Here is a 121,896-nt window from a genome sequence, read left to right as displayed (position 1 = left end):
TTCTTCAGTAACCTATTGGATGGTCCCCTCACCCTGTGATGACTGATCAGGGCCCTCGGGCTCGCAGTCACCTGAGGGCCACGCCTCCCCGGCCAGACCTTCGGCCAGCGCGTTACGCTTTGTTCCCAGGAACGGGTTTTCAAAACGCCGTTCCCTCCGGGCTCCAGCTGTGTTCTTGCCAAGGGCGGGCGTCCCGGCGGCGGCGGCGGGCGTCCCGACAACAGCGGCAGGGGCCTGACGGCCGCTCTGCGGCCCAGGAAGGGCCCGGCCCACCGCCTCCCCGGCCTCCCCGGCCTCCTCCCGGAACGCGGGAGCCCGCACGAGCGGCTCCCGGCCGGACCCCCGCGAGCGCACGCCGGATTGGCTGCGCCCGGAGACGTCCAGGGGCGGGCCCCGGGGTGGGGGCCGCGCCCGGCTCCGCGCGTGCGCAGAGCGCGGGCGCCGGGCCCAGGGGGAGGGGCCCGGCGGCTTCTCCCGCGTCCGCCATTTTGTTGCTGTGGCTGTTGGGAGCGGGCTGGGTGGATCGGCCCGGGAGGCGCGACTCTTGCTGGGGAAGGCGGCTTCGTGGGACGGCCGGGGCGGGCTCGCGAGGCTGCGGAGCCGGCGGGTTCCAGGACCGAAGTCACCGGAGCCACCCCTGGGCGCGGGGCCGCTGGGAAGCCCGAGGCGGCCTCCGGCACCGCTCGGCTTCGCCCACCTCGACCCCCGGGCTTGGCCCCGTGTTCCCGGCCCGGTGCAGGCGGGCGGTGGCGGAGGATGCTGCGGGGCCCGGAGCCGGGAGGAAGGTCCTGACCCGGCCCTCTGACTGCGCCTCGAGGTGTTCCGAGAGGCCCTTCCTCGGCCCCAAAGCCGACAGCGGGTCAAGGCTTCGCGAGCAGGCGAGAGCAGCAGACGCCGCCCATCCCCGGACCCAGCACCATGTCGTCCGCCAGGTTTGATTCTGCAGACCGCTCTGCCTGGTACATGGGGCCAGTGTCTCGCCAGGAGGCGCAGACCCGTCTCCAGGGCCAGCGCCATGGCATGTTCCTAGTCCGGGACTCCTCTACCTGCCCCGGGGACTATGTACTGTCCGTGTCCGAGAACTCGCGTGTCTCGCACTACATCATCAACTCCCTGCCCAACCGCCGCTTTAAGATCGGGGACCAGGAGTTTGATCATTTGCCGGCCTTGCTGGAGTTCTACAAGATCCACTACCTGGATACTACCACCTTAATCGAACCAGCGCCCAGGTACGCGAGCTCCTGCCCTTCTCAGGCTCGGAACCTGACCCGATGCGGAGGGTCGGTCAGAGATTGAATTCTGAGGGTGGGGGAAATGGAGCTGCTTTCCCTCATTCTAAACCAGAAGACATTCGGGTTGGGAGGCCAGTGTCAGGATCTGGGTCACTGGATGAAAGGATGTATTTTATTTAGACACTTAGCGGTGATTGTATAGTTCAGATGCACCCACCGACACACATACACAGTTTTGTCACTCCAGCTGACTATAATACTAATGACTATAATAATAATATAATTAATGACATTAAAAAATTTCCTTGAGATTCTGAAGATGGCCATGGCTCTCCCTCGAAAATGCACGTGAAGTTTGTACACCATTTGAGTTTTTTGGAGCCTCAACAGCTAACTGCAGGTTAAGAACTGGTCTGCCGCCTTTGGAAAAAAATCGTTAAAACGAGTCGAAAACGTAGAAATTTCAGAATCCAATGCCGAATTTGAAGTAACCCTCCTCCCCTTTTTTTAAAAACTAGAATTACAGAGGAAAGAGAGTGAGATTATATTTGAGGAAATTTGGATTATCAGTCTCCCTCTCCTAGGGTGGGAAGTATATTTACCTTAATTCTACTTTAATTCAGTTTTAGATTTTTTTTTTTTGGTAATTTAGTGGTTTAGCATATACTTTAAAGAAACCGAAGTGGAGCTGGATGAGAGAGCTGCACACCCCCTAGGGAAGAGAGGACCTTGAATTCCAAGCCAAACTGGGCTATAGCAAGACCCTGTCTTAAAGGAAAGGAAAAGAAAGATGCTGATCACCAAGTGTTTCAAAGTACCATGCATTATTTTATAATTTGCTTTAATTTCCTCTGGTGAATATCATATCAAGTTTATAGCAAGTGATACAAATGTGAGTTGAAAAAAGTAGAGCTTTGAGATGTATTTCACTGCCTGGTTTATTTCTAAGCTGTTTTCTAAAAAGGATTGAGTACTGATTAAGACCTTTGAGGGTGAGGTGACTTCATGGAATTGCTAATGAGGTAATTTGCTCAGAACTTGAAGATGAAAAGGTACTATACTTAATTTAGGACACCTACTAAAAGTCAAAGAATTTCTTTTTTAGGATAGAAGAAACAAAGCTGTGATGGTACAAAAAGTGTACGGTTAACTACCCAAATCAGTGGAGTTTTAAACAATAGAGAAGGGGCTAGGCTTGACAGCTTAGTGAGGGAAGGTGTTTGCAAGGAAAGCTTGATGACCGAGTGTGGTCCCTAAACCGTACAAATGTGGAAGGAGAAGCAGCTCTACAGCGTTGTCCTTTATCCTCAGTACTGCACCACCTCTGGGAAACATGAAGGTGCTAGTAGATGCTGGCAGGTGCTATCACCTTTCCTAATTTCAGTGTAGGAGCTTGTATAAACTTAGGAAGTATAATGTTTGGTAATATATTTAAGTAAATTACTTATCTAATTTGTGAAAGTGGATTATATTATTGACTTCAGGCCTTTATTAAAATATGCTTGCAACAATGTAACAGGTGTTGGAGAAAACCTAAGTTAATTATTAGATTCCCCTGAGGAGGAAAAATGTGTATTGCAGTGGCTTCCTCTTGTTTACAAAATGTAATTGGACTTCATATGTCTTCTCAGGTACCAGTTTTCTGTATTACCAATGTAATTTTCTGAAATTTTCCTTAGCTCTACTTGACACACATTCGTATCTTTTATGTTACACTAAATTTCCAAATGAAAACCATAACCAAGTCATAATTATTTCTAACATAACTGTTCTTCTTATAACTGCAAAGGCATTATAAATTTTAGAATAGATGGCAATGTCCCTTGAGAGATACTCTTTTAATATCTCAAAACTTAAATATAACTACTGATATTTTCTTGACTTGATAAATTGAGGGGAAAACCACAAGTATCTGTACAAACACATACTTAACAAAATAACAGAAATATTCGTGTAAGTTTTAATTTGTCTCTGCAAATGATCACGTGGCCTTAGCTGGTATTTCTAACTACCTTCCTCCACTACCCATTCTGCACTTCCTCCATCCTCAGCAGGTCTTGACTTTTCCTGGAGGAAACCACACCTTCCTTCCTGAAGGGTCTGTGCCCTTTGTCATCCTTCCTGGATCAGGCTGTTGTCATTTCCCATTGACTTTAATCACAGGACTTGGTGGCACCAAGAGACCCTAAAGGATCTCCTGCACTGCAGACATAATCTGTCCTCCTCCACTGGGAGAAGCAATCCAATTTCCCCTTGGTAATCTGGATCAGTCACCCCTCTTAATATTGGTGTGTCTTTCCTAGTCTGTTGGCTTAAGGGCATCAGAAGCCCACAGTGGCCAGGGGAAGTCAGCTTCCAACCCAGTGGAATGTTGCTGTGTCTCCTGACAGGAGAGCTTCTCCATCTAGAACCTAAACTTCTAGGCCAGCAGAACTTAAGGTTGCAGGAACAGGAAGCAAAAAATGTTCCTCACTATCACCTAAGGGAGATAGTGAGTGGAACCATTTCCTCTTCCACCCCTTGATTCCTGGACCTGTGGATCTTGGCTAGGGGAGAAACTGTACCATATATTGGATGCTGATTCAAAGCATATAGTGCCTTAAGGAGAGCCTGCCCCAACTCTCCAGGGTGCTGCCACCTAATTGGTGCTGTAGTTACGTCTTTAAAAGGTCCTTCCAGCTTCCTGTCAGGCCAGAGGCTTCAGGATGGTGAAGACTAGTGGTGAGACCAGTGGATTCCTTGATTGTTGGCTTACTGTTGCATGTCTCTGGCGTGAAGTGAGTTCTTTGGTCAGAAGCAATACTGTGTGGAATACCATGTTGGTGGATCAGACATTCTATCAGTCCACAGATGGTGGTTTTGGCTGAAGCATTAAGTGTGGGAAAGGGAAATCCATAACCAGAATAAGTATCTCCTGAAGCTTATTACAATGCTTTGTCCTTTCCACAGAGGAAGTGGCCAGTGTAGTCAACCCGCCACCAGGTTGCTTAGCTGGTCACTCCAGGGAATGGTGCCGTATCTAGGGCTCAGTGTTGGTCTCTGCTGTTGGCCGATCTGGCACTGTAGCCAGGTCAGCCTTGGTGAGTGGATATCCATGTTGTTGGGCCCATGCATAACCACCACCTCTACCACTATGACCACTTTGTGGGCCAGTGACAGGAAGGCTGGGGGAAAAGACTGTCTACAGAATGGGTCATCTTACCTACTTGATTATTGAACTCCTCCACTGAAAAAGAAAAAAAAAAAAAAAAGAACTCCTCCACTGTAGAAGTCACCTTCTGATGAGCATTTACCTGGGAAACAAATATCTTCACATTCTTTGTCCATTTGGAGAGATCTCTCCACATCTTCCCAGATGTCTTTTCTCACCAGTTTCCCAATCACTCTTTCCAAGCCCCTGATCATCCAGCCAGAATGTTGGCTAAAACCCATGAATCAGTGAACAGTCACACATCTGGCCATTTCTTCTTCCAAACAAAATGTATGACCATGTGTACTGCCTGAATTGCCATGAGTTGTGCCCATAGTGAAGATTTGTGTCTTTCAGGGTTGTCTCAGAAAGGGCTGTAATGCTGCAGCTGTCAACTTCTGGGTGGTGCCTGGTGCCTTCATGATGTACAGAACCGTCAGTAAACCATGCCCTAGTCTTCTCTTCCTCAGTCAACTAATCATAGGGCACACCCCATGAGGCTGCAGGTGCATGCTTGGAAGCAGATGGCATTTATAATGGGCGTAGTAAACCATAGACATTTGGGGCAACTTTGTCAAGTAACTTGCTTGTGTCTTCAGAACCTGCCTGGGACCGATCATGTATATACCAATTCCATTTTTATAGCTTGATAGGTCAGATAATACCCAGGTCATGATGGGCAGCTCAGGTCACGTGGTAACCTGGTGGCCCATTATAAAACTTTCAGTTTCCACTTAGGCACAATAGCAGGCGCGAAGAACTATCTTTCAGAGGGAGAATAATTGTCTGCGGATGATGATAGAAGCCTTGCTCAAAATCTCAAAGGTTTCTCTGTGATTCAGCTATAGGGACCTGCCAAAGGCTCCAACCAGCATCCCTATCTGTCACTGACACCCCAAGTACCATTGGGTCTGCTGGATCATTTGGTCCAAGTGGTAGAGCAGCCTGTGCAGCAGCCTGGACCTGCTGAAGAGCCTCCTCCTGTTCCACATCCCACACAAAGCTAGCAGCTTTCTGAGTCACTTAGTATATGGGCCGGTTATAACACACCCAAGTAGGGAATGTGCTGTCTCCAGAATTCTAATGGGCCCACTAAACATTGTGTTTATTTCTTGGTGGTGGGAGGGGCCAGATGCAATACCTTGTCCTTCACCTTAGAAGAAATATCTCTGCATGCCCCATACCACTGAACTCCTAAGAATTTCACTCAGGTAGTAAGTAGGCCCTTGAAATTTTGGTTGGATTTTCTTATCTGATGTGCATGTGTTAACAAGAAGTCTAAACCTCTTGCTCACATGGTCCAGTCCGCATAGTGTCATCAATATAGTGAACCGATGTGATATTTTGTTGAAGAGATCCCTTCAAATGAAATGACACAAGGCTGCAAAGTTAATATATCCTAATAAAGTAAAACTGTAAATGTATACTGCTGGCCTTGCCAACTGAAAGCAAATTGCTTCTTGTTGGTCCTTATAGACAGGTACAAGAAAAAGGCATTTGCTAGATCAGTAGCTGCATGTCATGTACTAGGAGATGTGTTAAATTGCTTTAGTAAGGACACCACATCTGGTACCGCAGTTGCAATTGAAGTCACAACTTGATGAGTTTTTCATAGTCAATTGTCATTCTCCACAATCCATCCGTCTTCTACACTGGCCAGATAGGAGAGTTACAGGGAGATGTGGTGGAACCACAATGCCTGCCTGCATCTTCAAGTCCTTGACAGTGGCACTGATTTCTGCAATTCCTCCAGGATGTGATACTGTTTTTTGTTTTGTTTGTTTTGTTTTTGAGACAGGGTTTCTCTATGTAGCTTTGGAACCTTTCCTGGAACTCACTCTGTAGCCATGCTGGCCTCGAACTCACAGAGATCCACCTGCCTCTGCCTCTCAAGTGTTGGGATTAAAGGTGTGCGCCACCACCATCCGGTTGTGATCCTCTTTTTGATTCACTATTTTCCCAGGCAGAGACAACTCGGATGTTTCATGTAGCCTTTCCAATCATAATAGCCCTCATTCCACAGGACAGGGAGCCAATGTGAGAATTCTGACAACAGCTTCTAAGTGTATCGATCCCAATTATACATTTTGTGACTGCTTTAATAACCATAGGATGAGTTCTGTGAGACAGACTTTAGCCAAAACTCCATTAATTCCCTGATCTCCATAAGCTCCTACTTTAAATGGAGGACCACAGTGTTTCTTGGGGTTTCCCAGAATCAGTGTTAATTCAGAACCAGTATACAGTAGACACCGGAAAAGTCTGATTGTTTTATTTTTTTTTCCCAGTGTAGATCCTAACAGTAAAACTCTTAGGTGTTTTATCAAAAGTCCTCCCGCGGGAACTGGTTGTCCTTCATTCATTTTGGGTCTGCAAAACCGGCTCATCTGGAAATTGGTTCATGGACTGAGATTCCCTTTTTCTTTCTTTCTTTTTTTTTTTTTTTTTTTTTTTTGGTTTTTCGAGACGGGGTTTCTCTGCGTAGTTTTGCGCCTTTCCTGGAGCTCACTTGGTAGCCCAGGCTGGCCTCGAACTCACAGAGATCCGCCTGCCTCTGCCTCTGATGCTGGGATTAAAGGCGTGCGCCACCACCGCCCGGCCAGATTCCCTTTTTCAATGATCAGATCTAACATTCATTTGTTTGAGGATTTTTTCTGCTTATACAGACCAAACAAACATGCAGTAGACTTCTGTTTTAGGGTTTCAATGCTGTGAAGAGACACCATGACCATGACAACTCTTACAAAGGAAAACATTTAATTGGGGCAGCCTCACAGGTTCAGAGGTTTAGTCCATTATCATCATGGTGGAAGCATGGTAGCATGCAGTCAGATACGGTGCTGGAGAAGGAGCTGAGAGTTCTACATCTGGATCGGCAGGCAGCAGGAAGAAAGTGAGTGATATTTGGCCTGGTTATGAGACCTCAAAGCCACCCTCAGTGACATACTTCTTCCAACAAAGCCACACGTACTCCAGCAAGATCATACCTCCTAATCCACTCCCTGTGGGGACTATTTTATTTCAAACCACTACATTCCTCTCCCTGGCCCCCATAGGCTTGTAGACATATCACAATACAGAAATTCATTAAGTCCAACTTTAAAAGTCTGTATAGTCTATGAAAGTCCAAAGTCTCTTCTGAGACTCATGCAATCTCTTAACTGTAATCCTGTAGATGTAACCAACCGTCTTATTAAGTAAGAAACACAACCGGGCGGTGGTGGCGCACCCCTTTAATCCCAGCACTCGGGAGGCAGAGCCAGGTGGATCTCTGTGAGTTCGAGGCCAGCCTGGGCTACCAAGTGAGTTCCAGGAAAGGCGCAAAGCTACACAGAGAAACCCTGCTCGAAAAATCAAAAAAAAAAAAAAAAGAAACACAGAACCAAATGTAAAAGAGAAAGCCAGAAGTCAGAGCTCAGAGCTAAAATCTCACCCTTCCTCCTGTGGTCCTAGCTCTCGAAAAGAGCTATTTCCTGTGTGTATGTCTTTTCATAGTCTTTTGTTCTGCCTTCTCATTGGTTGTAAACCCAAACACATGACTGCCTGTCACTGTCTGTATGTACAGCCCCCCAGGTCTTAAAGGCATATTCCAATGCTGGCTGTATCCCTGAACACACAGAGATCTACCTAGCTCTTCTACCAAGTGCTGGGATTAAAGGCGTGTGCCCCGCCACCGCCACGCCACTACCACACACACCCATCACCACCACGCTCTTGCTATGGCTCTAATAGCTCTGACCCCCAGGCAACTTATTTATTAACATACAATCAAAATCACATTTCACTACAATTAGAATACCACCACATAATCCCCTATAAAATCAAAATAAAAAAGCAAATCACATACTTCAGCATATAATGGCACAGATACACATTGCTGTTCCAAAATGGAGGAAAGGAGATAGCGAGGAAATACTGGACCAAAGCAAGACTGAAAAGCAGTTGGGCAATCTCTAAACTCCATGTCTGATGTCAGAGTGCTCTTCACATCACCAACTTCTTTCAGCTTATATAACTGCAACACACTTCTTCTCTTGGGCTGGTTCACCGCTCTTAGCAGCTCTCTTTGGCAGGTATCCCACAGCTCTGTCATCTCCAGCATTTTGGGGTCCCCAGGCAATCCAGGCTTCACCTTCACAGCTTCGTGAAATGATCTCTCTAGCCTCCATGCATGGACACCCCTGACACATGCATGCTTTAGAGGCTTTCCTTAGTCATGGAGGGAGATTCCATAATGCCTTCTTCTATCCTTGACTCTAAAGCCAGAACATGTGCTGAAGCTGCAAGTTCTACTGCTTGCTGGGGCTGAACATGACCCCCTCATTCAATTACATCTTCACCAGCTTTCTGTTTTAGTGTTTCCTCACTGCCTAAGCTTGACTGTCCACGGCTTCTTATTTCATGCTGGGAAACACCATGATTGATTAACCAGTACCAAAGTTGATAAGAATGACTTTGCCTGTGCTGCCCATTATGGTTCAGCCATTATGGACTTGGCTTTGTCTACGCTCTCTATACTGTGACTGTGATCACCTCACCTTTAGTGATTCATGCTGCTGCCACCTGCCTGCACTTTGAGGCCCCATTAAACCCATTGCATGGTCCAGCTTTATGTTCCTTCCATCATTATCCTCACCCCTAAGATCCATTCGCACCTTCCCCAACTTCTGCTTGAATGACAGGGTCATAGCACTGGAATGTTGAAGTTTCTAAGCGTGCCCTGGAAGAGAACTTCTCACCAGCAGCCACAGAGCTCAAGATACTCTATGGAAAATCATCACACTGAACCCTCATGATAAGGTTGGCATAATTACAACTAAATTAAAGTCCCAGCCTCAGAAGGTGCTGGAAGTTAAAGTAAGGGCATTGAACTAGAAAAGAGGGACCCTGTATCTTGGAATGGAGATGTATAGGAGACCCTATTGAACTGAGAACTTGAACCCTCAGACTCTCAAGGTTATCTCACCCGAGGAAGAAGTCTCTCCACCCCAGCAGATATACTCCACCCCCAACCCCTGAAATATTGCCTTTTCCAGCTTTGACTGAGGAAATTAATCCTTCAATGTCTGCTAAACCAGCAGTGACTTTCTCTGAAGGAAATGCCAGACAAGGCAAGGCAACACTGATGTCCCTCAGGGCCCACCTACAGTTGCCTCTAGACCTCAACCAGAATAAAGGCTAAGCAGGCTCCTCAAGGGGAGGGATAAAGTGCAGTCCTGAGTAGTATGCTATACTACTAACAGCTTAATGAGTTTGCTAATTCATTCAAGCAGAAGTCTGGGGAAGGTGCAGGAATGGATCTTAGGGGTAGGATAATGATGGAAGGAACGTAAAGCTGGACCAGGCCGAGTTTATTGATATGGATCAATTTAGTATTTTTCAACAATTTAATCCATGTAAACAATGAATCTTGATCATGTCCACCCCAACCCTCCCCATCCCCAGAGATGCCCCCCCCAGTCCTCTCATGTTTGTGTTGTGACATGATGGAGTGCAGTCGTGCTGCAGTGGCACACTCACTGACTGTGTTGAGCTGATGTGTGCGGGTGAGCACAGCCGGTGAGTTCCCGAGTGCATCAGAACCAGCACTTCACAGCCTCCCCATGTCCGGCTCTTTTCTCTTCTGTGACCCTCTTCCTTCATGCCACAGTTTCACCAGTGGCACATTCTACCTAGAACGTAGGTATTGTAGCTTACAGAGTTCACCACTGTAGCATCCAGGAGGAATTTGCAGATCAGTTTCAGCTTGATTTTTCTATTTACTACAATGAAAAGGTACCTTCAGCAATAGGGTTTACCATCTAGCTGTGGAAGGTAGTGGTGAACAATGAATAGCCTATGTCTTGGGGGTGCCTCCTAGGCCTCCTAGACCATAACTCACAAGGAATCAGCTCTGGCACTGAGATTCTCATTTAATAACTCAATGTCTCTTGGAGCAGCATTGTCCTCACATGCATGGTATATGTTCAGCTCCTTTTAAAACTTAGTATTTTTGTTTTGTTTGAGGCAGGGCTCATATGTAGCCCGCCTGGGCTCAAATCACTGGTCTGTCTGCCTCTTTCTCTGAAGTGCAGGGATTAATGACACGTACCATCGTGCCAGCCAAAACTCCTTTCAAGAAATATTATTTATTAATTTAAAAATGATTTATGTGTATGGGTATTTTCTGCATTTACCAGTGCACCATGTTGATGAGTGCCTGTGGCAGCCAGCAGAGGATGTGAAATCCCTAGAACTGGAGTTACAGACAGTTAGGAGCCACCATGTGGCGCTGGGAATCTAAAGAGCAGCCAGTGCTCTAAACTCAGACCCATCTGTAATTCCAGTTCCAGGGCATCTGAACCCTTCTGGCCTCTGCAGACGCTACATGCATGTGGTACATGGACATGTATGCAGGCAAAACACACATCCACATCAAGTAAAAATAAATGAATCTTTTATTGTTTTTAATTATGCCCATACTATGGGTGTGTGCTGTGGACTGCAAACTGCAACAAACCCTTTCCTCCCCACGTTGCTCTGGTCATAGTGTATCACAGCAACAGAACTCCTAAGCACATGGGGACTGGAGTTTTCAGGTGGTTTTTAGCCTCTGTGTGGGTGCCTGCTATCAAACCTGGACCCTTTGCAAAAGCAGCAAATGCGTTTAAGCTGACTCATTTCTCCAGCCCAAGAATCTGTTAGTGTCCATGTGATATGTCTGTGTGAGTGTGTCCTGGTGTGTGCGGAGGTCAGAGGACAGTTAGAGGGAATTCATTCTTTTCACCATGGGATCAAATTCCAGTGATCAGGGTTGGACACAAGTACTTTTACCCACTTACCCACTTACATCTCACTGACCGAAAGGAGCATGTGTTTTATGTGTATGAAAGTTTTACCTGTATGTATGTGCATTATATGTATGCCTAGTACTCCTGGAGGCCAGCAGAGGGGATGGATCCCTTGGAACTGGACTTGTAGACAGTTGTGAGCTGCCATTTGAGAGCTGGGAACTGGAGTCAAGTCTGAGAGACCAGCTTCTCTTGGTGTGAGCCATCTTTCTAGCACCTGTAAACTGTTCTTGATCATGGTGTTTTATCCACAACAGAAAGTAATCAATGCAAATACGAGGAGTTCACTAGAGCACTTGCTCTGAAACATAGGACTTTCATTCAAATCCCTAGAACTCATAAAAATCTGGGGGCCATGCACACCATTAATCCCAGTACTTGGGAAGCGGAGGCTGGTCCACATAACAAGTTCCACGGCAGCCAAAAACTTCATAAGAAAATAGTAAGACCTTCTCAGAAGGGGGGCATGGCTATATGTGCCTGTAACCCCAGCATTTGGTGTGCAGAGGACAGGTGGGTCCTTGAAAGCTTGCTATCTATCCTGCTATCCTAGCCAAAAAATGGTAGCTCTAGTTCACCGAGAGACCCTGTCTCAAGGTGAGATATCTAATGTATATCTAATTGGTTGCTCTGGCTTTTCATGTGTACACATGGGTGCTTACCCACATACTCACATGTATACACCATACATAATAAGATACATACATACAAATAAGATAAAAAGCAATAATTTTAAGACTAATGAGTGCCACAATGCCTCGCATAAAAACATAAAAACCATTTGTAGCCTGCAGACCCCAAAGTCTGTATTGTCGGATACTTCACAAGAAGTTTTGCTCTCTCTGGAGTCCTGCAGCAGAGCTTCTGTTCTTTGGAGCCAATGCTGTCTTGGCGGGGCGGGGGGGGTGGTCTACTAAGCCCATCTCAAGCACAGTCTTGGAAGGGCTGGTGCTGTTGGTTGGTTGTCTTTTTTGGCATCACATCTGTGTACATTGCTTTTCCATTGCTGTGACTAGATACCTGACAAGGAACAGCTTAGGGAGGAGACTCAGTCACCACGGGCCGGGGAAGCGGGTACCAGGGGCTTGTGCAGGGAGTAGACAGGATGTGGACCAGGCTGTCAAACTGGAGGATGTGCTGCTGGCAACCCAGGTCCCAAGCACATGAGCCTGTGGGGACGTGTCCCATTGAAAAGACTGTTCACCCTTTCTGTAGAATGCTCCTGAGTTCTATCAACCCTGCCCCGACACACAATAATTATGCTTTGTGCTAAGTTATTCCGGCTCTGTCTCTAAATTAGGATCTTCAAAAACAAAAGGTTGTTTGTTCATATTTTTTGGTCTCATAAATGCTTAATACATCCTAGGGTTAGTGGCTATCTGGTACATGGATTTATTGTTTTTGGGTCCACAGTGAAGGTGTAATGGTGCCCTCCTGATCTGTGGTGTTTAACTGTTTGGAGTGATGTTGTTTATTTGTTCCTTTATTTTGAGACGGGCTCTCTCTCTCTGTGTTAGCCTTGGCTAGCAAACACCCTTGGATGAGACCTGAAAGAGGACTTACTATGCTGTAAAGTAAAATCCGTATGGTACAACACCAACCTTGGAATAGAATCTCTGCGGTTCTTTGAAATAGGAACAGGGATATGCTTTTAAGGTGTATGTGCATGCCACACAAGAGAGTTTGCCTATCAGGAGTTGTTGTGGATGTCTCAAATGCATTGACATAAATTCTTTACCTAAAAGATACAGTTTGTTCTGAAGCTAATTATCTCAGAGGCAGTGAGTGAGGACTTACATAGATTTTTCTGGATGGAAATCTATACCCTGTTGTGTATATCGCTCTTAATGTAGGTGTCAGAATCTGTGCCTCTGGATTGTTGTCGTTATTAAGTCTGTCACCAAGACTACAAACCACAAGCTTGGTGGTATATGCCTGCAGTTCCAGCATTTGGGAACTGGAAGCAGGAGAGCGGTAAGCTAAAGGCCAACCTGGGCTACACATAGTGAGACCATCTTTAAAAAGAAAGTTTTTGGGGCTAGGGAGATGGCTCAGCTTTTTAGAGTACTTGTTACTCTTACAGAGGGTCTGGGTTCAATTCCCAACACCCACATGGTGGCTCATAATCATCCATAACTTGAATTCCAGGGGCTCTGACTCTTTCTGGCCTCTGAAGTGCTAGGTATGCAAGTGCACAGACAGACATGCAGGCGAAATACTCATACACATAAAATAAAACAAGTCTTTAAAAACCAAAAAGCTTGAGGCTTCAGCAGTGGTCCCTCAGTTAAAAGCGCCCTGCTGTTCCTTCAGAAGTCCCAGGTTTGGTTCCAGGACACTCGAGGCAGCTCACTTCTAACTTAAGCCCCAGGGTATCTGATGTCCTCTTCCAGCCTCCCCAGATACTTACGGTTCATGTGCACATGCCCATACACATATACATAATTAACCATGAGGGTAAACCTTTAAAAATAAACAAAAGACTTTGCTAAACTTTTCCATGAGTAAATATTAACTTTTTCTTATGCTTACTGCTCCCATTGTCCTTTTTTAGGTGGATTGATATTAAGCCATTTGCTCTTGATTAGTAAGAAACAAGGGGTGTTTTTTTTCGTTTTGTTTTTAAATTTAAGTAGTTATTTGTATTAGAAAGTTATTTTTGCCAATTATGTAAGATGCCTTTTGAAAAACAATGTAGTAGCCTGTACCAAGAACCATAAAAAAGTTCAGTTCTGGCCAGGTGGTGGTGGCTCACACCTTTAATCCCAGCGCTTGGGAGGCAGGGTGAGGCAGACTCTGAGTTCAAGACCAGCTTGGTCTACAAAAGAGTTCCAGGACAGCCAGGGCTGTTACACAGAAAACAAAACAAGTTCAGTTCTTTACCTTTGGGCATTTATAGAAAGTCTAATGTTGAGAAAATATACCTAATGGAAGAGTGTGTGTATAGCACTCTAAAAATCACAGGTTCAGATCCCAGCACCAAGAAAAAGAGAAAAGAAACCAAAACTATACTCAAAGGGGCCCACAACATTGAGGAAGCTTGGAGCCAGAGAGACAGCTCAACAGCGTAGAGTACATGTTGCTCTTGCAGAGGATCTGGGGAAAATTAGAAAAAAAACTAATATCCAGGGTTGCTTCATTGAGTAGCCTTACAGAATAAAATATCCTGCCAGAAAAGGTAATCATGAAGCATGCAGAAACACCCTTGCTGACATTAAGTATAGAAATTCTCATAGGTAGGTATATACAGGACTTGAAGAAAGCCATAAACTATCTGGGCATGGTAGCACACCTTTAATCCCAGCACTGGTAAGGCAGAAGCAGGTGGATCTCTGTGAGTTTGAGGCCAGCCTGGTCTACAGAGTGAGTTCCCGATAGTGCTACATAGAGAGACTCTCTCAAAAACAAAACAAAAAGTTTCAAAGGCCAGCAAGATGTCTCAGTGGGTAAAGTTGCTTGTCATCAAACCTGACAAGCGGAGTTTAACCTCTGGAATCTACTGGTAGAAAGGGGAGACTGACTCCTGCACGTTGTCCTTTGACCTCCGTGTGCACTTCCAGGAATGAGTGAGCACCCCAAAATACACACTAAAATAAACAACATAAAAACATGTCAGGGTAGCTATAGGGAATGTTACTTAGGTCACTAATCAGAGGAAAGAAAGAAAATGAGCATTAGATAAGTGAAGATAAAATAAATTAGAATAATACATGAATGATTAAACCAGTAAACCCATATCCCTCAGGACAGTGCTAGAATGGGCACGGTGATGGTCTTGCTGCTGAAGCCATCTCCTAAGGAGGTGTGGACCCTGATTAAAACTGAGATTCTTTTCAATCTGGTAGATTCTGTGCTTCAGGAAAAATTGGGAAAGGTAGTGGTAAGCGGTTTCTCCCCAGATTTGGCACATTGGCATATTTTCGGAATATTTCCTGGGTGAAGAGAGACTTCCGTACTAGTTTTTCATAAGCTGTTACTGAAGAGCAGATATTATGTTTCTCAAACCTGTTTGTTTTCCTTAACTGGTGCTGGGGAGAGAACCCAGGGCTTTGTGCTACCATGTGACTGAACTACACTCCCAGCTGGGACTCTGGACGTGCATTCTCCACAGCAAATACATGTTGACTATGTAAACCCAGTGTAGTGGGGCTGATGGTTGTGAATTTTGCAGTACAACTTTTATTTTAATGGTTAGGTGATAATTCTTGTTAAAGATAGAATTTGGGATCCTTTAAAAATTTGGCAAGCGCTGAGTGATGGTGGCACACGCCTTTAATCCCAGCACTTGGGAGGCAGAGGCAGGCGGATCTCTGTGAGTTCGAGACCAACCTGGTCTACAGAGTGAGATCCAGGACAGGCACCAAAACTACACAGAGAGGGGGCTGGAGAGATAGCTCAGCGGTTAAGAGCACTGGCTGTTCTTCCAGAGGTCCTGAGTTCAATTCCAGCAACCACATGGTGGTTCACAACCATCCATAATAAGAGCTGGTGCCCTCTTCTGGCCACAGGTGTATGTGCAGACAGAACACTGTATACATGATAAATAAATAAATCTTTACAAAAAAAAAAAAAAAAAAAAACTACACAGAGAAACCCTGTCACAAGAAAAAAAAAAAAAAAAAAAAAAACATTGGCAAGCATGTAAGCCCTTTGCTTGGGTATGTATTCATATGTGTACATGTGAATGTGTGTAAGTACATGTGTATGCTTACATGTGAGGGCCAAAGGTTGACAGTGAGTGTGTTCCTCAGAAATTGCTCTTCAGGGCTGAAGAGATGGCTGTCTTAGTTAATTTTCTATGCAGTGATAAGACACCTTGGCAAAGGGGACTTAGAGAAGAAAATGTATATTGGGGCTCGTGGTCTCACAGGACTCCAGTCCATGACCATTGTGGGGGAGCATGGCAGCAGCTTATATTCTGAATCACAGGCACAAGCCAGGGGGAGGGGGGGAGGGAGAGATGGATGACTGGAAGGGCATCGGCCTTTTCGAATCTTTTCTAGCAAGGCCACACCTCCTGATCCTTCCAAAAGGTTCCACCAACTGAACTATTCAAACACATGAGCCTATAGGGGCCATTCTCATTTAAATCACTACAGTGTCTCAGCAGTTAAGAGGACCCAGATTTGAGTCTCAGCACCCACATAGTGTCTCAAAACAGTCTGTAACTCCAGTCTTGGGGAATCTGACATCTGGCTTCTGTGACACAGCACACAATGGTATATACAGACATACATGCAGACAAAACACCCATGCAAATGATGAAATGTTTTAAAAAAATCACTTTCCACCTTTTGTTTTAACTTACTTATTTTGCAGGGTTTGGGGCACAATTGCCACAGCACACATGTGAAGTCAAAGGGTCAGGATTTCAGTCAGGGTCTCTCTCGTTTTTGCTGTTTCAGAGAGTGTTCCAGACTAGTTAGCCCTAAAGCTTCTAGGTGACTCTTGCCTTGGCTCTCATCTCATTCTAGGAGTGCTGGGGTTACAGGTGCCACCACATCCAGCTTTTCACGAGACTCTCGCGGATCAAACTCAGAGCGCAAGCTTGTACAGCCAACACCTTTCCCCACTGAGTAACTTCCCTGGCCCTCTACCTTCCTTTTTGAGACAGGGTCTCTTACCAAGCCTGCTGGCTGGCACAGAACTTCCCCGCCTTGGCTTCCCCTGTGCCGGCCGACCCTACAGGTACTTCAGGCCATGCGTGACCTTTCACTTAGGCACTTAGAGGTTTGAAACTCAGTTATTTGTGTCATAATCACTTCAATGACCATCTCTCCACCCCGTCTTTCTTTCTTTCTTTTTATTGTTGTTCTTTGTTTTGTTCTTCCGGTGAAACTTCCTTAAAACAGTAAAAACAAAAGAACTGTGGAGGACTGTTTGGAAAGTAGTTCAACTTGAATTTTAAAACTTGGACTAAAAGAGAATGTTTTGGATTTTGTTTCGTTTGTTAGAGACAGCTCAGACCCAGGCCTTGTTTACAGTAGGCGAGTACTGCCCTTCCCTCCCTCTCAGTCCTTTTCTTTCTGAGCCAGGACTCATTTCAGCTCTGGTGGATGACCTGGAACTTGCTCTATAGGTCACACTGGCCCGGAACTTAGAGATCTGTCTGCCTCTGCCTTCCTGGGGATGGGTTAAAGGCGTGTGCACCACAGTCAGTCACACACACATCCCATCTTACTACACACTTGACTTCTTTTTCTGTGTTTTGTTTTGTTTGTTTTTTAGTTTTATCAAGCTGGGGAGGAGGTACAGACATGTATGTGGTCAGAGGATAACTGTGTGGAGTTGGTTCTCTCCAGCATTCACATTGATTGGGAGCTCAAGTTCGGGTCATAAGGTGTGCACAGTAAACATACTGCCGAGCCAGCTAAGTGGCCGTGGTGTTCACAGATGGAGAGTGTGAGAGAATGTGTCTGTGATGGTTGTGATGAATTCAGATCAGTTATCTGGAAACACAACCTTCTCGAAACCCATTGTGGTGATGGTGCATGTGACCTTGTGCACACATGACACAGAGTCTATTTAAGGTTTAGAAAGTACAGCCAGAGTGTGCAGTGACAAACATGCTTAATTACTGAGAGTACAGTGAAGGGGGGTAGAGAAGGGGTGATAGAGTGAGGACGTCTGTCCAGTATAGAATAAGATAAGACTCTTCTTCAGAAATAATTCTGTTTCTCTCTTAAGGTATCCAAGTCCACCCATGGGTTCTGTCTCAGCACCCAACTTGTCTGCAGCAGAAGAAAATGTGGAGTATGTACGGACTCTCTATGACTTTCCTGGGAATGATGCTGAAGACCTACCCTTTAAGAAGGGTGAGATTCTAGTGATAATAGAAAAGCCTGAAGAACAGTGGTGGAGTGCTCGGAACAAGGATGGCCGGGTTGGAATGATTCCTGTCCCTTACGTTGAAAAGCTTGTGAGGTCCTCACCACATGGAAAGCATGGAAATAGGAATTCTAACAGTTATGGCATCCCAGAACCTGCTCACGCGTACGCTCAACCTCAGACCACAACTCCTCTACCTACAGTTGCCAGTACTCCTGGGGCAGCCATCAACCCTTTGCCATCCACACAGAATGGACCTGTCTTTGCAAAAGCAATCCAGAAGAGAGTACCGTGTGCTTATGACAAGACCGCCTTGGCACTGGAGGTAAACCTTATCAAGACTGGCCTTTGCAGAGCATGGGTTTCATTTTTAATTTGAAGTTAGCTATCCATTTAAAGTGACTTGTGTTCTTGGGAATTAGACGGGGGTTCAGAGGATGCAACTATTAATGTCTTGTCCTTGCCTAGTCGTCATTTCAGTCCAGGTACCCAGCCTGCTTGTTCTCCTTTCTGCTCCCAAAGCCTCATAGGTAGTTGGTTTTCTTTCCAGCAGGGAAAATGATAATTAGAAAGACCCATTACCTATGAGCAAAATTAGCATTCAGAGGTACAGTAATACTTGTATAAATCCATATCTCCAACATTGTAATTAAGGAGCAATACAAATAAAATGTCTTAAAATTTAGCTAGGTAGAGAAATGAGTTTAAAATATATTGGCCCTTGCTTGTTACAGATTCTGTAGATGTATGAAATAGAACTTGAACTGTCACTGTCATTTTGGTTTTTGGGGACAGGATTTCTCTGTGTAGTCCTGGTGGTCCTGGAACTTGTTCTGTAGCCCAGGCTGACCTCAGACTCAGGAGATCTGCCTGGCTCTGCCTCCCGAGTGCTGGGATTAAAAGGTGTGCATCACCACTGTCTGATTTAGAAATAGAATTTCGAGGGACAGTTCTTGGGCAAACATGTATTGCTTAGTATTTCTTTTTTGCTTGTTTAAGTGCTGGCATTAAAGGCATGCACTACCACGCCCGCTTGTTCTGTTTTAAGATAGTCTTACATAGCTGAGGCGAAGCAGTACCCCAGATCCTCCTAGCTCTGCTTTCCAAGTGCTGGATTACAAGCGTGCTACCACTCTTAGGAAAAAATAGATGGGCTTAGGGGTCTTTTGCCTTTGCACATAAGTGTAAGGGTGTACATGTATGTGTGTACACAGGTGTGAAGACAGCTTCGTGTGCTGTTCTCGGCCATCTTAGTTTTTGAGAAAAAGTCTTTCACTGGCTGGAACCCCCCAATTAGGCTAGACTGGCTGGCCAGTGGGTCCTGGAATTTACCTGTTTTCTGCCTCCTCTGTGCTAGAATTCAGTGCATCATCACCATACCCAGCTTTTTTATGTGGGTTCTGGACATCAAACTCAGATCCTCATGCTTGCAAGACAAGTAAGTACTTTACCAGCTGAGCTACTGTCCTAGCCTTGGGTAGCCTGCAGTTATGTAGACCAGGCTATCCTCAAACATTGGCCAGCACTCCTACCTCTGAACACTAATCCCACGGTGGGCCTAGGCTAAGAGAAGAATGAGTAACAGACAGATCTGAAAAATAAAGTAGGTTTTAGAATATATTTTGGTTAATTTTTTTTTTACTAAGATGTAAAGTACATACAGTGAGGTAATTTCTGAATAGTATTTGATAATGTGGAATTGTGTACCACAAACCTCTACTCTTTCAGCTCTGTCCTTATTTGTAAAATGCAAATAACTCTGTTATACCATCCTCAGTACACTGTTTTGAACCCAGTAACGGTATTTGTGAAAATGCTTTGCAAACCACAGAGTGCTGTGTAAGTATCACTGGGATTATAGTTGTGTCCTTGTTTAGTGTCATCACATTGCATGTGTTAGAAAAACTAACATGAAGGTCGTTGACTATTTTTGTGTATTTACCCAGAGGTGGGAATAAGAGATGTTGAGAGAAAGCCCAGGTGTCCTACAGGAAAATGAAGTAAAGGAATAGAACTGACTGCTTTGAAAACAGGATGGAACCCACAGTGCCTAGAGTTGAGGCTGCCCTTCAGTTCTTTTGTTGTTGTTTTTCTCTTTTCTTTTTTTCCTTAAGAAATTTTCTATTCACTTTACATACCAGCCACAGATTCCCCCCTCTTCCTCTTCCAACCCCCTGTTGTTTTTCAAGGGGGTTTTTTTCTTTTGTAGCCCTGACTGTCCTGGAACTGGCTGTGGGAGACCAGGCTGATCTTGAACTCACTGAGATCTAATTAATACCTGTCTCTGCCTCCCAAGTGCTGGATTAAAGACGTGCACCACCACTGCCTGGGTAGCTTCAGTCCTTGTTTCTCCTATATCTGCATATAGAGAGCACATATATTGTGAATACAAATAAAAATTAGCTATAGGGTTAGAGAGATTGTTCAGCACTTAAAAGCACATATTGGCCTTGTAGGGTACTGGAATTAAGTTCTTAGCATCCACATTGGGCAGCTCACAGTGGTTTGTAATTCTAGCTTCACGGGGATCCAGTGTCTCTGGCTTCTTCAGGCATCTGCATATACACACCCATATTAACTATAATTCATTTATATGTAACTTTCTACTAATTATCCAGTTGTCTTTGGACCAGGAATAATATCTAAGTGAGTTACACTTGAAAATGTGTTTCAGGGTCAGTGACTTATGTATCTCTTCTTTTGGCTGGAAGGAAGAGTGAGTACCTGCAGCTTACATCAGGGACCAGGATTGAGGAGGGATCCAGTTGGAAAGAAACCAGAGTAAGGGCCAGGCAAAGTGGCCCTTGCCTATAATCCCAGCACTCACTCAAGAGGCGGAGGCAGGAGGAATGGGGGGTTTGAAGTCTAGCTGATCAGACTTCTACTACCATGAAACAAGTGTGCTCTCTCCCTCCCTCTCCCCTTTTTTCTGTCTCTTCTGTCTCTCTGCTCTGTCCTCTCTCTGTTCTCTCTCTCCTCTCTCTCACACACACACACACACACACACACACACACCTCTTACTTATTAGAGATGGGATCTCATTATGTAGCTCTGCCTGTCTAGAACTTGTTACATAGACCAGACTGAACTCAAAGATATCCCCCCTGCCTTTGCTGCCCAAGTGCTGAGATTAAAGACGTGTGCTACCATACCTGGCTCTATTTTTATATTATTTTAGTGTTTTATGTGTATGGTATTTTGCCTATATGTCTCCTTTACATATGTCTGTGCACCATGTAAGTGCCCTCAGAAGCCAGAAGAAGGTGTTGGATCCCCTGGAATTAGATTATAGGTGATTGTGAGCCACCATGTAGGTGCTAAGAACTCAACCCCAGTCCTCTAGAAGAGCACCATCTCTCCATCCTCCATCTACCCCTCTTGACTTTCACACCTCACCCTTGGATGCTTTGGGCTCTTAATACCTTCCAACTTGGTTCGGGTGTGGTAGCACATACTTACAATCCCAGTACTAGAGAGGTAGAGGCAGGATTAGGAACCAAGCAAAAACACTAGGAGACCCTGACTAAGAAACAAAACAAAACGAAATACCATCCTGTTTGCCTTGTGGTTTCAGCCTGTTGAGGTAGTTGTCATCTCAGATGTAGGACTCAGGATACATAGGGTGAAAGCTTTCAGGCACTCTTTTATTGAACTCTGATTCTGGTTTTCTGTGTGTGTGTGTGTCGCGCGCACGCGCGCGCGCGCGCGTTCTAGACAGGATTTCACTGTGCATCCAGGCAGCCTTGAACTCTGACTGTCTTCCTGCCTCAGCATCCTTTAGAGACTGTTGTAGATGATGTCTGCTGTATGGGTGCATTCCTTGGCATGTGCAGAGTAGGGTTCGTTCGTGGTGTTGTAGAAGGATGGCCTAGAGCTTTGGGAGTCAGAGAGCCAGACCATTGATGTGTATTTTAAGATGACACACATACTTGGTGCTACACAGCTCCCCTAGCCTCTCAAACCCCATTTCTCACGATGCTGAACCCAACTGTCATCAAACCTTCATCATTACAGGCTTCAGTTGGCGCTTCCGGCAAGACTCTGTTAGCAAGAACCCTAGAAGTCCTTTACTGCTCCACTGAGGATGTTTCCTATCAAACTGTGTTCCTCCGCTTGTGCTGTAGTCTAAAACTCTTCAGATAGTAATGCCTGTCTGATCTTGTTAAAAACCAGTTCTCTTGGGACTGTTGCAACTAGGTTATTAGTGAAAGTGTTAAAATTAAGTTGAGGAACACTGAGAAAAGTAGGGCAAAATGTACCCTGTTGGAACTCCTTGTGCCCGTAGGTAGTGTCACGGAGAAGAGTGATGGCGGTGGTGAGCAGTATTCCCTGAATTATTTCACAAGTTTGTGTTGTTTTGTTTTTCCCGTAAAAATAATATTTGATGAGTGTGGAATGTAGATCAGCCCTCAGTTTGATTTTCCAGCACTACAAAGTTAAATAAAGAAGTTGACTTTTGAAAGATTCCCTGCAGTTTAAAAAATGTTAGCTATTTTCCTCTTCTCAAGTAGTGCTTTGATTTGTGGCATGTGTAAGAGAAATGTAGATGTGGTCCTCACTCTGACAGCAGAGCTAGCCAGCTCTGTTGATGCGGGCCTGTAATCCCAGCTACTTGAGGGGCTGAAGCAGGATGATAAAAAGGTTAAAGCCATCCTGGGCAGTGAAGACCTTGTCCCAAAAAGTTTAAAAAAAGAAAAAAAGGATGGATGTCATTGATGGTAGTCTCAATCTCCGGTGTGGAAGAAAGAGGAAAGGGAAGAAAGCAGCAGAGCTCTCTATTTATTTCCTGAGTGGAGCCACAGAGGGCTGCCTATGAAGCCCATCATATGCCACAGCAGAGTTCTCAGACTGAGCTGCACTGCCCTTTCCTAAAGGTCTTGTATGTGGGTTTGCGTATATGAGTGTAGTATGCCCAAAGGCCAAAGAGGGTGTCAGATCCCCTGGCACTGAGTTTTCAGGCAGTTGTGAGCAGCTTGACATGATGTAAGCATTCTGCTGAGCCCTCTAAAGATCTCTAAGCAGAAGATAATAGTTGGAGCAAGAGTGCTGTTGTTACAGAATACTTGTCAAAGTTCCTTAGCTGAGAAGCAAGATGGGGAAATAGTGTGGCCTGTTTTACATCCTGGTTTTTATGGTATAGTTGTGGGCAAGTTACTTAAAGTCCTCTAAGCAGCATGCATGGAAGAGTTGAAATTTTCCATCACCTGTCCATTTATATAACCAACCAGGGGGTGATGCATGCACCAAGGAGCTTACCTTGGTGAAGGAAGGGGGGACTAGGGAAGAAGGTATAGGTATAGGTTGGTCTGGAAAGGCTTCCTGGAGGAGGTAAGGTTAGCCCTTGGATTGAAGGATGAATACAGCTAGCTGCTTAAACCAGGAAGGCGGAGGAGGGCCTTGAAACACGACTGAGCAGCTGCCAGTAGATGAAACATAGAGAGCAGGTTGGTAAGGCCAGAGGGCAATTTCTAAAGCAGGGAGCAGGTTTCACATATTGTAAAAGACCTAATGAGATTGACATTTTTCTTGGCATTGCTTTAATTTGAAGGTGAAACAACCAGTTCTCCAGAACTGGTTTTAGGGATTGTCTCCTGTGATTTTTTTTTTTTTAATTGCACAGAAAATGCTTTATTTCCTTCTAAGAACTCACTCATATCTAGTATGCGTTTATTACTACAAAGAAAGGGAAGAGCCAGATGTGTACAACCTGCAATCCCAGCGCTTGGAGGTGGAGACAGGAGCATCAAGAGTTCAAGATCATCCTGGGTTTACATGAGTAGACCCTACCTTAGAAGGTGGTAGGAGACAGTGGGCAGAGAATTTCTTAGCACTGTGAATATACTTGTCTTGGGTACACATGCTTATGTGTACACACAATTAATTAATGGTGTTTTCTGTGTTGAGTTTGTATCTAGATGAGCTTCAGTCACAGTTTCCTGTATGACAGAGGTTAAGAAACAGGGTTGAGGCCGGGCGGTGGTGGCGCACGCCTTAATCCCAGTACTTTATGAGTTCGAGGCCAGCCTGGTCTACAGAGTGAGATCCAGAAAGCGCAAAGCTACACAGAGAAACCCTGTCTCGGAAAAAGAAAGAAAAGAAAAGAAACAGGGTTGAAGCCAGGCAGTGTGGTGCACACATCTTTAATCCAGTACTCAGAAGCAGAGGCTGGTGGATTTCTGTGAGTTCCAGGTCAGCCACAGCTGCTCCACAGAGAAACTGTATCTTGAAAAATAAAAATTAAAAAAAAGAAAAAGCAAGCAGGTTGGGTGACAGTGAAATGCTTGCTTTGCAGTGGTAAAGCCTGAGTCTGACCCTGGAGTCCACATCGAAGCTGGGGTGGAGTCTGTGCCTGTAGTCCTAGTGATGGAAGACAAGAGGCAGACAGAAGGTCCTTGGAAAGCTCCCTGGCTAGCTAGTCTCAAATAAAGGTGAAAATGCCTGAAGAATGTACCCAGGATTATCTATCCCTGACATCCCCTCCACTCAAACACGCACAACCGATTGTTACTCCTGGTGTTCTGCAGGAATCAGTCAGGAGAAAACAGTCTGTAATGGGTTCCATGTATCCATGTCACAAACTTCAAGTAAGACCTAAAGTGATCAGAGCAGACTTGGTAAAAATCAAGAGAGATTGAGTTGTGTAGATTGCCGCTTAGTCCAACCTTCTCCCGGATATTCTGACCTTGTACATTGTCTTGACGTGGATACTATAAACATGTCCACTCCTTCAGCACATTAACTCTTCGATGGTAACAGACAGGAACTTGGGATACTGCAGTGAACAAACCAAAGGCTTCTTTCCTTGAAGGACTTATAGAACAGTTCCAGGGTGAGTTAGTTCTAGGCTGTTAGTTTTGTTAGTTAACCAGTTCTTGCATTCTGACTGTCAAAACCATTCATTTTATCTGTCCCCTTTCCTTGCTTATGTAGCCTTTTGTTTTGTTGTTTTGGAGATGGTCCATGCTGCCCAGTCTGGTCTTGAAATCCTGGGTTGGGCTGGAGAGATGGCTCAAGGTAAGAGCACTGGCTGCTCTCGAGAGGACCCCGGGTTTAATTCTCAGCATCCACATGCCGCTGACAACTGTCTGTAACTTCTGTTCCAGGGATCTGACACCCTCACACAGACATACATGCAGGCAGAACACCACTGCATATAAAATAAGAAAAGAAGAAAATCCTGAGCTCAAGTCATCCTCTGTCTTAACCTCCAAGTCTTTAGGACTGCAGATGCACACCACACCCAGCTCCAGGGACTCCACTTGTTCCTCTTGAATTTTTTGTTTTATCTTGTTAAAGCTGTCTTCTGAATCCTTGGTAACTGATTAGGCATCCAGCACCTTGATTACTCTCCTGTTTCTGGCTAACCATTTCACGAAAGATTGGTGTGTTTTGTTTTGTTAATGTAGGAACTCCGTGACCTTGAACTTGCTATACAGTTGAGGATGCCTCTGAACTTCTGATCCTCCTGCTTCCACTTCCCACATGCTGGGACTCCAGCATTGACCTTTGTCTTAGTTGGGTTTCTCTTGCTAAGATGAAACACCATGATGAAAAGCAGCGTGGATGGGTGGTCATTTGACCTACACATCACTGTTGATGGTTGAAAGCAGTCAGGGCAGGAACTTGTAGGAGGAACCTGGAGGTGCAGGAGCTGATGCAGAAACCGTAGAAGAGTGCTGCTTACCTGCTTGCTCCACGTGGCTTGCTTTCTTACAGAATCCAAGACCTCTAGCTTAGGCATAGCACTACCACAGTGGTCTAGGCCCTCCCGTATCAGTCAATCACTAATTAAAAAAAATGTCCTACAGGAGACATTATCTTAAATGAGGCTCCTTCTCTGATGACTCTAGCTTTTGTCGAGTTGACATAAAAACTAACCAGCACACCTGGTGTATATGGTACTAAGAATCAAACCCAGGGCTTTGTGCATGCCACACAAACACCAGGTACCATCCTCACAAAAAAGATTTGAGAAAGAAACGTTTAGATCTTCTTACTAAAGTCTTCTGTGCAATGTCTTGCCTGATGTCTTTTGTTTGCTAATCTTTTCTGGCATTTGGTCCAGGTTTGGTTTCAAGCTCACCTGTAGGATTTACCGTCTTCCTGGTTTACACAAACCAAGTGACCTGACCGCACTTAGTACACCACTGTCTTCTGATGTACGTTCTCTGTGACAGAACAGTCTTGAACTCTTACTCGCTTGCCAAGTGCTTGGCCAGTACTTAAGTCTTCAATCCACCCTTACTGGCTCGAGAACACCTTTTATCTTTGATGCCTGTTCTTTTTAAATGTTGACTTGTTTTATGTGTATTTGTGTTTTGCCTGCATGTGTGTCCGTGCACCACGTGTACCTGGTACCCGAGGAAGCCAGAAGGTGTCAGATCTGGAACTGGAGTTACAGATGGTTGTTTTTGTTTTTTGTTTTTTTTTTTTTTTTTTTTCGAGACAGGGTTTCTCTGTGTAGCTTTGCGCCTTTCCTGGAACTTACTTGGTAGCCCAGGCTGGCCTCGAACTCACAGAGATCCGTCTGGCTCTGCCTCCGAGTGCTGGGATTAAAGGCGTGCGCCACCAACGCCCGGCACAGATGGTTGTAAAGTGCATGTGGGTGCTGAGAATCGAACCTGGGTCCTCTGGAACAGCAGTCAATGCTCTTAACCACTGATCTATGTCTCCAGCTCACTTTTTAATTTTTTTTTTTTTTTTTTTTTACTATTTTATTTATTTTTGAGACAGGATCTCATGTAGCCCAGCTGGCCTTGAATTCATTGTATAACTGTGGTGTAGACGCGGAATTTTTGATCCTTCTGCCTCTACCTACCATGGATTATAGGCATCCACCGATATTCCAGGTGTATGATTCTGGTGATCTTTGAGCTCACTAGCATCCTTAAGATAAAATAAAAATTGTTCTTTATTCCCACTAGAGGTCATACATGATTATATTGGAATTTCTTCTTGAATTCCTTTGCCACCATCCCCTTGAAGGTTTAATTATTTATTTTATTTTATGTGTATGTGTATATGCTTGAGTGTGTGTATTTGAACCATATGTGTGCAGGTGTCCTCAGAAGAGAGTGTCAGATCCCCTAGAAGTGGAATTCCAGGCAGTTGGAGCTGCCCAGTGATGGGAACTGAACTCAGTCCTCTGGAGAGCAGCACATGCTCTTAACCGCTGAGCCCTCTCTTTGGTTTCTTTTTAACCCCTACTATTCAGGTGATATCTCTTCTCTGAATCGTTTGAATTAGCTTCCTCAAAGCCTATTGTGCAAGTTCCCTTCAGTGACTGGCTGGGATTCTCAGAATTCTGTTTCGTCAGTTGGTTTTCTTTCATTGGTTAGAATTAAATTCACAACAACAGTGTTCTGGCTTTGTTTTGTTTTGTTTGTTCTAGACAGGATATTGCTATGTAGCTAGGAAACCCTGAGTTCACTCAGTGTGTGTGTGTGTGTGTGTGTCTCCGTGTCCCTCCCTTCCAGAAGTGCCTTACACTTGGAGGGGTTCTCCTGCTTCACAGTACTGTGCACCGTGTGTAGCTTACAATAACAGTCTTTTCACCGCTTTTGCTTGCTGAGATGAAGCAGCGTGCCAAGCATAATGAAGTTTCAGTGTCCTAGAATAATCTCAGTGTCCCACAAAGGAACACACACAAAGCTGAAGCCGCTCAGCAAGGCAGCACTTTTTGTATATAGGGTGGCTAGAACCCAGTCCAGGCTAGCACGTAGCTGGGCAGGATGTTCACTTTGTTTTTATTTAACACAGATGGTAACTTTTCCCCCCATTGGCTGGGGTCTGTCATGGTCTTTTGCAATTGACTACTTTAAAAAAAGAACCGGTACAGAGGAGAGAGGGAAGGTGTCAGCTACTATAGGCCAAGTTCTGGGAGGAGGTGTTACCAGATTGGGGGAAGGTTGAGATTAAAAGATGTGCATATACATTTTACAAGGTGGGGAGGTTATTGGCCCTTGGTGGCAAACGATCTGATGAGAGAAAACCATTTCTCAAGGTAGCACTGGTTATATTTTCAGTCTCAGAGATCATCATCCAAAGGGGAGTGGCCTGTAGCTTATATCCACCTTGTATTGGTCCTCCATCATGTTTGTCAAGAAGCACCTGACTCAGCCCTGGAGATCCACATGAGGTCACGACTTACTGATGTAAGGCTGCTTCCCCTCCTCTCTGTCACATTCCAGGAGCGGAAGCTTTCCCTCCTGCAGTACCCACAGACTGGTGCTCACCTTCTTAAGAGCCGGAGTGCCCAGGGCCCGTGGAATCACCCTTTGGATTTTCCATGGGGACTAAGCAGACTAACTCTTAACTTGTTCTTGAAGTAGGTCTTGCCGTGTTGCCCAGGCTGGTTTTGAGCCCTAGTATAGAAGCTATTCGCACAGGTACCTGTCTTACACTTCTGTCTTTTTAGAGTGTTACATCAGTTCTTGCAACTAATTTTTAGAAATTTTCATTTTTTCTATTTCTTTACTGCCAAAGATGCTTGTTTTCCCCATGATCACAACACCATGTCAAAGGCAAGAATGTTCTCTGGACATTGATATACACCTGTAGTCACTGTCTTCTGGAGGCTGAAGCAGTTCAAGGCTAGCCTGGGTTACATGGTAAATTCCAGACCACTCTGGGCTACATAAATACTGTGATACCCAGCTGCCAAAAGAATAGAGGTGTCTGTCAGTACAGGCTCGTGCTAGAGCCCAGGGTGGGCTCCAGGTAAACAGTCCTGCTACTGCATCGGCCTCTCGGGCTAGAATTCTGGGGATGGATCCGCAGACCCATCACTCCTCTAAAAGAGCTTTAGGAAATCCTCCAGATGCTGAAGTCAGGAATGGTGGTAGTGGTGGGGTGCTCAGCTCTTTATTACACGTATTGATTTGTGTGCCTAAGAACAACTTGAAGGAGTCCGTGTTCTTCCGTATTATACCAAGTGGGTCCTGGGGATGGGGCTCAGCTGTCAGGCAAGCACCTTTTTCTGCTGAGTCATCTTGCCGTCCCAGGTTCTCAACAGGGGCTCACTATGCAGCCCTGGTTAGCCTGGAACTCGCAGAGATCTGCCTGCCTCTGCTTCTCACATTTTTTATAAAAAATTTTTCTATTGGCAAATCACAATGTCATTGCTTATAAATCAGAATGAACTGTTCTTCAGAGGATTTTGTTTGCTTAGGGAGATAGCTGGTCCATAAAGCACTTGCCACACTAGTGTGAGGACTTGGGTTTGTTCCTTAGAGCCCATCTGAACAGCCAGGAACGGTGCGTACATTTATAATCGTGGTGCTAGGAAAAAGGAAATACTTAGTACCCGTGGCTCACCTACCAGCTAGCCTAGCCTAATTGGTGACCTCCCAGTGAGAAACACCATCCCAAAATGAAAGTAGATGGCTCCTGAGGAATGACACCCAAGATTGGCTCAGGCCTCCATGTATATATATGTGTAACACACATGCACATGGACATATATGCCAAAAGGGGAGGTGGTTTTTCTTAGTATGTAAATAGGATGAGAATATTCTGAAATTGATTTGGTAATTTTCAGTCTTACAGCAGAGCCCTGAGACTTCTTTTTTTTTTAAAGGTAGTCTCACATTCATTCATAGCCCAGGCTGACATTAGACTTGGCTGTCCTTCTACCTTGGCCTCCTGTGTGCTGGGGTAGGGTAGTGCTTGAAGACCACCATACCTGGCTTTATTGTGGTTGGTGTGTGCATGTGTGCATGCCTGATGAATGGCAGTCAGGGGACGACTCTGTAGAGTCGGTTCTCTCCTCCCACCTTTTCGTGGGTTCTGAAGGTGGAATCAGGTCCCCAGGCTTGCACAGCCAGTACCTTACCCACCAAGTCGCCAGCCCCTCGTGGCTTTGATATTTTCCTTACTGAGCATATTTTCATTTACATATTGACTATTTGTATTTTCTGTGGAGTAGTATCCTTTCAAGTCTTTGTGGTTAAGAGTGTTTACTGCTTTTGTAGAGGACCCCATGTCAGGTGCTTGTCATCTCCAGGGGGATCTGACACCCCTGAGCTCTGTAAGCACCCATATTCATGTGCACATACCCACACACATACCCACAATTAAAACAATAAAAATTAATATTAGTAACAGTAAAGGGCGATATGTCTATAGCTCTGTAATAGAGTGCCTGCTTGGCATGGCAGATGGCACGGTTTGTAGTCATAGGAAGGACTAGGTCAGGTGCTGCTCCCAGACTCTCTGTCTAGCCTACTCTGACCATCTTGATAGGTCCACATTCCTTCAGCAGAAGCAGTGGCTTGTTTTCATTCTGTGTTGTTGACTCAGTACTTTATGTATATAATTATATATAACTGTTGTTATGTTGGGGGTTTTTTAATATTTATTTACGTATGTATGCAATATTCTGTCTACCTGCATGCCAGAAGAGGGCATCAGATCTCATTATAGATGGTTGTGAGCTTCCATTGTGAGCCTCCATGTGGGTGCTGGGAATTGAACTCAGGACCTCTGGAAGAGCAGCCAGTGCTCCTAACCCTCTGAGCCACCTCTCCAGCTCCTGTTGTTATATTGTTATCTAACATATTCAGCAGGCATTGGCCAAATCGGGACTGCTGAATGTTTACTGTTTAACTGCAACAAAGATAGGGAAGTTGCTTAAAAATGAGAAACTGCCTTAAATTGATTGGGTAGAATCCTGGTGGAAAATATAAAGTGAATGTTTTTCAGTGTCTTGCATCCTCTGTTCTTGTCTTCCTGTTGTCTTTAACCTGCTGTATCCATTAGAATGATTTGTTAGACAGTGTCTTCAGGTCTTCTTCATCCATCATTCTATTTGCTTTTTTTTTTTTTTTTTTTTTTTTTTTTTTTTTTTTTGGTTTTTCGAGACAGGGTTTCTTGTGTAGCTTTGCGCCTTTCCTGGAACTCACTTGGTAGCTCAGGCTGGCCTCGAACTCACAGAAATCCGCCTGGCTCTGCCTCCCAAGTGCTGGGATTAAAGGTGTGCGCCACCACCGCTCGGCTCTATTTGCTTTTAAGGGAGTTGCTTGGTTGGTTGGTTGGTTTTGACTTTTTGAAACAGAACTTGATAGGGCCAAGGGTGCTGGCTTTGAACTCACTGAGTAGCCGGGGCTAACCCTGAATTCCTGGTCCTCCTTTCTTCACCTTCCAAGTGCTGGGTTACAGACACATACATCACGGCATGTAACTCTGTATGTGTTTTTTTTTCCCCTTTGTTTCTTTTAACATCTGCCAATCTGAAGTGGCATTTTTCCTGTGTGTTGTCTCCTCCCCTGCCCTTTGCTCAGACTCAAACACTGGGACTTAGACTGCTAGACAAGCGTTGTACTCTTACCCCTGGACCCCCCCTTTATCAACTCTGATAGGACTCTGTTACTGACTAAGTTGAAATTTTTGGCTTTTACCAAATTTACCCCATGGCTCAGTGGGTAGAGATGCTTGCTGCCCAGCCTAGGGACCTGAGTTATCACTAGGACCCAAGTGGTGGAAAGAACTGACTCCTAAAACTGCCCATTCCACACATAAGCCCTCCACCCACACTCATACATATGTGCACACAATACATACAAGTACATACATGTAACAAACATTTCTTTTAGTGTTATGGGTATGAATGTTTGTCTACATGCGTATCTGTGTACCACCTGCATGTCTGGTGCCAAAGGTAGGCACCACCTTGCAAAGTGGAGCCACAGACAGTTGTGCGCTACCATGTGGTGCTGGGAATTGAGCCTGGGTCCTCTGGAAGAGCACGTTTTGTTCATGGCTGAGCTCTTTGCAGACCCAGGGAGACTTACGTTTAGACCCTGTCTTTATAGAAATTACAGTGGGCAGACGAGCCGGGGAGCAGCATGGACAACACGCCACACTCTTGGCAACACGCGCTGCACCAGCTCAGTGTCAGCGGTTCCTAGCTTTATTTTGTCGCAAGCGGTGGTGGATTGTCTTTCTTTTAAGCCAGCCTCCTAAAGAGCATAAGAAGCAGATTGTCAGAACATGGAAGTATGTCAGTGGGAGCACACCCCTGGATATACTTTTTGTGTTGAGTATATAAATACAATTTTGAAAATCCTGATCAGACACTTGTTGGGCCCTGAAAGTACCTCCCCATAGCTCTCTGGGTCCCCAAAATGCTTTCAAAACCTCTTTTGTTTTGTTTATTTATCTATCTATATTTATTTTGGGGCTGCTCACTCTGTACCTCGAACTCAGAGATCCACCTGCCTCTGCCTCCCGTGTGCTGGGATTAAAGGTGTGCATCATCACCGCCTGGCAAAGAACTCTTGGACGATAAAATTCCCAGCTTTTACTAGATGAGCAAACTAATCTCTGAACTCTGGGTGCCTGTCCTCCAGCGGTAGATGGAGTTCCACAGCCTGCATTTTTGTTTGTCTTTAATTACATTTGGAGTGTATGTGTGTGTGTGTGGGGGGGTAGCAGTCAGGACAACTTACAGGAGTCAGTTTTCTCCTTGCATCACGTGAGTCCTGGAACTGAACTCAAGTTGTCAGGCTTGGTGATAGGTGCCCTTGTCCTCGGAGCTAAGCCTCGTGTTGTGATTGACACCTGTAGGCTCAGCACTTGGGACCGAGGGCAGGCCAGCCTGAGTTATGAATGTAGTAAGACCCTGTCCCCCACCTGCACCCCACCCTACAGTGACTGTCCCATAGAAAGTCAGGGACAGCTCAGGGTGGTGTCATGGCTGCTTAGGGACCGTGGTGAGGTGATGTTGCTGATAGACTTTCCACCCCTGTGAATTGAAGTGAGTGGATTCCCTCCTGTCCTCCTCCCTTCCCTCACGCACACGTTTGTCATTGTGTTTTGTGTATTAGGAGGTCAGAGGTCAACATCAGGTGCTGTTGTCTATGCACTGTCCACCTTGTATTTTGAGACAGGGTTTCTCGGTCACCCTGGAACTAGACCGCCAGGGATCCACCTTTCTCTGCCCTACCAGCTCTATTTACAGCTCCATGCCGCCATGGTTAGCCTTTTTTCATGTGTTCTGGAGATGAAACTCAGAGCCTTAGGCTTGCATGGCAAGTTCTTTGGTACCTTTGCCCACTAAACCATCTTGCCAGCACTGGTTTGTTTTGTTGTGGTGGTGGTGGCGGCGGCGGTTGTGGTCTTTTAGTATGAAATGCTTCACAGATGTGTGTTATTGCCTGTGAGGAGTCCATGCTGATCATCTCTGTGTCATTCCAGTCTGATAAATACACCGTCAAAGCAGCATGGTTTCTTACTTGGAGACAGCATCTCAGTGAGCCCAGGCTGTGTGCTGGGACTGTGAGTGCCAGGCCTGGCTGACCTTCTGTGCAGCCTAACATGCCCATGTGTGTTCGTTTATGCGTAACCCCTGGGGGGACGGCTGCTTCACAAATGCTTGCCTTCACCTGAGAGGTGTCCTGGGCGCGCTGGTGGTGTCCTGTGTCTTTGTAGCATTTGATTTTCAGGTCCAAACACTGAAGAAGGAAAGGTTAGTCTTAGTCTTTGGGTAGATACTATTTGTGATTGAATGTAAACTGTCTTTTTGTTGTTTGCACAGTGATGCTGATTGTGTCTTCTTTATCCCTACAGGTTGGTGACATTGTGAAAGTCACAAGGATGAATATAAATGGCCAGTGGGAAGGCGAGGTGAATGGGCGCAAAGGGCTCTTCCCTTTCACACATGTTAAAATCTTTGACCCTCAAAACCCAGATGACAACGAGTGATTGCTGTTGCCGTCCCTGCTGCTGCCTTGTTCTGCCTGTCCTAGTCTCCGTTGAAGTGGGAGGCACTCTCACATGCAAGTCACAGCGAGCTGCTGGTGGCCGGCTCCATCCCCTGGGTCTCCTGCACATTTGGAATGCCTCCAGCAGCTGCCTCTTGGCATCTGTATCATAGTCATCCTGTCAGAGTAGCGGTCCTAGCGTTCTTCTGGACTGTAAACTGGAACCTGGGGAAGCACACAGTAGAACTGAACACAGGAGGGGCTTCCTTCTCATCACTGCCTCGTCTGCATTGGAGACGGACTCTGTGTGAGCCTGCTGACAGCCCACACGGAGAGGGCTAGCCTCAGCAAGCTCTTGCTGTTGCTGGTCCACAGAGCAGTGGCTTTGCTACCGACTTGTTTTTCTTTGGACAACAGAGGAAGTAAACTCCAGACAGTTCTGTCCAAACTCCTGCAGTCTGGCTTGTTTCCACTTTCTTTTGTTTAGTTTTGGTTTTGGAAGACTAATTCATTAGAGTTGTGTGTTCTGAACAGATTTTTAAATAGTAGGTTGGATTTTTGTGATAGTCTAAGGAACAATACATGTCTCTGAGCTTCCAAACTGAAGCTGCTGTACGTAACTAAAGAATATGAAAAAGACACCCTGAAGTAGAGGCCTTTATCTTTTGGTTGCCACGATAACTTGTGTGCCATGTGGCAAACAGTGCACACACACACACAGCGGTCAAGGTGTGCCGTGCTGGGTGCAGCCTGGAAGCACCAGGGTGAACCACTGGTGGTCTGGGGACCCTGTGGCTGTTGCCACAGGTGGAACATTTGGTCAGTTCTGTCTAGCGTTTGAGTAAGTACACCCCCTTTAAGAACTCAAGTGAGTCCCCACAGAGTCCTGTCAGCTCTTCCTGTCCAGACCCAGCCTGTCCAGGCAGCTTGAAAGTGAGTCCTGTCTGTTTGGTTCCACAGCCTAAGTGGAACAGAACACAGTGCTCCTGAACCAAGAAAATGCAGGCTCTGGAACCCTTAACCCATATACCATGAGCCAGCATGCAAGCCAGCTGGTACAACGTGTGTCTGCCCCTCATCTGCACGTGGCAACCCTGAGTTCTAGAACCTTTCTGTAGTATGCTCTGTTTCAGCTGGACCCTGATGAGGACACGCCTCCACACAGAACTCCAAGCAGACCGAGATATGTAGCAGTGACCTAGTGAGCAGCTCCAGGGTTGACAGAACAGCTGTAACTGTGGCCCTGGCTCTGGAGGCTCTTAGGCTGTGAGAACTGATGTGAGAACTGAGAGTACATTCAGCAGACAAAAACTAACACAAGCATTTGTCCACTATATTTATTTCTCTTCAAGACTTTCTTTTTAATTTTGTGTATATTGGGCATGGTGGCACACACCTTTAATCCCAGCAATCAGAAAGGCAGAGGCAAGCAGATCTCAGAGTTCAAGGCCAGCCTGAGTTCAAGACTAGCCTGGTCTGTGTAGTGTGTTACAGGACAACAGGCCCACAAACAGAGCCTGTTTCAGAAACACCCCGTAAAGGTGTGTGGGTGTTTTGCCTGCATGTGTGCATGTGCATCGCATGGGTGCCGTGCCTGAGGAGGCAGGAAGAGAGGGTTGGATCCTCTGGAGCTGGAGTCACTATGTGGGGGCTGGGAATTGAACCCGGGTCCTCTGTAAGAGCAGCCAGTGCTCTTAGCTGCTGAGCCATTCCTCTTTCAATCAGGCTGATAAGTGCCATATTAAAGAATGTTCATGTGACACAATGGCCATTTGTCCAATGGTCATGTCTCCCTGTCTGTGGGCCCCAAACTCTGCCTACAACCATACTTGCCTTCTGGCTAGTGACCCAGTTCAGCCCTAGGCCTTTGGATACCTGCGCTGAATACCTGCCTTGTTCACAGAGGACGACCCCTGAGGGATGTTACTGGGGCGAGAACCTCTGGCCTTACACATGCTGGGGAAGCCCTCTACCACTGAGCTCTTTCTCAAGTTCTGAGATGGGATCTCCATAAATGGCCCATGCGGGCTTTGAACTTTTCATCCCAGCCTCGGCTGAAATTACAAAGGTTTGAGTCACCACACCCAGCTGTTAAGGTCTTTTAAGAACTACATTTAACTGAAGGGCTCGGTGTCTTTTGATGACAGCAGCAGCTCAGTGCAGGCAGCCGCTTTTGAGACGAGGATTTCCCTTCTCAAGTCTGTTGACCAGCAAGACTCCATGTAGATTCAGGATCAAAATGTCCCATAAGCCTGGAGTTGGGTTTATGAAATCAGTTCATTTGGCCCATGTAAATGTTTCTACAGCTCTCTGAAATCCAGAGCTGGAAATAAAGACTTCAGTTCTGAACTCTCAGGATATGTGCTGAAAGTAGTCATTTCCTTTCCTGACTTAAAAGCTCGTCGGTTCCTCAATCAGGAAAATTTTCCCTTTCACACTGATAGACAGTGGCGTCTTGCCTGGGTCCCACGCCTGTGGGAATGTGAGCCGGGGTGGCTCCTTCCGTGACCGGCATGTTCCATGGTCTGCTCTGCTGTGCTGTAGAAAGTGCTGGGATGACAGCCCACTCGCTGTGGCTGCTGTGCGAGAAGGACTCGGTCAGGTGCTCAGGGCAGAGACCGCTAGGTTAGAGGCCGTTTCCCAGGCAGGACCTCCCGCACTGAAGGCGCCGGCCACCCCTGCACTGCCCCGACACACCTGTCGCAGGTCATCCAGACTCAGAAGCCTCTGCTCTCCAGAAGAGACTCTGGGCCCCCCTTGGAGTTGCAGGTTCCTGGCGCTGTGCCAGCCTTCCTCTACAGCTGTTTACAGACAAGATGGGCCAAGACTGATGGCCACTGCTCTTGGAACTTTTGCTCAGAAGAATAATGAGCCTTTTTTTTTTTTTTTAAGGGATGATGTGTTTTTGTTCTAGGTGTTTATAATTTAATCTTTTAATATTATGTTCATTAACCTCTTAAAATGAGTGGATTCTTGATTGTTTTAACACAGTACCTAAGACTAATGCTTTCTGTGGACTCCTCACCATGGGACCAGAGAACCACCTCCCTGGTAACTGCTGTGAGCGTGGACACTGAGCTGCTTGTATATTCTAGAAGATCAGGAGGACAGTTCTCTGAGACAGGAGGATCAGTGGCCTTGCTTCTAGACGGTCTTCACTGTGTGTTTTAAAACGACATAAAACTCTTTTGACGTGTATAACTTAAAGATCATAAGTGTCAGGCAATAATATTTTCTGTGTAAGCTTTTAAAATTATTTTTGGGGATCATAGCTTGTTTTATTTTGTGCTATAAAATTAACAGTATTAAATGACTTATATTCTTAGAATACATTGAGTGTCTTTTCTTAACAGATTAGTGCCTTTTTATTTTTGTATTCCATTTTACGTTACTGGTCCCAGCATCAAAGCCCTTGTTTCCATGGCCTGTTTGTACATTGTCTCAATAAAACTTGCACCAGCTGGCGGCGGCAGCCTCGGTGTTTCCGTGTGTACTCAGTCAGCCCCACCAGCCTCTCCAGCCGGTAAACCTCTCCCAGCCGGTAAACTGGCGAAGCCCCTGCTGCTCTACGCGGACTCGCTCCTGCTTCCTGAGTCTGGGAAACCGCTGTTCTCTGGGCATAGTGGGTGCTGTGGGAGAGCCCCACACTTGGACTCCGCCTTCCGAGCAGGGGTGCAGAAGACCGCCGATGGTGAGCCAGTGCAGAGGCTCTGCTGAGCCTGACCTGGCCAGAGGAGCTCAGCCGTCAGGGAAAGGGAGCATCCTGTCTGCTGCCTGCCACCATTCCTGTCTGTATATGGACCCCCCTGTGAGCTCTGAGGATCTTTGGGGAGGGAACTTTGTGTTGGCTTGCTTAAAAGCCTCACAGATGGCTGGATGGTGAGGGTGCACGCCTTTAGTCCCAGCACTCCTGCAGAGGCAGGCGAGTCTCTGAGTTCAAGGCCAGCCTGGGCTACACAGAGAAACTCTGTCTAAAAAAAAAAAAAAAAGCCTCACAAACTACTTTGGCCAGGGTCACCTTCCCTGCTGTGACCCCAGTAAGCACATTGCACCTTTTATGTGCATTTTATTCTCTTGCCTGTTCATGAGTGTTATCAAGAAATTCAACCCCGTAGACCTTGAATCCTCTTGCCTGTGAGTGCTGGAATTGTGGGCATGTGCAGGCATGCTCCAAGTCTTGTGTACCTTAGAAGGTAATGAGAAGCACTGCTCTGCAGGCCTGCATCTCTGCTCTGCACCCAGACCTCCGCCTTTTAGACCTCAGCACTTTGATCCCCCTGCCAGCAGCTGGGTGGGTACCCGGGGTTCTGACTGATGGGTATGAGTGTTGGAGGTTTTAGAACCACTGTGCCAGTAGGCTCCCCGCTCTGGCCCCAGCTCCAGAAATCCCTGGGCAGGGGGCTGTAGTCCATCTGATGCCACCGAGTTAAAGAGGAGCTAGGTCCCATAGGGTTCAGACTGACCCTGTGCTTGCCCACCACCACCATTTACTTCAGAGACAACCCACCATGAGCCTTTGGGCCTGGGCACCGTCATCCCAGCAGCATGCAAGTGAGGCAGGGCTGGGCACAGAGCTGCCCCCCTCAATTCGGTGCCACAGAGGTTTGCTCCAAACTTTTCGGCTGCACCCGAGTCACCTGGACTTGACCACAAGCCTCGCGGGCCAGTTCTCGTGATGCCCACTTGACACTGTTCCGCATCTCCCAGCTCCTGTACACCTTGCCCCCAGAGGGCTACAGCTGTCAGTAACCACCTCTGCCTCCAAAGTGGGGGGCAGCGGACCCCCATCCTGAAAAGGACAACCTGGCCACGGTCTGGAGTGAGGATGGGGCCCTCAGAAGGGTTCAAGCCTTCTGGATGCTCGCTATTGCCCTCATGGGGTGGGTGGTGGGGCAGAGCAAGAGGAGGAGGCCTATTTTCTGCCCAACTAGTTCCTTATATCACATCTCTGAATCAAACCACCTCCAAGGGCACTGCGTCCTCAATCGGGACGCCAGCTGTTGGGACCAGCTCACTTCTTTTTTGTTTTCCTTTTCCTTCCTGTCTGTCTGTCTTATTTATTTCCCTACCACGTTTTTACGAGACAGGGTCTCTGTACCTCGCTGCCCTGGAACTCACTGTATTAAAAGAGCACCACTGCAGTTGGCCTGATCTTTTTTTTTTTCTTTTCTTTTTTATTTTATTTTTGTGATACTGCCCAGGCTGGCCTCAAACTTCTGATGTTCCTGCCTTCACCTCTCAATTTCTGGAATTACTTACAGGTTTGTGCCACCAAGCCTGGTTTGTTCATTGCTGAGGATGGAACCCGGGACTTGGTGCATGTTAGGCAAACACTACTGAGTGAGCTACATCCTGGCCTCTAGCTTTTCTTGGCTGAAAACAGATGGTCCTGTACCCTCTGTTGGAGACCTGAGTGAAAAGAGTGAGCCTGAGGGAGGCAGAAGCTTGCTTCATGATAGGGCTGCCCTGGGCCTGGGGAGCCCATGGGGTTCTCCATTCTCCCAGGCCATGAGCAGACCCTACACTCATTACCTAAGCAACCAAACCTTGTGTCTGGGGTAATGCTCAGCCACTCCAAGCCACCTCCCTGTGTTTGCTATGGTCGGGATGCTGGAGTCAAGACCAGGACTTGGGCTGCAGGGCTCAGCATCTCTGGATCTTCCTGAGTCCCCTTGCCACGAGAGCCACCTCAACTCTGAGGGCCTTCCCAAAGGTCGCTGTCCTAGCTCATCTGGGCCTTAGTGTTTATGGAGCTCCTGCCACTTCCGCCCCATGGGGCAGCAGAAACCTGAAGCCTAATGCCTGGGCCCCAAGAGTTCCATAATGAACTTACCCCCATGCCAAGGTTTCTTCCCAAGTGGTCCTCCTCTTCACAGGTGCTACACTAATGTCCTTCCAATCTCACCTTTGACACCTCAAACTCAGCAGCCCATATTCCGCTTCCTAAAGCACCTCCTACAGGCCTGGCTCTGCATCTGTCTGTCCTGCCAGCCGTCGTGGGGAAGCTGCAGATGGGCTCACTGACTGCAGAACTTGGGACGCTGTAGGCTGGGCTGAGGGTGGCAAGTCTCTTCCCTCTGGCTCCCACACCAGCACAGGGGACTCAGCTCGAGTCAGTTCAAGTCCAGCCCTGCCACCTAGCAGCTGTGACTCGAGGGTTTCCCTTGCTGCAACAAAACACCACGACCAGAAAGCAAGGTGGAGAGGAAAGGCTTACACTTCCACATTGCTGTTCATCACTGAAGGAAGTCAGAACAGGAACTCAGGACTACAACCTGGGGCAGGAGCGCATGCAGGACCCATGCAGGAGCGCATGCAACCTGGGGCAGGAGCGCATGCAACCTGGGGCAGGAGCGCATGCAGAACCCATGCAGGAGCGCATGCAACCTGGGGCAGGAGCGCATGCAGAACCCATGCAGGAGCGCATGCAACCTGGGGCAGGAGCGCATGCAGAACCCATGCAGGAGCGCATGCAACCTGGGGCAGGAGCGCATGCAGAACCCATGCAGGAGCGCATGCAGAACCCATGCAGGAGTGCTGCTTACTGGCTTGCTTCCTGTGACTGGCTCAGCCTGCTTTCTTACAGAACCTGGGGCCAGCAGCCTAGGGATGGCGCTCTTCACCATGGGCCGGGCCCTCCTCCATCGATCACTAGCTGAGAAAATGCCTTACAGCTGGGTCTCACGGAGGCGTTTCCTCAACTGAGGCTCCTTCCTCTCTGACTCTAGCATACAACACCAGCCAGTACAGAGTCCCTAACCTCTCCGAACCTCAGATTCCCGTCCTCTGACCAATTGTGAAGAACAAATGCTAATCATACCTGCTGGTCCATGACTAATTTCAGCTACTCCAGGGGCAGCGGAAAGTTCAACGCCTGCCTGGACTACACAGTCAGTTCAAAGCTAACCTGGGCAACTTAGTGAGACCTTGTCTCAGAATGAAAAATATAAAAAAACAGCCAGGCAGTGGTGGCCCACACCTTTAATCCCAGCATTCTGGAGGCAGAGGCAGGAGGATCTCTGTGAGTTCAAGACAGCCTGGTCTACAAAGTGAGTTCCAGGACAGCCAAGGCCAATACACAGAGAAACCTGTCAAAAAACAAAACAAAAAAACAACCTGAAAAAATCAAAAACAAAAAGAAAAATACAAAAACAGTTGAAGATACAGGGTCGTGGCAGAGCACTTTTCTAGCACAAGTGAGACCACGGATTGGATTCCCATAACTTCAAAAATAATAAATAAAAAACAAATAGTAAATCAAGCTGCATATGGTGGTGCCCAGCTACTTAGGAAGCTGAGGCTGAAAGATTCCAAGTTTTGGAGTAGGCTAGATAGCTCAGTGGTTAAGGACAATTGCTGAGTGGTTCCCAGCATCCACATGGCAGCTTACGAACATCAGTTACCTCCAGGGGATCCAATGCCCTCTTCTGGACTCCACAGGCTCTGCATGTGCCTGGTGCGTAGACATACAGATGGACAAAGCATCTAGACACATGAATAAAAATGAATATATTATAAAAAAGATTTAAGGCAGGTTATGGTGGCACGCACCTTTAATCCTAGCCCTCAGGAGGCAAAGACAGGCGGATCTCTGTGAGTTTGAGGCCAGCCTGGGCTATGTAGAGTGTTCCAGGTCAGCCAGGGTTTGAGGTACAGAGCTAGCCCCGGGTTCAGAAGACTCGGGTTTGAGGACAGAGCTCTAGCATGGACAGGCCCTGGTTTAGCCCCAGTGTCTAGTCTGGTAATCCATGCCTAAAGTTCTGGCGCTAGGGAGGCAGAGGCCGGAGAACCAGAAGTCAAGGTCATCCTGGGTTACATTGCAAGTCTGAGGCCAGCTTAGGCTAAATGAGACCCTGTCTCAGAAGGAAAAAAAAATCCCCACAGATCTTTTATCCCCCTTTTATTTCATGTATCTTGATCATATACACCTCCAACTGTCCGTCCCCACATGCCCAACATACCCCTCCTCCCTTCATGTCCTTTCTTGGGTTTTGTTTTTGCAAGCTAATGAATCCGGTTGGGGATTTAGCCGGTGTTAGAGTTCTTGTCTAGCAAGGACAAGGCCCTGGCTTCCGTCCTCAGCTCTGGGGGGGGAAAAAAGACAAAATAGCAACTACTGAGTCAATTAGTGCTGCCTGCTGGAATGCTGGCTCACCTTTTGGGCCTGCTCTTGTGCAGGATTTGAGCAGGTAACCATAGCTTCAGTGAGTGCGTGAGTACAACGACTCTGTCTTGTCCAGAAAACAGTGCTTCGCGGCATCCGTCCCCACCCTCCAGGTCACGCATCCCCTCTGCCCCTCTCCCGTCTTTCCCTGAGCCGTGAGCAAACAGAGATTGACACAGACATCCCATTCGTGGCTGAGCCCTCCGGAGTCAGGTATTCTCGGCATTTCGGCTAGTGTGAGTCCCCTCATCAGTTGTTGGTCTCTGCGGAAAGCAGCGCCTCGGGCCACTGATGTGGATAAACATAAATAATTAGAAGGCAATTTGACACGTCCATCTAGCAAGACAGCAGTAGCGGGATCTCTTAGGGCCCGTGACCTCCTTGGCCGTGGGCTTTTAACCAGTTTATAGTACGGGCACGGATTCTCTCCTGAGGGGCCGGCCTTAAGTCCAGCAGTGAAGTGCTTGGTTACCCCGTGGTTTTTGTACCACTGTCCCATCAGTGGGTGTGGTGCTATAGCACAAAGTCTCCAGCTCGGTGAGACCACGGGTGGCTTTTCTTCCCCAGTGGCCTGCAGAGCACCTCCTGTCTCTGTGAAAGCTAGTCAGCTGAGAGGAAGTTTTCAGCTCAGTCCCAGCCTGGTTTCTCTGTCCAGCAACTCTTGCTGGTGTCCTTAGCAACCGAGTTTTACCGTAAGTTGTGGTGGGCAACCAAGAACAGTGGCAATAGCCTGTTGTTTTGTGTTTGTGTTTTTTAGAAGTGCATCTGAAGTCACAGCCTTGGTTATTTTTCTTGCTAGGGTGAGGTGAGAGGTACAATTCATTAATGTGCGTGTGAGGCCCCAGGACAAGCATGTCTCCAATGATGGGCCTCTTCAACGGGGGCAGCACCCATGGTAGAAACCATACTCCCTGCCAGACAAGCAAGACTGTCCTGAGTCCTCTGCTTCTTGCCCTGGGCAACATTCAGTCCCTGGGGCCATCTTTCCATCTGTAAAACGTTGGGACAGAGCAGGGGAACACTGCCTGCTCCCTCCCAACAGACCTGTGGGGCCCTGTGTGTTTAACAGAAACAGAAACACTTCCCTGCCACTGGTTTTGGTGCTGGAGGGGCAGCCTCTAGCTGACCACAACAGCTCAGAGATGGAGTGAGACGGCCAGAGAAAGACCGTGAAAACAAACGTCCAGAAAAAGTGGTAATCCAGCCTGGGCAGGCTGGCCACAGACGCCTTCAGGGAGGGAACACGCCATGGCGAGTCCAGGGAAATTCTCCTCGAATACTAACAGGTTGAGAAAAGAAATGTAATAACGTGATATGTGTGGGAGTGGGGTGAGATGGAGTTAGGAGACCTAGAAGGGGGCATGGTTTGGGTTTTCTTCTTCCGGGACATTTCATGCAGAAATTCAACCTCCACCCCGCTCCCGCCGAGAAAGGACGGCTTTGGCGACCCACACGCGGTGCGCAGTGTCTCGAGGTGGGGGGCCTCGGGGTGACTCAGATGCGGCCCCGCAGCCTTCTCATGCTCCGCCACCGGCAGGTGGCTGGAAGCTTGACGTGGACCCTACTTTTGCTGCGGGGCGGGGCGGGGCGGGCGCCTCGGGCTCGGGGCCCGCAGTGTAGCCGCAGCGCCGGCCCCGCCCCCGCCCGCTCCGCCCTGCAGGCCGGCCGCAGCCGGGCGCGGATCCCGAGCGCTGCCCTCCCGCCCGCCCGCCCGCCCGCTCGCCCGCGGCCGCCGAGCCAGGTGAACGCGCCTGGCTCTGTCCCGCACGCTCCCCGCGCCCTCGGCCAGCGAGCTCGCCGATCTCTACCCTGCCGGCCGAGAGGGGCACTCAGGAGGCTGGAGCGACCCCGGTCCTTGCTGCTGCTCCCCAGCACCCCTTTCGGCTGCCTGAAGCCCCCTACCTTGTGCTGATCCGTTGGTTGGCTGCTGCGTCTGGAGAGGGAGCCGCAAAGAAGCCGGTAAGGGTGCTAGAAAAGGCTTCCCATATCGAGGAAATTGCACGTGCCAAGGCAGGGAGAGTGGACAGGACGTTGGCGTCAGGACCCCCCTCCCCTCCCCAAATGTGAATCACAAGCAGAGGCGCTCCATGGCAGCAGTCCCCAGGGCACCTGAAGCCACAGAGGGCCTAGGCTAAGCAAGAAAAAAAAAACGCCCTCCCACCCAACACACACCAGGAGCGAAGAGAGGGACCTGGATGGGGAAAAGAAGCAGGCTTCGGGCTGGCCTGCATCCAGAAGTGTCCTGGGAGCCATGCAGAAGCCCGGGGGACCTCTGTGAGGTGGGGTAACTCAGAGCCTGCTAGACTTCTTGGGACATGGACGCAAGCTTCTGATGGGGAGTGTGCAGCGGCCAGTGTTGGAACTTTTCTGGGCAACAAAATGCAGTGGTCTCTCCCTGCAGGCCCAAGTAACTTTGCCTTTGAATTGGGATGACTGGCCCCAAGCTGGCCTAGGTGGAAGGCATGGTCCCCACCAAATCTCCCGCCAGGCCTGAGGCCCCACACGTAAACTTCTGGGCACCTGGGAAGGCAGTGAACAGCTGGCTTGGACCCTAGGGTCAAAAGCCAGTCTGTCTGTAGGACCTCAGGCCCAACAGGTGAGTCCTGAGACCAGGCGGGAAGGAGGTGGGCAGAGCCAGACACAGGGAAATCAACACCTCTGAAAGGACTCTCTGGTCTGAGTTTTACAGACGCGCCTTGGTGACAAGCGGGGAGGGCACACCTACGTGGCTTTGGTTCCTTCTAACCTGTATTTATTTGCAGCTACAATCAGGAGCCAGCAGTGGCTGGGCCCTTCCTTCCTTCCTTCCTTCCTTCCTCCCTCCCTCCCTTCCTTCCTTCCTTCTTGGTCTCTGGCTCCTTCCTGGGGTCTGGACAAGTCAAGTAAGTCTCAGCACACCTTGAGTGCAGACTTCAGGAAGAATTTCCAGGTGAACTTTTCCAGGGCTGGCTGCCTAGTAGAATGTGGAGCAGTCAATTGTAAACAGGGTAGTTACACCTTTGTCCCAAGCCTTCCAAAGTCCACGCCTTTCAGAAGGCCCACCTGTGCCTGTGGGGACACACGGCTGCAGTGATCTGTTGACCAGGTGCTCTTGTCCACCATATGCAGCCTTAGAGCGATCCGGGGACCGCCCCAGGCCCTGCTCATCTTAGGAGTTGTTAGGGTGGCGAGCCGGGGACCACACAGACACCCCACCTGCTGCTTGATCGTGATGACCTTGGGCCCCAGTCTTTCCGTCTTCTGTGGCCCATGACCTGGGTAGTGCACAGCGAACGGGGGCTGGGGGAACTGATGGCCGCTGGGCACCGGGCAGAGCTGTGTGGTTGGTTCCCGCTTCCCCAGCCCCATCAGTCCTGGGCTGGCTGCCCGCTCTTTTCCCCACAGAGCTGGGTTTCCCTGGGGACCAGGGGCTTGGCCTAGCCCCACACCCACAGCCCCCTCCTGGCCGCAACTCACGCTAGAAGGAGGGCTGGACCCTCCTGGACCCGGCCCTCCCTGCCCTGCGGTCCAAGGCCCACCCAGTCTCTCCATTGCAGGCTGGAAGCGGGGAGCAGGGCTCCCTTGAAAGGAGGTAGGTGACTAGGGCTTGCTAGTCAGGGTAGTGGGTGCCAAGACTGGGGCAAGACCCTCGTCACTCCCACTGGAGGGAGGGGGGCTCTGGTTCCTAAGGTTTGGTGCAGACTTGGAGGTCTTCCCTCGGAAAACGGAGAGTCCCAGAGTCTCTCCTTCAGTCTGGGCCAGGGTCTCTTCAGCGCAGACTAATGGAGAGTGGCAGACACTAGAGCACAGAGTCTCCAACAGTGCATCCCAAGATAAGGGGGTGTGAGGTCCCTATGCCAGGAAGCCTCAAAGGAAGACAGGTGCTACCCAGAGTGCCCCCACACAAGTTCTGAACTTCCCGTGCAGGCCTCTTCCAGGACTCCACGCACGCCTTCGTCGGTGTCCACTCCTGCACCAATGTCCCATCTCCCCTGCAGGTCCTAAATCTGTCCAGCTGGCATGGCAGCCCCAGCGTCTCTGAGGACCACAGGCGGTCCAGCCCTGCAGGGGACATCGTAGACCTTGGACAGCTGGACAGCCTGCCGTCTGTGCTCCCACCGGCCCGGCCAGATCTCAGGCCATTTACCATGGGCGGCTGCTTCTCCAAGCCCAAGCCAGGTACCTCCCTCTCTCGGGCAGCCTCCCCTCCCTCTCTGCACTCCACCAGCCTCCAAAGTAGGTCAGGCTAGGCAGGAGCCCAGAATGTTAATGCACTGCAGGAAAGAGGGTGAAGGCCTAGGAAGGCTCTCCTGGACTCGGCCATAGCAGCCCCTCTTTATTGGGGCACTGTGTCAGTGACAGGGACAACAGCTGATTCCTCTTAAACAGTGGGGGCTCGAAGGTTGGGGAAGGGGCTGCTTCCTCCATCCCTGGAGATGATAGGCCCTGGGGATGTTCTCGGCCACAGTGTGACTTCTTTGAGGCCCAGTTTCTCTCGCTACAAAATGGACCTGGACACTGACCTCTCAAAGAGGCTGGCCGAGTATGATGGGCAGGTCTCTTCACTTCTCATTGCTGACAGGGTATGACGGGCAGGTCTCTTCACCTCTTCTCATCACCGTGTGATATCTGATGTCATCTCTGGGCCTCATCTCCTTTTTGTTTTTCTTTGTTTGGGTTTTTGTTTTTGTTTTTGAGACAGGGTCTTACTATATAGACCAGGCTGGTTTCAAACTGGCAGAGATCCTCCTGCCTGTGCCTTGCAAGTGCTGGATTAAAGGCGTGGACCATCATGCCCTTCTCTAGTCTCCATTTATATAGGAAGTCCTGGCTCTATCTAGTCCTAGAGGCTCCAGCCAGATAGGGTCCTTCCAGGGCGTTAGAGGACTTGGGATCTGCCCTGCCACTGGACTCATGTCTTTGGGTTTCTCCACAAATTCCTCTTCCCTAGTCATAACCTCCAGGAAGCAGGACCCGTAGCCATGACAGGATGCGGAGACCGAGGGCTTCAGGGCCCAGTCAGTGTTCCACCCACCCACCCTACCCAACATGCCCTGGCTGGGTCACTCTGCCAGCTTGCATAGCTCTCCTTACATGATACCCATCAGCTCGGTTACCTTGGGACGCAGAAGGCTTTTCTCCCTTTCGTGGGTCTGTGGTAGGACTTGGGGGAGGGAGCAGAGCTGTGAGCCACTGCAGGTGGTGGTGGAGACTGCCCTTCCTGCCTTAGTCTGTGCCAGGCCCCTCAGCCTCTGCCACAGGTACCCACTGTCTTTGTCTCCCTTCTCGGAGTGGACAGGGATGTGCCAGCAAGATTCCACGTGAGTCTCATACTGGGTACCTGTGGGACTGCCCAGCTGGCAGGACCAAAGAAACAAGATACCACCCAAAGAGCTGGCCTAACCAGGGACCCCGACTCTCACGCTTCAGATCTAGAGCTAGCCATTGCCCCTGACCCGTCCCTTGTCTGTTGATTGTTTTTTGTTTGTTTGTTTTTAAGACAAGATCTCATATAGCCAGGCTGGCCCCAGACTCACTATGGAGTTGAGGATGATCTTGAATTTGTGATCCTCCTGCCTCCACCATCTGGACTTAGAGGAGTGGGTCATCAACCATAGCTGTATTCAGTACTAGGCAGAGAACTCAGGGCTTTGGAAATGCTAGGCAAACACTCTACCAACTAAGCTGTATCATAGTTCCTTTTGATGTTTTTTTTTTTTTTTTGGTTTTTCGAGACAGGGTTTCTCTGTGTAGCTTTGCGCCTTTCCTGGAACTCACTTGGTAGCCCAGGCTGGCCTCGAACTCACAGAGATCCGCCTGCCTCTGCCTCCCGAGTACTGGGATTAAAGGCGTGCGCCACCGCTGTCTGGCTGTTTTTATTTTATGTGTGTGAGTGTTTCCCTCCCTGTGTGCAGTGCCTGTGGAGGCCGGAAGAGTGCATCCAATCCCCTGAAACTAGAGTTCCTGGTGGTTAGTTGTAAGCCATGGCATGGGAGTTGGAAGCCAAGCCTAGGTCTTCTGCAAAAGCAGCAAATCTTGATCTCTGAGCCACCCTCCCCTCTTATAAAAAAAGAGTTCTACTATGTGGCCCTCAGTGACCTCACTCTATAGACCAGGCTGGCCTTGACTGTGCTGTGAGCCTGCCACCCACTGGGATCACAGGCCTTAGCTGTCAACCAGTTTATGTGTTTTTTTTTTTCTCTCTTTTTTCTTTAGGCCCCTGTTTATGGCTTTAAAACTTTGTATTTTAAGGGAGGAGAGATTTATTTTGGCTTACAACTCGAGGGGACACATTCTGTCCCGGTGAGGGCCTGGCTGTGGGTGGCTTTGTGGTGTGGGACCTTCAACAGCTGGTTACGTCTCCTCTTACCCTTTATCCAGATTGCTCTGTGTTGCTCTGACGGGTCTCAAACATTGCCTCTGAGTAGTAAGAATAGCCAATGTTAAAACCTGGGCTTTTTACCCTCCTACCTCTGTGACCAGGGGCTGATTGCCCCTCTCTGGCCCTCCATGTCCCCATGGAGAAAGCAGGCGGCGGCGGCGGGGTGGGGTGGGGTGGGGGGCGTGGCGGCGCGGGGTCGAGGGGTACCTGCTGCTGACCCTGGCATTCAAGAAGTACTTGCAGGCGTGATTTCGTTTCTCCCTCTCTGAGGGGGATTTTGGGTTGCAGCCGCAGGCTCGGGCTCCAGTCGGGGGTGAAACTCAGGAAGTCTCAGGATGTGGGCCTGATTCGGCAGGGGTCAGCAGGGGCTTGGATGAGACCAGAGCCTGTAGCAACCCCTTCTGTAACGGCTCCCTTTCTCTGCTGCTCTTCATGGCCGTGTCCTAGCGTTGTCAGAATTTGCCTTGAGTCCGCATGTCGTGTTCTGGGTTTTTTGTCTTCTTGAGACAGGGCCCCAGTGTAGTCCTGGCTGGCCTGGAACTCACTCTGTAGACCAGGCTGGTTTTGAACTCATGGAGGTCTGCCTGCCCCTGCCTCCCGAGTGCTGCGATTGAAGGCATCCAGCGTCATGTCTGGCAATTCTTTGTTCTTCCTAAGACTTTAAGCCAGTGGCTTACCCTTGTCAGAACTGGTAGAAAGTGACCTGAGGCAATGGTCCCCACCACACCCGGATTCGGATCCCCAGGACCCACATGATAGCCAGGTGTGTGTACCCGTAACCCTAGGACTGGGGTGGGAGGAGACAGACGTGCAGCCTGGTAGCCAATCACTGAGGCCTGGGTTCAGTGGGAGAGCCTGTCTCAAAAAAGAGAGAGAGAAAATGACAGACTCCTGAGCCCAGCTGCTGGTCTTCACATGTACACACACATGTGTGTGCATACCCCCATATTCCATAACACACACGCTCACAAACACCTACCCCCACCCTGAGTGTCCACCCACACAAGTACAGTTCTCCTGATCTGGCTATTATTTATTAGGCTTTTGCTTTTTACCACATCTGCCAGGAAGCTCAGAGCTAGTTGGCAAATCTGTTACCAGGGCTTGTATGTGAGGTAGAGTGAGTGCTGAACGCGTGAGAGGCCCTGGGTTCTAGCACAAAAACCAAACCAAGCCAAATTAAAAAACTTGAAAACACTACTGCTCAGTTTCAAAAGTGGAACTTTGGTTCCAGTTATATACATGATCAGCAAATGGGTAGACGACGCTCTGCGTTTCTCTCTACCCCATTTTTGAAGCAGGGTCTCACATGGTAACCCAGGCTGGCCTAGAATTCCCTGGGAAGCCCAGGCTAGCCTTGAGCTCATGACAGTTCTCTGCCTTAGGCTCCCAAGCGCTGCAATTACAGGTGTCAGTCACTCCTGCTGGAGACGGAGCTGAGTGTGAGTCCGGCGGTGGCCTCCACCATAGCCTCTTTTCTCATTTTGTGACTCAAGTGTCCTGAGGCCCGAGAGGCAATGACAGTGTCTGGTGGGCTGATGGGATCATGGAACTGGGGCTGACCAGTCCTGTGGGTCGGCAGTGTCCACTACCTGCTCTTCTTCTGCTGCTTCTGACTTAACGACTCCCCGGGAGAACGCCAGTGAGCATGCCTTGGAGCTTTCCGGAAGGAGGAAAGACTAACAGCCTGACTTGGAGTCTCTCTGCACCCCTGCCAGCCAGCCGTTCCTGTGGCCTCCCACAGCTCACACCACTGATGTCAGCTGAGCCCGACATATTTTTCTTCTTAATTCTTCCAAAAACATTCTAACACCATTACATAAAGTGTGTTAGTCCCCCACCCCCACGTGACAGCCTCCACGGTGTGGCTGTGTCCTCCCCACCATGCCCAGTCAAGGAGCTGCTCTTTGCCTGTGTCCCTGCAATCGCTGGGCCTGAGTGGGAGGCTGGGATGCCTGGCTGTGCAGGGGGACTTGGCCCAGCATGCAAGGATCAAGGACCCATTCAGGGCCTAGAGAGCCAGAGGATGCAACTCCAGGCACTGCACCTGAGCGTGAGCTAGCCTGAGCGTGAGCTAGCCTGAGCGTGAGCTAGCCTGAGCGTGAGCTAGCCTGAGCATGAGCTAGCCACAGTTGGAGGGATGGGGTCCAGGGCAGCAGATGTAGGCCAGGAGGTGTGACTCAACAGTCAGGGTGGTCCTTGTAACCTTTGTTTCTGGGGTGTCAGGTCTGAGGTGAAGGGGTTCAGAGGTAAAAGCCGGAGAGAGGCTTTGAAGCCTGGGGGGATGGAGAGGGGAGCCACCTGCTCCCTGCTCTAGCGCATGCTGTGCCTGGGCTTAGCTCCCTCCTCCCTGCTGCAGCAGCCCAGGAGACCGGATTACGGCTGCTCAAAATTCTGTTTATTGTTCCCTTCTAATTAAAAAAAAAAAAAAATACCCCAGGCACGTCATGGGGATTTTGGGGAATGCAGAAAAGTTCAAAGAAGGAAATGTCCGTCTACAGATACCTGCTCCTGCTCTCCTGGAGTGGGCCCCGCAGACACTGTCCAGGCTCTGTGTGCAAGCCATGGGCCTGCTTCTCTGTGTTGCTCCACTGTCAGGGCTCCAGACCCTGCACACAGAGACATCAACTCGTTGGGGTTTGGCAAGTGTTGACTGAATCCCAACCTGATGGCCATAGCTATAGTAAGAAGTCGAAGGGCTACACAGAGAAATCCTGTCTCGAAAAAACAAACAAAACCAAAACAAAAAGTTGAAATCTGCACAGTGGTGGCGCACACCTTTAATCCCAGCACTCGGGAGGCAGAGGCAGGTGGATCTCTGAGTTTGAGGCCAGCCTGGTCTACAGAGTGAGTTCCAGGATAGCCAGGGGTACACAGAGTAACCCTGACTCAAAAAACCAAAACTGAAATACATATATATTTATATATATAGAGAGAGATTGAAACTGGGGTTTGGAACCAGGTTTGAGTCCCAGGACCCACATAGCAGGTCATAACTGTTTGTATCTCCAGATCTAGGGAATCTATTGCCCTCTTCTGGTCTCTGTGGGCACCATGCACACACGTGCTTCCCAGACATACATCCAGGCAAAGCACTCATATGCATAAAATATTTATTTATTTATTTATTTTGTTTTTTCAAGACAGGGTTTCTCTGTGTAGTTTTGGTGCCTGTCCTGGATCTCACTCTGTAGACCAGGCTGGGCTTGAATTCACAGAGTTCCACCTGGCTCTGCCTCCCGAGTGCTGGGATTAAAGGCGTGCGCCACCACTGCCTGGCAATAATTTTTTAAAACATATGTAAGGGCCTGAAGAGATGGCCCAGAAGTTAAGAGCACTGGCTGCTCTTCCAGAGGTCCTGAGTTCAGTTCCCAGCACCCACATGGCAGATTGTCTATAACTGTAGTCACAGGGGATCTTCTGGGGTGCAGACAAACATATATAAAACACTCACATACATAAATAAATAATTGCTTTTAAAAATTTCACAGATAAAGCAGTTGAAGTTATACCCTGTGCTTTACGTCCCTTCTGTGGTACTGAGGACGTTGGTCCCAGTACTTCACCTGTGCTAAGTCTTTCTGCTAAGGCCTGCCGTGCCCTGTGCACTCGTCCACCCCAGGCTGGATTCAAAACTCCTCATGTGTCTGAGGAGGACCTTAAAGTCCTGACCCTCCCGTCTCCACCTCCTAGGCACTGGGATCACAGGTGTACACTGCTGTGCCCTGTTCTGGGTTTAAAACATCAATTTATTGTTGTTATTGCTATTGCTGCAGTTCTGAGGGTGGAATCCAGAGCCTGTGCGTACTTCACACACTGTACCACTGCTCAGGAGATGTCCTTCTTTTAGATTTATTTATTTTTTGTGATTAAGTCCAGAGTTGTAGGGCATATTCCTTTTATTAATCTCAGTGGTGACAGATTTTAGTGCATTGAGCACGAATGTGAGATTGAAAAAGATCAAAGCCACTTCCTACCTACTCTGATGAAGAGCAAAGTGGGTAACTGATATAGGCAAGACTGTTTTACCAACCTAGAAATGGCACTAAATAATGTCTTTATATGTCTCATGGAGTAAACAGATTCAAACATCCATCATAGTATCTCATAAGCAAATCCATACCTACCCAAAATGCTTACAGAGAACACAATCTGGTTGTTGCAAGGATTCATTCATTCATTCATCCACTCATTTGTTCAATGAAATACTTTCTATTAAATGTAATAAGCCCACCACTATCTGGATTTGAATGAGGCAAAGTCTGCAGCCCTGGAAGGGACAAAAACCAATGAGCATCATCCTCACTGAAGTTAGACTGTAAGAAGTAGCCAAAGTGGAAACACTTGACTTTGACTGACGAATCTATTTCCTCTATTGTATCTTCAATACCAGAGATTCTCTCTTCCATCTCTTGCATTCTGTTGGTTATGCTTGCATCTGTAGTTCCTGTTCATTTTCTCAGATTTTCCATTTCCAGCGTTCCCTCAGTTTGTGTCTTCTTCATTGCCTCTATTTCAATCTTCAGATCTTGAATTGTTTCCCTCACCTGTTTAATTTCTTTTTCTTGGCTTTCTTTAAGGGATTTGAGTTCTTCCCATTTTTTGTTTGTCTTTTTCTCCAATTCTTCCAATTTTTTGTTTCTCTGTTTCTTGAATTCTTCCCATTCTTTTTTTTTTTTTTGGTTTTTCGAGACAGGGTTTCTCTGTGTAGCTTTGCGCCTTTCCTGGAACTCGCTTTGGAGACCAGGCTGGCCTCGAACTCACAGAGATCCTCCTGCCTCTGCCTCCCGAGTGCTGGGATTAAAGGCGTGCGCCACCACCGCCCGGCATTCTTCCCATTCGTTGTCTGTCTTTTTCTCGAATTCTTTCTTTAATTCTTTCCATTTTTTGTATGCCTTTTTCTCAAATTCTTTATTGAATTCTTCCAATTTTTTGTTTGTTCCCTTGAATTCCTTATTGAGTTCTTCTAATATTTTGTTTTTCATTTCTTCAAGTTCTTTATTCAATTCTTCCAACATTTTTCTTTTTTTCAAATTCTTTACGGGAATTTCGCTTTTCCTCTTCAAGGGCCTCTAGCATCTTCTTAAAGTCATTTTTAAGATCTCTTTCTCCTGTTTCTTCTGCATTGGGATGTTCAGGTCTTGCAGGTGTAGAACCACTAGGTTCAGGTGTTGCCATATTGGTCTTTATGCTGCTGACTGTATTTTTGCACTGGCGTCTGCTCATCTCTCCCTCCACTCGGTGCCAGTGGCGTCTGTGTCTGAGGGGGTCGCTCTTGGTCCACTTGACACTCTTGGTCTAACTGGGGCTCTTAGTCCAATCGGTGCTGGTGGGCTCTGTCTCAGGGTTGACTTTGAGCACAGATTCTGGAATTGTCCCTCTCTTTGGAAGGTGTTAGAGGTGACACAGAAGCCCGTTGCCTCTGAGTTGCTGCCCTGAGGCCAGACGGTTAAGAGCCTTTGAATGTTGGTCTGAGGTGTCGTTCTCACAGGCACCTTGAAAGCAGGTTGGGAGCTCAGGGGTCTTAGGCATGCTCTTTGGGAACTACAGATCTAGGCAAGGCCCAGAGCAGAGCTGGTGGGAAGTTGAAATTGAGTGGTGAGGACCAAGAACCTTTATTAGCATGGCATGTTCAGCTCCTGCTCCCTCTGCATCTGGCAGGCTGCTCCAGACTCCGCCCTTAGATTTATTTTTACTATTTTATGTGTATGAGTGTTTTGCTTCCATGAACATCTATGCACCACGTTCGTGCGTGGTGCCTGAGGAGGTGGTGAGCCTCCGTGTGGATGCTGGGAATCGAACCTGGGTCCTAGGTAACAACAAGACGTGCTCTTAAACCACTGAGCCAACTCTCCGACCCTAGGCAGTCATTTTTTTATTTTTAAATTGAAAAGTATAAACTTTTCAAACGGGAATAGGCAGTGTCTACCTGAGGTCAAGAATTCAAAGACGCTGTCAGGCAGATGTTGAATTGAGGCGGTAGTCGTCCAACTGTATGAGATTGTCTAAACAAACAAAACACAACCCCCAAAGAGCAAAACATTTTCAAAGCTACTGAGAAAGTTCCAAGGGCAGTGATTCTTGTCCCCACACCCACCCTTATCATTTCTTGACATAAGGTCTCACTTTGTTTCCCGGGCTGCTCAGCCTCAGCTCATTACAGGAGTGAGCCACTCTGCCTGGTGAACTCTGTTTCGCCCTGCCCAGCTGTGAATCGAGCTGCAAGTGTGTCTCCGAGCAGAGACCTCGTCTTTGTCCGTCATTAGATGAGCTGGGCATGGAGGTTCTTTCCTCCAGACATTCCTAGAGAGAATGGCTCCGGTGTGAAGAGCCGAGCCTCCGTCACTGCTTCTGTCATTGGAAAAGTGTCTGGGGTGGCTGGAGCTCGCTGGTGGCGTGCTGGCCTCAGCGCAGACCCTGGGCTCTTCAGCGAGAAGGAGATGTACACGAGTGAGCCGAGGTCAGCTGCCTCCTGCTGGCCTCTGCTCGTCCCGTGGGTGGGGCTCACGGCTGCCTTGTCCACAGTGGAACTCAAGATTGAAGTGGTGCTGCCTGAGAAAGAGCGGGCCAAGGAGGAGCCGGCGGCCGCGGCAAGGGCAGCCCCCGGGCTTACCAGGGCAATGGCACAGCGCGCCACTTCCGTGCCGAAGAGCGCCTGCCCACCCCACAGCCCTACCCCAGCCCTCAGGACTGTGTGGAGGCTACTGTCTGCCACGTCAAGGACCTGGAGAATGGCCAGTGGGTGCTGGGCTGCGAGGGTGGTGGCGGGCCCGAGGTGGATGGCATGGGAGAGGCCACACATGAAGGGCTGGGCTGAGGCAGTGGTCTGGAATGGGCTGTGGCTCTTGACTCCCTGGGTGCAGCCTTTGGGCGTCAGCTGCTCTGAGCTTCCCAAAGCCCGGACCCTGGGAGGAGGTGCTTCCAGGAGGACTTGGCTTCTAACTGAACCCAGCCCCTCCCCCAGGATGCGGGAAGTGGAGCTGGGCTGGGGGAAGGTGTTGCTGGTGAAGGACAATGGGGAATTCCATGCCCTGGGCCACAAGTGTCCTCACTATGGAGCACCCCTGGTGAAAGGTGAGACAGGGCAGGGCATATATGGGAGGTGGGACGTGCCATCCATGCCTGTATAGGGATTCCAGCAGGCCCCAGGACCCTCATCCCTTTGTGGGGTCCGCTGGGTTGGGGAGAGGTCCAATACCCAAGGAGCCCTAGAGAGCAGTCTCTGGGCACGGCTCTAGACCGGAACCCACTTGCTTCGCCTAGGTGTGCTGTCCCGGGGCCGTGTGCGCTGCCCCTGGCATGGTGCCTGCTTCAACATCAGTACTGGGGACCTAGAGGACTTCCCAGGCCTGGACAGTCTACATAAGTTCCAGGTAGGGCTGGGAAAGTGGCGTGGTGGGAGCCTGTGGTATGGAGTCAGGACCGAAGCATCTCAGAGTTTGGTGCTGATGCTGTGCTGTGGCGCCTTCTCAGGTGAAGATTGAGAAGGAGAAGGTGACTGTCCGGGCAAGCAAGCAGGTACCAGGGGGACTCAGGGGTCACCAAGACCCAGGTTTGAGTGGAAGGGTTGGAGGACATCTCCAAAACCCTGCGGTGGAAGGGAGCCTGGCGTGGAAGATGAGGCTGGGCTGGAGCCTCCGGAACCGTCCCCAGCTGCCCTTCCCCCTCCACCACTCCCAGGCCCTGCAGCTACAGCGAAGGACCAAGGTGATGGCCAAGTGCATCTCTCCGAGCGCTGGCCACAGCAGCAGCACCAATGTCCTCATAGTGGGTGCAGGTTGGTATTGGTTCATGGAGGAAAAGGAAGCATGAGGGTGGGAGAGACCTTGGTCTATGATCCTGTCCCTCAGGTGCTGCTGGCCTGGTGTGTGCGGAGACCCTGAGGCAGGAGGGCTTCTCAGACCGGATTGTCCTCTGCACACTGGACCGCCATCTGCCCTATGACCGAGCCAAGCTCAGCAAGGTGGGCATGGGACAGCACGTGGATCGTTATTCCTCCAGATCCCTGTCATGTCCGCGTGGAGCCTTGCCTGTCACGACCTGGAGGGCTAGCTGACTGTTTTCTCCAGTCCACCTGGCTCGGCTGTGGTGCCCCAAGAGCTCTGGGTCTGTTGAGTTCTGTCCGATATACCCATGTGACCCAGATTGACCTGACCCTCCCTGGGCTCTGTGCCCTTTGCAGTAAAATGGAACATAACTTTCATCTCAGCACCTGGGAGGCAGAGGCAGGTAGATCTCTGTGCGTTTGATCTACGTAGCTAGTTCCAATCCAGCCAGAGCCCCAAACTGAGACCCTGTCTCAATATATATATATACATATATACATGTGTGTGTGTGTGTGTGTGTGTGTGTGTGTGTGTGTGTGTGTATAATGGAATAGCTCCATCTCACCACCTGGACTTGACTCATGACCATGTTCCTTAGTCCCTGGATGCACAACCTGAACAGCTGGCCCTGAGACCCAAGGAATTCTTCCGGGCCTATGGCCTCGAGATGCTCACTGAAGCCCAGGTACGACGGGAAGGGTGGAAACAGGCAAAGAAAAAGCTTCACTGGTGGAGCACACCTTTAATCCCAGCACTCAGGAGGCAGAGGGCAGAGTTTCAGGCCAGCCTGGTCTACAGAGCAAGTTCCAGGACAGCCAGGGCTACACAGAGAAACCCTGTCTGGAAAAACAACCAACCAAACAAACAAACCAAAAAATAGAAGAAGAAAAAGCTTCAAGGGAACCAGAATGACATGAAGCCATGTGCACCCCGGGTGTGATGGTTGCTCAGCCCAGGCCTGGGACCCAGCACTGACCCTTCTTCCCGGCAGGGTGGTTGGGGAGACGGTCTGATCTCAGCTAAGACAAGAGAACCTGATGGGACCTGGAAGTATAAAGACAGCTTTCAGGGGTTAGGGCATGCCTGGCGTTTAGAGAAGGACGCCCAGGCTGTGGGACTGCCCTGAGGTTGCTGCAAGGAGCCTAACTTCCGGGTTCAGGGGATCTTGTGGAAGTAAGACGTGAGCAACAAGGCGCAAGCCTGCGCTTGGTCTCACTGCCCCCGGGGTCACAGGTGGTCACAGTGGACGTGAGGAATAAGAAGGTCGTGTTCAAGGACGGCTTCAAGATGGAGTACAGCAGGCTGTTGCTGGCACCAGGCAGCAGGTAGTGCATGTCCCTCCTCGCCCAGACTCGGCAGCAGGGTATCCCCAGGGCGGGAGGCCCTCACTAACACCACTCACCGAATCTCAGCCCTAAGACCCTGACCTGCAGAGGCAAAGATGTGGAGAACGTGTTCACCATCCGCACACCCGAGGATGCCAACCGTGTGGTGAGGCTGGCCCGCGGCCGCAACGCTGTTGTTGTGGGAGCCGGCTTCCTGGGTGAGTAGCTTCCAGGGATGCGCGTGGTGTTTAACCGCCGTGGCCAGTCCCCAGGACACGCTGGCCCTAGGTGTCAGGGTGCCAGCCTTGCCGCCCTTGCCCACCTGCCAGGGATGGAGGTGGCTGCCTATCTGGCTGAGAAGGCCCACTCAGTGTCTGTGGTGGAGCTGGAGGAGACCCCCTTCCGGAGGTTCCTGGGGGAACGTGTCGGTCGAGCCCTTATGAAGGTGAGCCTCTTCCGGTGCCTGGCCTGTGACTGACCCTGACTGACTAGCCCAGCTCAGGCCGTGGTCTCACCCACTGCCATGTGCCTGCTTGCTTGTACAGATGTTTGAAAACAACCGGGTCAAGTTCTATATGCAGACAGAGGTGTTGGAGCTGCGGGCTCAGGAGGGCAAGGTGGGCTTTTCTCTCTGCTGCTGCTCTCTGTGTCTCTTCCTGGGCTCAGGAACTGTACCCGTCTGCTCACCCACCCCCTCCCCGCAGCTGCAGGAGGTGGTGCTGAAAAGCAGCAAGGTTCTGCGGGCCGATGTCTGCGTGGTGGGCATTGGTGAGTAGACAAGTGGGCACTAGTGAACAGAACTGCCCATATGCACTCTCTGGTGACCTTGGATCCCTTACGTGAGCCTCAGTTTCCACGTCTGTAAAATGGGACCCCAATGGTACCTACCCACTTCACAGGACCATCGGGAAAGTGTGTACCTGGCTTAGCCCGGCCTTTCACAGAGCAGGTGACTGCTACCAGCTGATACATAGGGCACAGATAAGCCTTTGATTGGTCCCTATGCCTGCTGACATAGGGGAGGAGCCGAGCTGGCAGCACAGGCCCCGAGAGGCATGGCTTGTGGATCCCACAGGAGAGTTCTGTAGCATCTATGGGGGCAGACAGCTCCTGGGGCTAAAGGGATGCACAGCCTGTGAATGGGGGCACAGAGGGTAGGATTCATTAAGCCCCGGGTGGGTAGCCTGTAGGTGATTGATCTGGAGCAGGCTGGAGAGCGACAGGCAGGAGAAAGATAGGACCGGAGTGTAGATGCACGGCTTCTGTCCCGTTAGGTGCGGTGCCTGCCACAGGCTTCCTGAGGCAGAGTGGCATTGGTCTGGATTCCCGAGGTTTCATCCCAGTCAACAAGGTGGGGCTGGATGAAGTGGGCAGGACGCTGGGGGGGCGTGGCCGGAGGCCCCTGTCAGAGCCGTGGTCCTCTCCCCGCAGATGATGCAGACCAACATCCCGCTGTGTTTGCTGCTGGTGACGCCGTCACCTTTCCTCTGGCCTGGAGGAACAATCGGAAAGTGAACATCCCACACTGGCAGATGGCCCACGCCCAGGGTACGGCCAGCCCGGAGCAAGTTAGGGGCTGGAAGGCCATCCCAGGGCCTCAGCCACCCTCAGGCCCATCCCCCAGTTCTTGATCTGAGGTCTTAAGTTCAAGGACAGGTGGTGGCTTGTTGGACAAGCCTCGCCCAGTGACCATCAGTGTGGGTGGCCCATCTCCTCCGAATGCCATTTAGCTGGGCAGAACCCTCTCCAATCCCGATTGCCATTTTACTATCAAGGTCATAATGTGGCAGAATTCCCCCTGGACCAGCCTTCACCACGGAGGGAGAGGAGGGGTTTATTTAGTAGGCTAGCTTCTACTCAGGGCCTGTCTCTTGCACCACTATAATATCTCTGTGAGCTCACTTGCTTTATGAACCCCTGGAGGCAGCGATGTAGCCCAGACTGGGTTGGGTTATTTGCTGTTTGTGGAGCTGCCCCCCCCCCCCTTAACATTTGGCAGCCACGGGGTTTCCTGAGCCTCGTGGACTCCGTACAGCTTCTCTCAGTCCCTGAGATCCAGGGAGCAGCGTGTTGCCCACGTCAGGGACTTCCCCCATACGTCTACTTTCCTTTCATTTCTCCTTCACCGTTATCTGGAGGGCTGATAATAATGCTACCCCCAATTCCAGGAGCTGTTCAAATCCAAGGTCTAACGTTGCTGCTAGAGAATAAGGAACCAAAGGCTACTCCTCGGCCAGATATAATTAGGACTTAGGGCTGGCCCGAGCTTCTTCAGTGTACCCAATGGTGGCTTCAGGTGGGGCTTCAGGAAGTGGACAGCCACCCATGCTGACTCTGCAGGCCCTGCACGGGCTGCCGTTTCTTCTTCTGGCCTCCGTCTTCCAGTTTAGTCCCTCATTAGACCTGATATGTCTGGTTAGTTTTCTGTGTACACAACTGTGAAGTAGTTCACAACCCCAGTAGACCTTTCAGATCATTCAAAGAGGAGTGAGTGATGTCAGGGGGTCTCTTGGGGCCACGTGTTTGTTTCCCCCAACCAGTTAACGTATCCAAAGATGGGCTATGGCGGAACGTGATGCCTTTTTTTGGGAGTCCTGGACAACAACCGTACTGTCAAGGGTCCCCAGAGTGGGCTGAGGGCGGGCGGTGTTGGGGTGGTGAGGGAAAGGATTGTGCTCTAACCACCCTGGGTCTTTCAGGGCGGGTAGCAGCTGAGAACATGCTGGCGCAGGAGGCGGAGATCAACACGGTGCCCTATCTGTGGACTGCCATGTTTGGCAAGAGTCTCCGCTATGCGGGTAACTAAGTCTGTAGAGGGCAGCTGAAAGCCCATCGTGGGGGCGGGGCCGCCTACAGCAGTTAGGGGCGGGGCCGGAGGCACTGTGGGATTAAGTGTGGGGGTTGGGTCCAGTATGAACTAAGAATTGGCAAACAAGTTGGCTTAGTGCAGGTGTGGTTGTGAACGATAGTCCCAGCAGTCTGGAGGCCAAACTGGGAAGATCAGGAATTGAAGGTCAATTTGGGTTCAGTGTTGAGACTTAGCTAGAAACTATTCAGAAGAGGGTTGGTGGGGTGGCTCAGTGGGTAAGGGTTCTTACTGCCAAACTCAGGATCTGAGTTTGATTCCCAGGACCTGCAGAGTGGAAGGAGGGGATCAATTCCTGCAAGTTGTCCTCTGACCTCCACACATGCATGTGTACACACACACACACACACACACACACACACACACACACACACAATAAATGTAATTAAAAATTTTAAAAAAGGAAATGCCTTAGGCCAAGCACTCAGGAGGCAGAGACAGGCAGATCTCTGAGTTCGAGGCCAGCCTGGTCTACAGAGTGAGATCCAGGACAGCCAGAGCTGCACAGAGAAACCCTGTCTGGAAAAACCAAGACAGAGCTAGAGAGGGTGAAGAGGAGAGAGGAGTTGAGAGGGCAGGGTAGGGAGCCAGCCTCTGAAGACGGTCCCCTTTCCCAATTCACATGGGCACCCTCCCACAGGCTACGGAGAAGGCTTCGATGATGTCATCATTCAGGGGGATCTGGAAGAGCTGAAGTTTGTGGCTTTTTACACCAAGTGAGAGAAATGGGGTGCAGTGGGAGCGTGGAGCAGGGGCGTGCTGCTGGGAATGGATGGTCAGTGTTAGCAAAGCAGGGGGGCTTGTCTGAAGGGAGGAGAATGGGAAAGAGGGGTAGCTGAGCAGGAGGCATTGCAAAGATGAGGAGGCGTGATAACTCTTCCACCATCAGACAATACTGAGTCTTCCGGACATCTGAGGTAAGTGTTGAAACCGAGGTAGGTGTCTACAGCTAGGAGAGGCACACTGGTAGAGAAGAGGTGATGCTAAGACTGGGTCCATCCCTGCCCCGTGCCAAGGGCTGGGGCGTCCTAGGGCAGCTGACAGTGCTGGGACCAGTAGAGACCCGGGTGCTCAGGACATCCTGTTTTCCTGGACAAGAGCTTCCCAGCACCCCAGAACAGAAGGTGTTAGGATCTTCAAGGATCACTGCTAGTGGTCCTCAGCCTCAGGCTCCTTCTCTCTATAGAGGTGATGAAGTGATTGCTGTGGCCAGCATGAACTACGATCCCATCGTATCCAAGGTGGCTGAGGTGCTGGCCTCGGGTCGAACCATCCGGAAGCGGGAGGTGGAGTGAGTGTGGGTGTGGGAGGTCTTGGGGGTGCGTGTGGGTGTCCTGGGTAGGGTCTCTCAAGTTCCCATGGCAGCCTGTTGCCCCATACTCCTGTAGAGTTCTTTCCCTCACTTTTAGTTCTCATGGCTCCTGGTTAGCATGGGGGATGAATTTGTGATTAAAAGCCGACAAGATGTGATTGCAGAACCAGAAGGGAAACAGGTGTGTGCCCCAGAGCGGAGCCAGTGCTGTGAGATGGAGGCAAAGTCCACTACTTGAGGGAGCCCAAGCCTGGGACTCCTGACCAATGTGATTTGTGTTAAGCCTAGGTGGGCAAACACAGCTAGCGACGCTTCCATATATGCCATACACGGATGGGGTGGCTGTAGGGCATCTGGGGGGCACTGGACACTAGCCATTACCGTATACCAGCACAGTGCCAGTGAGAGTCCCCCGTAGCCTGACCTGTGTACAGCGAACTTCCAGGAACTAGGGAAAGGCCCGAGGTGACTGAGGGGCTGAAGGCTATCAGACGGGTAAATCCTAGGGCGGAAAGACGCAAGAGCCAGGGTAGACCTGATAAATGACATGCTTTCTCTGGCCTTCTGTTTCCCGCTTGCCTTCGCAAAGGCTGTTTATGCTGCACGGCAAGTACGTGTGTTCTGTCCTCCCCACTGACTGTTCTGAGCCCTTCTTCCCCCAGCCCAGTTATCGGGCCTCCTACCCGCCCAAGTCCATCTCCCCGCTGGGCACCCGGCTTTGACACATAGCGGTCTCCGCTGCTGTTCACGGTGCCTAGAGGGGGGAGCCTACTCTCTTCTGCCTCGACTCATCATCCTCTCATCCCTGCAGAACCGGTGACATGTCTTGGCTCACAGGGAAAGGATCCTGAGCTCTCATGTGGTGGACCTGGGCAGGCCTCTGGGGCACCAAGGTCAGAGACCAAGTCCTGGGGGCAAGTGCCAATCTCCAATTTCCCAGGATCCCCCAGGGTGGAATCTGAGTCCTCCCACGGCCTGCCTTCAACTGTCTGCTCCCCTCCAGAGAGGCTCCTGCTGCCTCCAGAAGATGGTCTGTTCCCAAGGCCTCAGCTGTCACTGACAGCTGGTTTTAGCGGAAGGACAGGCTCTGCCTCTGTTTCCTCTCTTAGGACTATCTTCCCAGCAAGACCCTGCAACATTACCCTGAAATTAAAACATATGTTTCTGCAGATCTGTGTCCCAGTGTAATTGGGCCAACACTTGAGGGAGAGCCAGGTATGGTGTGACATGCCTGTAATAACAGAAGTTTGAGCTACATGAGATCTTGTTTTGTTTTCAAGAAGCCAGAGGCAGCTTTTGTATTTGCCCACCTAAGAAAGACAGGAGCTGTGACCTGAGGCAGACCCCATGCTCCTCACAGCAATCTGAGCTGTTTTATTGCTATTATTAAATCACCATTGTTATATACTCAGAAATAAAAATATTCAGCTGGATTACAGTGGCCACTCAAAAACTTACCCAGTCACAGTCTATAATCTTGATGATCTTTTGTACAGCTAGAACAGCCATTGTGAAGCTGCTCGTGACTTCACTTTTACCATTTTACGTTTATAAGCACTTACACACACACACACACACACACAAATACAACGAAGTTGAAACTAGAAAACCAGTTAGCTTTACGACTTCATCTTCACGACTTCACGTATCCCTTTTGTCTAAACTTTCTGAGTCCTCATTTTACAGACGAAGAAACCATTCAACTGGCATCAAACTACGTTTTAAATGTTTGTGGGGTAGCCTAGGGTAGTGCTTGCCCATCAGGTCCTGGGTTCAAAGCCCACAGCAGAAAAGGGGAGAGAAAAAATGAAAATCCTGCCCATAAACAGGAACGGAGAACACAGAGGTTCTCCGCCACCAAGAGTCCCAGACAATAAGAACGCCAAGGGAGAGGGGAGCACTGAGCCCAGGTTTGGGGGTGCAAGCAGAAGGTGGCCGGTTGAGTCGCCTGCAAGCCGGAAACCTCAGTCTGGAGTTCCGGGGGTGGTGGCTTCCGGGCGATGGCAAAGCTCGACTACAAGGCATGCTCTGGTCAGACCGCGTTTCCCGAAAGGAGGAACCCAAGCGATTACTGCCCAGCAATGCTTTCAGAGTGTGAAGCGCTCGCTGAGGACACCGTGAGGAGCCCCGCCGCCAGGACCCTCGACCGCCCGCCGTGCCGCGGGGAGCGCAAGGCTTGTCGGAAGGCGGGCCTAGCGCGCACGCCGGCTGGACGTGCGCCGCCGTAGGCGCAGGGCTCTTCGGGAAGTGTAGTCCTTCGGCTCGGCCCGGGCGGCGGCCCTGAGCCCTGCAACCTGGGCGGCCCATCCGGCCTGAACCGGGCATGGCTGGGCCCGGAGGCTCGGGGGGCCCGATCGGAGCCGGGGCCCTGGCAGGAGGGGTGCGCTCCAAGGTGGCTCCGAGCGTGGACTTTGACCACAGCTGCTCAGACAGTGTCGAGTACCTGACGCTCAACTTTGGACCCTTCGAAACAGTGCATCGCTGGCGGCGCCTCCCACCCTGCGACGAATTCGTGGGCGCCCGGTACGACAGCGAACAGGGGGCCCTGAAGGCACTGGGAGTGGCGACGAGAGCCGAGGGGGGCCCAGGATGGGCTCTAGGGGCGAGGACCCGTGTGATGTCCTGGGGGTAGTCGATTCCCAGGGAGCCGCGCAGTAGTGACCCTAGGCAGGGCACTAGACTTGTTACATTTCTGAGGGTCCCGTTTGCGTCCCGGACCTGAGGTATGGGTGGGGAGCCTGAAGAATCCTCGGTGTGCCAGACGTCCTTGCTGTCTGATGGATCTCTGTAGATCTTAGCAGTTGAGAGGCTTTACCCAAACTTACGTGACAGCCACCTTGGGTGTCAGCCAGGAGAGTCCCGGTCTCACCACCCTCCACCTCTTCTTTCTTTCTAGGCGTAGCAAGCACACAGTCGTAGCATATAAGGATGCCATCTATGTGTTTGGCGGAGACAACGGGTGAGTTTGCCTGTTTTGATGGGAGTGGTGGCAGGGGACGTCGACAATGAGACAGACTGTTGTCTGAGAATGGGGGTCATTAGCCATGTCCTGGGAACCTCTGCTTCCCTGTCTGTGAGGTACCTTGTACCTGGTTCCCAGGTTATGGTGAGGCAGATCTGGCCCTTAAAGCCCTCTCACCCTGGCATTCGAATGGCGGCACATGCTCTGTCCCTAGAAATATGCTTGTTTTGAGTGAGGAGACGGCCTATAGCCCTACGGCACTTTTCTTCCCCTACACTTCTCTCTAGACTTTGCCCACTCGCTTGCTTTGAACCAAAAGTATGGAGATCATGTTTTGTTGTTGTTTTTACATCTATTTATGGGGTGCATATGGAGGTCAGAGGACAGCATGCAGGATTCATCTTTCCCCTGCCAGGCGGGTGGGTACCAGGGATTGAATCCAAGTTGCAAGACTTGGTGAGCCGGGCGGTGGTGGCCTTTAATCCCACACCTTTAATCCCAGCACTCGGGAGGCAGAGCCAGGCGGATCTTTGTGAGTTCAAGGCCAGCCTGGTCTACAGAGCGAGATCCAGGAAAGGCGCAAAGCTACACAGAGAAACCTTGTCTCGAAAAACAAAACAAAACAAAAAGACTTGGGGCAAATGCCTTCACTTGCTGAGCCATCTCACTGCCTCCAAAATCGGTTTTATTGGTGCTGTGCATGTCTTGCTTCTGGTGGAGATTTCCCTGCCTTGCTTTAACTTCCTGGAAAATAATCTTCCTGGAAATGACCTGCAGTTTTGGTGAGCACATCTCCATGCACGAAGACTTCTTCTTTTTTTTTTTTTTTTTTTGGTTTCTCGAGACAGGGTTTCTCTGTGTAGCTTTGCGCCTTTCCTGGAACTCACTTGGTAGCCCAGGCTGGCCTCGAACTCACAGAGATCCGCCTGCCTCTGCCTCCCGAGTGCTGGGATTAAAGGCGTGCGCCACCACCGCCCGGCACACGCAGACTTCTTAATTAAGCTGAAGTTATATGTTTGTATATGGCTCCCTCCTCTCAGGCCCAGGACCTGGCCTCAAGCCCAGGAAGGGGACTACAGTCTTGGTCCTGTAGACTACCTGGGGTAGCTGATCTAGAGCACGTGAGATTTTCAGGACTCTATTAGGGCATGCAAACTGGGCCATGGTCCTCTGGCATTTATCTTATCTTTCTCAAGAGCAGCTGGGGATCCATTTAAAACTGCAAGTCAGCCCATAGCCCCGTAGCGTCCCGGCACCTCTGTAAAGCCGAGTTCTCACAGGAGTGTGTGAGGCCTGCTGTACACTTGTGAGGTCCTGATTCTCAGCCAGCCTTTGCGATGCTGTTCCCCCCAGACACACGTCTCGCTGCCCTTCTGATGTTCCTGATGGGTGAGGCCTCCGTGTCCTCTCTTACCAGCTCCGTCTGCACCCCCAGACTGCGATTGCTGGCGCCGATCTAGTTTCTCTGCCAAGACAAGGCATCTTCCTGTCTTCTCACTTCTCTGTGCCAGTGCCCGGATGTCACAGTCAGCGTTTACTGAGTTAAAGGATGAGCCTTCAAAAGAATTCCCCACGCCAAAAAGACCAGTGTCCAACATAGAGTGGTGGGTGGTAGCTTAGGATGGCCGTCATTAGCATTTCCTGGAGCAGGTAGAGAACTGTGGCGATAAGCAGCAGTGGTTTTGGTATGCAGTCTCAACAGAGAGTCAGAGAAAGTTTAATTATGCATCCGTTTGGCCGTGACTTAAGAAAAACCAGGGCAGCCTCCATTCAACAGAGTGGAAGATGAGTTCCTACCGGGCAGTAGCAGCTTGGCTTCACGGAAACCCCGGGTGGGGGCGGGGCCTGGTCGGTGTGGTTAGAGTTCTTCAGGGCTTCAGCAGACATGGGTAGCCTGCAGTCTCCGGTTTTGGGGTGTTCCGTAACGTTTGAGTTTACGAGGCGTTTGGACCAGTAGCTGTTCTGGTTTGCCTGGTCTTTGGGGGCCTAGCATAGCAACTTAGTTCAAAACAGTGGCCTCCCATTATTTTACCCAGCACCACTAAGTTTAAGTGGGGGTTAAACAAGGGGAGGCTGACCCAGCCTCTACGCTTTGCCCTCCTGGCTGTGGGCCAAGCTTCCTCTCCTATAAAACGAAGTCAGGGAGGGTATGCAGCTGGCACAGACTGAGCCAGGCAGGATGCCCTGTAAAGGCCTGGCCTGAAGGGAGTGCTTGGGATCCCGTCAGTTCGCTTTCTTCTTCCACATTAATAAGGGTTAGTAACGTGCCAGTAATGCAAGCTGACCCAGTGGACAGTGGACTTTGGTGTGGTTCTTCTGTCAGGGGGCAGGAAGATGTGTGTTTGAGCCAGCGTTTCATCGAAGTGCGGTCTGACTCGGAAGGGTTGAAGGCAGGAGTAGGAATTCTGGAGGCTGGGGGAGGTGTGAGTGATGACGCCAGCCTCTGGGCCGGGTCCTGCTCTCATATCAGCCTTCGGTGGGCTGCTGGTGGTGGGGACCAGGCCGGCCTGTCAGGGGGGGCCCTAGTTGCTCATATCACTGGCCACTGCTTTTGTCCTCTGGGTTGCTGACTCTGGACAAGTCCAGAGGTCAGTGACCCTAGCCGTACGCCCCTGCCATCTCTAAGGTCCTAGTGAGGTAACACTTTGACAAAGCAGCCTGCCTACTGTCACCCTCTCTCTGCCTGCCTTTCAGGAAGACGATGCTCAACGATCTCCTGCGGTTTGATGTCAAGGACTGCTCCTGGTGCAGGTGGGTGGCCCTGGGACCCGCCTGTCCTCCTGGAGAGCAGCAGCACTGTCCTGGGTCCACTGGCTGATCGTCAGCTCATCGTGGAGGGCCAGAGAGAGATAAATATAACAGAGGAGAGCCTTAGATGGCTTCCTCCTTCTCCCGGCTTTCTGTGAAAATGATTATCCTAAATCCTGTGAACTAAGGGGTCTCTCTGGTCTAGTGGGTGGTATTTAGACTCTTACCTGGGAGGGACCTGCAGTCACCAGAATTTCTTCTGGGCCAGGAGTTGCTGTCGGGTCTCAGGTAGGGCAGGGGTGGGCCTCAGTTAATTAGTTTTCCCAAAGTGCCACCTCCAGGCTGTCCTGCCCCTGTCTCAGGGCTGGTTGCCTTCCAGTAGACCCCATACAGGCTCTGAGCGGCATGCAAACCCTGTGAACCACAGTCTCAGCTGGGTGGCCTTGCACAAGAGCTAGCTGCCCTCTTTGGGTACCACATGCTTGTGTTTCCTGCGGCAGTCGCTGTCTGGGAGCAACTTACACAGACCTGAGGGTCAGGGTTTACCGGACTGGCTAGCTCTATCATCTGCTCACGCAGGAGCACAGTGCCACACAGACCCTTGTGGTGCATACTCTGTAGTCTGGAGGACTTCCCCTTGGTCCTCAGGAGCCTTCTAGGATGGGGTCTGTTTTGAAAGAGGAGGATGCAGGGCTCTGGAGATTGTGTGACTGCTCTGGACACTCAGCCAGGCAGGGCAGCTCCATTTGTCATCATGCACTGTCTTAGGTTTCTATTGCTGTGCTGAAACACCGTGACCAAAAGCAACTTGAGCCGGGCAGTAGTGGCGCACGTCTTTAATCCCAGCACTCGGGAGGGAGAGGCAGGCCGATCTCTGTGAGTTCGAGGCCAGTCTGGTCTACAGAGTGAGATCTAGGACAGACTTCAAAGCTACACAGCGAGACCCTGTCTCAAAAACAAACAAACAAACAAACCCCCCAAGACAAAATCAACTTGAGAAGGAAAGTGTTAATCTCAGCTTACATGTCCATGTCACAGTCCATCATTGAAGGAAGTCAGGGCAGGAACTCAAGGCAGGTATCTGGAGGTACCACCCATAAAGAGGTGGGGCCTCCCACATAAATCACTAATTAAGAAAATGCCCCCTAGGCTTGCCCACAGCCTGATACTATGGAGTCTTCTCAGTTGTGTTTCCCTATTCTCATAAGTCTAGCTTGTGTCAAGTTGACAAAACTAAACAAGGAAAAACAACAACAAAACCCCACAACCCACTGGGACACCTGCCCTCTGCCTGGGCTGCCTGGCAGCACTGGCCAAGCAGCAGAAATAATTTTTCTCATGCTTGATTTTAATACAACTGCTACCAGTTCTTTGATTTCTTTTTTTTCTGTGCTGGATATAAAATCTAGGGACTGGTGCATGCCAGGCAGGCACTCTACCTCTGAACTATATCCCTAGCCTTCTTTTTTTGGGACAGGGTCTCATATATATCCGAGGCTGGCCCCACACTTGCTGTGTAGGTAAGGATGACCCTCACCTCTTACGCTCTTACATCTACACCCAAGTGTGGGATTACAGATATCTGCTGCCATGCCTGGTTTATGCAGTATTGGGGATCTAACTCAGAGCTGTGGCTAGGCAGGCTGAGACAGGCTTAGTGCAGACAAGGTGAGCACTTGACTAACTGAGTTCCATGTCCAGATCCAGTCCTTCATTAATTTAAAAAATTCTTTGACTGGCCAGCAAGCTGGTTCAGCAGATGAAGCCAGCGCTGAGCAAGCCTGAAGAGCTGAGTTTAGTCATCAGAAAAAGTGAAGGTGGAGGCGAGAACTACTCCACAAAGGGTCCCCTCCCCTCCCCGGGGTACACTGTGGAGAAGTGATCCACAAGTTCCCAGGTTCGTTACCCAACACTGCAAACAAAATTCACATATAGCCAGCTGTGGTGGTAGACCACTTGACATTCTAGCCTTTGGGAAACAAGCAGGCAAATCTGAGACCAGCCTTTGTAACATAGCAAGACCCTCTCAAAAGACAAGCAAAAATAAATGGCTTAAGCTGAGAAGAGTGGGGCATTCCCATAATCCCGGTATCTTGATACCTGGACCAAGTCAGACTCTGTTGCTCTCTTGAAAAAGCGAATTGTAAAATATCTTCCAAACGATTCCAAAAGAACAAACCAGTCCCCCAGCCAGGCATCACTGGTGACTCACACATTTAATCCTAGTACTCAGACAGATCTCTGTGAGTTGAGGCCAGTCTGGTCTACACAGTGACTTCTAGTCCAGCCAAGACTACATAGCAAGACCCTATTTAAAGGGGGAAGAAGTCAGGCATGGTGGTTTTCTTGTTCTTTCTTTTCTTTTTTTTTTTTTCAAGACAGAGTTTCTCTGTGTAACTCTGGCTGTTCTGGAACTCACTTTGTAGAACAGGCTGGCCTTGAACTCACAGAGATCCGCCTGCCTCAGCCTCCCAAGTGTTGGGATTAAAGGTGTGTGCCACCACCACTGCCCAGTACATGGTGGCTTTTTAAAAATTAATTAATTAATTAATTAATTAATTAATTAATTGGAGCTGAGGATCGAACCCAGGACCACTGAGCTAAATCACCAACCGCGTGGTGGCTTTTTAATCCTAGCACTCGAGAGGCAGGCGCATCTCTGTTTGAGGCCAGCCTGGTCTACAGAGCAAGTTTCAGGACAGCCAGAGCTACACAGAGAAACCCTGTCTGGGGGGCGGGGGATCCGAGAAGCCTCTTAGAGGCATAGGAAGGTGCCGGGCAAGGGCTTCCTCCTAGCAGCATCTGCAAGAGTTCAATGCCTGTTACTTTGGCTTTCTCCTGGTTAGTGATGTTTTAAAGGCTCTAGGAGAGAAACGGCACCTTAGAAATACAGATGTAAAGCAAAGCTGATGCCCTGCTTTGTACAGCTCTTCTCCCATGTCTGTGGACAGCTGAGGGAAAGGTCACTTGAACCATAAATTAGAAGCCAGTTTGGACACTGTAATGAGAACTTGTCTGAAAGAGTTAAATGACTGTAGTCACGGTGATACCGCTCCCTAATTCCAGTGTTCAGGAGACTGAGGTGGAGGATGGTAAATTTGAGGCCAACCTGGACTTAATAGCATAATGCGTTACAGGCCAGCCGGCACTACTTACAGCAACACCATAACCTGAAAAGAAAAGAAGAGAAGAGGGGGGAAAGAGAAGAGGGAGGAAGGGAGGAAGGAAAATAAAGTGTGGAGGTGTCAAGGCTGACGCTCACTGACCTACTGACCTCACCCCGTGCCTCCCAGAGCCTTCACCACAGGTACCCCACCAGCCCCCGTTACCACCACTCAGCCGTCGTCTACGGGAGCAGCATGTTCGTCTTTGGTAAGCAGCCTTTTGCCCACCTGCACCCACAGACTTCTAGCCTCCCACCCCCTCCACCCCTCCACCCTCCTCCACCCTCCTCCCCCCTCCTCCCCACTCCCTGGGGCTCTCTGAGCTGTTGCCTGGGCGTTACCCTGCTGGCTTACTCCACTGGAGTGCTCTGAACCTCTGGCTCGAGGGGCTGTTTTCCTAAAGCCCTGAGCTCATGGAACTGGGGGTGTCCTCTCTGATGGCTAGGGCAAGAAACATCAGTGTGCCTGTCTGCATCCCCAGGACCCAGTGCAGGGGTAGTTCGGGTGGGCAGTTGGTCCTAGAGGTTTGTACATGTTAACTAGGGCCCCCACATTTAAATACCAAAATAGTGCCCCACATATAACACTTGACTTTCATTCTCTTCACCCAGGGGGCTATACTGGAGACATCTACTCTAATTCTAACTTGAAGAATAAGAATGACCTCTTTGAATACAAGTTTGCAACCGGCCAGTGGACAGAGTGGAAAATTGAAGGGAGGTAAGAGGTTTGCTGAGCATTTCACAGTAAGGAATGGCCTTCAGCCTGGGACGTGCCTCCTGCCCCATTTCAGATGGGGACCCTGGGGCTGGGAGACTTTGACTGCTTGGTTTTCATCACTGCTGAGTCCCATGGGGGCAAGGCTGGACAGGGTGTATGCAGCAGGCCGAAGCTAGGAGCTGTACCCAGCCATTGCCTCAGCCTGCTTCCAGGTGTACATCCCTTCTTTCTCAGGAACCCGGAGGGCTGCTTTGGGAGTACTCCAGTGCTTTCCTGGCAGCTGGGAAGGTGCTGGGTCTGCGTGGACCACAGAATTTCTTTGTTTGTTTGTTTTGTTTTGTTTTTTCAGCACTGGGGATGAAATCCAGGGCCTTTTTTGTACTAGGCAAGCTCTCTATCACTGAGCTATATTCCAAGGCCTATATCTGATTCCCCCATATTTGAGACAGGATCTCATGTAGCCTAGGCTAATTTTGAACCTGTTGTGTATGGCTGAGGATGACTTGAACATCTGATCCTCCTGCCTGCAGCCCCTGAGTGCTGGAGTTACAGGTGTACAGCACCATGCCTGGTTTTGTGTGGTGCTGGGAATCAAACCCATGGCTTTGTGTACGCTAGGAAAGCAACCTCCAAACTGAGCCACGTCCCCGCCCCTGAGGAGGGTTTTTTGGTTTTGCCTTCGTGTGTTTTCCGTTGTTTGTTTTGAGTCAGGGTGTCACACAGTCCCACTGACTTTAAACTTGCCATGTAGCTGAGGCTGGTCTTGAACCTCTGACCCCCTCCTCCTTTCACCTCCCTCACGATTTGCAGACATATACCATCATGCCCTGTTTCAACATCTGAAATTTTTACACATCTGCTGCCCAGACCTCTTGTGCTGTTGCTTGATTCCAGTGTCCCAGCACTGGCCTCTGAGCCCCAGTGTTGGGCACTTGTGGCCCTAGCTGCTGGACACATGGAGCCCTGTGCAGCTGCCCGTTCTGATAACCTTTCATTCATTCATATATATATATATATATATATATATATATATATATATATATATATATATATTTTAAAATGTGTTTGGGTATTTTGCTGGCATGTATGTCTGTACCACATGCATGCCTGGTGCCTGAGGAGACTTGAAGTCATCCGATCCCCTGGGACTGGCATTACAGGGGATGGTTGTGAGCTGTCATGTGGGTGCTGGGAATTGAACCTGGGTCTCCTGAGGAACAGGGAGTTCTCTTCAATGCTGAGTCTTCTCTCCAGCCCCTCCTCATTTTTTTCTTTATGTTCTAGGTTGCCAGTGGCCAGGTCAGCCCATGGGGCCACGGTGTACAGTGACAAGCTCTGGATCTTTGCTGGCTATGATGGCAATGCCAGGTAGGCATGTAGCTGGCCATGTCCGTGGGGGCAGAATAAGCTCTCTTGGCACCTGAGTGGTCATACTGGGGTAAGTTACCCTGGTGGGTGTTGAGTTTCTCAGGAGAGGGGTGTGGAAGTGAGATTTCTCTGTGATCCCTGGATTTCCTTGATGAGGAGATTTGGAACCACAGGGGCCTGGAGGCCGGAAGCATCTCAGCTCAAATCCAGCCCTGGGTTCCTCCCTGTGTTACAGTTTTCATTGATTTATTTATTGCTTTACTTTTGTTTTTATTTTAAGACAAGGTCTCTATGTAGCCCTGGCTGTCCTGGAACCCTCTTTGTAGATCTGGCTGGCTTTAAACTCACAGAGCACCTCCTTCCTCTGCTTCCTGAGTGCTGGGTTTAAAGGTGTGCACCTCCACACTAGGCTTCCTCCTTGTCTTAGAAACGCTGTTTTGTTGTATTTTTCTGATAACCAAATGGTGGTGCTCACTCTAAACTTGACGTTGCAGAAACTAGTAACGGCACAGTGCGGCAGCAGGCTGTGTGGGACGCACGGTCTTTCCCTCCCCGGGGGCTGCCCTGTCTCATTACCCCAGATAGTATGTGTCAATCTACTTCTGTGTTGGCTGGTCAGAGAGCCAGCAGGAAGTGAAAGCTGCTAGGTGCTGGGTGCAGGGATTTGATATCGTGCCTTCTTCCCCGGAAGTTCCTGTTTCTTTAAGAAAGATGGCACACTTGTCTCCTGACACACATAGCAAATGGTCCTTCCCTGGGGCTATCTCTCCCAGCCAGGCTCAGGACCAAAGGATCCTGACTCCTCTGTCTTGATGCAGGTTGAACGACATGTGGACAATTGGCCTCCAAGACCGAGAGCTCACATGCTGGGAGGAGGTGAGGGGTGCAGGGAGCATGATGCAGGTGGGAAGTCAAGGGCACTGGGCGGGGGGTTTGCAGCATCAAGAGGTGAGGGATAAAGGAAGCTGGTATACGGGTGAGAGGTGCTAGGGTGGCATGTGACAGAGGTTGCCTTCTTCCCTTTACCAAGGCCACCTTTTTCTCTCCTTGACCCTCCCCCCAGCCCAATTCTGGTATTAACTAGAGACTCCAAGTGGGCTGAGGATGTAGTTGAATTAGTAATGTAGCATGTATGAAGCCCTGGGTTTGATCCTCTAATCCCAGTACTTGGGAGATGGGTCAGAAATTCAGGGTGATCCTCAGCTGCAGAGTGAGTCTGGGGTCAGCTTGGGCTCCATAGAGAGTTCTAGGTTAGCCAGAGCTGCACAGAGAGACCTTGTCTCCAAATGACAATAAATAAATGAATCCTAAAAGGCTTTGGAGCTGAGGCTGTAGCCCATGGTAGCACAGCACATCCCTGGCTTTGGTCCCTAGGAGTCAAAGTGGAGGCTGAGGAAGGAAACAGCTCCGAGTTCAGAATGGGCAGAGTGCCACATGGGACAGGCATGACTTGTTCCCACCCTCGTGTGAACACAGCGAGAGCAACACAAAGTTCACTCCTTTCCCCTGAAGCTTTATTTCTCTTGTAGAAATTATATTTTTAGTTCCAAATGAACCTCACGATTTTAGCCTCAGAACTGGGCCCATGTGGTAGGTGTGAGGAGGCTGTAAGCTATATTTATTCACTCCAAAGTGTAGGACAGTGTGGCCCCAGGCCTGTGAGGCCCTGGCTGAGCTGTGCCCCCACTGCAGGTGGCCCAGAGTGGGGAGATTCCCCCGTCCTGCTGCAACTTCCCTGTGGCTGTGTGCCGGGATAAGATGTTCGTGTTCTCGGGGCAGAGCGGAGCCAAGATCACCAACAACCTCTTCCAGTTCGAATTCAAGGACAAGACGTGAGTTCCTTGGGTTTTGGGGGTTTTGCTCATTCCTGTGACTGGTAACGGCTGTGATCTCCCCTAGTTCCCACATACAGCAGGAGCATACAGCCTGGAGTATGGGCAATTGCCAGCCTCATGGGCCCTTGGGGTATGGCTGTAGCTCAGCAAGATGTGGCCTGAGTCAGGGTCCCTTGCCCTGTGTGTGGCTGGCTCACTGACACTGTAAACAAATGTGGCCAGCACTAATCTCATGGGAGAGCAGAAGACAGGCAGGGGAAAGTAGGCTCTCTACTTTGACTAGCCTTAGGACCCTGAGATGGGGCTGGAGTAACAGAGGAAAAGGAATCGGGCTTGGGTGGGGGGACTCAAGCTGCCGGAAGTGGTAGTGGAGGGATCCTGTTGAGTGTGGGGCAGGCGTGGAGTGAGTGAGTCTGCATCTGTTTTGGTTCTTCGGCTAATGTAGCAGAAAAGGGGATTGTTGGAAAGTTCTGGGAGCCCTTGGAGGGTAGAAGGACTGGAGGAATTAGTGCCTGGGCAGGCATCTCCCAGGTGGGGCGCTGCTGTTTGGATAACAAGGTCTGTAGCTCTCCATCCCCAGAGCAGACCCCAGAGGCCCTGCTCTGCCGCTGCTGTCCGCTCTATGGTGGCGGGACGAGAGGGAGCCTGGGTAGGGCCCACGGTGGGTTGCATGGAGCTGAGTGGGGCCAATACCTGAGCTTAACAGGTCAAGGGATGCTGGACACACAGGCCTGTGCCTTCCCTGTAGACCATGGGCTGGCACTGCAAGGACTTTAGGGGAATTTCGTGGGAGGACCTCCTGTGGGGCGTGTGAGAGAGAGCAGAGCCCCACTCCAGTGCTGGTTCATGGTCATGGCCCCAGGTGGACACGCATCCCCACTGAGCACCTGCTCCGGGGCTCCCCACCCCCGCCACAGCGGCGCTATGGACACACCATGGTGGCCTTTGACCGTCATCTCTATGTGTTTGGGGGTGCGGCGGACAATACACTGCCCAATGAGCTGCACTGCTATGATGTGGACTTCCAGACTTGGGAGGTTGTCCAGCCCAGCTCTGACAGTGAGGTGAGTCCTGACCTGGGTTCCCTTGATTCCATGTAACCAAGAAGAGCAACCTGAGAACCCTCAAGGCCCTTAGTGCTATATCCTTCAGGTTTTCATGCCTGCATTCCATCAGTTGCACTGTGCTGCTATCCTGCAGACCTCTGGGAAGCACCCTGACCACCCTCACAGCCTTACTCAGTGTCTTGTCCCTCCTCTGGAGCCCATAGCAAGCCCTGGAAGGGATGCTGGATTGTTACCTTCTTGCATATGTTTTCCTCAAGGTTGGTGGGGCTGAGGTGCCTGAGCGAGCTTCCTCTTCTGAGGAGGCATCAATCCTAACCTCAGAGGAGCGGAGCAGCTTGAAGAAGTCCAGAGATGTGTTTGGCTTAGACTTTGGCACCACCTCAGCCAAGCAGCCTGTCCACCTGGCATCAGAGGTGAGTGTCAAGGACGCTTATTAAAATTCCATTACCCTCTGCAGCAGGGCCTCTGGTAGACAGGTAGAGCAGGACTCCTGCAAGAGCAGCGCGGGGCTCTGGAGTTCCCAGGCGTTACCCTGGAGTCAGCATGACATGCTGGCCCAAATACACTGCTAACCTGGGATTCTGTACAACCTGCCCTGCCCTCTGCCCCACCCCAGGGAACCTCTGTCCAGGGGACTGGGATCTTTGGCCTCCTCTTTCGTGGCCACATGGATCCGTGACACTAGCTTGGCCAAGCCAGACCCACTGTTGGAGTCTGCCCCGTCCCATCCTTCCGTCTGCTTGTCCTCCTCAGCTGCCCAGTGGGAGGCTCTTCCATGCAGCTGCTGTCATCTCGGACGCCATGTACATCTTTGGGGGCACTGTGGACAACAACATTCGCAGCGGGGAGATGTACAGGTTCCAGGTGTGTAGCCAGTGGTTCTGTGAGGCCTGCTGGGGTAGGTGGGCCAGTGGGTGGGGTCAGGGCTGTGTAAGGTGCCTACTGAGAGCTAGGCCTGTGGGATGACGGTATCTCTGAGTCGTCTGGTGCAGAGGGTTGGGGTGCTGTAGCTCCAGGTGGGCAGAGGTGACACCAGGAGGGAGGGAGCCTTAGTGCAGAGCGAGGCCAGCAGAGCAGAGTGTCAGGAGAGCACACAGCACCGGCAAAGCAGAGGCAAGCTGGCCTCTGTGCTGGGGCCTCCAAGAAAACCGGCCTGGAGAAGGCTGGCAGGAGCTTGTCTTGGAGGCCCTTCCCAGGCCTGGAGGAACAGGTGGTTAGGACAGGGGCCCCTGGCGTCGTGGAGGCATGGATAAAGCTGCTTCAGTGGTGGGGAGAGGTGGGAAGGGGTTGTTGAGTACCTGGGTCCGGGATTTTAGAAAGAGTGCAGCCTGCCTAAAGCCTGGGAGCCTTTGTCAGAGAAATCACAGTGGACGTGGAGGCCTTCTTCGTCGTGGCGCAGGCACGCCAGTCCGCAGCCAGGCTCAGCTGACCCTGCGGGTCTCGGGGGCCTTTGCCGCTCCTCACTGCCTCTCCTCCACAGTTCTCTTGCTACCCCAAGTGCACGCTGCATGAAGACTACGGGCGCCTGTGGGAGGGCCGCCAGTTCTGCGACGTGGAGTTTGTGCTGGGCGAGGTAGGCGACTCTGCAGCCTCCCACTGTATCTGCCGAGTGCAGGGAGCTGCGCCCTGGCCTGCTGGCTTCTGTCCCCCGGCCGGGGCCCTGTGCTCTCACCCACAACCACTCGTCCTCCACGCAGAAGGAAGAGTGTGTGCAAGGCCACGTTGCCATCGTCACCGCACGGAGCCGCTGGCTGCGCAGGAAGATCCTGCAGGCTCGAGAGTGGCTGGCCCAGGTAAGGTCTCCTTTGGCCCTCGTGACCGGGAAGCTTTGCCCACTGTCTACTAGGGTGCCCTGAGCTCCCGTTTCCCCACAGAAGCTGGAGGAGGATGGGGCCCTGGCACCCAGGGAGGTCCCTGGTGCAGCTGTGGGCAGGGCGCGGCCACCCCTGCTACGTGTGGCCATTCGGGAGGCCGAGGCCCGGCCATTCGAGGTGCTCATGCAGTTTCTCTACACAGACAAGATCAAGTACCCACGGAAAGGTCTGCCTCGGGTATGGGTGGTGTGGACCAGGGTGGGGATGGGCAGCGGAGGCAGGGGGTGCTGCCAGGTCTGTTAGAGGTGTGCCCGAGGCACAAGCCGTAGTCAGCTGGCATGCAGTCCAGCTGCCCTCTTGCAGCCCCGACCCTCGTGTTCCTGGAGGGAGCCCTCCTTTCCCGGGGCCCAGGCTCAGGGGCGTTCTGGTGCAGGCCATGTCGAGGACGTGCTGCTCATCATGGATGTGTACAAGTTGGCGCTGAGCTTCCAGCTGTGCCGTCTTGAACAGCTGTGTCGGCAGTACATCGAAGCCTCCGTGGATCTCCAGAACGTGCTGGTTGTGTGTGAGAGTGCCGCCAGGCTACAGCTGGGCCAGCTTAAGGTGCAGCGGGGTCAGCCCGGCAGCTGGGGAGGCCTGCCAGCCCAGGCCTTCCTTGGTGGGGTGGGGTGTATTCCGTTGTTCCTCACTGCAAGCTCTGGTGCCCAGCCTGGGCCTGGGCCTGACTCCAGCTGCCTCCTGTGCCCGTCTGTCCCAGGAGCACTGCCTGAACTTCATAGTGAGGGAGTCCCACTTCAACCAGGTGATCATGATGAAGGAGTTCGAGCGCCTCTCATCCCCACTGATCGTAGAGATCGTGCGGCGGAAGCAGCAGCCGCCCCCTCGAGCACCCTCGGATCAACCCGTGGACATTGGTAGGGAAGTAGTGATGAGAGACTTAGTAGCTACCTACCTGCCAGGCCCTTGGGGTAAGGGTGGCTCTGTGACCCATCGGGTGTTGCAGGCACAAAGGCTGGGAGGGACAGAGGCAGGCACGTCTCAAAGAATCCATGGGGGCTTCCAACAGCAAGCTGTGTGCCAGTGAGCCTGGAGACCCCGAAACCCACTCCTCGGGGTGACGTGTGCCTTCTCTGGTTGGCTGGTCAGATCTGATGTCAAGTGAGCCAAGCAGCTGCAGCTACATCTTGTCAGTGTGCCAGCCTACCCGATGGAGAAGATTGATAGCACCTCCCCAACTCTCCTTGGGGGTTACACTAGTCCCTGCCACTGGCATGAGAGTTCAAAAGATGAGCCTGGAGGGGAGTCCAGCATGAGACTGGGAGCTGGGCATGTAGGGCAGGCTCATCGTGGAAGGTCAGTGATTGGTGTAGCATTCCTGAGGGCCAGTTTCCAGGTGACCTGAGGGCTGAGGAGAGGACAAACTGGTACTTCTGACTCGGGGAAACTGCACAGAACAGCAACATGGTCACTGGGTAGGTGACCCAGTGGGCGGTGCCTACTGTAGGGCCAGAAAACAAAGGTAGCCTCTTCATTCAGGGTAGAGGTGGGAGTCTTTTCAAGGTCCTTCTACACCCCCAGGCACATCTTTGATCCAGGACATGAAGGCATACCTGGAGGGGGCAGGCTCGGAGTTCTGTGACATCACACTGCTACTGGACGGCCACCCACGACCGGCCCACAAAGCCATCCTCGCTGCCCGTTCTAGGTGTGCTAAGGGTGGATGAGGGGCGGGGCAGGGCCTTGATGCTTTCTTCTTCTGAGAGCTGGGGTCTACCTCCTCGTTTGCAGCTACTTTGAGGCCATGTTCCGTTCATTCATGCCGGAGGATGGGCAGGTGAACATCTCTATCGGGGAGATGGTGCCCAGCAGACAGGCCTTTGAGTCCATGCTACGTTACATCTACTATGGAGAGGTCAACATGCCCCCTGAGGACTCCCTGCATCCTTTACCTGCTTGTGCTCCTGGGTCACCACTGAGAAGTCTTAGCACCTCTCAGACATGTTTGGTTCCCGTTCTGTTGGCTGGGCGATCTTGGCTTGGTACCTAATTCTAGAGTGTCCGGTGCTGGTGCTGGGCCTCCTGGACAAAGTGATTCCTCATGCTTTATGTCAGTAGTGTTTGAACTTGAGGTGCAAGGACACCTGGTGGGGCCCCGAGAAGACTTGGAAAAGTTCTGTGAATGGGAACATGGGAATGAGAGGATTCAGGTTTTCTTTGGATCTTGAATGGGGCCTCTGAGCCTAAAATGGTTCAGAACCAGTTTAGAGAGTAAGCCAGGTGGGGCCCAAACTGGAGCTCTGGCTTCTGAGGTTTGTGTAGTTCTGTCAGTACCCTCCCTTGGAGGACAAGGGATGTGGCAGGATGGGTGGCTGCAAGTGAATATGTCCTTTGACTTGGCAGCTCCTTAACTTGTGCCCAGTTACCTATTTGCGGCCCCCTACTACTATGGCTTCTACAACAACAGACTGCAGGCATACTGCAAGCAGAACCTGGAGATGAACGTGACCGTGCAGAACGTGCTACAGGTAGAGCCTTGGTACCCTTCAGGCCACACCTTCATCTGTGGGTGAGCTGGGGCAGCGCCTCATGGTTCCTGCCATTGCAGATTCTGGAGGCGGCTGACAAGACGCAGGCACTGGACATGAAGCGGCACTGCTTGCACATCATTGTGCACCAATTCACCAAGGTCAGGCTCTGGCCCCAGTGCTCTAGGTCCCCGTCCTCCCCACCAGGCTGGGCCCCCAGAGGACTCGGCTGCCCCCCCTGGTCCTCCTGGGGTCTGGCTTCTTCATCTAGTTCTGGTCATCTGTGCAGGTCTCTAAGCTGCCCACACTGCGGCTGCTGAGCCAGCAGCTGCTGCTGGACATCATAGACTCCCTGGCCTCCCACATCTCTGACAAGCAGTGTGCAGAGCTGGGTGCCGACATCTGAGCATCTTGGAAGACTCTGTTTGGAGAGTGATGACACTCGACCGATTGGCCACATCTCCACCTACAGTGACCACACCTGTGGTTCCCAGCGCCCACAGGGCACTGAGGTGACAGGAACTCATTGAGGACACAGGCCCCACAGGGATGGCAAGTGAAGCAGACTCCCCCAAGGAGACCAAGGCTCAGGGACGCCACTCAGCGGTAGAAAGATGATGTGTGCTGTGGATCCAGACATAGAATCCTACTGTTAGGGGTGAGGGCTTGGCAAGCTACTCTAACTAACAATAGGGTGCATTCCACTCCTTACCCAGAACCTAATGGGGACCAGTGACAGTGATCTGATCCTAGACATGAACTTTAGAAGGTTTTGCTCCCAGCCCACAGGGCAGCAAGTGTAGCTAAGCCTCCCAGAGAGGCTGCATTTGTGGCCCACCCAGTGTGCGTATCTGGGCCAGAGAGAAGTCAGCAGAAACACTCCTGTGTGTTCTGCCACTGACATGCCTCCTATAAAGCTGTGGCAATGCTATGTACACACCTGGCTGGCATGGCGGCCACCTTTGGTCTGCCCTCCTGAAGCCCATGACAGTTCTATGGCTTAGGAGATTCCCCAGATGTGGGGTTAGCACATCTTCCCGTTCTGCCCATGTCAACACATGGTGTCAGTCACAAGGGAGAGAAAACTGAGTACCCGAGATATCTCTCCAGAGACCGGGACTGTCCGGGGCATCCATCCTTGTTACCTGACATCCCAATACAGCATAGTGGACCCTTTTTTTTTTTTTTTTTTTTTGCGTACAGGAACCTATTCTGTCCTAGGAAGGCAGAACTCATTTTGGAGAAATGCTTGACTTTTCCTTGGACTTAAAACATTTCCCTCCTGTGCTCCATCACCCCATGCTGTGGGGCTCCAGGTAGAAAGGTGCCCTGGGTGGCAGTCCCATACAGACATCCAGGAAGTGGTCTGGTTAGAAGATGAGGTACTAGGCACAAGCTGATGGCAGCTGAGCTGAGCTAAGTGGAGGGTCCCGCCTATGGTGGGCAGCCAGGCAGGCTGGGTGTGAGTCAGTTGTGCTGTCAGCCCTCCCCCCAGGGTTGTGACCTCATCCAAGCCTCTTTTCGGGGAACACCTGAAAACTTCGGTCGGCAAATCTTGCTGACCCCTGTAACTGGACATTCATCCCCTCTACACAGGATACAAATAAACATTCACCTAGGGCTCCAAAAAGAAAACTTTGAGAACCTTGTGTACAAACTCAGCCAGAAACTTAACTGTGCTTGAGCTATGTGGCCAAGGAGCAGCAGGGAGAAGCCATGTGCTTTGTGTTTACCATGGATACAGCTATAGTAAGCCTAAGTTCCCAAGATAAATACAGTACCAAGGCTAGGGCCTGAATGCCGTATCTAAAAGACTAACGTGTCTCTAGGTGTGACCTTGCAGCCTGACAAGTGTATGTTGGTTTTGAGCTCCCTAAGTTTGGCCTGTGGGCAGAGGCTTGCTGTGCCTCTCCGTAAGTATCGAGTCAGACACTGGGCATGATGGCACATGCCTACCACTCAGAAGGTACAAGAGGATTAGGAGTTCAAGGTCTTCTCTGGCTTCAATGACACCAGCCTGGGCTACGTGAAACCCTGACTGGAAAAAGGAGGGGAGGGGCGGAGCTGAACTCCGGCGCTGGCCTTCTTACTTGAAAGAGTAAATAAGCAGGGGGACTGCAAACAGTGCCCATGGCCAAGAGGTTGCGTGCCAGGGCCTGAGCCCTCTGGGACTTTGGCCACTGTCTGGGGAGAAGCCTGGCACCCCCAGCAGAGCCTGACAGCAGGGTCTCTTTCTAGCATCCACTTTATTGTGACTTCTGGCCAGCCTGGTGGATGCAGTTCCTATCAAGTGCCTCTGAGGAAGCACGGCCAGAGCCTTGGTGTGTCCTAGGCCATGCTGTTGCTCAGCTGCATAGCGAAGTCCTGAACGTGGTCCTTAAGGGTCTGGCGGGCATCTGCCTGCGCTCGCTTCTCTCGCGCCCGCTCCTGCTGCAGCTTGGTCAGTCGAAGCCTAAGCCGCTGCTCCCGCCGCCTGCAGGCCTGCAGCTGGCGCTGGGCCTTGTCCAGAGCATCAAGAGCCGCTTCAGCTCTCCTCTTCCAGAGCAAGGCACTCCCCACTTGGTAGCTGTGCTCATTCTGGATGTAGGCCCCGGCGGGCGGAGGCAGCCGTAACATGTAAGCGGATGGGGAGATAGGCCGTGGTTCAAGAGGGGAGGGGTGCCGCTCTGGCGAAGGCTGGGCACTGCAGCCTGCTTCGTCTGCTTGGGCACCTAGAGGGCCCAGGAGATCTGAGAAGGGGCTGTTAAGGCCAGGTTCCAGCCTCACAGCTGGGGATACAGGCAGAGTGGCAGGTGCTGAGGCTTCTTCCACAGGGAAGCAGATGATATCAGTAGGAGGTGGAGAAAATGGAGCTGTGGGTCCTTGACCTTCAGAGCAGCTGGAGGGGAGACACAAAGAAACTGACTAGCCAACTCGGGGCATGCCGGGCCCCTCATACACCCACTCAGACTTCCTAACACTGAGCCCCTTCACTGGGTCTAGGCAGCAAGAACCCTGTTCAGTGAAGACACTGGCATTCACCCTACAGTCCAGTCCCTCAGCCCTGGGGGGAGGGTGGGGCACCCCCCTCCTGCAGCACCTACCGCTTCCTGCATCGCCGGAGCTGGCTGACATCAGGTGGATAACCATGCCCCTTGGTCCTGGTTGTTCGACGTAACTTGGAGAAAGACTCAAATATGGTGGGGACTGCCCCTTCCTTCAGCCTGTGATACCCACTGTGGGGAAAAGCAGCCCAGATGAGCTGGAGAAAAAGTGCTGCCACTTCCCCTGGGACCCCACTGAGGTCCCTCAGCACCAGGGCTGAGGCTCCAAGGCACACTTATGAATCTGAAGAATGACACCGAGGTAAAATCAAACTAGTCTTCCCTGCAAATGAGCTTCCAGAGTTGAGTGGAAAACCTCCCAGCAGGGCTAGGTGAGCCAGTCAAAAGAATTCTCTCATGGGGGGGGAGGGGGGCCTGCTCAAAGAACTAGGCGCTGAGTACCCCAGGGGAAAGCTGTTTTTCTTTTGTGTGGAGACCAGAGGCTTTCCTCAATGGATCCCTGGAACTAGAGTCTTCTGACTTGTGAGCCACCATGTGGATGATGGCGAAGGAACCCAGGTTCTAGAAGCCAGTGCTCTCTCACAAGGTTTCTCTATGTAGCTTTGGAGCCTGTTCTGGAACTCACTCTAGACCAGGCTAGCCTCAAACTCAGAGATCCGCCTGCCTCTATCTCCTGGAGTGCGGGGATTAAAGGCGTGGCCACCACCGCCTGGCTTGAAGCCAGTGCTCTTATCCTGAGTCACCTAGGCCAGTCCTATTTATTTCAGGAATATGAATGTCTGCTGTGTGCACATGTGTATGTGTACCACCTATGTGCCAGTGCCTTCAGAGGTAGGAAGAAGGCAAGGGATGCCTAGTGCTGGGAACTGAACCCTGGTCCTCTGGAAGAGTAACAAGTGCTTTGATCTGTTTCCATATCTCTCCAGTGCACCCACCTTATTTATTTGTTTTTAAGACAGGGCTCCTTGAACACAGGGCTCAACAACTCAACTAGACTAGCTAGCTGTCAGTGAGCCCAGGATATCCTTTTGTTTTGTCTTCTCCAGGCCTGGGATTAAAAGAACAGGCACCCCATGTGGCTTTTTATTGGGGTCTTTGAATTTGAATTCAAGTGCTTGCGCTTGCATACCAAGTCGGCCAACTGGTATGCTGTTTTCTCTGCCGACACTGGACCGGTGATCCTGGGGCCACGCTTCACCGTACAGAACTGGGAAGCCGCCACAGCCCCCGACAACAGGTCTGCAGTCTGTGAGCATGCCGGCAGCTCATGACTTCCCCGGGGCACAGGGCGGCCCCCCGACCCAGTGCTCGGGTGCCTCACCCCCTGTGCGTGGTGCCGGCTGGCAGAAAGACCCACCTGATGCCCACCAGCTCAAAGCAGCTTTCCTCGAAGTGTTTGGAGCAGAAGTAGATGTACTCCGAGGCCGGGTCCCACAGGCCCTGGCCGCTGGGGTCCAGCCGCTGACAGTTGGCCAGCCACAAGCCGCGCCTGGGGTTGTCTTTCTTGGGAAGTCTGCAGAGCCACAAAACCGCGAGCGTCCGTCAGACCGCTGCGGCCTGCGCGCGGGATGCCCACGCTCCCAGGCGAGACCCGCACGCCGCCCCACGACCCCTTGATTACCACCCGCGAGGGGGAAACTGAGGACGAGCGAGGGCGCTCCAGGTCCGAGGCAAGCAAGCGTCCGGTCCTTTGCGGTTGCACTCGAGACTCCTCGACCGCCCCTCTCACCCTCCCGCTCACAAGTTCAAGCCTCACTCCGACCTCGGGAAGGCGCCGTCTCCTGCGCGGCCTAAAGCGCGGCCCCACCGGCGCCTGCGCGTGTGAGCCCTCGCGCGCCACCACGCACGCGCGCTGACCTGTGGAAGGAGATGCCGCGGTTGCGAGTCTCACGCGTGTCCCGTGTGCAGCAGCCGGCGGCGGAGCAGTGTCGCGGCATCTGGGGAAGGGGCGGGAACTGGGCGGCGGGCGGCGGGCGGCGGGCGGGAGGACTGCCTTCACGCCCCAGCCGCCACTCCCTCCAGAGGGCCCGAGCCCGTCGGCCCCCCGCGGCCGAGCCGGGGCCCAGCCCGCCCTCACTCGTCCTACAGCCTCCCGTCAGCGGTACTCACGGTCTGGCCATTGCTGCGCCGCCAAAGTCTCGCGATGGGTGGGCCAATGCGGAAGTTGGTAGCGTAGGGACTCCGTCGCCGGTGGCGACCGCCCTCAAGGGGCGGGACCGGAAGCGACCCTGGCGGCAGGGCCACCGGATGTTGTGAGTGCGGGGAGGAGCTGGAGATTCCCGGGTCGGCTGTGCGGTCGCTCGCCGGCTTTGTTTGTGTATCCAAGGCAACTGCTGAGCGCTCGCCGTTTGCGCGCTGCAGCCTGGGTGCGGTCTGCAGCGCTCCCCGAACCTCGTGAGCGGACGCTCTGGCTGAAAAAGATCCACCGCCAAGAAAACCCTGGCTCCAGCCTGAAGGAACCCCGCCAAGGGCCGCGGGTGTCTCGGCACTTGACGCCAACCTTGAAGATCTGAGTTTGATTCCCCGGACCCACATGGTAGAAGGAGAGAATCAACGCCCAGTAATTGCCCTCTGACCCCACGTATTGCACATGTGCATGCATACATATGCACAAAGTAAAATGTAAAGACAAAAAAGAGTTCTTAGAGTAACGAAATGAACTGCGTAAGCGGAGGGACTGCAAACACGCCGAGAGGTCGGTTGCCAGCGTCTGAGCCCACTGGGATTGTGGCACTATCTCAAGAGAAACCTGGCACTCCCAGCTGGGCCAGACTACAGGATCTCTTTCTAGCATCTACTTTATTGTGACATCTGGCAGTCCTGGGGGGTCCATTTTAGATCAAATTCTTTAAATAAAGACCAGTGCTTCTTCCATACCAGGAAGGAGGTAGAGAGGTGACCGAGTACCATCTGGGGACATGCAGTGAGTAGGATGCTTCCATTCGCCGTTCAGTGGAGGGAAGCCAATGAAGAAATGGCGTGAAATGGCGTGTCAGAAACCAGGTTTCTACAGCTTGAGTGGAGCGCCAGCTGCACTCTTCTCAGCCCCCTCACAAGACGGGATGAAGAGCCACTCCATGCTGTTCACACGGACTCGTTCTTCACATTAAATAATGTGGGTTGCCCTAATTCCCTTGTCTAGTTAGAAGCTTTTAACGGAGCATACAGACATACTTATTAATGTCCTAGGGAAAGCAAATGTATTTGCCCAAGAGGAGTTCACTAGTTGGCTAACTGGCCCTTCTAAGAAAGGTTGGTGTCTAGACAGGGACCTTTGTTTTTCAAAAAAAGTACTGTACACAATAAAAGTAATGCTAACATTGGGGAGGAATAAAGATATGGCTGCCAGCCACAGAGCTGCGCTCAGTGTTCTTCAGCCTCTGACTCTGCAAAATCCACAGCCATCTCTACATACCCTTCGCCAGTTCTGCCAGGTCCTGTGGGCCTCAGAACACCTCTCCACATGTTCTCTCACATGCACATGCGTAAAGGCCTCCTTGGCATACCTGAGGTTGAACTTGTGATTCAGTTGAGCCCAGGCCTCTTCAGGGGCAGTGGTATTGCTCATCATGCATATGACCTGCTGTGCCTGGGCCAGGTCTCCCCCAGGGACCACAGAGGGGGTTGGTGGTTAATGCCCACCTACTGGAAAAAGGAAAACAGTGAAGTTTATACTGATTGGCTTTATAAATGACAGTTTGTTAAAAGAACTGTGGACCCACTTTGAGCTGTAAAAAGTAGTATTATACTTTTAGAAATTACTAACATTTAACATTCTTTGACCCTTTAAAATTTCATGTTTCAGTTCACCCACACGAACATAAAAACCATTAATATTATATGTGCTTGAGTCACTAATATCAAAATGGAAATAGGACCAGTGAAAGTATTACACAACCATACAGTACAACACATGAAAAGAACAAGAACTCTACGTGGTGATACTTTGTGCTCTAACAAATAAAGCTTGCCTGGAGATCAGGGTACGGAGCTAGCCACTAGTTAACCGTAGAGGCCAGGCAGTCGTGGCACACACCTTTAATCCCAGCACTAGGGAGGAGGAAACAGGAAGTGATATGGCTGAGCAGAGAGAGTAAAGAATATAAGGTGGGCGGAGACAGGAGTTGGGCCCCTTCAGGCTGAGGAGTTGTCGAGGTAAGAGGTGGCTGTGCCTTGCTCCTTTGTCTCTCTGATCTTTCACATTTACGCTGATATCTGAGTTTTTGTCATTAAGACCAATTAGGATTTGCGATAAAACTTTATCCTGGTATATAGATAAAGTATATTGTATATATAAAGAAAATGGAGTAGAAATGCACTGATGTGTGGGGAAAAAACTATTGTAATAGTAAACTCAGACAAAGACTATATTGGAATCAAAAGAGGACCAACACTTGGGAATGTGCCCAGGTAGAGACCTTTCCCTCCTGAGCAGACAGCAGTTAACAAGAGTTGGGAAGACAGCCAGGCTGGCATTCACAGGAGCAGGGAGAGGGCACCAGGATTCCTGCCCTGATCAAGAAATTTTCTCCAGGAGCAGTGCTGCCAGCTTTCTGGGTTCCGTAGTCCTTGGATACATAGATGCCTACGGTCCCTGTGGCCCTTCGCTAGCCCTCCCGTAAGACCAAGAGGAAAGCACAGCCTGAAAACGTTTCATTCTTAAATTCAAAACAATGCATTTAGTCCAACCCCCTTGTTCAGTCAGAAGGAACAAGAATCTTTCTGCACGCCTGTTGGCCTCACTGTCACCCAGCACCACCTGTCTAACAAGAGCTGTGACACACCTTGACTATGCACAGAACACTCCTTGCTCTCTAAGGGGACAACGGCTGTGGGAGGAAGGAGGGCTTCAGCTGCCTAGTCTTCATGCAGTGTTAATATTGTGCCCCATTTCTATAATTTAAGATAACCTGTTTTTTTCCTTTTTTGAAACAGGATTATCATTGTCCAGGCTAGCATCAGACTCACTATGTAGCCAAGGGTGACCTTGAACTCCTGATCTACCTGCCTTTAGCTCCCTAGTCCTGGGATTATAGATACATGCCACCATGTCCAGCTAAAAATTGAAACATTTGTAAACATGGAAAGCAGTGCTTCTCTAAGTCCACACTGAAACTGACAGAGAATGGGAGGAGAGATGGCTCAGGGGTAAAGGTACCAGAGCTGCTTTTGCAGAGGACCTGGGGTCTGTTCCCATGTGGCAGCTCACAACCATCTGTAACTCCAGTTCCAGGGCACCAACACCCTCTTCTGAACTTCATGGAACCAAGCATGCACATGATGCACAGACATACCTGTAGGCCAATACACATATACATAAACATTTAAAAAAAAAACATTTGGGAGGCAGAGCCAAGAGGATCTCTGTGAGTTCAAGGTCAACCTGGTCTACAGAGTGAGATCCAAGACAGGCACCAAAACTACACAGTGAAACCCTTTCTCGAAAAACCAAAACCAAAAACCAAACCAAAAGAAAACAAAAACATTTCAAACAAAGAACTTGGGACACAGAGATTAACAGGGTCCATTTGCTACTTAAAGACTATTTCTTTGGGGACAAGATAAGCTGCAATTATGTTTCCACATAAGTGAGATTTCTTACCTGCACACAGGACTATACATTCACCTGAGAGAAAACCTTGGCCAGGTACCAAGGTCTAGCATTTTCCACATCACTTGCCAACAGAAGCTGCCTTGAAGTCTTCACCTTCCCAGTGTCTCACTGAGAAAATTCATTTTCTCAAATCCGCAGGCTTGGTAATTATAGAACAGAAGGTCTCAAATGCAAGTGCTTCATGCCTCAGCCCCAAATGCTGGGATTCCGTGTGTGGACCACCACACCCAGCTCCTGCCTACAACCTCTTTAGGGGTGTAATTTTCTTTTTCTTTCTTTCTTTCTTTTTTTTTCTCGAGACAGGGTTTCTCTGTGTAGCTTTGCGCCTTTCCTGGAACTCACTTGGTAGCCCAGGCTGGCCTTGAACTCACAGAGATCTGCCTGGCTCTGCCTCCCGAGTGCTGGGATTAAAGGCGTGCGCCACCACCGCCCGGCGGGGTGTAATTTTCATATGTAGAGACTTACTATATCCATTCAGCTGGAATCTGCTGGTTTTATACTTTTCTGTTAAGCTGTCAACTTAAAATATGTCACCCTGTCTCAAACAACAACAACAAAAATGTCTTTCATTTAGTGGTGCACACCTTTAATCCCAGCACTTGGGAGGCAGAGGCAGGTGGATCTCTGAGTTCGAAGCCAGCCTGGTCTACAGATCAAGTTCCAGGACAGCCAGTGCTACACAGAGAAACCCTGTCCCCCCAAAAAAAAAAACAAAAACAAAAACAAAAAAGAAAAAGGAAAAAATTATAAATCTCTCTGGTGAACAACAGAGTAATGGGGAAACGAAACCAAAGCTGAACTCAGACCATCATGGACTCTTTCCCCGTCACTCACTTCTGTGTGCCTGGGACTGTCTCCAACTGATGGTCTAATGAAGAACTGGTCAATAGCGTGGCAGGAGAAAGGATAGACGAGGCTGGCGGGCAGAGAGGATCTATAGAGGGAGAAATCTGGGAGGAAGATCTAGGAATGAGAGAGTAGGAGGAGGACTCCAGGGGCCAGCACACAGCCACACAGCCACACAGCCACACAGCCACACAGCCACACAGCCACACAGCCACCCACAGAGTAAGAGTAAGATTTACAGAAATAAGAAAATGGGAAAAGTCCAGAGGCAAAAGATAGTTGGAATAAGTTAAGAAAAGCTGACTAGGCCTGGTGGTGGTGGCGGCGGCGGCGGCGGCACACACCTTTAATCCCAGAACTCAGGAAGCAGAGGCAGGTGAATCTCTGAGTTCAAGGCCAGCCTGGTCTATAGAGTGAGTTCCAGGACAGGCTCCAAAAGCTACATGAAGAAACCCTGTCTTGAAAAAACAAACAAACAAACAAACAAAATTTAAAAAAAAAGCTGTCTAGAAACTAAGCCAAGCTAAGGCAGGGCATTCATAATTAAGAATAAGCCTCTGTGTGTGAATTTATTTGGGAGTTGGGTGGTGGGCCCCCCAAAAAGAAACAACAATGGTCATGGACTCTAACCCTCTGCAGAGGTAAGCCCCAATAAACTCTTTTTCCTGTAAGTTACCTTGTTCATTATTGTTACACAATAATAGAAAAATAACCAAGACACAGTGTGACACATAAACCACACATACAACTCGTCGGGTTTGTTTTTTTGAGAAAGGGTCTTGCTATGTTGCCCAGGCTGGCCGCAAACACATTATCTTCTCATATCGGCCTCCCAAATCCTGGGATCACAGGCAGAAGCCGCCTCATCTAGTACACAAAAAGCAGTTTATGGCTTATGGTTGTAAAGTCAACTCAGATCCCTGACACATACAGGTCATTCCACAGGAACACAGTTCCTTTTTCTTTTCTTTTTTTTTTTTTCTGAGACAGGGTTTCTCTTGTGTAACTTTGCGCCTTTCCTGGAACTCACTTGGTAGCCCAGGCTGGCCTCGAACTCACAGAGATCTGCCTGCCTCTGCCTCCCAAGTGCTGGGATTAAAGGCGTGCGCCACCACCGTCCGGCTAGGAACACAGTTTCTACTCACTCCTACACCAAAGGGAAGCATTTAAAACTCCCCCACACATGGGCAAAGACTGAGGATGTAACTCAGTTCATAAAGTGCGTGATTCATGCAGAAAGCCTGGCATTTGATCCCCAGCAGCACAAGATTGGGCATGGCGGCACAGAACTGAGGCAGTAGAAGCAGGAAGACCATAAGTTCAGTCATCCTCAGGGCCAGAGAGAGGGCTCAGCATCTAAGAGTGCCTACTTCCAAGCCTGACATGAGTTCTATCCTTGGCACCCACATTGCAGAGCTAGAGAATCGACTGCCAAAAGTTGTCCTCTCATCTGACCCACATGCACACCATGGCACACCACTCATACACATAGATAGATAGATAGATAGATAGATAGATACATACATACATACATACATACATAAATGAATGATAGATAAATAGGTACATACATACATGATAGATAGATAGATAGATAGATAGATAGATAGATAGACGGATAGATAGATAGATAGACAGACAGACAGACAGACAGATAGATAGATAGATAGATAGATAGATATAACCAAGTCATCCTTAGCTACATAGCCAGAGACCAGCATGGGCGACATAATACCATGTGTCAAAAAGGAAAATACCATAAAAAAGTGAGACTGTTCCAGTTATTCTGTTTGTTTGTTTGTTTGTTTGTTTGTTTGTTTTTTTAGATAGGGTTTTTCTGTGTAGCCCTGGCAGAACTGAGAAAAGGTACCAAGCCAGGTGGCTAAACAAATATAAGAATTATGGGTTAGTTTAAGCATAAGAGCTAGTCAGTAATAAGCCTGAGCTAATGGCCGTGCAGTTATAATTAATATAAGCCTCTGTGTGTTTACTTGGGGGATGTGAGTGGGAGAGATTTGTTCCAACCACTGGCCAGCTGGGACACAGGAAAACTTCCAAACTACAGTTGCCCAAATGCTTCTGGTTTTTACTCCTGTTACAGTGGCCATCTGCTTCCAAGCATGCACCTGCAGCCTCATGGGGTGTGCCCTATGATTAGTTCACTGAGGAAGAGAAGACTAGGGCCTGGTTTACTGATGGTTCTGTACATCATGAAGGCACCAGGCACCACCTAGAAGTGGACAGCTGCAGCATTACAACCCCTTTCTGGGACAACCTTAAAAGCACTGGCAAGGGGAAGTCTTCACAGCAGGCAGAACTTCAGGCAGTACACATGGTCATACATTTTGTTTGGAAGGAGAAATGGTCAGATATGTGATTGTTCATTGATTCATGGATTTTAGCCAATAGATTGGCTGGATGGTCAGGGGCTTGGAAAGAGCATGATTGGAAAATTGGTGAAGAAGATTTTTGGAGAAGTATGTGGCTAGATCCTGTCTAAAGGGGTGAATATGTAAAGATACTGTGTCCCATGTAAATGTTCATCAAAAAGTGACTTCAGCTGAGGAGGAGTTCAATAATCAAGTAGGTGGGATGACCCGTTCTGTGGACAGTCAGCTTCTTTCCCCAGCCATCCCTGTCACTGACCAAAGGGCCCATGAACAAAGTGGCCCTGGTGGCAGAGATGGGGTTATGCAGGGACTCAACAACATGGACTTCCACTCAGCAAAACCAATCTGACTGATCCGCTGCTGAGATCAACATAGTCCTTAATATGGCGCCATTCCCCAGAGTGACCTGCCAGCAGTCTGTGGCAGACTGCATTGGACCACTTCCTTTGTGGGAAGGGCAACGCTTTGTCCTTACTGGAGCAGATACTTGTTCTGGTTATGAATTTGCCTTTCTACATAATGCTTCTGCCAAATCACCACCCATGTGCCGGTGGCCATGTCAGAGGAGCAGTGAGGGCAATTGGCTTCAGGGGATCGGCCCTCCAGGAGACAAACCCCTGACCAGTGAATCTTGGATAAGCAAGGCTCCGAGAGCCTTGGCCCCAGGAGGTCTCTGGCTACTGTTGTGTCTGTGCAGGTTTGCTGCTGCCATTTTTCTCTGGTATCCGGCATGGTGTGAATGGGCGTGGGGAGAGTCCCCACTGTCCTTAATGCAATATGATCGTCTCTTGGAAATAACCCATTCTACCGGGAATTTTTACCTGTGGATTATTATGAAGATGATTTCCTCATAAGCTGTAATGTTTAGCTGAAGAAATGCTTTTATACAATAATAGTGTCAGTTAAAATAAAATTTTGAGGCTAGGCAGGGGTGATGCATGCCTTTAATCCCAGCACTCTGGGAGGCAGAGCCAGGCAGATCTCTGTAAGTTTGAGGCCAGCCTGGTCTACAGAGCGGGATCCAGGATAGGCCCCGAAAATTCATGGAGAAACCCTGTCTTGAAAAACTAAAACCAAAAAAGAAAAACAACTGAATCCCAGAAGCCCAGCCAACTTAAATTATTTTAATCTTAATGTTGGGAGATGTGTTCACAGGTTTCAGAGTGCATCATAGCTGAAACGAAGCTTTGAAGATAACTTAAGGTTAGACTAATATGTTTTTGCCAAATAGCTTTGAGGTGAAAAACCCAAGAAGACAATCTAAAGTTTTAGAAAGACATGTAGCTGGGTGAGGGACTCATTAAGGTCAGGGATCAAAAACAAAGCAGTCCAATTATTATTAGCTGATGTGCCTTTCTTGTTGGGATGGGATGATGTCAATTCCTTCTACCCATTTCTACTCTCAGCCTCCTGATCATAAAAAACTGTTAATGAGTGGGTGTGTACCCTAAAGATTTAAAGTAAAGCTGACTGACTGTTTTTTATATATAAAAGTTTAGATTTGTGATTCTTCAAAGATTTCTTATAAGATTGCCTTTTGAAATAAATAATAAAATGATTATTTTATTTGTCCTCTCTTTGTAACTGCAAAATGCAGCTTGCCAGCAAAAGAACTGGCTGAGAAAAATGCCTTTCTTGCTCACACTCTGTTAATATATAACAAGTTGCTTGTACATGAATGTATGTGGGTTCTTGGGACAACTTGTTTTTCACCTGTAATACCTAAAATGTTTAATCATGTAAGGGATATGGAAAACATGCTTGTTTTTACTTGTATCCATTGTAATCATTCATTTGAAAAATAGAATGTAACCACATTATAATTTTTATATTGCTCAAAGATTCTACTGCGGTATATAAGGTGTAAGGGAAAAATAAAGTGAGTTAGAAGGAAGACATCAAGAATGAGAGAAGGAAACACCAAGAAAAATGTAGAGGAAAAATAAGAGGAAGAAGAATAAAGACGAAGTCAGAAGAAAACCATCAAGCGAGTGTGTGTCTTTCCCCTTACCCCTCAGATAAAAAAGCCTTAGCTCACCGACCCACTGGATCCCCATCAGCCCTGCACTGCAGGAGGCTGGTCCTCAGGGCAGCAGTACTTGTAGAATGTCTTATTCATAGACATGATTCCACACAGCATTGCTTCTGACCAATGAGCTCACTTCACAGCTCGTGGAATCCAGTGGTCTTACCATGTCCCCCACCATCCTGAAGCCTCTGGCCTGACAGAAAGCTGGAAGGACCTTTTAAAGACGTAACTACAGCACCAATTAGGTGGCAGCACCCTGGAGAGTTGGGGCAGGCTCTCCTTAAGGCACTATATGCTTTGAATCAGCATCCAATATATGGTACAGTTTCTCCCCTAGCCAAGATCCACAGGTCCAGGAATCAAGGGGTGGAAGAGGAAATGGTTCCACTCACTATCACCCTTAGGTGATAGTGAGGAACATTTTTTGCTTCCTGCTCCTGCAACCTTAAGTTCTGCTGGCCTAGAAGTTTAGGTTCTAGATGGAGAAGCTCTCCTGTCAGGAGACACAGCAACATTCCACTGGGTTGGAAGCTGACTTCCCCCTGGCCACTGTGGGCTTCTGATGCCCTTAAGCCAACAGACTAGGAAAGACACACCAATATTAAGAGGGGTGACTGATCCAGATTACCAAGGGGAAATTGGATTGCTTCTCCCAGTGGAGGAGGACAGATTATGTCTGCAGTGCAGGAGATCCTTTAGGGTCTCTTGGTGCCACCAAGTCCTGTGATTAAAGTCAATGGGAAATGACAACAGCCTGATCCAGGAAGGATGACAAAGGGCACAGACCCTTCAGGAAGGTGTGGTTTCCTCCAGGAAAAGTCAAGACCTGCTGAGGATGGAGGAAGTGCAGAATGGGTAGTGGAGGAAGGTAGTTAGAAATACTAGCTAAGGCCACGTGACCATTTGCAGAGACAAATTAAAACTTACATGAGTATTTATGTCATTTTGTTAAGTATGTGTTTGTACAGATACTTGTGTCTTCTTTCCTTGATTTATCATGTAATGTAGCATCAATTGAGATAATATCAGTGGCTATCATATTTGTTATAAAACACTAAGAGACTGTCCCTCAAGGAACATTGCCGCCTATTCTAAAATATATAATGCATTTGTAGCTATACATGGAATAGTTATATTATGTTAGGCATACTTAGGTTTTCATTTGGAAATATGAGTATGACACAGGAGATATGAGTGTATTGACAAGGAGTAGACTTGTAATGGCTAATCTTGGTTGCCATCTTGACTACATCTGGAATCCACTAAAATTCAAGCAGTTGGGCACACCTATAAGGGAGTTTTCCTTGACTGGATCATTTGAGGTGGGAAGACTCACCCTTGGATCAATTGAGATTGGAAGAACTACTGTAAATGTAGAGCACCTCACAGAAAAGGACTGGGAAGAAGGAAGTATTTGCTTTTTTGCCTGCTTGACCTCACTCAGTCTTACTGGCAAGATCATCTATCTTGTTCCTGAGGCGTTCCTTTGCTAGTGTTAGAACTGACTCTAATGTAGATTGAAGATGGCAGCTGTCTAGGACTCCTCTGGGATTCCAGTCACAGACAGAACTGCTGAGACGTCTGGTCTCAGTCCCCTTTGGCCTTTCCATCAGACTTGGTTGGACTATTTGGACCGTATCCTGTAAGCTACTGTAAATAACCTCATATATATATTTCAGTCTATCAGTTCTGTTCCTTTAGAGAACCCTAACACAGGAAGGATTAGGATCTGTGGCCTTGGGGCAGGTGTGTCACTGGGGCAGGCTTTGAGGTTTCAGAAGACTCCAAATCCTAGTGCTGTCTCTGCCTGTGGTTGTGGATCAAGATGTGAACTTTCAGCTTTCCTTTATTCACTCATCATGGACTCCAACCCTCTGAAACCGTAAACCAAATTAAATGCTTTTCTTTATTTTCATTACTTTTTAAATTTTTTATGTGTGTAGGTATTTTTGCCTACCTGTATGCCTATGTACCACATGCATGCAGTGCCCCTTGGGGGCCAGAAGAGGGTGTTGGGTCCCCTGGGACTGGAGTTAAGAGATGGTTGTAAACTGCCACGTGGGTGCTGGGAACTGAACCCTTGTCTTCTGGAAGAGCATTCAGTGCTCTAAGCTGCTGAGCCATCTCTTCAGCCCCAAACAGTTTCTTTTATATGTTGCCTTGTTCATGGTGATTTATCACATCAATAAAAAAGTAACAAACAGAAACCCATATCCTATAGCTCTCAGTCCTGGATTCTCCATACCCCAGAGTATGGCAGCTGTTAGTCCTGGATTCTCCATACCCAAGAGTATGGCAGCTGTTAGTCCCAGATTCTCCATACCCCAGAGTAGAGTAGCTGTCAGTCCTGGATTCTCCATACCCCAGAGTATGGCAGCTGTTAGTCCCAGATTCTCCATACCCCAGAGTAGAGTAGCTGTCAGTCCTGGATTCTCCATACCCCAGAGTAGAGTAGCTGTCAGTCCTGGATTATCCATACCCTAGAGTCTACCATGTGTGTGGATTGGTATAATCTGGACATTTCACAGAAAGAGAATCATACAATACATGATCTTTTTTTTTTTTTTTTGATTTTTCGAGACAGGGTTTCTCTGTGTAGCTTTGCGCCTTTCCTGGGACTCACTTGGTAGCCCAGGCTGGCCTCGAACTCACAGAGATCCGCCTGGCTCTGCCTCCCAAGTGCTGGGATTAAAGGCGTGCGCCACCACTGCCCGGCACAATACATGATCTTTTACTAACGTCTCAAAGCATGTTTAAAGTTCCACCCATGTAGGGACTGTTTTCCTTCAAAAGCAACTTTATTGTGACGTAACTTACTCATTCTTTCAAAGTGGTGCATTGACTAGAATGACTTCTACGATATTCACAGTTGTATAACAATCACCCATAATCAACTTTATAACATTATTCACTCCAAAAATTTATTCTGTTGTGGTCAAATAGTATTCCACTGTGTGTATATACCAATTGTATTTATCCACTGCTATCTTTTGGACATTCTGGATATTGTGAATGATGTCGTCACATTTATTTATTAGTGTGTGCAGAGGGGCACATTGCCACCACGTGTGTGTGGAGGTCACAGGACAACTTGTGGGGACCCATTCTTCCCTTCCACCGTGTGGGGTCTGGAGAGCAAGCTCTGCTCATCACTTGGCAGCAAGAACCTTTGCCTTCTGAGCTGCCACCCTGGCTTCCACTCACAAGTTTTTGTGTGATGTGTTATCATTTCTCTGGAAAACATTCATATTTTAATACATGGTAATTCTGATGAACCTTTTAGGGAACTACCAGAAAACCATATGTAATTCTGATATTCCCGCACAACATTAATTATGTTTATCATCATGAATTGTCCTATGTTCTTGGATTACTGGCTCTGAACATTAGCAGAGTTCCAAATCTTAGTTATTGGACATTTCGCTTGTTTCCAGTTTTCATCATTACAAATAGCTGGCTTTAGTGAATGTCTTCAGACATGAGTGTTTCTTTTATGCAGGTTTATGCTGTGTATCCCAGTCTGGTCTTAAGTCACTATGCTCTGACTCAGTTTTCCAAGGGCCAGAATCACAGGCAAGTGCTACCAGCTCTATAGATACCTTTTTTATTTTTCTTTTTTGAGACAGGGTCTTATGTAGTCCAGGCTGACCTCAAACTGGACTATGTTGTGGAAGATGGCCTGGAACTTCTGTTTCTCCTGCCTACACTTCTGGAGAACACTTCTGGAGTGCACAGATAATAGTGCTTCTTTATCTGGTGCCATGGAATCAAACCCAGGGCTTTCTGTATGCTAAGCAAGCACTCTACTGAGTTACATTCCTGGCAGTCAGCAGCGATTTTCTCTGCAGCTCTGGTCATTTCTGTAGAGCAGATTAGTTTGTCAGCTAGACTGAAGCACATGGGTGATTTTACAGTTTGGAACGTTAGTAATGGAACGTTGCCTTCCAGTGGGTTGTGACTGTTTGCCTTCTTTCAAGAGCTTGAGAGTTACATCTCTCCTTATATTTTGTCTAACAGGGTCACCAGAACATGAACACCTAGATGACAGGGATGTCATTGTCCTTGTGTCTGTGTTGGTCATGGGAGGTTTTTTGGTTGAATGAATGAGCCATAGCAAATGAAGCCCAGATTATGGCAGATGCCATGTTGAATGGGCATCAGTGTAAACATCAGAGTGGCATACTAGAGATGAGACCAGAGCCACTTGGGGCAGATGCTGGCTGGGATGGCGTGGAGGCTGGTGGATAGTCTTTTCTTCTGGAAGTGTTATTCTTTATACAAAGTCCTGGAAGAATTACATTCACTGAGCTAGCGAGGTCATCACACTCTCTGTTCACTTGGACATCCTAAGAAGAGCCATTAGGAGACAGTTATTAGCACTTTCTGAGGATTTGATTATTCTCATTTGCATACCCAGGTCTAAGAGTTCTTTGGGGCATTTTTCTCTCTTGTGGACTACCACGATCTCATGACCCCTTCCCCATGATCTCATGACCCCTCCCTGTGATCTCATGACCCCTCCTCCATGATCTCATGACCCCCCCCCATACTATTAAAGCAGGAAAGTAAGGGAACTCAAGGAGGCCTTTAGTAAAGGAGCTAGAAGGGTCCCTGTGGTCGTTTGAATAAGAATGACCCTCTTAGGCTCACATATTTGAATATGAGATGCCCAGTTGGTTGACCTGTTTGAGGAAGGATTAGGAAGTGTTGTTGTTGTAGGAGGTGTGTCACTGGGGGTGGCAGGGGCCCAGGTACAGCTTGAGTTTTCAAAATCCCACACCATTCCAGGTTAGGTCTTCTTGCCTCACACTTGTAGATAAGGGGGTGAGCTCTCAGCAACTGCTCTGGTGCCATGCCTACCTGCCTGCTGCTGTGCTCCTACCATGATGGCTGTGGTAGTTTCAATGTAACTTGAATAATCTTATAGGGAGTGGCACTATTAGGAGGTGTGGCTTTGTTGGAGTGGGTGTGGCCTTGTTGGAGGAGTGTGTCACTGTGGGGGCGGGCTTTGAGGTTTCCTACACTCAGGACACCTCCCAGTGTCTCAGGCAACCTCTGTTGCTTGTAGGATGTAGCCAGCACCATGTCTGCCTGTACACCACCATGCTCTCCATGGTGATGATAATGGACTGAACCGCTGAAACTGTAAGCTGCTGCCGGAATCAAATGTTTTCCTTATAACAGTTACTGTGGTCATGGTGTCTCTTCACAGCAATAGAAACCCTAACTAAGACAATGGTCATGAATTCACTCTCTAAAACCATGAGTCCAAAATTAAATGTTTTCTTTTATAAGTTGCCTTAGTCATGGTGTTTTGTAAGAAGTGGGAAAGTAGGGGCTGGAGAGATGGCTCAGAGGTTAAGAGCACTGACTGCTCTTCCAGAGGTCCTGAGTTCAATTCCTAGCAACCACATGGTGGTTCACAACCATCTGTAATCAGATCTGGTGCCCTCTTCTGTATACATGATAAATAAATAGAAAATAAATAAATAAATAGAAAAAAAAAGAAGTGGGAAAGTAGCTAAGACATGTGTGTTCTATTTCTTGATCTGGCTCAGTTACATGAGTATTTGATAGTTATGTTAAATCTATGTGCAGCTTTCAATCCAGTTTTTGTTGTTGTTGTTTTGTTTGTTTGTTTATGTTTTGTGACAAGGTCTTATGTAGTACAGTCTGGCCTGAAGTTCACTGTGTACTTGATGCCAGCCTTGAACTTCTGAACTGCCCAATTGCATACACCCCACCAAGTACTGGTTAGAGTCCATGACCATCAGGTGGGGAGCATGGAGGCAGGCAGGCATGGCACTGAGCAGTAGCTAAGAGCATATATATATATGATCCACAAACATGAGACAGGGACAGAGACAGCATGCTGAGAATGCTGTGGGTTTTTGAAACCTCAAAACCCACTCCCAATGACACACCTCAGCCACACCTCCTAGTCCTTCCCAAACAGTTCCACCATCTGGGGACTAAGCATTCAAACATATGAGTGTATGGGGACCATTCTTATTCAAACCACCACATTCCACTTCCTGGACCTCATAGGCTTGTGGCCATATCATAATGTGAAATGCATTTAGTCCAACTTCAAAAGTTCCCACAGTCTTTCAGTCTCAAGACTGTTTATGGGCCTTGGCGGTTCGTGTTCCTGGAGTTGTATCCATGCCAGTGGATGCCCGCATGCTCCAGAAGAGAATTTGACATTGCTGCTGCTGTTGTTGCGGTTACGACAGTGGCGGCCACTGATGCTACTGTTTCTGGGATTAACATTTCATAATTGCTTACTACAGCTAGCACAGTGGAGACCCTGGCAGCAAAAGTAGCTACCACGGTTAGTTACTCTTTCATTCTATTGGGCATGATAAATTTAATTCAATAGTTATATACATTTCGATTGGCTTTGAAAATTATAAATTTATAAACTCAAGTTCCATTTGCTTTTGGGATATCATCTTACAAGGACTCCAATTTGCAGTAAGGCTTGTTAAGGAAGGGAATGGCTCAGTTGCCTTTAGCCTACTGGCTATGGGTGGGTTAGGACTTCTGTTGGTCTTTTCTGTGTCGAACACACAGATTGCAAGCCCAGTGCCACTTTGAGATCTTTGGCAGCAGTTAACTCTGCAACTCACACACTTTGATTGAGCCTGTATGATAATGAGTATTCAGAGACGGGTAATGCCTGGGGGGCACTCACCAACCTAAGACAGAATGTCTGTGTGACCTGGGCAGGCATCTCCATGACAGGTAAGGTGACCTGCTGACGTCCCACGCAACCTAAGTCAGAAGCTCATTTTTTAGTAAAAGGGGGACCTATAGGGTCCTAACCCCCATTTTGGGTAACTGTTGCCTTGCTTGCTGACCTTGACCTTGATATCATCCCTATGCTAATTCCCTGCCGGGTTCCACCCTCCTAAGTGCTTAAGGGAAGTTCCTTGTCTGTGTATCCTGCATAATGGGCATTAGCAGCTTAAATGTAAGACTGTAAAACATTGGTAGCAAACTTCTGCCCTCCGGGGATTTTTCCATTGTGCTGTAAGCCTGTATTTAAGACCTCCTCCCTCTTCAATAAACAGCATTCGACATTAAATAATAAATAAATAAATAAATAAATAAATAAATAAATAAATTTTTAAAAAGTTTTTTAAAAAGACTGTTTAAAAACCAGGCGTGGCCAGGCGGTGGTGGCACACGCCTTTAATCCCAGCACTTGGTAGGCATAGCCAGGCAGATCTCTGTAAGTTCGAGGCCAGCCTGGTCTACAGAGTGAGTTCCAGGAAAGGCACAAAGCTACACAGAGAAACCCTGTCTCAAAAGAACAAAAACAAACAAACAAACAAAAAACAGGTGTGGTAGCATGCCTCTAATCCCAGCACTCGGGAGGCAGAGGCAGACAGATCTCTGTGAATATACACACAAGTATATAAGATTAGCCTGGTCTATGTACCAACTTCCAGGACAGCCAGGGGTACATAGAGATATTCCATCTCAAAATAAAATAAAATAAAATAAAATAAAATAAAATAAAATAAAATAAAATAAAATAAAATAAAATAAAATAAAATAAAATAAAATAAAATAAAATAAAATAAAAAGAAGACTGTTTAAAAGTCCAAGTCTTTCAGAGACTCAAGGCAATCTCTTATTTGTAGCCCCATGTAACATAAAATTTTAAATTATGTACTTCCAACATACAATGACACAGAGTTGGAATGGCTTTATGGCCCACAGTCTGGGATTGAAATGCCAAGTCTACCAGGCAGTGTATCTGCATGGGCTAAGAGAGCTGACTTCCGCCAGGCGGTGGTGGCACACATCTTTGATCCCAGCACTCAGGAGTCCGAGGCCAGCCTGAGTTTCAGGAAGCTGAAAAGCTACAGAAAACTACAGAAAAACCTCGTCAGAAAGAACGAAAGAAAAACAGAGAGAGAGAGAGAGAGAGAGAGAGAGAGAGAGAGAGAGCTGACTCCCATATCATCCCTCTAAGATGGAGATGTCAGTAGCTCACAGAGCTCCTGGCAGATCACAGATGAGGCTCAGAAGCTCTTACAGACAGGTCCAGTAGTTCCAGGGCAGACGATCTGTTGTTCCGGATGGACTGAAGGAGGCTGACATATCCTTCACTTCGAATGGGATTCTTGGAGATCTGAGAAGGATGAACACACTCGGATACTAAAGCCTCTTATGAGGACCCATGCCCATAGTCTCAGTACCCAGGAGGTGAAAGCAGGAGGATCAGCAGTTCAAGACTACTTACCAAGGTAAGAGCCCACTAGGGGCTAGAGAGAGAGCTCAATGGCTAAGAACACTGGCTTCTTTTCCAGAGGACCTGAGTTCAATTCCCAGCACCCACATAGTGGCTCTCATCCATCTGCAACACTAGTCTCAGGGGATCTGACACCCTCTTCTGCTCCCGAAGGCACCAGGCAGGCATGTGGTACACAGACATACATGTAAACAAAACACTCAAACATAAATAAATCTTTAAAATTTAAAACAAAACACAAAAAAATGAAAGTGCTGGAGAGGTGGCCCAGCCGTTAGGACACTTGCTTCCCTTGCAGAGGATCCAGGTTCAGTACCCAACACCCACACGGGCGGTTCACAGCTGCCTGTCACTCTAGTTCCAGGGATCTGGTGCCCTGCTACATCTATACACCCAGGCACACACACACAAAAAAAACAAAAACAAGCTGGGCGGTGGTGGTGCATGTCATTAATCCCAGCACTCGGGAGGCAGAGCCAGGCGGATCTCTGTGAGTTCGAGGCCAGCCTGGTCTACACAGAGAGATCCAGGACAGGCACCAAAACTACACAGAGAGACCCTGTCTCAAAAAACCAAACCAAACGAAACCAAATCTAACAAGACAACGACGGTGAAAAGAAGGTTTATAGCAGGGCATGTTTCTGATTGAGAAAACCACCAGGGTTGCAAGGGCTGGGGAACCAGGTCAATAGAGCCCAGGCAGAAGAAGTAAAGAAGAGGGAGGACCCAGCAGCAGGGAGCTCTGCAGGTGTGGAGGTGAGAAGGTGATCTGCGGGTGTGTGTGTGTGTGTGTGTGTGTGCGCGCGCGCGCAGTCCCCTAAGAAGCGGGTAGTTCATCCAGGTGGGATTCTGAGACTCACTGTGACTTGGAGATAAGTGGACTCAAGCTTGAATAGGTCTTGGTTCCTCTGTCACAGGAGGTGGGATTGCTAATGAGTGGGAAGCTAAGGGCCAGGCAGAGCCAGGTGCACTCCGCCTGTCCGGGAAGCTGGAGATACACCCGCACTCGCCAAACCCCTCCTCTGTGCTGTGTTGGTACAGCTGAGACCTGCTCACCTCACTGGCTCCTTCCCCTCTGCCTTTGCTGGCACCCCGTCTCGTGGCCCCGCCCCCCTCACCTGCAAACCTGAGGAAAGGACCCCCTGGACACAAAAAACCTCAGGCGTGTCTAAACTGTGGCCAGTCAGTACCCCTGAGTTGACCCCGGGGACGGCGGAAGTCCAGGGGAGAAGACAGAAGGAAACTGGGGGATGCGCTGGCTGCTCTCCCACAGTGGGAAAAGGTGGAGAGGAAGAGTCAGAGGTGGGAAGTGGTCACAGAGGCTAAGATGATGAGATGCCCATGCGCTGTCTGGGGCTGGTGGGAGAAAGGGCTGTGTGAAGAGACCCACACAGGACCAGTCCATGCTGGAGCCTCCCCAACCAGGCTCGAAACTTACAATAAGAATCCGCAGTGTCTGGTTGACTTGCAGACCCAGTCCCAGGCTCAGGGCCCCTGTCATGGAGATTCGGTTGTTTCTGCAACAAGAGAGACATACGGATCATAGTTAATCAGCCTAGGTACCCGCTGATACATGGATGGATAGGTCAAATGCAGTCTGTATCTACAATAGAAAGAAGCACCATGTCATTTGAAGCAAATGGGCGGAACAGGAGGGATTATGTTAGGTGAAATAAACCAGACAGAATGCCTGAGAACAAGCTTTCTCTCCTACACAAACATTAACAACAACAGCCTGGAAAATATACTAGTAGTTATCAGAGATCAGGAAGCATATGAAGAGGAGAAAAGTGAAAACAAATAAATAAATGGAGGCTAACTGGGTCAGCACACTCTGCAGGCATGTATGGACCCATCACATCTAATCCCACTAACAATGGGCTTCTCAGCACAGCCCCCCACTCATGCCCAGGCCCCAGCCAATGTCTAAAACACGGGTATGCGGCTGCCTCATGGGTGGCAGGCACACTTGAAGTGCGCCCCACCGTGGAGATGAGGGGGTGCCAGCTCCTGGGCTCTTTAAGCTTGGAAGATGCTCCCGTGTGTCTTGTGCCCACTGGCAACACATACCCATTACCTCAACAGCGTCTGCTCTGGAGCCTGCTCCTTCCTCCCCTCCAAATCGCCCGTCTCTGAAGCCACGCCTGCATACCTAATGATGAGAAGAGGAATCCTCTTCTTTTTCCCCCACTTAAGATAGAGTCTGCTGGGTGGTGGCGGCGATGGCCTTTAATCCCAGCACTTGGGAGGCAGAGGCAGGTGGATCTCTGAATTCAAGGCCAGCCTGGTCTACAGAGAGACAGAGAGTTCTAGGATAGCCAGGGCTAGGTGGAGAAATCCTGTCTCAAGGGAAAAAGAAATATAAGACAGCCGTATGCATTCCAGTCGAGGCTGTAACTCTTCTGTAGCTGAGGATGACCTTGCACTTTTTATTTTTCCTGCCTCTACTTCCTAAGTGCTGGTGGACAGGTCTAGAAAACACTGCAGTTCAGACTGGAAAAGCCATTGAGTGTTATGGCCAGAGCTTTCCAGATAGTTCCTGAGGGTGCTTGAAAGACAGAAATGCTGAAGCGCCAGCAGCAGAGAAGCCCCAGATCACATCTCAGAAAGGAGCAAAGACTTTATCATTGATTGGACTATTTTGGCTGAAAACCCGTGTGTGCTGATCAGCTGGAGCTGAAGAATCAGCTGCGATTATAATAGATCAGCACCACTGAGGTGAGACCTATGCATCTCAGGGACAAAAGGGAAGTGTCCCCCAGGGTCGGCACCAGAAGCTAATCCGAGGAGACCAGACTACATCTCATGTGGATGAAGCCGGCAGAACCTGGCAGTGTCCCAAGTGGAGCCTGTGAAGAACTGGCTCTGAAAGCCTGGACGACGATGGATGGTTGAGGAGGCCATGGAGAGCAGCTGAGGCACGCTCCTGGTCATGTGAGGGGAGGCCCGAAGGCGCCTCTGATGAAGGGAGGCCTCGGTTGCCATGGAGACGCCAGCTATTTGGAATGTCAGGACTGGGATGTCCAAGACTCAGGTGTGCTGTGGAGCCTAGGACAGCTGCGTACTTCAGGTGGTGGGGTGCAGAGATGGGGCCTGGAGACGTGTCTCGGGTGGTGGACATGGCTACAGGTTAGAGTCACACTGCCACATTTTACTTTTTTTTTTTTTTTTTTCCGGAGACAGGGTTTCTCTGTGTAGCTTTGCGCCTTTCCTGGAACTCACTCTGTAGCCCAGGCTGACCTCGAACTCACAGAGATCCACCTGGCTCTGCCTCCCGAGTGCTGGGATTAAAGGCGTGCTCCGCCGCCGCCGCCGCTGCCGCCGCCGCCACCACCACCACCACCACCTGGCCACATTTTACTTTTGCTCAGGTGTGATTGTCTCTACTTTCCCAGCACTTCCCACTTGGAATAAGAATGTTTACATATGTAGCCTGCTTTTGATTTGATAAGACTCTAGTAACAGACTCTGGACTTTTAAAGTCTTTTTTAAAATTACGTTTGAGTACAAGTACCTGAGGAGTTCAGAAAGAAGCCACCCGGTCCCCCTGAAGCTGGAGTTGTAGACAGTTGTGAGCCATCTGATGCTCATGCTGAGAACCAAACCTGGGTCCTCTGAAAGAGTAGTCCATGTTTTGAATATCCAAGAGACTGTGTTTGTAAGGAGACTTTGGACTTTCTTGTTTGTTTCGGTTTTTTGTTTGTTTTTGTTAGTTATTTTTTGTTTTGTTTTTGAGACAGGATTTCTCTCTGTAGCTTTGGCTGTCCTAAAACTCACTTTGTAGACCAGGTTGGCTTCAAACTCAGAGATCTGCCTGCCTCTGCCTCCTGAGTACCGGGGTTAAAAGCGTGTGCTACAACCACCTGGCTGGGACTTTGGACTTTCAAAGAGATATTATATGTTTAAATTGTTGAAATTTTTAAAAACTATGTATATGAGCATTTTGCCTGCATATATATGTATATGTGTATGTGTATATATATGCACCACATGAATGCCTGGTGCCCATGGAGATCAGAAGAGGGCATCAGATCCTCTGGAACTAGAATTATGGATTATTGTGAGCTACCATGTGTGTGCTGGGAACCAAATCTGGGTCCTCCGCAAGAGCAACATATGCTCTTTGCCACTGAGCCCTCCCTCCAGGAACCTGAAGTGTTGGAATTTTTTTTTTTTTTTTTTGAGACAGGGTTTCTCTGTGTAGTTTTTGGTGCCTGACCTGGATCTCGCTCTGTAGCCCAGGCTGGCCTCGAACTCACAGAGATCCGCCTAGCTCTGCCTCCCGAGTGCTGGGGTTAAAGGTGTTCGCCACCACCGCCTGGCAAGTGTTGGAATTTTTAAGGACTATATTTTACATTGTAAAATAAACATGAGGCCTTGGGGGACCAAGGATGGGAAATTATGGCTTAAAGTGTTTGTGTGTCAAGTTAAGGAAGGATGGGTGTGCTGGCCAGTTTTTATTGTCAGTTTGGCATGATCTAGAATTACCTGGAAGAGAGTCTCAATGAGTAGGAATTATCTAGATCAGGTTGGCCTACAGCATGTCTTTGGGGGTTGTCTTGGTTACTTGATGCAGGAGGTAACCTGGATGTGGGTGGCACCACAGGTAAACTGTAAAACGGGAGAAGCTGTGAAGACAGCGGTGAGCAGCAGCCTGGCAAACGCTCTGCTCGCCGCTCTGACTGTGCGTGGGAGGGAGTCCCCTGAAATCTAACTGCACTGCAAGCTGGATAGACCTTCCCCTAAGTGGCTTTTCGTCACTGTGTTTCGTCACAGCCTCGGAAGTGAACCGTAAGACACCACTCCTGATTTACCCACAGCCTTCCGGCACGCTGGCCAAGTCTTCCTCCAGCTTAGCCACCCCCCCCCCACCCACCCAGCAGCAGCAGCCTGAAGGAGGACAGAGCCTGCGTAGGCCTGAGACTCAAGCCACACAGCAGGAGCAGCATGAACAGCATCTGAGTCACCGTGTGACCCCGAGAGCAGCACTCTTGTTTCTCACCTCATGTTTAGTTCTTCCAACACGTTGTTGGCCTTGAGGGCCTCACCTACTGCAGAGGCTCCAGAGTCTCCAAAGCCATTATGAGAGATGTCTAGGACTTTCAAGAATATATTTGCCTAGGACACAGAGAGCAGAGCCGTGAGTTCACGTCTGATGGTGCAGAAAGCCACAGTTCCAGGGCTGCAGCCTCAGAGCCCAGGAGCGCCTGAGCAATGATGAAAGACAGAGGTCCTGGGACACAGTTACGTGAGTTCTCAGGCAGCACTGACCAGTAGGGCCAAACAACTTGAAGAGCAGCAGAGGATGATGGGTAGAGCTACGGACGATTCTCAGAGATGATCAATCCACACCTATGGGGAAATTCCCAAGGCAGGTAAACTGAGGCACAGAGAAACTGCATGGGCCCAGTGACCTGGTGGCAGGGTGCTGTATGAAGCCTGCCCAAGAGACTGTGATCAGGGAAGGCTGAGTGCTCTAACCTGACCCTTTCTGGGTCAGGACTACCCCCACCCACCAATTGCAGTCAGCCCTGTGAGAGGGCATGGCCATGCCCGTCATTTCCAAGGTCACTGTCACTGTGGACAATGAAGATGCTCAAAATACCCTGGAAGGGCTTGAAACATGTGTTTCCCGGGTCTGTGAACTTTCAGGGAAGCCCTGGGAGGGTGTGCCGGCACCAGGAAAAGCATCTCTGTGTTAATAATGTCACCAGACTGCACAGATGTCCCCCGCCAGCTGATGTCTGGAGGAGGCAGCTGACATTTATCTAGTCATGAAATGACATGAGACTCGGTACAGTACACTGTCATTTAACGGGGTGGGAAAAGAGGTCATCCAAGGTCACCATGAAAGTTGTGCTGAAGGGGCCGCAGTTCATGTCTGCAGAGCTGTATCGTTGAGGACGGCTCAGGGACAGCTTCCCGAAGGACAGGCGGGCTCTGGGGACTGAGTGGGCTGCTGCCTCATACCTCCAGACCCTTGGCAAAGGCAATGGCTCCCGGGCCTCGAAGGTGATTCCAACTGAGGTTAAGCTCCGTGAGTCCGGTGTTTTCTGCCAAGGCAGGTCCAAGTATCTCTCCTGAGGAGCACGAAGAGATTTTTATGGCAAAATAAAATGCTATGTTCAGAAAAATGACCTGATGCTCACCATGTGTCAGAACTTCTGTTGGGTAGGAGGGTCACAAAATTCAGTGTATGCCTCGATTACCTGCAAGAAACGTGTGTGTGTGTGTGTGTGTGTGTGTGTGTGTGTGTGTGTGTGTGTGTGTGCACTGGAACAGGGTCTTGTCCTACAACACAGACAGGTCTAGAACTCACTCTGTCACCCAGACTGGCCTTGAACTCCAGATCATCTTCTTGTCACCTCCATTGTGTTGACAACACGGACGAGAGCCACCATGCCCAGCAAGGAATCACATGCAATTGGGAAGATACGAAGTCAAAGTAATGTAATAGTCAAAACTATCCTAATCTACAGACAAAAAGGGTAGAGAGGCAGTGGTAGTGTTGGTGGGGTCTGGAAGTAAGGACAGAGCAGATAACCTAGAATCGAGGAATCCACACGTATGCACACTCGATGGACAACAGAGATGTACACTCGATGGACAACAGAGATGTACACTCGATGGACAACAGAGATGTACACTCGATAGACAACAGAGATGTACACTCGATGGACAACAGAGATGTACACTCGATGGACAACAGAGATGTACACTCGATGGACAACAGAGATGCAAAGTGAAGCTGGGTTGGTGCTGGAGCTGGAGGAGAGGCAGGAGAAAGCAGGTACAATGACGTAGGAAGTAAGGCACTTGGGAGTCCTTGAGTGCTGAGCTGGGTTCGCAGGAGCTGCTGTAAGAGCTGAGGCTGGCTGAGCACTCCGGCAAGGTTCCCATTGGCTGGTGGGCACCGGCAGAGACAGAGCCCTCCAAGTCTGGCTAGCTGTGGTGGAAAAGAGGAGGAGCAGTAGCAAAAGGAAGTGGGTGGAACTCTGACAATACCTAGCATGTCCAGTGGGCAGGGCACACCCTGCGGCCAGCTTTCCATTCTGTTAGCATTGATGGGTGTGACCCCTGCCAGTTCTCCACAGCCCAGCTCCACCCACGTCCCACTGCGGTTTTCCATGGAAACCCCTTATCCACCTGGCCAACCACGTCTCAGCCTCATTACCTGGGTGTGCAGACTCAGGAAACCAGACCTGTCTCTCCAGGCTGCGTGGGCTCCCCAGAGCCCACGTTCACTGTCCTTCCACCTTCCCGTACTGTTCTAGCCTTGTGACCCCTTACAGCCTCCCGACCCTGCCTGGTTGATCTCTGTGCCTGGACTGGAATCCCTCAAGGATCCAAATTTGGCCTCTTCTCATTATCTTGGTAGCTGGAGAACAAAAGCTGGTTTGAAGTGCTCACAGGGTCTAGGTGTGGTGGTCCACTCCCATAACCCCAGCATGGAGGACACTGAGGCAGGAGGATTGTTAGTTCAAGGCTAGTCTGAACACTGTAGTGAATTCCAAGCCACCCTTGGCTGCATAATGAGACCTGGTCTCAAAAACCAAATCAAAGTGAACTAAATCAAACCAAGAAAATACATGGTGCATTTGTGAGTGAGTGAGTGTGCGTGCGTGCGTGCGTGTGTGTGTGTGTGTGTGTGTGTGTGTGTGTGTGTGTGTGCGCGTGCGTGCGTGCGTGCGTGCGTGCGTGTGAAGTCTGAGTGCTCCCAGCCACCTGCTTGGCTAGCACCTGCAGCAGCAGGTACATTAGCACCTTGGAGAGTATCCTGTGCCACAGCTAAGGTTCTGGGCACTGTCTCATCCAGGGCAGGATCTGATACCTCCAGGTTCTCAGATGCAGGATCCTCCCACTTCTCCTGGATACTGCTAAATTTGGGAGAGGAGAGCAGGTGTCCTCCTGTCCCTGCTGAAGAGCTGGAGGGTGAGGCGCACTCTTCTACTTCTGTGACTCGACCATCCTGTGAGGCACAGACCTGCAGGTGGGCTCTCCATGTCATAGATCATGCATGATTGAGATTCAAGCCCTTCACCCCTGCACATCCTTCAGTCCCCTCTTGGAGAAACAAAACAGACTGACTCTGCCCTTCCTCCCTTCCCATGCCCCCTGCATATCTTCATAGGGCTTCAGACCCCCAGACCTCATGTCGCTTTGTCACTTGTCTGCTGTAGTAGATGGCTTCTATGATAACCTACCCCTAAGGTCCTCGCTGCTTTAAAGGCATGGTCCCCCAGGCTGCAGAGATGACTTAGCCCTGGCTGCTCTGGTAGAGGATCCAGATTGGCTCCCAGCACCCACATAGCAGCCCACAGCCGACTGTAACTCCAATTTCGTGGATCAGGGCTTTCGAATATGTTTTTGTAGAGGTGACCGAGTTGGCACAGCTTGTGAGTTTGGGCAAATGGTGAGTGGGAAATAGGCCAGAAGACCTGCTCCAACCTGGCTGCGAGCCTTATTGCTCTCACGGCCTGCCCAGGCCAGCAGTCCGGGCTTCTGCTGCATTTGCTGCAATGTGAGCCCCGACCTGCCTCACTCCAAGGGTGGTAAGGCCTGGTGCAGTTACTGCCCCTCACGGTACCAGCTAGGCAGCTTTCAATGACATCATTTCAAACAGCTGGACTACTGGTGAGACAGACACGGGAATTCTTCCTGCCCTTCTTTGCCTCGGCAGCAGATAGATGTCCAAACAGAACAGAGTTCCCAGGGAGCCAGGAGAAACAGTGGCCAAGCGTGTTTTTCTCTCTGAAAATCCTTCCTCGGGAAAGAGTAGCACCTCCAGCCTGGGCGGTCAGGAAGGGTCCTGAGGGTGGGCGCCAGGCACTTGGAGTGTGTTGCTGTGTCTTGTCGGGAACCCAGTCTGCATTCTGACTCAGAGCACACTGTCAATTAGGAGCCTTGATGGTGACATGTTGCTCAGTAACGGAAGTATTGTTTGGATCAAACTATTGTAGCAAGTGTTTTTTGGCAGGTAGGTCCTGTTGGTACAGAGCCAGGCACACACACTGACAAGTCTCAGAGTAACTGGTACAAAATTGCCACAATTCAGAGGTTCAGATTAAACAGTGACTCGGATTCTGGGGCAGTGTGCTCTAGACATTCTACGGCAATTACCAAATAAATTACCACTGGAGAAAAACATTATTGCTTAAACTGGTCTCTGATGTTCTAGCTCAGGAGCTCTGCCTCTAGAACTCGGTGTGAAGAACACACCCAATTCTTTAACTAGAAACAGCCCTTTTGGTTTGCTGAGATGTTCCGCTCTTTAGCACAGGTTGTCCTCAAACTGGCTGTCATTCCCCTTTCTTAGCCTCCTGGTGCTGGGATTAGAGGTAAGAGTCAGCCACCCTGCCCTGCTAAAAACAGCAGTTTTGTTTGTTTGTTTTCCTTACATTTTATTTCTTTACTTTGTGTGTGTGCAGTTGCATGCACCACAGTTCAGGTGTGAAGGTCAGAGGACAACCTGCAAGAGAGGTGGTTCTTGCCTTCCACCATGTGGGTCCAGGGGATCGAAATCAGGCTGACGGCATGACCGCAAATGCCTTCACCTGCTGAAGCATCTCATTGGCTCAGAGGAAAGAATTTAGCCTCAGCCCTAATTCTGGGTCTGTCAGCAGCCAGCTCTTGGAGCAACCCACCTGGCACTGGTTTTCTCTCACATCAAGTACAAGCACACACACTTGCTGGGCTCTCATCCTCCAGTCTGCTCTGTTGGTCTGTGACACGTTCTCTGGCCTGCACGCACTCACGCAAACACACACACATACACACACCACGTAATTTTTAAATATTTGAAAAGATGAAGTAACTGAAAACAACACCTAACATTGACCTCTGACCTCCACGCACACAGATACACGTATAAGTACACGCACCACCCACACACACACATGTCTTCCAGAAACCTCCTAGCTCTCACCACCTCCAGCAACAGCAGTCACAGATAGGTCCCCACCCCAAGGCTTACCCCAGGAAGTGAACTGTGAGGAAGATGTTCAAGAACCTCCTGAGGCAGTCTGAGTAGCTCAGGCTCTCCAAATCTTTCCTGTCTAAATTTGTAAAAGTACAAGTATTCATTAAACACTAGATTCTGTCCCTGGGACGATAGCATTTTCCCCTCACCACCGAGACCTCTGAGGAGGCAGTCCCCAGGTGTATACTACACACACATGCTGATTTTGCCGGCCTTGGTGCAAAATTTGTAATTTTAAACTACTACGGATGCCTATAATTATTTTTAAACTATTATGGATGTCTACATTATTTAATCACATGTTACTGGTCCACTCCGATGTATTTGATGCCAAGGCCCTGAATAAGGAAGTTAACATCCAAGTGTGACATTGCTGGTATGAGAAAATACCCCTGCCCTGAAACACCTGTGTAACATACGCACACACTTTCTAGGTGCTCATCCCAATGTCCCCATCCCATGGCATGCATATGAAGTCAGGGGACAGCCTCGGGTGTCAGCTGTAGCCTTCCGCTTTGAGACGGGGTTCTCTGTTTCCCCACTGTGTATGCCGCACTGGAAGCCGCACACGTCCACGGAGTTCCCTGTCTGTCTCCCATCTCCCCACAGGGGTACTGGGGTTACAGCTACAAGTATGCATCTGGCTTTCTGTGTGGGTTCTGGAGTTCTAATCTCAGGTCCTCGCGTTTGCAAGGCAAGATACACACTGCGCCATCTCCCCAGACCTGCCTTGGGGCTGGGAAGAGGGCCCAGGAGGAAAAAAGTCTTTGCTGCCTACGCATGAAGAACTGAGTTCCAATCCTCCACACCCACACACAAGCTGGGCATGGCAGCGTATGCCTGTAACCTCACATCCGCAGGACTTGCTGGCCAGCCATCCATTCTAGCTAGCTGAATTACTGAGTACCAGGTTTTCTGAGATACCCTGTCTAAAGGGGAAAAAAAAAAAAAAAAAAAAAAAAAACCCAGGAGGAAAGCAATAGAGGCAGACACCCAATATTGATGCCTTGCCTCTGCAGGCTCACACACAGGAATGCACACAAACACACAGTCGAGCATGCACACACACATCCACAAAACTATTTTTCAAGATTTATATGTATGTTGGGGTTTCACCTGCACCACATGACCACGTGCATGCCTGGTGCCCATGGAGTCCAGAAGAGGGTGCCAGATCCCTTACAACTGGAGTTGGTCCTGGAACTCAAACCTGGGTCCTCTGTAAGAATAGCAAGAGATCTTAACCACTGAGCCATCATGCCAGCCCCTCCCCCAACTGCTTTTATAGGGTGTTATCTTTCCTGGAGGGATGTTTATAACTGCAGTATTGCGAAAAGCAGAACTGCCTGCTCAAGAAACCCCGACTAAAGTTTTTCTTTAATCAACTTTCAGGAAGAAGACACTGCAGAGGACAATACGAAGTGTGTTCTGGATTTCCGCCCACCTATGTCCGCTGCACTGACTGCACTCTACCATCATGTGGGGTCTACACAAGGCTGCCCCCAGACCATGAGGTCACTCCCGGTGCACCTGTGCATCATCTGGGCAACCGTCAGCGTATCCTTTACGTTCACGTTTCCCACCCCACCTTAACTTCTAACATTAGTGCAGATGTGCCTGGCCCACAGGCCACACGGAGAACCACGTACTCAGCCTCCTCTAGTTTAAAAATGTTATTGCTATCCTTAATGGCCTTCTTAAAAAACGAGACTACTCTTTGGAAAGGAGTGCTGACATTTCAGATAGGTTTTTTAGCAGTGAGACACAAAGAAGAGGATTTTTCCCAGTGTGGTGATACAAGCCTACGGTCCAAGCAATGGAGAAGTCGAGGCTTGAGGTCAAGGCCAGCCTGGGCTACAGGAGACTAAAAAACAAAAAGTTTTTCTGCTTGCCTCTCAATCTACAAAGGTAACTTAGCTCATCAGAATGTGTTCTTCCCCTAAGAATGGTACCAAAATCAAACACAATAAACTAGATACAATTTATTTCAATCCTCAGGAACCACTCCCCACGTGCTGGCTGGCACCCAGGCATTGATGAACCCATACCAGGAGAATGTCATTCCTTCCTACTATGGGTGTAAACAGACACAGCTGCCGTGCATAGGTAGACAGTCAGTCCATGACCAAGAGGATAAACTGAGATCTGGAGGGAGCCACTCAGAAGGACCAGGAGAGACTTGATTCAAGACAAGGCCTTTGGGATGGGTGTTCAAGGAGACTATGGGGCTGCCGATTTCCCAACGTCCACAACTTTTACAATGCCTGTGCAGTTTACTGCCTGCCCCACAAGCTCCATCTGGACCTTGTCCCCAGCCATTTCAAGAGTGATCAGGAACTACATGCTAATTTGAATTCTAGGCTGACAGGCTCTCTGGTTTACCTACCTTTGGACTTCCCAGTATTCACCCAATGGTTCCCACTTAGAAATCCCTTGGAGTAAATGATATAGAGGCTGTATGTAGAAACAGGTCCTGAATCCCAGGGGCACCCACAGGTAGGGGGAAGATCAGCGGCAGCTCCAACTCTCTGAAACCACAGGCCCAATTAAACGCTTTCTGTCACAAGCTACCTTGGCCATGAAGTTTCTATCACAACAAGAGAAAAGTAACTAATACAACCTCTTCATTAGAACTGAAATAAATGTAGATGGTAGCTGGTGTAACACTTCCTTTGGTGAGCTGATGTGGGGGTTACAGACCCCCACATCATGATCCACCCCCAGCCTCTCTTGCCTACCAACTATAGAGATTATTGTCCTGTCTCCCAGGAACGCAGTTTGTTAGACTCAGTCTCACACTCAGCTGGACTGGGGGCTCATACTTGACATCCCAGCACTCAGGAGGCTGAGGCAGGAGACTGACACAAGTTCAAGGCCAGCCTGGGCTACAGAGTAAGTTCTAGGCCAATGTGGGGCTACACAGAGACACTGTCTCGAATTCAAACAGAAAAACTATAGTAAGTTTAGAAAGCAATGCAGAATCCATGTCAAATGGCCCCCAAATGAAACTGAAGTCCATTATTCTTGGAGAATATTTTCCAAATAAAAGTACCGAAAGGGAAATGTTTTCACTATAATAAGCTGTGAGCATTTTCATCGATGAGTTTTCAACTTCCACCGGTTGAATCATACTACATTCCATGACGGAAGCTGAACAGCTAGAGTGACAGCTGATTTCTACCATCCGAAAGCTTCAGCATCCTAAACGCTCAGGATAGGACAACCTAGACACCGCTAGCTGCCTGAGCTTGGGGCCATGAGAAACCTAGAACAAATCAAGATAGAAATTCATTGAATAACAAGACAATAGGTACTTGTACTTATAATAGAACCGAGTCAGAAGTTACTCTGCCTTCCCAGTACAAGGAAGGGGGTGGGTGATTACTCAATGAGGAAATCCATATAACACTCACAGAGAGGACACGTTAAACCACACAAGAGAGTAAGCTAGTTAAACATATTTCTGGCTCATTTGCACAGCACTCCTACTGGAAATAAGTCACTGTGTGACTCCAAGAGGAAAGTGTGGGAGGAACTTAACACTGCACTGTCTCACACACACACACACCTGGGCTGCAGTGTGTGCAGGAAGTGTTCAAATGCACCTCAACAGGAGTGAGCATCGCGCCTTTCCTCTTCAAGTAGTCTCAGCCAACGACGCAACCCGGATGTCACGAAGTGGACAGTACCCAGCCAACTCAGAGAAAGTTAAATTGCTCAAACTGCTTATGTTTTCAGAGTGGAGGCTCAGATGTCGGTGCTGATGAAGGACACATGAGAAATGTGATCCACGTCCTGTGGCTCCCAGGTGCGGGGTGGAAAATCGAGAACTGGAGGCACAGGCATCCGCTGGTGGTAACACAAAGGCATTTCTCGAAGTCCACACACAAAAGTTACTTCACAGGAGGGTTGCCTTGTACAAGTCTACACAAAGTGGTGAATACTTGTAATCCCAGGGCTGAGAAAGCAAGATAACTCCGTCCTGAGGCTCAGTGGCCACCAGCCCAGACCACGTGGAACTGCAGCCCAGAAGGGACTGTCTTCCACCCAAGGTTGCCCTCTGACCTACACATGCAGGCACACACAGACGCAGACACACAGACAAAAGTGACAGACCTTATCTCCAAAGGCAAGGTGTGCAGCTCTTGAGGAATGACATCCCAGGCTGACCTCTGGTCTCCACAAACACGGGCGCACACACAGTCAACATTCTAAACTGCAGAGGGGTCGGCAAGCCACTCCCATCTTAGAAAAATGGAAGCTCCGGTATGAATCACTATGCTAATTGTGATTATGGCAAACACTATATACATCACAGGAAAGCTGTATATGTCTTATAGAATTTCTTTCATAGTACAAACAAAGACGTTTTTAAAATCCCGAGTGGGGATATTATCTGTCATAGTGTGAGAAATATTCAAGATCTGTAAAGAAAAATTTTACTAATTTATTTATTCATCACTATAAGGTGTAAAATTATGAAGTAATTTTACCTCAGATGAGATCCTTAAGAGGTGGTCCTAATTGTCCTAGGTGTTCAGGACGTCCCAGTTCTTGTGATGGTTTTTGGGTGTAGTAGTGTTCAGTCAGCAGGTGTTGCAGGTGTAGCCACAGGGGGTGTGCTGAGGGAGCAACACTGGCTGGACTCAGGCAGGGCCATGGTGTCAAGAAGGGCACTGCCCGAGGGGGTAGGGCGGCTACGGAGGAGGCTCACTTGCTCAGTCACTCTCTCCTTCCCTCATGCTGTCTGTCCCTCCCCAGCAGCAGGGCTGCAGCACAAGGCAACAGCGGCTATGCCCAAACCTGAGATGTGGCTCAGGAGGGAGGGGCCAGGGAGGGACCTGGCAGTGGCGGTGTGCAGCTTGAAAGCAAGGATATTTAGTCTACACGGATGCAATCTGAGCTGCTGCTACTACGCAGCAGATTGTGTAGGCTGCTCATGGAGTCTGTGGGCAGGATCTGAACCTGTGGGGGAAAAAGGCTATCTCCTGTGGAAGCTTAGCTGCATGGATAAGCACCATGGATAGCGCATTCACATAGTGTGCCAGATAAAGTGAGAAATCCACAGAGTCTGTTAAGAAGGCAAAGAATTTATTAAGGAGAAAAACTCATTGTAGAGGACACAATTGATACAGGTCCTGGAATGCTGTTCTGGCCTCCTGAATCAATCCTGCTTCCAAGTCCCACGAAGGAGTTAAGAGAGAGTGGATCTCAGGTCTTAAGGGTCATCAAGAGGCCACACCCCAGGGGCATGTACTTCAAGGTCATAGGCAGGTGGAGCAGTGACCTGCTGCATCTCTAGGGGTGGTGCTTCAAGGTCATAGACAGAACAGCTCCCCACCACATAGAGGCCTCTCCTATGGGCCTCTGCTGTTCCTATGTAGTGTTCATGTATGGGACTCTGTTTTTCCCATAGCAGTCTCATGCAGGGACTTGCTGTTCTTATGAAAGCCTCACATATGGGCCTGTGCTCTTCCCAAGGAGGGCCTCACTTATGGACTTTGGCTGCTCCCATGTGGTGTCTCACTTTTAGGTTTCTTTTTTTCCCCACGGAGGGCCTCACTTATTGGTTTCTGTGGTTCACATGGAGGTCTATACTTATGGCCCCCTCGTTTTCTCATGGACTGCCTCATTTATGGGCCTCTGCTGTCCCCAAGGAAGGCCTCACTGATGGGCCTCTGCTGTTCCCATCAAGGGTCTGACCTCTGGGTTTCTACTGTTCCCACATAGGGTCTTGCTGGCCAGTCTCTGCTACTCCCATGGAAGGCCTCACTGCTGAGCCTCCTGTGTTTGTCTTTGTTTTTTGAGTTGAATATAGTTATGTTACATTTATTCATATTGGGTCATGGAAAAGGGAATTGGATCCAATGTCTCTGTTGCTCCAATTTCTTAATGGATACTTGAAGTCTGTTCCTTTGAATGGAGTAAGTTATTAAAAGAGGTGTACTTTGAAAGTAAACAGCAGTGTTGCTTTCTGAACTGAAGTCATTCCCACAGATGCTGTATTTTATACATAAACTTGTATGAGGACATTTTCAAAGGCAAGTGTTATAATATATTTGCTACTTAATCAGACTCTGCTTTCATACTTTAGTACACATGTGCTCAACTATACACCCCACAAAATTTTCATAGGCCTTGAATTAAAATATCAATCATTGCCCTAAGTTTGCCAAACTAACCTGTCCTAAGAACTCTACAGTTTGTTAACTGTGAGGAAAGTATTACATTTGAAAGAATAACAGGAACTTTTTAGAGAGAAGTGTTAGCAGAGATTTTGGAGAATAACCAATAAACTTGGCAATTGCCTGTAATGTTTGAAAAGGGTACTCCATGGGACCCCTTTGGCCAGTGATTTAACAAGATGTAACCCATTCCTAGTACTGGAGATTTTACTTAGTGGCACAAGATATTTAGTTAGGCATATATGCAAAGGAATCTAGATCTTACTGCAGAGATACTTTCTTATTCATATTCATTGCTGCTCTATTCACAATATTCAGAAAATGGAACCATCCTGGATGTTGATCAACTGATGAATAGATAATGAAAGTGTGATACATTTGCACCATGGAATATTTTTCAGCTGTTAAGAAATATGAAAATTGCAGGCAAATGGATGAAGCTAGGGGGCAAAACGTTCTGGGTTAGTTAATCCAGATTCCCAGAAACAACTCTTATATGTTTTCTCTTATATGTGGTTGTTAGCTTTTAAGCTTTCAATGTGTATGCTACAATATGAAGACCCACAGAGGATAACCTAACTGTAGTTAGGTTACCAATGCTGTGGTGAAACACCATGACCAAAACCAACCTGGGGAGGAAAGGGTTTGTTTGGTTTGCATGTCCTGAATCACATACACTGAGGAAAGCCAAGGCAGAACCTCAAACCAGGCAGGAACCTAGAAGCTGATGCAGAAGCCATGGAGGGTTAGGGCTTACTGGCTTGCTCCTCATGGCTTGCTCGGCCTGCTTTCTGATAGAACCCAGGACCACCAGCCCAGGGCCTCTCTCATCAATCAGTAATTAAGAAAATGCCCTACAAGCTTGCCTGCCTACGGCCCAATCTCAAGCATTTGTTTTCCAGTTGAGGTTCCCTCCTCTTAGATGATGTTAGCTTGAGTCAAGTTGATATAAAACTTGCTGGGACAGGGGGAAAGAAGAGGACCTCCCGAGGAAGGGGAAATAGAGTGCAGTGTTAGGGGGAAACTGGAATAGGAGGATTAAATATGGAAGGCAACCAGAGAGCAGGGTACAGGAGGAAATATGGGGAGGGACAACTAACTAAAGTCCTTTTGAAAAATCACATGGAAACCTACTACTGTATAACCTTCTTAAGGCATATACAGATATGACAGACATTTAAATAGAGTCACCTTAGAGTCTTCATTTTCAAGTTCAGGTGAAGAAATGGTTCAGGGTTAAGAGTGCACACTGATCTGGGATAGGAGCTGGAGCCAGAGCCAGTGTCTGTAAGTGATGTGCCAGAGAACCTCAACACCCCTGGCTTCTGTGGACACCCACACTCTCTCTCAAATAAAGTGAGTCTTTAAAAGAAAAATTAAAAAGTTCTAGTGATTTCAGAAGCTGTTGGGGAGAATTTATAAACATGCAGGTGGAGCACCCCAAAAGTTACTACTAAAACAGAAAAACCTTTCTGGAAAAATTGGGTGTTTCATGGATTTTCTTAATATTCTCTAAGTCTTTGATGTTTTTCATTTGTAATTACCCTGGTGATGGCTCCCTGCCCCCAATATAAGAGTTATAGAAGGCTACAGCAAGGGTCAGAATGCCAGTTCCGGTTTCAGTTGCTGAGCGATCTCTGCAGAGTGTGTTAGTCGGCTCCGTGACAAACAGTGTGCCAGAGACAGGCCATTTATAGGGAGCACACAGTTTTATAGGGAGCACACGGTTTTATAGGGAGCACACAGTGGAGTAAGTTTTTCACCTTGTGGCCAGATGCAATAAGATAGAAAAGCCAGAGTTCTGAGGAATCTGTCTGTCTACACCCAAGTTCTAGGGTTGTAGACAGGTATGCCTTCATTGTGGGCTGTTTCGTGACTGCTAGGACCCAAACTCAGGGCTTCACGCTTGGGCAGGAAGCACTCTACCTACTGAGTTACCTCTGTGGCTCCTCAAACCACATTTTTTTTCAAACCACTTTTTAACAGGGTCTCCTTTAAGAGTTGAGGAGCCTGGTGCAAAAGTACCGACGAAGGTCCCCATGCCCTGTTAAATAACACACTCAGTGTATTTCGTTTTATATTTTCATACTTATTTGCATATTCGAGCATCTTCCAGTTTTCCTACTTTGACTACTGTAACCTATAACAGAATTGAACACGTATAAAGTCATGGTTTGGGGCCAGAAAGATGGTTCAGTGAGCAGGGCTCTTGCTGCCAAGGGTAACAATGTGGTGGAGTGAGAGAACTGACTCCTGCAAGATGTCCTCTGACCTCCACACTTGTGTGTGGCATGTGTGCCACACCCCAAATAAATGAATGTAATATTAGTAAAAAAAAAAAAAGATCATTTTTATAGAACCGAGAATCATAAACTATGACAATAACTAAATTGAACATCCACATTGTAGTTCTGTTGCTGGGTCAGTTATACTTGAGTGGATAATAGGTATAGACGTACCCCAAGAAATACTTTTTCTTCCCTTCATGTTAGCAGAAAATCACTATATAGTTATAATTGAAATTTCAACATAATGTGATCTCTGGTGATAGCAGTGATCTAAAGTAGCTGTGATTTAAGTGGAATGGAGTGTGTTTAAATGAGGTCAAAATCTGAATATATTTGCATTATGAATCTGAAAAATAAAAGGAAGATGATTGATACCTGGTATTACTGGACATAATACTTAATTATGTAGGAACATATAGGGTTTATACTGTGTAAGAAGCATTTGACAAACTGATTAATTTGTCTTTTCTCTTGCCTAAGTGCTTCCAGTGATCAATTCCTTCCTGCTCTGTGAAGCTGGACGAGCTCCTGATGTCAATCGTGGGGCAGACTGTAAACCATCATAGAATCCTGACAACTGCCTCGTCCTTCTATGCCATCTTAAAAGATCCACGGGGAGTCTTCTCCTCCTGGGCCTGATGAACATAAAGAGTAAATGTGAAGGGCTACCACGTGCTCTGCCAGGGCTGTGCTCTGGACCCAGGCGCTGGGGCTCCTGGGGATTTCATGTATATGAGAAGGAAATCTGTGAAGGGCTCGAAAGTACAGAGCTTAAGACAGAGTATCACAAGGAACCTCTGTGGGAGGGTGGAAGTGTTTCAGTCTTGATGTGTATCATGTCATGATCATGTCAGTTTATATGCTTGTTCAGATTTAATAACTGTATACTTGATATTTGTGTGTTCTGTTTGTATTCAGCAAAATTTTGTTAGTATAAAAATAAAGGCTACAGAGAACACTTTTAATCATGTAAACTAAGGGTGTTTTGTATTTCTATTAGTGTGTGTGTGTGTGTGTGTGTGTGTGTGTGTGTGTGTATAATGTATACAGATGCACTCATCCATGTGGGCATATATGGAGGGTAGAGGGTGATATCAAGATGTCTTTTTTCTTAATCACTTCAACCCCTTAAATATTTTAACTAAAAATTTCATTACTCTGTGTGTGTGTGTGTGTGTGTGTGTGTGTGTGTATTCAGGAGTCGGTTCTCTCCTTCCACCTGGTGGGATCCAGGGGTAGAGCCCGGATTGTCAGGTTATGAATAGGGACTTTACCTGCTGAGCCATCTCACCTTATTTTTTAAGACATGTCCCACTTTACCCATGGAGTTGAACAGTCTCCCCAGTGTACCAAGCTTTTTCTTTCTATCACCAAACAGCTCCCAAAGCACATTATTTGTGTCTGGAGGAAAGGATT

The 121,896-nt window shown here is 49.3% G+C and overlaps 4 protein-coding genes across 4 annotated transcripts; 3 read left to right on the top strand and 1 right to left on the bottom strand.

Annotated features, from left to right (window-relative positions):
- Positions 1 to 449: 449 nt before the first annotated feature.
- On the top strand, positions 450 to 34,421 carry Crkl (CRK like proto-oncogene, adaptor protein). The gene is made up of 3 exons (XM_028856688.2): positions 450 to 1,229; positions 17,940 to 18,405; positions 33,649 to 34,421. Exons 1-3 carry the CDS (start codon positions 919 to 921, stop codon positions 33,781 to 33,783), a joined length of 912 nt encoding a protein of 303 aa, XP_028712521.1. The 5' UTR covers positions 450 to 918; the 3' UTR covers positions 33,784 to 34,421.
- Positions 34,422 to 43,668: 9,247 nt separating this feature from the next.
- On the top strand, positions 43,669 to 62,805 carry Aifm3 (apoptosis inducing factor mitochondria associated 3). Its single transcript, XM_028856678.2, is given in 23 exon segments — positions 43,669 to 43,905; positions 45,924 to 46,104; positions 54,833 to 54,892; positions 54,895 to 55,045; positions 55,272 to 55,381; positions 55,571 to 55,680; positions 55,781 to 55,825; positions 55,988 to 56,084; positions 56,158 to 56,270; positions 56,732 to 56,818; positions 57,367 to 57,458; positions 57,546 to 57,676; positions 57,788 to 57,903; positions 58,004 to 58,075; positions 58,163 to 58,226; positions 58,733 to 58,809; positions 58,890 to 58,908; positions 58,911 to 59,006; positions 60,158 to 60,256; positions 60,965 to 61,040; positions 61,511 to 61,615; positions 62,226 to 62,246; positions 62,448 to 62,805. Coding segments are annotated over 22 exon segments (1,812 nt in total). The 5' UTR covers positions 43,669 to 43,905; positions 45,924 to 46,073; the 3' UTR covers positions 62,488 to 62,805.
- A 1,067-nt stretch (positions 62,806 to 63,872) lies between these two features.
- Lztr1 (leucine zipper like transcription regulator 1) lies at positions 63,873 to 81,474 on the top strand. Its single transcript, XM_028856677.2, is given in 22 exon segments — positions 63,873 to 64,159; positions 64,533 to 64,595; positions 67,293 to 67,349; positions 70,640 to 70,662; positions 70,665 to 70,718; positions 71,122 to 71,230; positions 72,515 to 72,598; positions 73,417 to 73,474; positions 74,291 to 74,430; positions 75,296 to 75,497; positions 75,758 to 75,913; positions 76,254 to 76,364; positions 76,981 to 77,073; positions 77,198 to 77,293; positions 77,375 to 77,540; positions 77,748 to 77,917; positions 78,072 to 78,228; positions 78,893 to 79,019; positions 79,103 to 79,252; positions 79,734 to 79,839; positions 79,920 to 80,000; positions 80,129 to 81,474. Coding segments are annotated over 22 exon segments (2,520 nt in total). The 5' UTR covers positions 63,873 to 63,959; the 3' UTR covers positions 80,246 to 81,474.
- Positions 81,475 to 82,066: 592 nt separating this feature from the next.
- Positions 82,067 to 85,099, bottom strand: Thap7 (THAP domain containing 7). Its single transcript, XM_028856680.2, has 5 exons — positions 84,993 to 85,099; positions 84,741 to 84,820; positions 84,241 to 84,396; positions 82,923 to 83,054; positions 82,067 to 82,717 (listed from the first exon to the last, which is right to left on the bottom strand). The coding sequence occupies exons 2-5, from the start codon at positions 84,818 to 84,820 to the stop codon at positions 82,168 to 82,170; spliced, it is 918 nt and encodes a 305-aa protein (XP_028712513.1). The 5' UTR covers positions 84,993 to 85,099; the 3' UTR covers positions 82,067 to 82,167.
- Between the last annotated feature and the right edge of the window lie 36,797 nt (positions 85,100 to 121,896).

This window comes from Peromyscus leucopus, chromosome 12, assembly GCF_004664715.2.
Source record: "Peromyscus leucopus breed LL Stock chromosome 12, UCI_PerLeu_2.1, whole genome shotgun sequence".
NCBI lineage: Eukaryota > Metazoa > Chordata > Mammalia > Rodentia > Cricetidae > Peromyscus > Peromyscus leucopus.
The sequence above is the reverse complement of the archived record's forward strand: the minus strand, read 5'-3'. Positions and strand labels throughout refer to the sequence as shown.

Coding starts and splice junctions, on each gene's coding strand:
- Crkl (XM_028856688.2), top strand. CDS start 919: ATGTCGTCCGCCAGGTTTGATTCTGCAGACCGCTCTGCCTGGTACATG. Junction 1,230..17,939: donor TTAATCGAACCAGCGCCCAG/GTACGCGAGCTC, acceptor TTCTCTCTTAAG/GTATCCAAGTCCACCCATGG. Junction 18,406..33,648: donor AGACCGCCTTGGCACTGGAG/GTAAACCTTATC, acceptor TTATCCCTACAG/GTTGGTGACATTGTGAAAGT.
- Thap7 (XM_028856680.2), bottom strand. CDS start 84,820: ATGCCGCGACACTGCTCCGCCGCCGGCTGCTGCACACGGGACACGCGT. Junction 83,055..84,240: donor TTTGAGCTGGTGGGCATCAG/GTGGGTCTTTCT, acceptor TTTTCCCCACAG/TGGGTATCACAGGCTGAAGG. Junction 82,718..82,922: donor CTCCGGCGATGCAGGAAGCG/GTAGGTGCTGCA, acceptor TCTCCCCTCCAG/CTGCTCTGAAGGTCAAGGAC.